This window comes from Cavia porcellus, unplaced genomic scaffold (assembly GCF_034190915.1).
Source record: "Cavia porcellus strain 051 isolate PalLab524CR breed Dunkin Hartley unplaced genomic scaffold, mCavPor4.1 scaffold_33, whole genome shotgun sequence".
NCBI lineage: Eukaryota > Metazoa > Chordata > Mammalia > Rodentia > Caviidae > Cavia > Cavia porcellus.
This window is the reverse complement of record NW_026947516.1, coordinates 16,281,023-16,425,201: the sequence shown is the minus strand read 5'-3', so window position 1 is coordinate 16,425,201 and position 144,179 is coordinate 16,281,023. Positions and strand designations below refer to the sequence as shown.

At 36.8% G+C, this 144,179-nt stretch overlaps 2 protein-coding genes across 3 annotated transcripts; one reads left to right on the top strand and one right to left on the bottom strand.

The window, feature by feature from the left end:
• Nucleotides 1–44,199: 44,199 nt before the first annotated feature.
• Nucleotides 44,200–95,023, bottom strand: Mospd2 (motile sperm domain containing 2). 2 transcript variants are annotated; one of them, XM_003463037.5, is made up of 15 exons: nucleotides 94,815–95,023; nucleotides 94,595–94,664; nucleotides 74,497–74,652; nucleotides 72,794–72,880; nucleotides 70,987–71,141; nucleotides 67,694–67,754; nucleotides 65,726–65,764; nucleotides 63,164–63,288; nucleotides 60,229–60,405; nucleotides 53,344–53,456; nucleotides 51,473–51,569; nucleotides 49,879–49,975; nucleotides 49,381–49,510; nucleotides 47,685–47,787; nucleotides 44,200–47,053 (listed from the first exon to the last, which is right to left on the bottom strand). In XM_003463037.5, exons 1-15 carry the CDS (start codon nucleotides 94,821–94,823, stop codon nucleotides 46,916–46,918), a joined length of 1,557 nt encoding a protein of 518 aa, XP_003463085.1. In that variant the 5' UTR covers nucleotides 94,824–95,023; the 3' UTR covers nucleotides 44,200–46,915. The 2 variants fall into 2 exon arrangements, with proteins under 2 accessions (XP_003463085.1, XP_063099129.1); XM_063243059.1 differs by lacking the exon at nucleotides 94,815–95,023 and adding an exon at nucleotides 94,740–94,760.
• An 82-nt stretch (nucleotides 95,024–95,105) lies between these two features.
• On the top strand, nucleotides 95,106–122,590 carry Fancb (FA complementation group B). The gene is made up of 9 exons (XM_013144874.3): nucleotides 95,106–95,601; nucleotides 101,115–102,135; nucleotides 105,067–105,219; nucleotides 105,794–105,886; nucleotides 110,695–110,823; nucleotides 112,794–112,960; nucleotides 118,351–118,781; nucleotides 118,896–119,133; nucleotides 119,688–122,590. Exons 2-9 carry the CDS (start codon nucleotides 101,185–101,187, stop codon nucleotides 120,097–120,099), a joined length of 2,574 nt encoding a protein of 857 aa, XP_013000328.2. The 5' UTR covers nucleotides 95,106–95,601; nucleotides 101,115–101,184; the 3' UTR covers nucleotides 120,100–122,590.
• The last annotated feature ends 21,589 nt before the right edge of the window (nucleotides 122,591–144,179 follow it).

Genomic DNA, 144,179 nt, shown 5'->3' with positions numbered 1-144,179 from the left:
CCTACACAATAGAATCACCAAGAAAGTTTCAAAAATGTCAATTCTTGGTTGCAACTGAGACAATTCTGTTGTAATTTTCCTGGCTATAGTCTAGACCCTATGATTTCTAAGAACTCTCCAGGCGATACTGTCTTGCAATTACATTTGAGAGCCATTGTTTTGGGGGTCTTTGTTTGTTTGTTGTTTTTTTAAGAGCCACTGTTTTAAATGGCCCAGAATGTTTTGGATGAGTGTCTCCTAAAAGCCCCAGTATTCATCCTTGGCACTACTGGAAGGCAGTAGAAACTTTAAGAGGTAGAGTCTTATGGAAGTATATCATATCCACTCTCCACAGGTATGAGAACTCAGCCCCTTGCTCTCTTTTGCTTCTAAGCCACTATGAAGTGAGTGGCTTTCTTGTCACACAATCCCATCATGATGTATTTCCTTGCCACAGGCCCAAAAGCAATGGGTCACTGACTAGAGACTAACATCTCCAAAACCATGAACCAAAATAAATCTTGTCCTCCTAAATTAATTAGCTTAAGTGTTGTGTTAACAGTGATGGAAAAATCAAGTACTATACCAACTCCCACCATGTCACCAAGCAGGATTCAAGAAGTTTCCCTAAAGAAGAGGTGGGTGTCTCAACATAGCCCACAAAGTAGGCTTTTGACTCTTGTCCTGGAAAAATAATTTTAGGAATTCAAGGCACAGATAGGTTTATTAGGCAGAGTTAGATCCTAAGGGAAAATAGGGAAAGACCTCTGTAGAGAATCTAGAGGAAGCTCATTCTAATGAAGGGGTTCAGACTGGCAAGAGGTCAGCTTTTAAAGATGAGCTAAGATTGGCCATGATGCATTGATGATGATCTCAATTATCATTTTCATAGCTCTGGAGGAATTGTCATGGGTTGAGGGGAAATTCACTTCCCATGAGATGGTTGTCCTTGCTTAAGAGAAGGAACTGCCTTGGTTCCCATCACAGGGTACCTGCTCTTGCTTGGGAGGAAGTGACCTCATCATGGGGTGGTCTGAAAGGCTCTGCTATTCCTATAATTTCAGACAATTGCAGCAGATGACTGAAGACTTCTAGGCATCCCTCCAGGAAGGTTTAGAACTGCAAGTTGTGGAAGCTAGGTACTGAGTGTCCTTGAAAATTACTGTAGTCACTCTTATCTTGATGTCCTCATTCTTGAAAAAGGATGAGATAAACTATGCCTATTTAGGAGTAAAGAATCTTGTAATTCAAACTCTGAGAGATCAGCATGTCTATATGCAGAGCTGAAGAGTGATCTGATTCAACGTGTTAACGTAATAAGGTGCAAAAATTTTGAGTTTCCCTGTCTCACTTCTGCCTATCTTTGTTTCTTTTATTCTACCTCAATCAAAAGTTCCTCCTTGATCTTTGTGGACACTTGTTTAATAGATTCTTGCAGTATTTATCTTATTTCAGATTCAGCAGTCTCATTTACCTTAAACTGAAAACGACAAAAAGTATTGGTTAGCAGAGCATCAACTGACTATGATGTCACTTAAAAGAGGCTTGACTGGTGGGTATGGTGGCACACACTGGTAATCCTAGGTACTAAAGGAGCTGAGGCAAAAAGATCTCAACTTTGAGCCCAGCCTGGATAACTTACCAAACTTGTCTTAGAAAGGGGGAATGACAGACTAAGAAGGTAGTTCAATACAAAGACCCTGGGTTCAATCACCAGTACCACAGTAAATAAATAAGCAAAAGGCATGGCCTGTTAAACAATGCCTTTATTTATCCTAAATACCCCTGCAGTCACATCACCACTACCACCACTATCAGCTTCTCCCTGGCAGACACCGGCTTCAATAGAAAAAAAGAGTTTTTCCTGGGCATGATGGTACACACTTGTAATTCCAGTACCATGGGAACCTGAGGTATGAGAGTCACAAATTCAAGCCTAGCCTGGGCAATTTAGTGACTTAGTGAAGCCCTATCTCAGGAAAGCGCGGTGGTAGGGTGTTAGGATGCACCTCAATGCAAAGACCTTGTGTTCAGTCCCTGGGAGAGAGGGAGAAACAGAGACAGAGCCAGGAAAAATGAGCAGGGGAAAGCAGGAGGGAGGAAGAGGCCAGGGAAGAGGAGGAGAAGAAGGCCAAACAAAGAAAAGAGAGTTTTCAAGTAAAGATTTTTTCCGTTCTTATTTCTACTTCATTTTCTGAGAACAGGCAATTGATACAACATTCTGATTTAGAAACAACCCCATACTGAATGTTTAATTCTGTACAGAAATACATAACCTTGATTATATTTTTTCTCTCTCATAAAATATCCTAATAATGAATGTCAAAGTATATGCCTCCCTTTAATTCCACATTCAACCTCAATCCCATCATATACTTAATAAACAATGAAGAAGTTGCTTAAGGCTCCTCAGTAAAACTGAAAATTACCCTCAGTGTTTAAAACTCAACTAGCATTTTTTCTTATGTTTGCTGTCTAGTGTTGTTGATTTTACTCACCGTAAAATTTTACTTACAGAGCCTAGAGCAGTAGTGATCTGAGGACCCTGATCAAAAGCATCTCAAGCTCTTGCTAGAAATATCATTTCCATGTCCCACAGCAGATGTTATATAAAAGATACCCATGTATGTTCACATTTGAGAAATGCCTGTCTAGCAGTTAAGAGTTTAGCACACAAGGTTGTGTGTTTGGCTCCCAGTACAAAAAAAAAAAAAAGTTTAACTCAGAGGGGAAAAAGAACAATTATAACATAAGTCATGACATAAACATCATCATAGAGACAAAGGACAAATGAACTCCTGGGTCTTTAACTTGTTACTCATCAAAAATACAATTTGTATTTTCTTCTGAAGCAATCAGAAATTTAAAAGCAGTTTTTGGTAAAAACTGTGGCTCTTCATTTGAGCCAACAGACAGCTTGCAATAGGTCACTAAAAGCAGAGGAAAGCTTGTCCTTCATTTAGTATCCTCTATCCCATTACTGCTTTGGGTATAGGGATGTTACTCATGTGGGAAAACTTGGCAAAATAAGGTTTACTAGCCCTAAATTTACTTAACCTCTATCATTCCCCTTGAGGACTTGGATTTTCATGGGCATCTAATGCTAGCTTTTACAGTGTCCAGTCACAGATACTCTCCCTGGAGCAGTGCTTGGAAATCTCCAACGATTGTCCGAAATCTGCAGTGACCTACAGAGCCTCACATGTCTAAGACCACTGGAAATAGAGACAGTCATTTCACAGAAACCTCAAGCCATGAGCATTCCTCCAAAGCTACAAAACCAGGACTCAGGTCATAATCAATGGGGCCTCGGCCCACCACAATCCCCCATAAAACTTTTGTCCATTCTTTTGTGATTGGGCCACCTCTTCAGACATGTGTCCCTTTCATTTCTCACACTAAAATCCTTTTCCTAGCTTTTCTTACTTTTCTTTGCTTGATCTTTGTCAGAGGTGTGCACCCCTTTATTTTTCAATTTAAGCTTTGGCCTGTAAATTCATACCACTGTTTTAGCTTTAATTTCCACTATCACTAAAGCATTGACTCATGCTAGTCAGTGGCAGGTCTGCCACATTCTCTCTCTGTAACTTGGGACGTTTTTCAATTTCTGTGAGCCTCAGTTTCCTCATCGGTAAAATCACCAAAATAACAATCACAACTCTGTGGAGTTGCTGGGCAGGTTACATGTGGTAGCAAAACATAGTCAATGCTTAATGAATGTGAGCCAGAATTATTTGCTCTTACTCATTACATATTCTTTTAGGAAAAAAGGTTAAACAAAATTTTATAACAAAATAACAGGAGAATGATGATAGTTAATACATTGCATGTTGTTGTCTTTACAGTAGTTGCTCAGAGTAAAAGATGTGAGGCTAAAACCATTATTAGCACAAATCTTCATTTTCAATGAACTAAGAAACACAAATAATATAACTGACTTACATTTTTCCCTTTTCCCTTTCATCCTTTCCCCTTTCCCTCATCTTAGTTCCTTTTTCCTTTTGTACAGTTTCCTTCCATTTTTCAATATCAACTACACATTTTAAACTTTATTTGCTTTTACAGTTTCTTATACTAGAGAGACAATATGATGTTTACACGTGTGAGTCTGATTTATTTCACTTATAAGTATGGTCTCAAGTTGCATTCATTTACCTATAAAAGTGTTGTTTATCCTTCTTTTGGCTGAGTAGACTCCCTTATATAGAAGTACCACTTCTTTTTTACCCATTCCTCAGTTGACAGGCATTTGTGTTGTTTCTGAGATTCAGCTACTACAAATTGTGCTGCTATAAACATGAGTACACATATATCACTGCACTATGATATTTTCAATTTTTCTGGGAAGGTACTAAGGAGAATAGCTGGATTGAATGGGACCTCTAATCCTAGTTTTCTGGGGAATGGCCACACTGATTTCAAGAGTGGTTGCACTGGTTTACACTCCCACTAACGGTGGAGAAGAGTTCCTTTTCCCTAGTCTCTCCAACATTTGCTATTGGTCGATTTCTTGATGATAACCATTCTTTCTAGGGTGAGATGGAATCTCAGTGTTGTTTTAATTTGCATCATAGAATGGCAAATTTTTTCATATATTTATTAGCCATTTATATTTCTTGTACAGTCTTTCTGAAGAGGTCCAAGGAAAGAGTCTACAAAATATGGCACCCTGAGATCCTGATTATTTTCAATTAAATGCTCTTGGATATCAGCAGGTTTTGAAAGAGGGCTTTACTCTGATTTTCCCTTTTCTACCTTATGACCTACCAAAGAGAACACAATTGTTTTCCATGCCCTCCTGGAAATTTCATTATGAATTCCAAGAAAGAAGACTAAGAAATGTAAGCACACTTGGATAGAGTTTGTCATAAGATAACATCTGTCTCTGTTTCTCATTCACATTCCAAAGGAAATCATTCACAAGCTAATTTCTGGCTGCTGGGTCCATTCATCTCCCCTAAAATTATTTACTCCTCTTAAAAATTACCTACTTCCCCCAGCTCCCTCTCCCATATATAGAAGATTATCTAACCATTTGCACCTCACTGGATTATTAGATAATCACTCACCTGATGTCTTCCTCATGCATATTGAATAAATTTAAATTCCTTTTCTTCTGTTTTTCTATTGTCAGTTTGTTTCAGAAGAGTCAACGATTGAACTTTTAGAGAGAAAACTTAAATGTCTCTATAGTTTACTCCATAAGGCATATGAACACAGTAAATATGCCAGTGAAAAGGTCTTAGGTACTACAGATGCAAAGTGGAACAAGGCCCCATATTTACTCCAAAAGATTCATGATCCTAGCTAGGGTACATAGTGTTTGGATGGCTTTCTCTTCAGGGAATCAACTACATGCGGGGAAGAATAGGGAGAATAATAGGTCTGGTCATGTGAGATATATATATGGTGATCAAGAACACAACATAGAATCTGATTCTGAAAGTAGAAATTCCAATCCTAGGTCAAATGTGCTTTGCTATGAAGCCCAATGGCACTTCACTTATCAAATTTGGGCATTGAATTTTTAACTACAAAATGTAGAAGTAGTCCATTGCTACAGATACCTTAGGGCAGGGAAAATTGCTTCCCTCCCCACCTTTGAGTTCTTTGAATGAGCTGTGAATTAAACTGACATAAATCAGATAAACAGGAGAAAATATTTCATTATTTAGATATTCATTGTAGTAAAAAAAAATATGAGTCTCAACATATGGCCAGAGCTGTAGATATAGCTCAGTGGTGGAGTGTAGGTTTAACCTACAAGAGGCCCTGGGTCTCATCCTCAGACAGACACACGTACACACACACACACACACACACACACACACACACACTCTTTCACCATATGACTGAAGCTTATAGCATCCTGAGCTACAAAAAGTGAGACAGCCTAGGACTTAATAGCTGTTTTTGATTTTAAAAAATGACTGGTTCTTCACTTGGACCTACAGATGACCAGTGGATAACAGCAGAATAAAGCTTTGCATTTCTGCCTTCATTTTGTCTCTTTCTTCTTTATTATCTTAAACTTGAGGCCAGATTTCTGCTCAGCTCTGCCCATAGAAATATTAATCACTTAAAGAGGATCTGTGTAAACATTGTTTTGTTAGTACAAACTTTACCCAACCTACTTCATCCTCCTTTTAGACTGAAAACATGAAGAAAAGGTTATTTTCGAAAGATTTGCAGGAGCTTTGAAGTACCAGCTTTTGTGAAGCAACTTTTTCTGAAGCAGCACCTAAGAAGTCTCTAGTTATTGTCCTAAAGTCACGGTGGACTCCAGCAGAGCCTTTATAGCAGACCACTTGAAGATGAAACCAGCCTCTAAGCAGAAGGAGTCATCTCATGGGAACTGATTATACCCTTGTTATCAGGTTCTGCAGTGCTGTGAGGTCCTTCTAAAGATTCTTTCCTGGTTCTTGTCCTGAAGGAGCAATTGGACAAAACAAACAGAAAAGGTAGTGAGATTGAACATTTATTAGAGATAGGAAAAAGAAACATACTTTGCAGAGTAAGTGCAGGTCAATTAAATAAGAAAATAAGTACGTTCTGCAGGGTGAGAGGGAATGACTGTGAAAAACTGCACAGTGGTCACAAGGTTGATGACTGACATCTTTTGTATCTCCCAGAGTTGTATTATAGACCATAGGCACAAAAAAGGCCTTTTCTTCAGTAGAGAACGACATTGATTGAGACTGTTTAAGATAAAATTTGTGTTCCCATAGAAAAGAATTGTTTTTGCTACTGTCTGTCTACAATTGCTAGAGTTATAAAACAGCTTCCATAGAATCTGAATGAGATACTAAGGAAGGACCGGCTATAAACAATGCATGGCTTCCCATTGAAGCCCTACTTTTTCTTTACTCCCATTCTTTGCAAGAAGAAATGAAACATGACAGGTCATGGAATTCAGAGAATTCATCTAAAATCATCCCTGACTGGCCAGTAAAAAATGATCAAATTCCAAATTTAAACCTTCAGAAAAGATGAATTTTACCTCTACTGGTATCATATTGCATCATTACAAACTTCTCAACTAAGAAATTCTTTTAGATGTATAACTCAGCACAACCCCATGCACCCTGTGGACATTAATAGTCATGAAATTAGTAAATAAATAACCAAAAACCCCTGCTAGTTCCCTCAAGGTTGGACTGTCTTCTGTATAAAGGATGAGCATCTCATCAACAAAATAATATTTTTATCATCACAGTCTCCCCACCTGCCCCTCTTCCTTTCTACATTTGAGGTTTGGTATTTCCCTTTATGTCCCCAACTGTTTTTCTGCAGTACTCTTCTTTTTTGTAGTCAGTGCTGCTTTATATGTGAAACCAGAAATTCCTGTCACGCAAGTCACATCCTGAGCATCCAAAGTCGCATCTTCCATGTGAGTCCAACTTCCATGCTAATGACTCCAACCAACTTCCATGCTAATGACTTACTGGAGACCCACATAACTACCACAAAAGAAAAAAAAAAAGATCCTTGGGAATAAGTTCCCAGAGTCATGTGCATCTCATTCTTTATGTTAAAAACAAAACACCTCTAAGTTATCTTAAGAGCAGTGACTTACCGAGTATGGTCATCAGACCATCTTCAGCATTTCCTGGGAATTTAAAGATGTAAATTCTCAGGCCTTCGTCCAGACCTGCAGAAGCAAAAACACTGGGGGTTGTGTTGTGTTTTTTGCGGTGATGGGGAGTTAATCCAGGCCTCTCATACGCTAGGCAAGTGTTCTGCCACAGAACTACGTCTCCTCCTTCTTTAATTTTTCTTTTTTATTTTGAGACAAGATTTCACTATTTATCCAGGCTGGATTCAAACTATGAAACTAGCCTCCCAAGAATCTGAGGTTATGTATGTGTACCACTGCGCCTGACTTTAGGGTAAGTTTTAACAGGGTGTTTAGGTCATTCTAATGCACACTGTAGTATGCACTTACATAGATTTTCAATTTTACTGGAATTTAACGTGCAGTTGGTCAGGAAAAACCAGTGCGTGTAGTGAAACAATTATTTATTATCTCTCCATCTCTAGTCATGTATATATGCACAGCTTTGCAGGCAGAATCTTCTGGGCTTTTAGGATGAACCTAACAGAGTCATTGTGCTCCCTGATTTAGTGGTCTCTTTATTTCAGGATATATTGTCACTTATAGAGAAGAGCCATATAGAATCAAATAGAAGTTTAGAAATATCAGGGTTATTTCTAACACATACTTATTTTCCCCATCACTGACTACATGTGGAAAGTGATTCCAGTGGGTTCAGCTTAGCAAAATCATAACACTGTCTCCCAGATGTTTAAGTGTTTCCTCCCAGAATGGTTGGCCCAAGAAAATCTGAGGAAACAATCTTCAGTCCAATAGTTTGCCTACCTTTGGCTACAATTTAGGGGGCTTCTGCTACACACTGTTCCTTGCTATTCACATCCCACTCCCCTTGCTGCTGTGACTCATTTTCTGGCATGCATCCCTTTTGGCAAGAGACTGGACTTTTAGTCACAGTGCAGAGCGTATGATTCTCTCTGGTGACATTTATTTAAACTTCTTTTCTTTTCCAAGCCTCTCTAAAGATTGCTACCAGGCTAGTGACTCCTTTCAGATGCTCAGTTTGAAAGTGCCTTCTAAATGGGGGTGGAGAAATCATTCTAACTTGGAAAAATTTCTCCTACTATTATAAAAACTGCAAATGAATAGAGGCAAGTATCTCCAAACAGGCTATGTAATTATGCACGCTTATGAAAATGACACTCCACAGGTGGCACACCACTTTGGAGGTGTGATCACAAAGGCTAGCCTCCTCAGGAGGTGAAAGAGAGGCAGTTAGTACATAAATTAGTTTATCTTTAATTTGCATTTGATGCTGGCCCACCAGGTGGGAGAGAGTTGATGAGTTGAGAGCCACTGTTTTGCAGAAAGAGCTGCTTTTCCTTCAGCACATCTGTAGACTTGGTGAGTCCCTGAACTCTGCAGAGTTTGCACAGAAAACTCTGATGCACTCTAGAAGTCTTAGCTGTGGAAGGGAGTGATTTGGATTTGGAATATGATGTTCCTGGTAATAATGCATTTATAAACTTTCTCCATTGCCCTTGCAAACATTTCATTGTACTGTAGCAAGTCCTTAATTTGTATGTAAAAGAGACATTCTACAAGCCATTCTTACCTTACCAACTATTTTTCTTAAAATCTTTTATCATGAAAATCCGTGGATATCATTAAGTAAAACATCTTAAGGACCAGTGGTTTTCAATCTTAACTGAACTAGCTGGGCATGGTGGTGCACTTTTGTAATCCCAGCACACGGGAGGCTGAGGCAAGAGGATCCTTGCAAGTTTGAGACCAGTCTGAGCTACAAAGTGAGCCCAAGGCCACCCTGAGCTGCATAGAGAGACCCTGTCTCAAAAAGACAAAATATACCTTAACTGAACGGAATCACTGGAGACTCTTAAAATTAAAATTCTAATCTTCATGCTAGGATCCCAGGCAGAATATTCCAAAATATGCTAATTGAAGACCTAATACAGAGGACTTGGGGCATAGTAAACAAAATGATACCTCTGTTCATAAACTTAATTTGTTTTACAGTTTTGGAGAAGTTGGTTGCATTTGTGTTTATGTGGGGAAGATGGTTGTGGTTGTGTTTTTCACCCAATATGGAGTTTGTGAACAAAAGCAAAATTTTGCCAAATGCTTTTTTTGAGAACCAAATTATTTGCAAATGAAAGTGTTCATTTGCCTTACAAATAGAATAGTCTTACAAATAGAATAGTCAAGTATTACTGTATAGGAAAGACTCTCTCTGAAGTCCTCCAAGGGGTACTCAGTAGGTGTGAATCTCATTCACAGATACCTATAAACTGAGGGTAGTGAGTGCTGATGTGCATCACAGGAAGTCCAGAGCTGACACTACACCATGTGCCCTGACAAACTTTGTCCCAGACCATTGCTTGTTCTTTGGGATTGGGCCTATTCATCTACCCTAAATTCATACACTCTTCTAAAAATGGTCTACATCTCTCACTTCCATCTTCCATATTAAGAGAGTATATACGCTACTAAGCTTAGGAGCTCATTTGAAGGGTCTAGCAGGGGAGCACAGCTATTTGTATACCCTTGACTTAGGAAATGGTCCTCCTCTATCAGGTGTGGTCATCCTCTTTGATCAACCTCATAGCTTCAGGAGGGACACATATGGAGCAGTGAAGGAAGAAGGGAACACCCATCTAGCCAACCAGGTCAGCCAAATCAACCCTAGTGATCACTGTGGGACAAATGTCACAGCCAGATCACCCTACATCCTATAAGCTGCTAAAATTCATTGGGCTGTTAGATACACATTTTCCTGTGATGACTCCATGCACATAATAAACTTACATGTGCACGTTTTCTACCATTAATTGGTTTTCAATTCATTTCTGAAACTCAAATATTGAACTAAGGGAAAGAAAGAGGGTTCTTTGGCCCCTACACACAGGCTGTATTCCAAGCCAATTACATCAGACTCTTGAGGAATATGGCAGAGGCTATGGTATTTTTTAAAAGAGCTCCAGAATGTCTAACGTGCAAAAAAGTTGAGAACCACTGAATGTGCAAAAAAGTTAAGAACCACTGCTTTGGGCAATATGGCAGTTGGTTGGGAAGGGTCTTATGGACTCTGGGCAGACAAACTGCTTTGAAAGGAAAGAGAATATTATTCTGTGCACTGGCAACAAGACCAAGTGAAAGGTTTCTCAGCCTTACAAATAGAATAGTCAGAAAAATTGGAGATATCAAACAATATCCCTCCATTTCTCAACTTGTAAAATACTTTCCTACCTATTAAACCATTCAATTCTAAAGCCTGCTAGATACCAGCATGCAGAAACACAAATATATCTGTCAAAGATAATAGAGGTTGAATGTCTAAACTAGTGGCTATCAATCTTGGCTGCTATTGTTGTTTAAATCTTAAATGCACCTCAAAGACTCACAGGCAGAGGCATAGGTGCCAGCCTGCGGCACTGTTGGGAAGTGGTAGAGTCTTTAGGAGGCGGGATTTTGTGGAAGGAAGTTAGGTCATCAAGTCCATGCCCTTGGAAGGGATATTGAGACCCTGGCCTCTTATGCTCTTTTTGTTTCACTTCCCATTCACAATGAGATGAGTTTAGTTCCACCACGTGCTCTCACTATAATGCCTTGCCTCACTACGGGCCTAAATGCAATAGAAACCAACAGACTGCGGACTGAAACCATGACTCAAAATAAACCTTTTTTTCTCATAATCAATTATTTCTGGTATTTGTTACAGCAACAGAATGCTAACATAAAAGTACATTAGAAGTACTTAGAGAGTTTAAAAATCTCAGTGATCTGGTCACATCCCAGAATAATTAAATCAAAATTGTTCAGTGCCATCATCAAGACATTGAGGGAAAATAAAACACTCTCAGGTAATTCCAAATTATAGGCTGTATTTAGAGTCAGTGGTCTGAAACCATGGTCCTCAAATTCACTACATACTAAAGTAATCTGGGGAGTTTTTTAATCCACTTCCATACTCCACGCCAGGTGATATAAGAATCTCCAGGAACTCAGGTACTAACATTTTTATAAGCTTTCCATTCACACTGAATCCAGTGCGCAGACAAATTTGAAAACTGATTGTCTGAAAGATGGAAAGAGAAATTAATGGAGAAAGAAAAGAAGACACAGGAAGACGTCACTAATAATTTCATCCACCTGGTCAATTTACCCAAATCCTGTCCTTTCCAGTGCATAGAAATAGCTAGATCTCTGGCTAGACATTATGTGGAAATATAAACCATCCTCAGATGATACATTCAGTCTCTTATTTGGGGACTGAGTGTGAAGATAACCCCATCAGAAGACTCAGTATTTTCCTGCACCTGACTTAAGAGTCTTATTTTATAAATTCCTATTAAGCTATACTCTTTGTTCCGGAAGTATTGTTCTTAACCTTGGCTATACATTAAAATCACAGGGAGAGCATTTAAATTCTGTCTTAGCTGTACTCCAAACCATCTAAATCAGTCTGTGGGCAGAAAAGATGAGAAAAGGTAGTGTCAATACTCTTTACTTTAAAAAAAGCCAGTGACAGCACTTTATTTATTCAGTTATTTATGTTGGAGATTGAACACAGGACCTTGTGAATGTGAAGCACACATTCTGCCACTCAGCTGTACTCCTAGGCCTGGTACCTTTTTTTTTTTTTTTTTTTTTTGGTACCAGGGATCAAACTTGCAATCTCACACTTGCTAGACAGACGCTTATGCCGCTGAGCTAAATCCCCGGCCAACATGGTACTTTTTAAACTGAAAATTATACTGAGATAATTGTAGATTCACATGCTGTCGTTTTAATTTGCATTTTTCTAATAATTAATAGAGTTGAACATTTTTTCATGTGCTTATTTTCCTTTTACATATCCTCATCAGTGAGTTATTTATTCACGTCTTTTGCCTATATTCTAGTTAAAATATTTGTGTTTTTACTGTTGAATTTGAAAGTTCTCTAGATCTTCTCAGAATTTTGTCAGATTTGCAAATGTGTCCCTCAGGCTGTAGCTTGTCTTCTCATCCTCTCCACGTGGGCTTTCATTAAGCAAGAATTTTTAATTTTGATCAAGTCTAATTTACCAATTTTTCCATTTATAGTTCGTGCTTTTGGTATAACATGTAAGAATTCCCTGCCTCACTCCTTGTATTTTCCTCTAAAACTGTTATAGCTTTACAGCTTTTAATGTTTAAAAATGTATATTTAGAACTCACCAGCCATATTTATTTTTTTTCAGCCATATTTATTTTAGATGATCACAGTACTGTGGTGGATATCCAAAGAGTGAGAGGCAGCAGTTGAACAAACACCTTCATTTCTCCATTAGGCTTGATCAGAGTTTCAACAAGGCTACATCAGGGTCCTGGAGCTTCTACACAGCCTGTTTGATCAGGTGCTGGTTGGTCTTGACATCCACAAAGAACACAAATCTGTAATTGTCTTCTGTCTTCATACCATCTCACTGGTCACAGGGAGCTAGATGATAGCATTGTGATAAGTAACTTGCCCAGACCATACTTCTCAGTGAAGAATTTGGACTTGAACTCAGATCTTAGTCACTGTAGTAAGAGGCAAGGAGAGCCTTCAGAATTTCTCAGAAGAGTTCTATAATATTGTTAGTTCCATAATATCACTATATCCATAATATACCAAGGAATGACATAGGTTTAGACGTTGGGGAAATGCAAATCACGAACACAAGATACCACTTCACGCCCCCCCCCCACACACACAGGATGGCCAGATGAAAAAAATAACAACTATTGGAACAAATGTGGGAAAATAGAAACCCTCACATATTCTGGAAGGCATGGAAAATGGTTCAGTTGCTCTGGAAAACAGTTAAATGTTCTTTAAGGACTCAACATGGGATTACCATATAATTCAGTTATTCTACTCCTATGTATATGCTACAAATGGAGTATTTATTTGTTAAAATCCATGCTTGATGTGATGATATTTGGAGCCAGACTCTTTGAGAGGTGATTAGATCATAATGGCGCCAACATCATGGATGGGGTCAGTGGCATTATAAAAAAGGCATCAGCTCCCTTCCCTTCTACCGTGCAGCCTTAAACTTCTTTCTACAGAGGATCTCTTCCCAAGATATTTGGGTTCTGGAACCTGGAATTACAGCATATTTGGCCACCTGGAGGCAGATGATGCGCTACTCTGTGGGGGGCCGGGAAGACTGTAGACACTTTCAGTTCTGCCTTCTTGAGCTTCAAAACTGTAGTTTCAGCTTTTGGAGAAGGAGGAACTTGCTTCTTAACTTTTAGTGCCATTTTAACAATAATAGTTCTGCAAATCCACAGAAGATGTTTCTATCTTCTCTCTGTGGTTGGGTAGATTCTTTGATATTTTATTATTTTTTGAACTAATGGAATTGTTTTTCTGTCTTCTTTCTCAACCAGTGTTTTATTTTTTCAACTAGTGTACAAAAAAGCTACTGATTTTTTAAAAGTTAATTTTGTATCCTGCAACTTTGCCAAATTTAACAGCTCTGAAAGTCTTTTGGGGGAAGAAATATTTAGGGTCTTCCAAGTGTAGAATCATATCGCCTGCAAGCAAAAATAACTTCTTTCTTTCTCATTCATACCCCTTTTAGTTCTTTCTTTTGTATAATTGCTCTGGCAAAACTTTCAATTATAGTACTATACTGAATAGTAGTGGTGACAATAGACATTTAAATCATTCCTGATTTTAGAGGAAATTCTTTCAGTCTTTCCCCAATCAGGATGATATTGCATCAGTATTTCTTAAAAGTTCTCCAAGGCGATTTCTATGTGTAGCTCAGGCTGAGAGCCTATGGCCTGATGATTGAAGGATATGTTCTGTTATAAATTCCAACTCATATTAATTTTAATGCTACATATTATTTAACCCAATAGACCCAAAGTACTATCATTTCAAGTCGTAATCAATATAAAAACTATTCAGACTGTTGTAGCACTTTCTCTGGAGTAAGTTTTGAAATTCAATGTGTGTTGTACATTTATAGCACATCTAGTTTGAACTTATCGCATTTCAAGTGCTCAAAAACTACATGTGGTTAGTACCCACCAAATTGGAAAATACAGTTTCAAACAAAAATGGTTTTGTTTTCCACTCCTATTCTTTGATTATTTGTTGACTATTAATACCTGCACTGTGTCTCCCTGGTACTGTTGTAGGACTACTCATTGCACATAATGCAGGATGTATTTAGAAAATCTTGCTTTTGCTTTCAGCAGGATAAAGCAATTCTGTTCTAGACAAATGCATTCATGGTAGAAATACTTCCATAAATATTTATGTCATACTGACAGTGATGGGCCCACAGCCTTAGAACCATGATGTCCTCCTCCCATGCTTTGATTCGTATCTTATTTTCTCTCAACTAAAGTTATTAAATTCACATGAGTTTGCAGTGCTCTAAATTCATGAGGCCCTTGTTTAGAGATGGTACCATGCAGCAGGGAAGATGGGACAAGGTAAATCTTACATGTCATCATTTAAACTGTCTAAGGAACAAAGAGCCGAGCAGAACTATTTCCATTTCACAAATGAAAGCACACCAATTTCAATAACTCAACCCAAAAATAAGTAAATAACTCGACCTCTAGCCATATAGTGTGAACTAGTAAAGTTTCCCAACTTCAGCACTCTCTAGGTGCAGAGTTTTAATTTGTATTTTGTTTTTATTCTTTGTAGTGAGAGAGTGTGTTGTGCACTGTATGATGTTTAGCATCACCTCTGGTCTCCACTGTTCACGCTCCAGCAGCAGATGTGATAACTAAAAATATCTCCACACATTGGCAAATGTCCACTGTGAGTTAAAATCACCCCCAGCTGAGATCACTGGACCATAATGAAGTGAATTTCTGATATATACAAGGTTTGTTTTCTCTCCTTTCTTGACCATTTTTATTGGAGAAACTGGAAATTTTACATGACTGATACTATTCCAAAGGAATGTTAACACATTCCAACTTGTTTGCCTCGTGGTGGAAAATCCTGATTTCTAAAAAGTGCCCTTGAGATTCTTTAGTTATTAAGAAAATGGCAATCTGCCATAGATCATAATGCCATGGATTCTTTGCGATGCAGAAATAGGACAGGTGCTTATCTAATTTTGATTCAAGATTTATCTTTCTTAAGAGTCCTCTGTTCTCTGCTTGATGAATTCCTGCTGATCCTGTAAAACCAGCTGCAGTTCCCCCACATTTGTGAAGATCTTGCCAGTTTCCCAAGACAGGAAAGTTACGCCTTTGTTAGAGGTCTTCCTGCTTTTTCTGAAGTGTTTCTAAGTGCATGTGCTCATTATTATAGTCAGGTCTGCATAGCAAACGAGTAAAGTCATGAAGACAAGTGACATTTCAGGTGAGAGTTGAGAGTTGAAGCTTGTTTCACACACACAGAGACAATGGACAGAGTGAAAGTACCCAGTGAGGGATTGCATGCTTGGAACATGCCCAAGAAACACTCCAAAAAAGTTTAGAAATTTATGGAGGATGAACAACATCCGTAGCTTCAGTATTCCTCTGCTCTCATTTTGAAAGAAGAGCCGGGGCTGGGGATTTAGCTCAGCGGCATAAGCACCTGCCTTGCAAGCAGGCGGTCGTGAGTTCGATCCCTGGTACCGATAAAAACGAAAAAGACAAAAAGAAAAAAAAGAAGAGCCTAAGACTTCCCATTCCAGCCTTTGAGGCGAGACAGTTCCAGGTTTTGTCATTTAACCTACCTTAAGGGCACCTCCCTAAGGGATGGACAGGTGGTTAGAGATAGTGAAGGAGGCCCCGGTACAGATAGGTGACTGGCTCCAGGAATGTGATTAAAGGGCTGCTGACAAGGACAAAATTGCAACAATTTAGTTTAACGATCTTAATTGATTTTGATTATAGAATTAGGCAACATTTCATCCCATAAAACAGAATAAATATTCTGAGGGGCTGGCCAAAAGAGGTTGGTTTTATAGGCAAAGAAATGCTGAAGAGAGCAGATCCATAAGAAAGAAAGCTGATTGGTCATTTCAAAGTTAATTTGCTTGTCAAGTGGGGATGGGGAGAGAGAGTAAGAGAAAAATAATTGATGGGCCTAGGAATGTAGCTCAGTGATACAGCGCTTGCCTAGAACTTGTGAGGCCCTGGATATGCTGCTCATTCCTTTAAGTAAGCTGGAATCAATGTGGTGAGCTCACAATGTATAGCTATAGTCTTGCACGCCTGTAAATCCCAGCAGTTGGAAGGCTGAAGCATGAGGATTCCTTCAAGTTTGAGCCCAGCCTGGGCTACATTGTGAATTTAAGACGAGCCTGGAATACACAGCAAGACTCTGTCTTTGAAACACACAGACAAACAAGCAAAACAATAATATGGATAGTACAGCAAGCTCTTCTGTGACCAATGACATTCTCTCTTGGTGGGGTATGCTGGGGATGGGACCCACAGTCTCACACACATTCTAGCACCAAACTACATCTCCAGGCCAACTTCATATTTGTGTCCAGTACTCATTAGAGCCTGTTTACATGTATTTGAAAAGTTCTTTTCCAAGCCTTTTGAGCAGCAATTTCAAGTGCAATGAGAAAACAGTTTTCATTTAGCCGGAGGGTCCACAGAGAAACTTCCTATGCTAGGAATGTAGCCAGCCAGATAAAACCAAAAAAAGTTACATTTTTTTATTTAGTGACCGGCAGCTTTTCCAAACTTCCTCAGGCCTGGGGTGCATAACTGGCACTTACTATTGTCCTCAGCCCAGATGAATAGAAAGAATATACAGAGGTGGGAGGTGTCAAGTTTTTTCACCAGGAAGGGAAGGAACAAATTTGCAATTGTCCACTGTCTCATTGTGCCTCCCACCCTGTTCTGTACTATAAAAGACCCTTGTGCATTTGGACATGGTAAGATGGTGATTTGAGGCAATGTGGCCTCTCTCTTCCCTAGCTTTGAATAAAGCCTTTTTCCCTGAAATAAATGTCCTCTTTGATTATGTCAGCTGGGAGCAGTATGGACCTGAGTGGCCAGCAGCAGGAGTGCCTCATCATTGCTTCCAACTCAGTGCTGACTACTGGGGGCCTCTGAAACAAACAAACCAACAAAACCAGCTGTCAGAAAAATGGATGAGAAAGGGGGAAAGTCATGAGACCTTTCTGTAGCCAAATACTCAGGCTGTGCTTCTCCTTTTGCCTTGCTGTGATAAACCGAGGGTGTCAAAGAAGAGGGAAGAATCTTTGACCCACAGAAGGGAGAGGAAAGTTCTTATCAAAAGTTACTATGTAAGCAAGTGAGTGCATGACTTTTGTGCTTGTTGTTCTCTTTTTAAAACAAAACAAAAAGAAATGATACAGAATTTCAAAAAAATAGGAAATTAACACTAGTTAATAGGTTGCATATTGTTATCTTAGAAGTAATAGTTCAGTTTACAAGATTTAGGCATGAAAAAAATGATCAAACAATGAAAGCACAAATTTCTTTTTTATGAACTGACAGAGATTAGTAGTATAGTTATCTATCTTGTATAGATATACAGACATACATATATATGTATACATATATACATAAAATCTTTTCCTCTCTTCCTTTTCTCCTTTCCCCAACCCATTTGTTCTTTCCTTTTGAGCACTGTCTTTCCCTTTCACTTTCACAGTATATATTGTACATTTTGTATCTTATTACTCTTTCAGTTTTTGTTGTTGTTTTTATACTAGGGAGATAATATGATGTTTACACATGAGGTGTTTTTTGTTTGTTTTTGAGGGTTTTTTTTTTTTTTTTTTTTTTTTTTTTTTTTTTTTTTTTTTTGTATCAGGAATTGAATTTAGGGCCTCATGCTTGCCAGGCAGACCCTGTGCCTCTTAACTATATCCCAGCCAATGTGTTTCTAGTTCTATGGTTTTGATCAGAAGAAGTAAGTCATCAGAAGAAAAGAACTAGAAATGAGAGAGAGAAACAGAGAGACAGAGAGAGAGGAGAAATGTCTAAATATTGCCAAATGTGCTGGCGGGCAGCATCAATTGAGAACCACTGTTTCATATAGTCTGGTCCAGATTAAAAGATTTAGAGCTGTGTTTCCTAAACTACTGTAGAGAAAATTAGGTTTTCAAAAATTTCTGATCTGCTGGGTGTGGGGATGCACACTTACAATCCCAACATTCAGGAGGCTGAGACACAAAGATTGCGGTGAGTTCAAGGCCAACCTGGACAGCACACATGACCTCATCTCAAAACAAACATTTTTCTAATCCATCATTAACCCATCAAAAATTTGTTTCTAAAATTGAGTTTATTGGTGCAGTATAGATATGTAGAATGCTCACTTTCATCATGCATACAGAATGCTCACCTGTATATGATGCATTTGATTCCACTTTTTCTCATTCCCCTCTCCTTCCTTCAGTCTCTCTTCTTATCTAGCAAAGCTGTTTCCATTTTATTCTTCTTTTCTCATTTTTACTTTTTCTTTTCTTTCTCCTTTCCCCTTCCCTTGTTACTCCTTTTTGAGGAACAATTTATTCCTACTCCACAATATCTATTATGCATTTTTGTCCTTATTTACACTTTCAGTTTCTTACAGTAGATAGACAATATGATATTTACTTATGTGTATCTGATTTATTTCTCTTACAATTATGATCTCAAGGTGCATCCATTTACCTAAAAATGTCTCAAGTTTAACCTTCATTGTGGCTGAGTAGTACTCCATTGTATTAAAAAAATTCACATCTTTTTTATTCATTCCTTGATTCATGGACATTTGTGTTGTTTACAAAATTTAGCCATTACAAACTATATTCCTATAAACACAGATGCACTATTTCACCATGACATGATGCTTTCAAGACTTTTAGGAAGATATCCAGAAGAATAGCTGGGTTAAATGGGACCACTTTTCTAGTTTTTGGATACACTGATAAACTGATTTCCACTCTGGTTGCTCCAGTCTACACTCCACTCCCAACAACAGTGGAGAAGGGGTCCTGTTTCCTCACAGCCCCTCCAGAAATTGTTATGGGTTGATTTCTTGATGATAACTATTTTTTTTTGTATTGAGAATTGAACTCAGGACCTTGCGTTTGCCAGGCAAGTGCTGTGCTTCTGAGCTATATCCCCAGCCTGATGATAGCCATTCTTTCTGGAGTAAGGTGGTATCTCAGCACTGTTTTAATTTGTATCTCTCTAATAACCAGTGACGTTGAACTTTTTTCATGTATTTATTTGCGATTTGTATTTCTTCTTCTGAGAAGTATGTATGCATCTCTGATGCCCATTTCTGGATTAGGTCTTTGAATTGGGGGGGTCTGAATTTTTTCAGTTCTTTATATGTTTTAGATAGAAGTCATTTGCCTGAGGGGTAGTTATCTAAAATTTTTCCCACTCTGTGGATGGGATCTTCACTCTGTTGGTGATTTGTTGTTGTTGTTGTTATGGAAAAGCTTTTTAGTAAGATAAGATCCCTATTGCTGATTGTTCGCAGTATTTCTTCTGTGATCTAGGTTTTATTCATGAAGTCTTGGCCTACACCTATGTCTTCAAGAATTCTACCTGTTCTCTCTTCCAGCAGGTTTGGTGTTTCTGTTTTAATATTTAAATCTTTGATCCATTTCAATTTTAGTACTGTGCATGGTGAAAGATATGGGTCTAGGTTTAATCTTTGGCATGTAGAAAGTCAGTTTCCAGCACCATTAATTAAAGAGGCTCTTTCTTCCAGTGAAGGTGTTTGGCACGTTTGTCAAAGATAAGGTGGCTGAGTGTGTCTGGAGTTGTTTTTGCCTCTTGTAACCTGTCCCATTGATCCTCAGGTCTGTTTTCTTGCAAGTACCATGGTGTTTTTATGATAGGAGCTCTGTAGTACAATTCCAAGTCAGGGATTGTGATGTACCCCACCTTGCTTTTGTTGTTAAAAATTGTTTTTGCAGAGGGTTGGGGATTTAGCTTAGTGGCAGAAGCACCTGCCTGGCAAGCATGTGGTTGTGTGTTCGATCCCCAGTACAAAGAAAAGAAAATTGTTTACGCTATTTTGTCTCTTCTGGTTCCAAATGAATTTTGTGAATGTTTTCTCTAGTTCTGTAAGGTGAGCTAGTGGTATTTTGATTGGGATTGCATTAAATGTATATAACATGGAAGTATGGCCATTTTAGCTATGTTGTTTCTTCCTGCTCACGAGCAAGGGATAATCTTTCCAGTTTCTGATATCTTCTTTGATCTCCTTTTAAAGAGTATGTAGCTTTCAAAGTAGAGATTTTTTACGTCTTTTGTTAGATTGATTTCTAATTAGTTCATTATTTTCTATACTAGTATGAAAGGTGTTGTTTTCCTAATTTCTCTCAGTGAGTTTGTTGCTTATGTACAGGAAAGCTATTGATTTTTGAGGATTAACTTTGTATCCAGGTAGGCAACTGAATTTGGTTATTAAATCTAGAAGTCTTAAAAATGCATTCCAGATATACTGTTACTTTAAAACTTGTTACTTAAACTTAAGTTAACTTGTTACTCTAAATTTTCCTATTTCTCTTTTTTTGGGGGGTGGGGTGGCTGGTATCAGGGATGGAATGCAGGGCCTTGCACTGAGCTCCTTTGTTTTCTATTATGAGACAAGGTATCCATGAATTGCTAAATTTCCTAGGCTGCACTGAAATTTGTTATCCTCTTGCCATAGCCTTCCAGAGTGCTGGAAATATAGGGATGCAGCACCATACCAGGCAAAAACACTCAATTCATGTTCCTACCTCACCCAGTAGTGAACAAAGGAGTGGCTCAATCTTCAGTAGCACTAATTTGTAGGAGCTTAGATTTAAAGACAGAAAAAAAATGCATTAATTTAACCACTAATTACAGCACAGTAAGAGAAATTGTTAGTCTTTCTATGTTTTAACCTTTTTTTACTTTTAAATTACATTATTTATTTAAGTTGGCTTTAGTGGTTCTATCATAAGTTTTAAAAGGAATAAATGACCTTGAAAAAACATGAAAATTTATAGCTGTTGTCCTCAGGATAGTTGGGTTTCAAGAATCCAGCTAAGACACTGAAAATACCTTGTGGATAATGCATAACTTCCTTGATTCATTTGACTGATTGATTAATTAGTTCAACATGTTTATTGAATTTGCTCAATAACCCATTGTTAATTAGGCATTGGGCTGGGCCCTGGGAATCCAAATATCAATGGAAAACAAATTGTACCTCCAAGGGAAGGTAGTGCCATCTAGGAAACCTTCCTTGAGGTAGTGAGACCATAACTGAGCCCAAAGACTGAGGATAATGGGGGGGGCCCACATAGAAGGCTAAGAGAGATTTGCAAGCAGGGAGTGTCTTGTAGGAAGCGACCAGCAGATTCCTCCTCAGCCCTCCAGGGAACCAACAGTAGCACACAGCTAAAGCTCAAAAGTCATAGAAACAGACTGTAGAAATAATGCAGAGGTCAAATCATGCTCTGTCAGCCCTTGCTATCCCAAAGGCCTGTGTTCTGAACATGGTTTGTTTCAGCCTCAACTCACACTGAACTTCGATTTCTGTTGGAAGGAGGGATCTTTAAGAAGCAATTAGGTCTTTAAAAGAGTTGCCTGATTTCTGTCTTCTTTCTTTCTTCCTTCCTTTCTTTCTTTCTTTCTTTCTTTCTTTCTTTCTTTCTTCCTTCCTTCCTTCCTTCCTTCCTTCTTTCTTTCTTTCTTTTATTTTTTTTCACAAAAAGTGATAGAATTGCCAGGCATTGTGATCCACACATGTAACCTCAGCCCCAGAAGGCTGAAGCAGGATGATGGCTACAAGTTCGAGGCCAGCCTGAGTTATAGTGTTAATGACTGAAGCATCGTGTCACTTGAGAAGCTTAGAAGTTTAAGCAATCAGTAGGGAGCCAGGATCCTTATTTGTAAACATCCTCAGCCTGTTCGAGAGGCAAGCGCAGAGTACTACACCTGCCCTGAGGTGTGGGAGTTGGTACACTGCTTACAATATAAGGGAGCAGAGGCCTATCCTAACCCTCTTTGTGCTCCTGCTGTTGTTGTCTTCTGCCACATTGAAGTGTTGCCCCTCTGCCATGCCATCCTGCTTTGCAGCCAGCTGATTATGGACTGAAACCTCCACAAACTATGAGCTAAATAAACCTTCCCTTCCTTAATTTTAAGCTTTTGGTGTTTTATCTCAGCAATGGGAGAAAAGTAATCAAGACACATAGTGAGTTTAAAGCCATTCTGAACTGCATAGTGAGACTATCTCAAAAGACCAAAAGAAAGAAAGACAGAGAGAGAGAGAGAGAGAGAGAGAGAGAGAGAGAGAGAATTATAGAATCTTTCTGTTTGTTTATTGTATAACATCTTTCTCAAGGAAGTGGATTAGTTACTGTGAGAATAAGTTCTTAAAAACTGAGGCTGCCTCTCATATTTTCTCTCCTTCTCATATATCCACTTGGCCTTCCACTTCCCACCAGGTTATGATGCAGCACAGACCCTTACCCAGTGAGGCTGCCTGACATTAGACCTACAGCTTCCAGACCCATAAACCAAATACATGTCTTTTCTTTATAAGTGACTCAGTCTCAGGTATCTTAATATACTAACAGAAAACAGCCTAAGACACTAGGTATAGCACCAAGGACCGGCTGCATTTGCTGAGTCACCTGGCCCCAATTAAGGACTACTGAATTTGAATCTGCATTTTGAACAAGAGCCCCAGGGAATTCATAGGTTGCTTTTAGAAGGCTTAACTCTTCCTTGGAGCATTTGTCCCAAGAGATATGGATAACTATTACTAGGTGTTTAAGCACTGAAATTTGGTTAAATCAAACGTACCCCTGGGGATCCTCACCTCCTATTGCCACAGACACCAGGTAGATAAATGTGTAGCTCCATATGTACTTCCGGATTTTCAGGGGCACAATTTTTATGAAAATTTTCTGCCTTTACAATGATAACAACAGGTATAGCTAGCACACACCTTTGCCATTTCTTTGTTGTTGCTGTTGTTACTTGTAACTGAAAGCACTTTAACCAGCCCAGAATGTCAAATTATTACTATGTCAGTTAGGATTGTGTTTGCACATACACAAATCCCAAACCATATTTTTCAAACAAGATATATATTTATTGCACCCTCACAAAGCCAAAAATTCAGCAAGATATCCCTTAGGGTACAGTGGCAGCTACCATAAACACCAGGAACTATGCTATCTTTTCATTCTCAGAGCATGACTTCTGTTATCATTGATGTTGCTAAAATTTTACCCATTCTGAGTGCTCTCCAAATCAATAGTCTGCTTCCTAGTTTGAAGGAGGCTTCCTTGAAATCTCACATCACATCCTTATTTACTTATTATTGCCTAAGACTTATTACATATTTATTCCTCATTATGGAGGCTTTGGCACATATTTATTCCTCATCATGAAGGAGGCTTGGTAATATATTATTTTTATGTTCTGGGTACCCAGTATTAAACAAAATCAGAGCTCTGTGATAAAGCAAGTAGGAGAGAATGGATATTTTATATCTGCATCTCTCTGGAAGATGATTATAACTAGGTTTGTACTTCAGTAATGTCACTGACTGTAATATGAAGAGCAGGCTGTAGGGAAAGAAGCCCAGAGATTGGTAGACTAATGAGGAGGAATTGGACGGTGCTGTGAGTTGGGTGGCCAACATTTTGGCTTACTTGGGCGGCAGTGAGCAAAGAGGAATTATCTTGGGCCATATACAAGATACAATGCAATCAATGCATGTAAATAACAAAACTATTTTAAGGCAAACATGGTGGTGCACACTTGGAATTCTAGCACTCAAGAGGCTGAATCAGGAGGATCACTGCAAGTTCAAGGCCAGCTTGGGCTACTGAGTGACTTCAAGTCCAGCCTGAAATGCATAATGAAACCCTGTCTCAAAAAGACAGAAACAAAACAAAACAAACAAAAAAAAACCCACCCTATTTTAACTCATTAAATGGTTTTATGAAATAACTCAAGTCCAAGTTTAATAAATAAGAAAACTTACACATTTGCTCAATGACAATAATTGCCATCTCCAAAGGCACACATCTGTATAAGTAGGTTGAGATATTGATGGCAAATCAAACAAGTGCATGTGACACATGGTACACACAGGTTTTGACTGGACTCACCATATGTGATGGTTGTAAGACACAGAGTTAGCCCTACATGGCACTGTTCCCTACACAGCATTCTGCTGCTGCCCACACAGTCCACGCTGGAGCATTGCACAGTTGAATCATGAAAAACAGTACTAAAAATTACACAATAATGTTAAAAGTTTACGATCATGGGAGGGCTGCATTCCTAGCTGTCCACAGTCACAAGCCATGCATTGCACATGCCTATTCTTCAGCCAGGGTTAAAAAGCTGTGAGCTAAATCTAGCCCACTGCCTGTTTTTGTAAATGAAGTCGTATTGCAATGGACTCAGATCCATATATGTGCATTCTATCTACAGATGCTCTTGCTAAACAGTTTCAGAGTTGAATAACTGCGACAGAGGCCTACAAAGTCTAACTATATGGCCCTTTACAGAAAAACTTTGTCCACTCCTGCTCGAGAGATGCAGCAAGTAACATGAGGGGAAGATGTACACTTTCAAGAGACATCCAGGAAGTTAGAAAGGGTGTAGGTTTGCAGACAGAAGATGAAGTTCTAGCTGGAGTCAGCAGAGTACTTGTAAAATCCTAAGCACTACCCAGAGCATTATTTAGCAAATCAAGTTTCCATAAGAATGTTCTTGTGAGATTTCAGGCTTATCATTATTTTTAGCTTAGCGACTATACAAATAACTTAGGTTTTGAAGGCTTAGCTTTGATAATGAGAAAGAAAAGTGTCCATTTGAAAAGGGAGGAAAATGAACATTGGAATGCAGTGTTGAAGTTGTGTAGGATGCTGTGCTAGAAAAGAATTTTTTCTGCTTACTTGTGCTTGGTTAAAATTCTTTTTAACTCTTTTTGTGTTTGTTTATTTTTGCTGTAGATATTGAACCCAGGGCCTTGCACATACTAAATAAGCACTGCAACACTGAGTAACATTCCTATCCCTTATTTTATTTTATTTTATTTTATTTTATTTTGAGGCAGGGTCTCACTAAGTTGTCAGGGCTACTTTTATACTTTTGACCCTTCTGCTTCACTGTAGGAGTACAAGTAAACTAACTGGGATTAAAGGTAAGCTAACTTTGTTTTATTTTGTTTGTGATGCCAGAGATTGAATGCAGGGCCATTGTACTGAGCTACATCTCCAGCCCTTTTTTGATTTTTTTCTTTTGAAAGCGGATCTGATTAAATCACTGAGGTATCTACGCTGAGTTTGAACTTGCAATCCTCCTGCCTCAGACTCCTCTAAAGTGCTAGGATTACATGCATCCATCACCAAGTCCAGTTATGTTAACTTCGTTTTTTCATATTGATTTTAAAGTACCATAAAAGTACCAAAGAAAAATTATGTAACTAACATAAGTAACAATTTTGAAAGTTTTTCTTTTATAACTTGGTTAAAATTTGATGGTAGAAAGTAGAGGTCTCATAAACTCATTTTAAAAAGTGAGAAAAGGAAAAGTGGGGAGAAAGCTGTACTCTACAGTTATAAAAAGTAGGTGTTAACTCAGTTTGTTTTCATTTTTTCCTCTGTAGAACATCAAGCATTTTTTTTTTATGGGTACCAGGGATTGAACTCACAACTGCCTGCTTGCAAGGCAGGCACTTATGCCACTGAGCTAAATCCCCAGCCCCAACATTTTCTTTTAAATTGTACTTTCCAAAAATTTTATGTACTTAAATTTTATCACAAATTTTTTTCATTATGTGATCTTTTTGCTATTGATAGGATTATTTACAAAAGATGAAAAGTATTTCCAAAAGATGAGAAGTATAAAACAAAAAGAGGCCTTTATTCTGAGAACACAGAGAGAGATGACTAGCAACCCCCACCGCTGGAGTCCAGTGATCTTTCCAGCGGACACGTGGCGTGGGAGGTATGTAAGTAGCCTCCGTTTGGGGTGGAACCTAAGGGGGGGGCATTAGGGATGCAGGGGTAGCCCATTGGTCCTAGGTTTGGCGCCATAGGCAAATTCCCAGGGGCGGGGAAGACGGTGGCTTCCTGGTTCCGGTTAAGGTTTTTCTGGCTATAGTGTCCTGTCTGGGCCAAAACCCTTTCAGCTATCATTTTGGGTGCAAAACCATTCTGAAAATTAATGATAGGATGCTTGGATTGCAGACATGAATTTCACAAGTCTAATATTTCCTAATTGTAGAGCTAACTCCTTGCCATAATATCCCAAGGACATCACTATCTACTGGAAGGGATTTACTCCTCTCTAGTACAACCAAGCAGTTACCCAACTTGGCAACCCAGGGATGTAATCTTAGCATCAGCTGCAAAGCCCAAGGGAGTTACTAATCTTGCTCAGTGACTATTTGTAGAAACCATCTATAGAAGTGAACCAGCCTTTTTCTTGTCACCTTAGGAGTGGCAGACAGTTGTACCAAAAACAACAGCTCTTCTTTTCCCATCTGCCTTCTAGTGACATTTCTTTGGAACTAATTATCAACTGGAAGCACTGCCTTTCTCTCCCATCCTGGTGATACTTGGTAGCTACTCTTAGACTAGGGGACCTTTTTTTTCTAAAAGAATAAATAAATAAAAGGAGACAATTTAGTAGATTTATGGATTATCTAAAAAAGCTAAGCAAGAAATGGATTGATTTCACAAATCCAGCAAAGCAAAATCCGTTTAATTAGCATACAAATTCACTTAATAAGGGTGATTTCCAGGACAGTTTAGATAGTATTTTCAGTTTCTAAGGACCATCTTCCGTGATAGAATGTAAATCACATCTGTTTAGGTGTAAAAATTTCTAAATGTTACCTATTCAGATATTTATTTTCTATGTGCTCTGGAAAGCCTGTGAATGTTGAATATTTGGTCTCTAGAATAAGCTGCTTTTCATTTACTTGTTTGTTTTGAGAGTTGGTCTCACTGTGCAGTTCAGGCTGGCCTTGAATTCATGGAGATCCTCTTGCCTCGGCCTCCCAAAAGTGCTGAGATTATAGGCATGCACCACCACACCTGACTGAATAAGGTGTTTTGTCCATGGGTTTTAAACATTAAACAAATTCACCTAGTTATTACTGGAGCATTAAGTATTTGAATTCGTTTTGCAAACCTGAATGTCATAGTGCTTTTTCAAATCAAAATAAACATAGAGCCATTTATGACTAATAATCACACCAGCAGTTTTAACAATTGGACTCCACCAAATAGAGGTCACTGTACATCCTTCATTTTTTAATGTTAGGTTAACCTTAGAGGTAGTGTGCTTTCAGCATTGTGTAAGTGGGTTAATAATTAACTCTTCAAGGCAGCGCAGGAATGTGTTATGAATCAGTTAGTGATCTAATTCATTTGCGCTAAAACAGGGTTGTACTTTCATTCATACATCATTCACTGAATTCCTGCCCCTGTTTCAGATGCTTGATTTCTAGGATATGCTTGTTAGATGCAGTGGTGACAAACCAATGGCACACACTCTACGGCAGGCTCTTTGTATCATTGAAAGCTGTTGATGGTTCACTATAACTGGACCACGGTGAGCTATTTTGCACACAAGTGTTTTCTCCCCTGTTTATCCACCTTCAAAGTGCCTTCTAAACAGTGGCCTGTCATTAGCTAACTACCAGCATGACACATCTGAGCAAGTGAGGAGAGGGTTGACTGCCAGTCTGTGTGCCAGCCTTTCCTACCTTAGGAGCACACTAAGGAAAAATGATCTGGTCAGATCACCGTGTGGATTTGCTAATTCAGCTTGCTGAAGGCATTTGCTAATGGGGAATCCTTAACTATGCAATGCTTTTGTCAGGATATATTAGGTTTGTCTAGGATTTGTTATGGTAAATTCACCTGGAATTCATGGATTTCTGGAGCATGGCCAGTAGGAAAATGTCATCCTTTAAATTATTATTATAAAATGAAGATGTTTGATTACAAATAATAGCTCATTTTGTGTCAGTGATGTTTTCCCCTCCCACCCTCACAACACTTAGAGAATTTATATGTTAAATCACCCCACTGTGGCTCTGTGCTTCCATAAGAAAAAGGCCACATATTATTCCTCTTTATAACCCTGTGCATAGCATATATAAAACATTCCATAAATGCTTAATTCATGTTAAAGAATATATATAACACAGCCCACTTAATAATGCTCATATAGTATTTGGCTAGCAAAATAGTTGAATAAAGTTATAAGGACCTATATTAGTCAGCTTTTCATCACTGGGACAAAATACCTGGCATGCACAATTTAAAGGAGAAAAGGTTTATTTTGGTTCATGGTTTCAGACATTTTAGTCCATGGTCAACCAGCTCCAAGGCAGAAACATCATGGCAGAATGGCATGGCAGAGAAAAGTTGCTCACCTCATGGCATCCAGGGAGCAAAAAGCAGGGAAAGAGGCAGAGAAGATGGGACCAAGGACCAGATATAGTCTTCACAGTCATGTCCCCATCACCACACTCAGACACACCCAAAAGCGTGCTTTAATAATCTCCTAGGTATCTTTCAAACTAATCAAGTTGACAAGACATCACAAGCCTTTAGAAAAAAGAATTTGTTAAGAAAAAGCAGAAGTCCTTTTGAATGTGTTTCAAATTTTAGCTATTTGAACCCCCTGGGGAATCTTGAGAAACATGCAGATTTGGATTCAGCAGATCTGGAGTGAGTCCTGAAATTGGTTCTTTTCTCTCTCCCTCTCCCTTCTTTTTTTTTTTTTCTTTTATTAGGGCTTTCACACTAAGCTACACCTCCAATCTTTTATTTTTTAGTTTGAGACAAGGTCTCAATAAGTTGCTAAGATGCCCAGGTGGGATTTGAATTTACCATCATCCAGCCTTAACCTCCCAGAGTGCTGAGATCTTATCTAATATTTCTAAAGTGTTTCAACCACATAATGGTTGAGACATTGATGGCATCAGCATGACCTGGGTGTTTGTGTTGGAGATAGGGAATCTCCAGTTCAGTCCCAGATTTTAGACTCCTGCCTCTCTTTCAATGATTGCTTCAAACACACTCTTTGGAAAAGTCCAAGGTCTCCTTATTGATTTTTTTTCTAAGATTACCTGTCCCCACTTAGGAAGTGGCATTTTCTTTGATACCTCCAGATCTCCATTGTAATTGATTGACTTTCCCAAGCTTATTACTAAGGGCAACAAGCAGATTTCCATTCCTCTTACTCTTCTAAAACAGCACAATCTTGAACTTCTAGTCTGTTTGATTCGAGCCGTGTTTGTTTATGGACTGCCTAGCAAACAGTCTAATACTGTTATGCATGCTGTTTACTAGGGGACAAAAAATACAATATTGAATAATGGGTCCCATGGGAAAGAAAAGGAATGTGGAAGTTTCACCTATAATTGAGTTAAAGAATATTAGATTCAATAGGTTGCAAACAGATATGTGTGTATATATGTATATATCTCAGAGGCACTTTCTTCCCTGAATCTTTAATAAAATTGGATAATGATTTTAGGCCATAAACCAGAAAGGCAAATAGGGACAATTAGCCAAGCATCAGCGCCAGAATCACTGAAATTCAAAGACGTGAGTGAAGAAGAAAATATTACTGCAAGGAAGTGAAATCCTTGGCAGAGTTTCTGTCCTCAGAGAAGCATTGTGATGGATAGAAAGAAAACTCAAATAAGAAATGCCATTAACACAGAAAGAAGGAAGAATCAGACACGAGCAGTCTGCCACAGAGGGTAAAATGAAAAACAAAGACTTGAATCCACCGAAAGTCTGAGATTCCACTGAGATTCCATGTGGCTGCTAGTTAAAATACACACATTGTCACATCCAATTCATTTTGCAAATGGGATTTAGAAAATAGGAATATAAAGACCTATCCTGGGCTTTAACCACAACCCTACCACCACCACCACCCTTGTTTATAAGTGTCACAGCATTTTACCTTTGACTATCACCTTGACCTCTGATTTACATGTGGAGTAGAGGATGGGCTTTGTGTGAAGCACACTAAGATGCTTCAACCCTGTTAAAACTCCCAAAAGGCTAGGTGTGGTGGTGTATGCTTACAATTCCTGCACTCAGGATGCTGAGGCAGAATTGCTCCAAGTTTGAGGTCAGTGTGAACTATAGCACATAGGAAGTTTAAAGCCAGCCTCAACTACATAGTGAGACTGTCTCAAAAACGTGTTAAAAAACAAAACCGAAATCATTCTAAAACAATGTTCTCCAAACTGTATTCTTAGGGTACTTAGTCCCAAAATATACTTCTTGAAAAGAGATTCTAGGTGTTGAAGGGCAAGAGTACAACCACTTATTTAGTGATCTTTATGTTCATTTCTAAAATCCAGCAACACTATATTTGTAGAATAATTATTCTGAAAATTTGAGCAGAGGAGATTGGTTTTATAGACAGAAAGGGGCTTGAAGAAAGCAGAAACAAAAATGCCAAGTGGAATGGACTCTTTTTAAGGTACATTCTTCTCTATGTCACTGCCTCCTACTGACTTCCATCTGCCTCAGCCTCCCCAGTCACTTAGTGGTAAGATGGGGATGGGAATACAGAAAAATAGGAATACAGAAAAACAGTTATTTAACTGTTTAGTAAATATCAGGTTACTTTAATTTACTTCTTTTGTGTAAAGATGAAAGCAGGAAGAAGTTTATTATCATGCCAGGTGCAATTGGGCTTTTTGGGAAATGTAGCTGTTAACTCTCTAATCCTGATTTCTCAGGCAAAAAAAAAAATAAACTTAGCATTTTAACTTGGTGAGATGGAATTTTAGTGTGACTGTGACTCCGTTTTTATTTTCAGCCTGGTTTGTCGGGGCTGTACAGGAGGCTAAGCCCAAAACAGTGTCATCCAGCTGTACCAGGTGGTACATGCCTATAACTAGGGAGGCTGAGGCAGGAGGGTCGCTGTAAGTTTGAGGCCAATCTGGGCTACATAGTAAGCTCAAAAGTGGCCTAAACTACATGGGGAGACTCAAAACAATAAATAAAAAGGGGTAGCCCAAGATAACTCTGTCTCTTTAGCTGCAACATTCCATCTCTAAACAATCACAATGTTTTACCAAGTCAAGGTCAACAATCATCAGAGACCCTCTTCAAGGAACAATTATCAGGGACCCCTGGAGTGAGGCCCCCATCTCCTGCCCAAAGTTTCTGTGAATGGTGTGGAGGAAAAAAAAGAAAAAGAGACAAGAATTGCAAGAAAACAGGGCTCTGGGATGATCATGGCTCTGGGGAACCTTGTGAGTGGTTTGTGGTTGGATGTGCAAGACAAGTGAGAAGGTGGTATGACTTATAACTGAGTGAATAGAACATTCTTGTGGACAATGAGGAGACAGGGCAATATGGAAACTGTAGTTTCCCCAGGGAGCTTATTGAAAGGGTTTTGCCCCAGACAGGACTCTGTAGTCAGGAAAGCCTCAACTGGAACCAGGAAGCTCCTATCTTCCCTGCCCTTAGGGATTTACCTATGACGCCATCTTCCCGCCCCTGAGAATTTACCTATGGTGCCAAACCTAGGACCAATGGGCTACCTGTGCATCCCTAATGCCCCCCTTAGGTTCTACCCCAAACCGAGGCTACTTATGTGCCTCACACCATGTGTTCCACAAAGAGATCGCCGACCTCGGGATGGAGATGGTGCGCCCCGGGGGTCAGGGGTGTCTCTCCCCACATTCTCAAAATAAAGGTCATTTATATTTCATACTTCTTATCTTTTCAGCTGCTGCTGGTTCTCCCCCACAGTTCTATCATGTGGTTCTCTGACCAGGAATGGCAGGCGAGAGACTCCTGGAGCAGGTTCCCAGTTTTGAGTCCCCTGCTATTCAGGACCGACTGGACTGCATCCTGCATTAATTCCTCACTTCTACACTCAGGAACTGTAATCTTGGTTGCTGGTTCACAAACAACACCCACCAATTTACCACAGGTAAGCAACCCCCCTGGAGACAGCCACTGAGCCAGGCCCAGGCAGATTTTCTCCCCCTTTGCGTGGGTTTGTGACACTCTCATGTCCTTTGGACAGCCAAAGGCTGGGTTTTTCTGGGCAAACCTGTGTCCACTCTGGACCGCCCACACTGAGAGGCCCTTAAGTCTTTCAGAGCTTTTTAAATTCTCACGGGCAGACCACCCAAGCCAGGGTCTTTCTGGGCAAGCCTGTGTCCACTCTGGACCACCCACACTGAGAGACCTTCACGTTCTTTAGAGCTTTTTAAGTTATCATGGCAGTGTTGTTACTTTATCCACGTAAAGTCCACTCATAATATTGGTGATTGCCAATTATTAGGAGTTTGGAACCATATTAACCGTTTGTTCTACAGTAAAAAAAAGTGACAACTTTAAGCTTGGCAGACCATGGCCCGTTGCCTTATCTGATTGTAACCCCGTGGGCTAGACCCCACACCCGATTTTATCTCAGGGACCACTTCCTGTTCCCCCTCACAAACCATACCTATCTATGGCTTATCACACTGCCGACAAGCTTACAAAACTATCTTTGTGGGGGCTGGGGATTTAGCTCAGCGGCATAAGCACCTGCCTTGCAAGCAGGCAGTCGTGAGTTCAATCCCTGGTACCGATAAAAAAGAAAAGAAGAAAAAAAAAAAAACAAAAAAACTATCTTTGTTTTGGGAATGTGTGTCCTTTCCCGCTCCTCCAGGATCCCTCCCCCTCCCCGCACTTAAAGAGATAACAGTGTTTTCCCTTGCAGCCTTTAGGAGCTTTCTCAGTGTCTCCTTTCCTCCCTGCTTCCCACCCCCTCCCCACCCCACTGCCAGTGTCCCTTTGTTTCCCGTGTGTGCCAACCCATTTCCCACTGCGCCAGCCCATTCGTACCAGCCCATTACCCACTGGGGTAGAGGGCGAGCCCAGACAGTGTTGAGAGATACATGCGGGACTGTTTTAAGCTGCTTTTTAAGCAGCTTTGGGCTCTCACGCACCGCCTCCCAAATTCGCACAAGGTGTTTTGGCTCTCATGCCATGATTCAGGTCCAAGTGCATGTTCGGCTTTAACGCCGCACCCTAATCCATGTGCCCCATGAGCAGTTCAGGCTACACATGGCGACTCAGCTCCACATCGGTCTGGCTGGTGGCCATGTGCCTCTAAGAGCAACCCCAGCCTCAGGCCACCTCCCAGCCCCACCGCTGCCACAAGCTCATCATTGTGGCCGGCACTGCCCCCTCCCTCGCCTCCACCTTGCGTGTTTCCGGGCACCGTCCCAGCCCCTTCCCCGTGCACCATCGTTGCCACCACCTTATGCATTTCCAGAGGCAGTCCAGCCTGCCCCTGTGCGCTGCGTCCCAGCGCTCACCCCACCCACTCTGCATGTTCCACCTACTCTCTGCGTGCCAGAGGGATCTCAGCCCCTGCCCCTAAGTGCAGGTGTGGCTCTCTACAAAGCACACTCTGTCTGTCTCAGAGTTCCATCTCCCAGTCAGGTGCCTTTCCCAGGCAGGCCTTGGCCAAACACAAGTGCCGCTTTAAATACAGGCACAGATAGGCAGCAGATTGGCAGCTCCGCTCAGGCATGCTTCTTTTACAATTCAGCTCCACTCAAGAGAGGCTATTTTTTTATTACAATTGTCAAACCATTTAATCAAGGTTACTGGCCACCTGATAATTTTACCAGCCTTGTTTATCAATCAAAGCCTTGACTAATCTCCTGTTTTAATGACTAAAATTAAGAGATATTTATCAATTCCTTTTGCTGTGGACCACCAGTAATGTTATGTTAAACTTATTGCCTGTATTATACTGTGTTGTCGCCAATTTCCTGTTTAACAACTAAGGTTATAAATTCCTTTTTGCTAAAAACCACTAGCTCTATTCCAAAACAAGGGTTTTCTTCAAAGTTTTATTTTATTTGTCTTGGTTCATATTACTGCAAATGACAGATTTAAAAACAAGTAAACGTGTTCCAAATGTGACAGTATTAGATTGGTTTTCATAGATTTATTCATAAGATTGATAAACCTTTACTGCAAAATGTTTCCATTAAGATTTTACTCTAAAAGACAAAAGGCAGACTAAAGCCTTTTTGGGCAGACTAAAAGCTTTTTTTGTTAATTCTATGTGTCACTCTACAAAAAAGCGATATGCCATCCAGATAAAGCCTGTTCTCTGATCTGAAATGCCAATATTAAACTCCTGCATACTTACTTAATTCTATAGATACCTTTTACTGTAGTCCAAATCCCAAACAAAAAGGCAAAACTTGACCTTCAAACCTTATAGAGATCTTAATATGGTTTTTATGTTTTCAGCAACAGAGATAACGATAACACTTGTGATACTTGGAGTTCTGAGACAGGTAAACCTACACAAGGTAGAGCTGCCTGGGTGCCCCCAACCATGGACCACGTTCAAATGCAGCAGAAGACATTGGGCAAGAAAATGCTCCATCCTGGCATTCTTTGAGACCTTACTCCAGGGCTGCTGGACTGTCTTAGCCATCAGAGAGTGGATAAGCCATCCTAAAATGCCAACACTGCCAGATTTGTTGCTGACAAAAAATTGCTGCCGAAGACTGAGAGGTGTTCAGGGCAACAACAGCCCCCTTTATGGGTTTCTCCCAAGGTAAGACATTCTCTATATTTGTGGACATAGAGGCCATATATGCAGAGTTCTTCCTGAGTTTTCACGCTGCTATAATAAGTCCTCAATCTCTATGATGGGGTATTGATGGTCAACCTATGCCACTTATAAACAGGGCCTATTTTGTGCAGGTCCCTGTCCTAAATCTTAAAATGCCTTTTATACAGGCTGACATAGACACACTGAGGCCTCAACAGTTTATACCTGTTATTGCTAGTAAACCTCTCTTCAGTGATATAAGACCACCCCCTTCCTTTCTTATTCACCAATTTCTCAGGTAACCCTGGTCAAGACTGATAGATACATTTTGTCTTCTCACTTTGTTTATACTTTTTCAGGATACATAAAAGCCTTTCCCACAACCAGGGAAACTGCTGATATACTTGTTAAAGTTCTATTACAGCAAATCATTCCAAGGACTACAACCAGGTTACAGTGACCCATACCTGATATTCTTAAAAACCTCAACAGCAATCAAGGTTGCTAGGCTGCCATTCTGGTTTCACATCACTCAGGCCCTAGATCTGACCATCCTTTTTCTACTCATCTCTGCCTTACCAAGGCCTCGCAGCCACAGTTAACAGGCTAAGTCATGTTTTGTTATCCACTTTGGTTCCTAATTTCTTACATTCTATTAATGATCATTTTTACAGCAGGACTCTTTAACAGTATTGCCTACAGACTCCAACCTCATGCATACCAGAGACAAGTCTTACACACCTACCCTTTTTAACTTTTATGCTTTCAGATGAGGAGTAAGCACCCCTCATAACTTCACTCCTCCTAATCCCACGTTTAATTTTCAGAATTCTGCCTTACTGTGGAAATGTTTCTACCTCAACATGGTCCTGATAAAATGACATGTCTAAATCAAAGGCACCTTCCCTTCTACCTCACCTGGGTCCTTAAATATGACAGTGCCATGTTTCCTCATAACATCTTGTCTCTTTGTCTTTTCAGTCTAAGATACGTGCATTCACCAGTAAAGTGGTCCTGGCTAAAACACTTGGCACCAGCGTCTACCTGGGCATCAACCTTCATCCTGTCGACTCCCCTAGGCTCCAGTACAGCGCCCTCTGCCAGCAGGAAGTAGTTAAAGAGAAAAATCTTCACCCCTTTTCATAATAATAATCATAAGATGGGATATGAAAGGGTTTTGGCCCAGACAGGACTCTGTAGCCAGAAAAGCCTCAACTGGAACCAGGAAGCTCCTATCTCCCCTGCCCCTAGGGATTTACCTGTGATGCCATCTTCCCACCCCTGGGAATTTACCTATGGTGCCAAACCTAGGACCAATGGGCTACCTGTGCATCCCTAATGCCCCCCTTAGGTTCCACCCCAAACCGAGGCTACTTATGTGCCTCACTCCACATGTTCCACAAAGAGATCGCCGACCCTGGGGTGGAGATGGCGCGTCCCAGGGGTCGGGGGTGTCTCTCCCCACATTCTCAAAATAAAGGTCATTTATATTTCATACTTTTTATCTTTTCAGCTGCTGCCGGTCCTCCCCCCACAGTTCTATCATTTATGTCTTCCATTGATCTTATCTTGCCCCATGAGCTACAGCAGTCATTGGTCCTAGTGCTTTCAACTATGACCAAGAAAGAGCAGGGAGTTTTCACATTCCAATGTAGTTCAAAGGGCAGGACAAGGACAAATTTGGATGTCCCTTAGACTCAATCTGTAATTTGTGGTCCGCAACAAACAATGTGCAGGCTCTTCAGTATAGATGTGCGTTCTCTGGAGAACTTGGGTTCCCAGAGTCTGGAGAGACGAGGACCCTTCCTACTTAGCTGTAATTCCCCTTAGGACTTCAGACTAGTTATTCTAGGTTCTCGTAGAACAATGACTGTCTCTTGTAATGGTTTTTTTTCTCTACAGGTCTAAGTTAGTCTTGTAATCTATAAATGAGCTCCCAGAGCCCCCAACCTTGATTCCAAAAATGGGGCAAGTCATGTTTTTTTAAAAAAGCAGTGCTGATTTATTTTATCCTGGGCCCAGTGACACAGTGCAGTTGGAGTTTTCAACAGCTATGTGTCTCCCTCAAAAATTTTAGACTTTTTGTAGAAAGCACTGTTTACAAAGAAAGGGGTTATGGGCATGGATCAGGAAATCTGCTAAGGAATGAGGAAGACCTTTGTTTTCCTTGGCAGAGGACAGACAAGTCTAGCAGGAATTAACAATCCTTTGTCAACTTATTTTAGCACTCAATTTTAGATAACATCTGTTGTTTGCAGAGGGCAGCAATGGTTAACATATCAATTAGGTCAGGTTCCCAGGGATTTACAATTCTTTACAGAGGGGAGCATTGATTAACATATCAATTAGGTCACCCAGGAAAATAAAACACATACAGAACAGTATGGCGGCATTACAGGTACTTTGGTCATATAATTTAGGCATAACACAAACATAATGAAGCTCTTTCTGCTAGTGTACAGCAGTTATATGATTTGCCTAAAGCTGTATTTAATGAATGTCAATTGACTGACGTACATGAAGAACAAAGTTAGGAATTAGGAAGGGAGAATTAGCCTAGAACACCAGGGTGACATATTTATTTAACTCCAGTAATTATTTTTCCTTCACTATCTAGGCTTTACCCATGTAGCAAGTATTGTGACACATTCTGGGGAGTCGGTGATGAACACAATCCCTTCCTTTGTGGTATTTAGAGTTTAATGGTGATAGAAGCATTAATAAAAATTATAAAAATAATATTAAAATATAAACTGTAATTAGTGCTGGGAGAAAAACTTAGTAGTAGCATTAGCATGGAAATCTAACCACATACGTTTTTGGTTTTTTAATGTTTTTTTAAAAACAATTTTTTTGAGACAAGATCTCATTATGTAATTCAGGCTGGCCTTGAACTCACTAGTAGCACAGGCTGGCCTTGAACACATGGTAACCCTCCTGCCTCGGCCTCCCAAACATTGGGATTACAGGCGTGTGACATCACACCCAGCAAAACAGAGTGTTGCTGTGCAGTCTAGACTGGCCTTGAGTTTCAAGTGATCTTCCTGTCTCAGTTTCCAAAATTCTGGGATTATAAGTATGCATCACCATGCCCAGCTAACCTGCATACATCACTGAGATGAAGGATACCCTCTCTGAGTGAATGATTAAACTGACAGCCACTCGGAAGGGGTGAAAGTGGGAGGTTGGAATGGAGGAAAATTTCAGGCAGAAAATGAGCCTAGAGGGAGACTTGGGAAGACAAGCCTTGGAACATAGGCAAAGGCCTGATCAGTCAGGATCATGTAAGGCAAGTTAGGAATTGTAATCATGGGTTAAAATCAGTGAAAACCACTTGCAGATTTGCAGGCTTTTAACCAAAGGAGTGATGTGTTATGTGTATTTTTTTGTGGGTCCCCAGTGTGCCTGAATTCACATGAGAAAGGCTTGCAGAAGACACCCAGAAAGCACTTCGGATTGTTGCAGGCGTCCAGCTGAGAGAAGCTGTGAAATGGGGGTAGCCATGGAGAGAATTGGGAAAGAGATGAGCTTTGAGTTGTGAAGGGTAGAAGTAAGGTTTCTAGGTGGTATAAAAGAACAGTGGGCAGTGCCATCCAGTGAGGTGTGGCTGAAAGGCAAGGTTAGGGGGTTGATCATGAGCTGGTGCTGCTATTCTGGGATGGACACCTGGAACTGCTGAAGTGAGACTGAAGGCCATGTGCTGAGACTTAGAAGAGGAAACCTGGGTTAGAAATGTACAAGGCATACTGGCTAACTGAAGTCATTTGCAGCCAAAGGTACCGAAGTCTTCCCCTAAGTAGAGAGAGGACAGAAAGTCCAGCGCTAACTACATCTTAAGCAACTGTAGAGGAAGACGAGATGGTGAAAGAAACTAAAAGGTGTTGATGGACATTTTAAATAGCAGGAGATTGTTTTAAAAAGCAGGAGATTGTGACCCAGCCACATCCTGCAGCAAGAACTCCAACTTTGGGCTGAAGTAGTCCAGTGGACAAAAGCAATAGGAAGGTCTCCTGACCCTCACAAGAACTGTTTTGCTAGAGTGATGGGATTAGACCTGAGACTCGAGTAAGACTACAAGGAGACAGATGAAAGCAAGAGTGTGCTGAAGATCCTTTCTAAAAGTTTGTCTAAGAGAAAACTCAGATTTTGAGTCTAAGTGTGTGAACCCTCGACTCTTAGAATGAAGACTGTTCCTATAATCCCTGTACAGCTCACATGTGTAAGCCTGGCACTCTGGGAGACTGTGTAGGAAGATGACAGGTTTGAGTCAAGCCTGGTTAGCTTAGTGACTTAAGTGATATCCAGTCTCTCATAAAAAATAGTAGTAATAAAAAAGGGATGGTATTGGGGATGTAGTTCAGTTGCAAAGGCTCTAGGTTCAATCATGAGTCCAGAGGGGGGAAAAAGGGAAATTCTCTCTTCTACTTGGTGCATGTAGAGTGATAAAAATATGAATGGTTTCCTCTCATTCAGTTTCAATCCCCTTGTGTCTCTTAAAGCAAGAGAATATTGATGATCACTAATTTTAAAGGCATGCTACACTGGACGGGGGATGTAGCTCAGTGGTAGAGCATGTGTTTATATGAACCCTTCCTCCCACCAAAATAATGAAAATGTAAGCCAAACACATTGCCTGGTGTAAAATGGTTTTGGATTCACCAAGATATAGATTGAGGCAACTTACAAATTTCAAGGAAAATTCTAACTACACTGAATTCTCCCATAAGCACTGACTTTAGACTATAACTCCTCTGTAAAATGTATCGCCACCTATTATGGCTTTAATGACTGATATCTTAAGTGGTTTAAGAAATCCCAGAGCAGTAAATACTGGATTTGCAAGGAAGTTTTATTATTTTTATGTCAATTTGCTTTTAACTTTTCATTTTGGTAACTTAACAGTTCAACCACAGGTAAAAGAAAAAAATTTTTTTGTAGAATGTGCCATACTGTTGTTATTGCCCTGATAATAACCTCCTTATTCTCTAGCACAGTTAGAAGGTTGAAACACCAAAACACTATTTTTGAAATTTAGTGTACAACTGAGAACGGTTGTGTGGCATTTGACTCAAGCTGTTCAACCATATTTGCACATTAGTGGATGAAAGCAGTTGAGGGCAGGAAATTTAACTGCAAATAGTAAGTCATACTCAGTGAGTTAGTATGGTGGTGTTAGAGTGAGGGCTTGTACAGAGAAAAAGACTATTGGATTGAGAAAGGCAAATGATTCAGTTCTTTGTTCCAGTTCAGGCGAGAAAAGGCCAGCAGCACAATGTTAGGAGTTTTGAAAGTCTTCTGCAGTCAGAAACTTATTAAGAATGTGTGTACATCAGGGTGGGGGATGGAGCTCAGTGGTAGAGCCCTTAACTAGCATGTGCAGGATTTGATCCTAGGCAACACACACACAAACACACAAAGCTTCCAAAATGAATCAGAAAACCGGTGAGATTTTCAACATACAGTATATAGAACTGTATATAGCTCCAGAACAATCTGAAAATGTGCAGGGAACTTTCTAAAATGAAAGAATGTAAGACACTAGCATTTGACCCAAATAAAATTGGAGAGTACAAATGTTTGAAATCAGCCAGGTGTGGTGATGCATGACTGTCATTCTGGCAATTCAAAAGGCTGAGTCAGGACAATCGCAAGTTCTATGCCAGCCAGGGCAACTTAGTGAGACAGTGTCTCAAAATTAAGAAAAAAATAAATAAAATGGTTGGTGATGTAGCCTAGTGGTAAGCATGAGGCCCTAGGCTCAATCTTCAGTACTGTAAAACAAAGAAACAAACAAACAGTTGGAAACATAATGCAGATCTCTGTAAGAAAATATTTTGCTTCTCATTTTACAATTTTAATTTTTTTCATTTAGTTTTACAGAGCATCCTTATGTCTAAAAATAAACTACAACTGAAGTGGATAATTATTCTGAAAGAAAAGCAAAAGTTAAAAAGTTAGTTCAACTGTTTTCACTAGAGCTTTATAATAGCACACAACTACTAGAAGTACCATTGTCTTAGTGAATTAACTCAATGTAAGAATCTTTCTTGATAGCTTTTTAATGATTGAATAAACTATTTAAAGCACTGGTCACATATTTTCCCTTAATTGTTTATTCTTAAAAGCTTGAATATTTATGTGAATTGAAACTGAGACTAGGCTAGAGGGGAAGTAAAAAGAATCAAGATGTGATGTGTATGTACCAATTCCCCACAATGAATGTATTTATTATTTATCACAAGCATACTAGTAAGGGTGAGAAAAAGAAATTCTATACACCAAAAAAATACACTTATCTGGTCTATAATACATCCAGAACTAGTTTCTGATTTCATAAAGCTTGCTGTTATTTGTAGGTCTGGCAAAGTAAATATAAATTTAGTCAGAAAAACACATATAGAGAGAAAGTGAATTGGAAATTGTGCCAATAAAAGTTATTTGCATTTTTAACACAGATGTGATTTGGTCTGAAACTACAGGGACTACTGCTTCATTGAACTATTTTAACTTTGTGTATGTGAACGTTGTTAGGAAGTATACTGTCATTACATTCTCAAATGTTTGAAGTTAAATTAGCATAGCCACTATAATAGAAACTCTATAATGAAAAGGAAAGGAAAAAACCTGAGACTAGAGAAAGTCAACAAGGATAGAGATGTACTGTTCCCAAACTGGTGGTTGGGCACCTGACACGAACCTTATGGGCTACTTCCTTGCAGTTGTGCAGTATCATCAGTGAATTCAAAGCCATCAGACTAAAGTTGAGTTTTGACTTTCTGGCCTGAGGCACCAAATTGGATAGATACGCAGGTCCCATTCTATGTAATCTCTCTCCTTGAGTGGAGTTGATGCTTGTGAATGTGATGGGATGTCAACCTCATGAGTGCTTTGTTGTATTGCTGAGACAAGGTATCCTTTGAGTTAATCCCAAAGGAGACTGTCCTGGGTGAGCCTGACTTAATCAGGTGGATCCTTAAACAAGAGATCTGAAGTGGGAACTGTGAAATGTGACATGCTTATGTTGGAGGTCAGAGAGCATGGGTGTGGGAGTGGCTGATAGCAGGCCTCCTTGCCAGGAAGAAATCAACAACTTTGGTTCATAGCCACTAAGAAATGAATTGTGTCAAGTTGGAAGCTCCTAAAAGTGATCTTCATTCACTTGGACCTTTAAGGAGGATGCAGTCAGCTGACACCTTGATTTCAGATTTATGAGACCCTGAGCAGAAAACCCAGCCATGCTATTCTGGACTCAACCACAGAAACTGAGATTGTAAATCTGTGTTGTGTGGTTGTTTGTGGACATTTATTACAAGGCAAAAGAAAACTGACATATTCTGATTTTATTAGACACATGACTTGTTCAGGACACTAGACCATAGCTTCTGAGACTAGTGCAACATGGCCTATTAAAGGCCTCTCAATGGAGTGACAGAATAACTGATCCAAGGGTCAGTGCACACATGAATGCAACCCCATTAAAACAAAATTATGTTACTCATGCATCAAAACCTTCACAGTTCCTGTAGCTTAGAACCCCAAGAAACTTACTTTACTAGGCCTGAGTGGTCATTTTGTCACGTGCTTCTCTTGAAGCATTGTATCTTTATTCTCTTTCCCTCATACTGTTTAGTGCTTCAATTCACTGAAATATAGATGGCCATCTCTGTTGGACTTTACCACTCAACATTTTAACCCATTACTATTTGGCAGCCCTGGATGTTTATAACAGACAAGCAGTGTGTGTGGGCATCCAGTTTAACTGTTAGTTTTGAAATCAACCATTTATGTATTCTTTGGAGAATTCTTAGACCCTTGTTTTTTCTCTCTCTATAAAAAGGAGATCTTATGTTGTTTTTCCTGATTACCGAGACAGAAGAGCATGGAAAAATTGCATTTCAAGGACCAAATTGTCCCTCAGATATTTTGTCCCTATGAGTCAGAAATATTTCTCTATATTCTTGCCAGTTTAACCAATAATCTCTATTCTGATATCTTAAGATTATTTTACTCATGGTTGGGAACATAAGTGAGGTAGTGATATGAGACTCTCTGGACATTATAGGGAGGTATATTTATTAGGACAGAATTAAGATGCAGATGTATAAGTTCTGATATGATTTTACTGAATTGTAAAGAACACAAGTATGAGAAAAATTTGGAGAATTGACATGTGGGTCTGAATGAGGTGCGACATTCAAGATCAAGTATGAAAAGCTCTAAGACAGGATGGAAGGCAGTTGGGGGCAATATATCAGCAGAGCAAGGTCACCTTCAATGGATGTAGTCTGTCCCTTTGGACCAGGGAGAGAGGGGGAAGCCTATGTTTCTGGAAGCCTATGGTGTCCTGATGTCACAAAACCTTGAGTTGGTGGTGAACATTTACAGGAGAAAGTCAAAGACTCCTATAATCAATCTTTTCTTAGCTGATTTCCCCAGTTATTTCCTTGAAAATTGTCCTTTAGGAAGGATCTCTCTCTCTCACATTCACTGGTCAGTATACTTCTTGATAGGCTAATGTTCTGTCTTTTTAGCTTATTTTTTATTTTTATTTTCCCCAATGGATTGGGCTTTTTATGCACCTGATTTGCTATCTTTATCCCTTTTCAGTACAGACGAATGATTTGTCCCACTTATTTGATTTTTATGCAGAGGGAGTTGCTGTTTGGAAGGCTGTCTTCTGGTGGCAAACGGACTGATGCGAACAACCCAGAGGGCTTCTTGTCAATGGCTTGAGCTATCCTGTGCCCCTTCTCAGCACCCCTGCTGTCTCAGGCTAGGGCCACAGCCCTGATTCTGGGAACAGTGAGTGCTACACTGCTTTATCCACATGCCTGGCAGCCAGCAAGACATGTCTCTGGGCTTCTTCCAGCTCATTGCATCAGACAGGAAGACAGAAAGATCAAGGGGCAATTCACTCACTGCAGCTCTAGTAATGGGTTCATTAATGAGCTCCAAGTCACAATACCAAGTCACAATGCCATGAATTGCATGGAGCAGCGTTCCTACCCAACACAGGGATGAGGAGAAAAAGGACAGACTCACCTGGCACAGACTGCATCTTTGGAAGACTGGAGTGCTGTCCTTATAAAAATGCAAAGCAGATCCAAAAGGAAGCAAGCACTTTGATCTTTATTATTTTTTTAGAGTAGAAATACTTATTGAGAGAAAGAAAGCTTCTGTCTGAGAGACACACAGAAGGGGTCCTGAGCGGGTTGCCCATGCTTTATCTTTAAAAGGTCATAGTAAGTCTGAACATTAATTCTCTTTAAGATGTTTTATCAATTAGAGACCAGAGGATTTTTTCCTGATGATATTTATTTCATAAATGCAATTACTTTTCTAAAACATATTAAAATAGAAAACATGTTCTTTGATCAATTTATACAAAGAAAATACCAATATAGTAATAAAAATACTGAAAATATACGAAAAGCACCAGAACATTAGAGAAATTACACTGGCAACAATTCTAGGAATATATTTTTTTTGTAATTGTACAATAAAGTGCTATTAAATCCAGTCAAAATTAGTGGCAAGATATAAAAACAGTTATGGTATTATGAAATTTGAGGCTAGGTTTAACAGAAATTGTATTTTTAAGCTATTTGCAGATCAAGCTAATGATACTTCATTAATGTTTTTATGAAAAAATCTATTAATTTTATTCCTATGTGAAAGCTAAGATCAAAACCTAAATAAAAGTCCTAGGTAATTTGGTCATGAACAGGTAATGGCATGAGAAAAATAAAATTACCAAAAATAGAATACCAAAAACAATCACGCATATGTAATTACAAACAATGACAGAAAATCAATTGTAAATATGTATGATTAATCAAGACAAGTAAAAAGTTTAGATGCCTTTCACTTTATAGTTAATTTTTGGTAATTTTTAGTCACATTTAATAGACACAAACATTAAGATAGGTTATTAAATGCAAATGATCAGACCTGGATATTTTAGTGAGTCAATACAATTTTCATATGAAACATTAAAGAGATGCTGTTAGGACAATACAGTTCCAATCATGGCTAATTATCTCATTTATTTGATGAAGGACAAAAGACATACACAAATACTTTGGGATTTGATTAAGGCCAAAAATCTATCATGTAAGGGGAAGCTACTGTGCACACACACACACAAAGGGAGATACTGTGCACAGTACTTAGGGTGGACTGCAGTCCATTTCACTTCTGGAAGTGGCAAACTGAGACAGAAAAGCCCAATTTAAGACAAAGGATCACACCAGTGTCCTTTTAAGGTTTTATTTCCTGGGCCAATTTTGAAGGAAATGCCATTCTTCATAACTCTGGGGAACCAACTTCTTCACAATGAAAGTGGATGACACTACACTTCATAATGATAATAACAATAAATCTCCAAACATGGCTCAGTTGAAACCCAAAATTTATTTTACAGGAAGACTATTTTTTCTTTCATATAAAGTTGATACACAAGTTAACCAAAAAGGATTGAAATTGGCCATAGGAATAAGAAAACAAACTACAATTTCATTAGCCTCTGCTTATGTCAAGTCTTCCTTTTCAGGAATTTAGAAATCATACCACGTTGGTATTATTGTACCAAAGACAGAACATCAAGTCATTCAGGTAGCCCTGGGTTGAAGGTTTTTATAGACCACTATGAATAGTGTTTTTCATTCTCTGATCAAAGACCTGACATTTGAGCTTCCATGCTTTTCATTTTCCTTCTCACCATTATGGGATAATTCAATCCTTTGTAAGTTTCCTACTTATGGCTGATTTTAACAAGAAACATTTTGAATCATAAATTATATTGCTTAGAATATCAAAAAACTAGTTCTTTAAAGAAAAGTGTCATCTAACACTTTTCATTTAAAAATGAGGGTAAAGATGGTGCAACTTGTAGTCCAGACACTCCTCTGATCTGGAAGGAATGAGGAAGGAGCAGACCTTTATAATCAATGAGGCAAAAGGCTGAGTGTGTAGCCATAGTGCACAACTTGGAGCTGCATAGAGATGACTGGAAAGGGGTACTGGTTGGAGAGACTCAACAGAATTCAAAGGAAATTTAGCCACACTTAGTTTTCCAAATTCTACCAAAACGAGACTGTTCGTAGAAAAGCCCAGGTTTAATAAAAGGCAGGCTGCTAAGGAACTCTGAGAAACAAAGGCTAAGGTGGTTTGGCTTTGAAAGGTTTACATTCCAAAAGAATATTGACTATCATCTGGAAAGAAGTTTCAAAATTACAAAGTCAAGATTACATAAATTACTCTAAGTATGTTTTCTTTTTCAATATACATGTTCTTTTATTTACATAGTATAGAAAAGCTAGTAAGTTGGCTCAGCTATAATTCTGTCATAAAAAAGCAGGTTACATTTTTTGGCCGCACCAAAGCATGTTACTTACTTTTCAGTTCAGCTAATATATATACATAATAAAACAAGCTTTTCTTTGTGGCTTTGGGGAGCAGATGCAGGGCCCTGTGCACACTAGGAGAGTGGTCCACCACTGAGCCACATTCCTAGTCCAAAACTTAAGCTTTAAAAGTACTTATATCAAAGGGAAAAATAAATTATATTTAAGCTATTAATTTACACAACGCATATGCCTTTACTTCTTTCCTAACTAGCTATAATAATGAATTTCTCCAGTGTTTATTTAAAGTTTATTTTTTAAAACAAGTATAGGTTGTACCCTTCACGTGCTGCATATTTCCTTTTTGGAAGCACAGATATGCAATGTGTTTAGAAGCTTGGTGGAGACATTTTGGGTTTGTTATTTTTTCCTACCAATCGAGGAAGGAGTTATGTTTGTCCAGGCTCCACTTCTTAATTGTACACCGAATAAAAGAAGGTGACGACTAAAGCAAGCAAGAGCATTGTTAAGGCAAGTAGCAGTTGTTGGAACCAGAAACAATGCTGAAGTTGGTCTTCAAGCCTCCTATTGCTTTCTAGTAAACGATTGAGCTAAAGAGGAAAAAGGGATGAAAGATTTGTATCAATAAAACAATTACTAATCATGCCAATGACAAACAGGAATATAAGAAATCCAAACACTGAAGACATATGGCCCATGTATTCTGAAAGGCAGGGAGCCATAAATGCAAGGAGACATTCAATTTGTTTGGTGGACAGATTATGTTTCTGCTCATTAATATTTTAAAAGGTTCTCTTTAGACAGAAAGAGGACCAAACACTTCCAGGAGAGAGGGCTCAGGACTGAGCCCTTTGGTCTGTCTTTTATAATGCTGATCAATGGAACCTAGGGCCTAGTGCATGCTAGTTAAGGGCTCCACCACTAATTTACATCTCTAGTCACTTTTTATCACTTTCAAATTTAAATGTACTACTTAGCACCCTTCTCTGTGGGATGCAATTCTTTGATACTTGATCTGTATTCCATATTAAACTAGCCAGAGCTTTTGTTGTCGATTTCCAAAAGTAACTCAACATTTATCATTCCTGATTTGGTTTCTTTTCACAAAGGGAAAGCTTGAGTCTATGCCAAAGATTTCCAATTATGTCAGTGGAAAAAAGTGGACTTCTAACGTCACTTAGCATTAACAACTTGTTTTGGTTGGGAAGACAGTATACTTACTTGTAAGTATATATCCTCACTGGTTTTATCTGACATGTTAAGAGCACCATCTTTTAATGTCAGAGTACTTGGTTTACTGCTCTCAACAGTATGGCATCTTAACCTATGAAAATCCAAAGGAAACATAACTTCTTAAGAGCTTTAGTGAATTTTTTTATGTAAGTCAAATACAAAAATGAAAAAAATTTAAACATAAGAATCTATGTAACAGAAGTAAAAGACTCACTGTTTTCCCTGAGTTCATCTAAAGTAGCAGCACAATTTACATTTGTCTATTTATCTTCTAGCTGTTGCTTCTCCTTTTTTTCGTTGCACTGGGTTTGGCACATGTATGGCAAATGCTGTACCACTGAGCAACATCCTCAGCCCATTTCTAGCTTTTTAACATATGTACAAAGAGTACAGATGGTGGATTCTGCTTACCATCTCAGGGAATTCAATAGTAATCTACTCTCCAAGTCAGGGGTTGAATCTAGGAACTTCACAATAAAACTGAGCTATACTCAGCTCTTCTTTTTCTTTCTTTTAAGGTTTGAGACAGGGTCTCACTAAATTGCTAAGTTGCTCAGGCTGAGCTTCAACTGAATGCCCTCTTGCCTCAGCGCCTGAGTGCTGGGATTACGGTGTGTGACACCATGCCTGATTCAATGGCAAGTTTTTAATAAGGTATTCAGAGGTCATCCAAATACCTTTACTATTTGAAGGCAGCCACACTTTTTAGATAGTAGACAGTGCTTTTCATGGTCTTTCCAGACCAAACTACCTGGATTTTCTTCTACTATCTAGAAGAAAATAGTGATCTCCTCTTGACAGTTCCAAAGAAAGCATGCCATTAAGAAAAGAGAAAACCAAGACAAAGAAAATAAAGTACCTCATACATAACAAGCATGAAGCATACATAAAACCATCATATGGAGGACATAAGTACTTTACCTTAATTTAGAACACCTTTAATACCAGTCTTTCTTAACCTTTCAGAATTTTCCTTAGCCATGCTTTTGAACGTAAAACTCCACCAAAAAATGTCTCTAGATACCGACAAATCTGGGGGCAAAACTAGAATACTCCAATAAATCATAATTCTGATAAAAAAAGAGAACCAAAGCAAAACAAAACCGCAAAGCAGGCTTCTCTATTCTCCATTTCCTCTCTACTTCTTTTAAGACATTTGTCACAACCTGACACATACATGCACACACATATCTATGAAGGATTTTCTCCTTTTAAATAGCATGTTACATATATTTTTCTGAGAGTAGTTTCTTTTACATAAATATATCACAGATGTCTTCCCATGTCAGAACAAACAGACTTTACTCTTTGGAATGGCTGTCAAGAACTCTTTAGTGCAGATATACACAAATGTCTTTCATTGCTGATTTACTGATGAGCATACAAGTTCTAATTTTTCACTATTATAAACAGTGCTGCAACCAACCCTCTAGTACATGGAGTACTCTTACAGGGGAACTGCTGGGACAGAGGCATATGTATGTCATCTTGACAGATTCAGATTCTTGCCCTGGTCTGCCAGCGAATTTCTGTTATTAGTGACTTCCCGAACAGCTCCAGCTCAATCATCTGAACATCCCCAGAGTCTGGAAGCTGTGAGAAGCGAGGGACGGTGCCTCACTCAGGGAAGCACATTCCTCTCTGATTCTTCTACCACATTCGAACCTGTGAATAAAAAGCTTACCTATGCTCCATCACTTTGTTTCTGGGAACTTCCTTCCAAAACTGAGTCAATTCTGCTGGCCCTGTGCCAGACGACTGCTCCATTTCTGCAGCCATGATCAGAAACCGGTCTTGGGCCGAGACTGTTAAGCCTGTGTTCCAAAAGGGGAATTTAGTATATAAACAGGAACCTTCGCATGGGGCTTGACATGTGGCTTATAGGAAAGGAAGGTATCTTAAACACAGAAAAAGTTCTAAAATTGAGGAACTTGGATTTTTTGAAATTTAGCTGCAATTGGTGTCAGTTTAAGTAATTTTATTCACTTAAAAACAATTGCATTTGACTGATAAAAGGACACCAGAGACCTAGCTGACCATCTCATTTCAGATGTGATAAGACAGATGCCCAGAATAAGTCTTGAGATGACTTGCTCATAACCTCTAGATTCACCTTTGCACTCAGTGGGGGCCGAGGTTCCCACTCTCTACCACACTGGAACGGTCATAAGGGATAACTCACCCCCGTGGGGAGACACAACTATATCAACTGATGCACCCGGGTCACAGCTGCTATTGCTTGGCTTGACTCTGTATTTTTCGGGAGCAGTTGTTCTCACCTGTTTAGAAACACAGTAATCACATCATCTGTGATAACAACCTATATGCTCTTTTGAGGAAATTATTTAAGAATGACTTTCTAAATAATCAGCAGTTAATAATCAACAAAGGATCTACAAAACCACCTTAGTGGCTACTATGGCTTATAGTCAGATGTTCCCACAAAGCCTCTTGAGCTCATAAGTGGGACTTTTGGCAGGTGACTGGCTCATGGATGTTATGATACTAGGTTAATCCACTAACGGATAACTGGGTCAAATGTTGGGAGGTGAAGTCTGAGGGAAGGAGGTGGGTTACTCTGGGCATGGCCTCTCCTCTTCCCTTGCTACCTCCTGCCTGCCACACCATGCCATGAACTCCTCCTCTGCCATGCTTCCCTGCCTTGGAGCCAGCAAATTATGGACTGAAACTGCTACAAATTACAAGCTAAAATAAACCTTTCCTCCTTAGAGATGTGAGCTTTGGGTATTGTGTCTCAGTGATGAGATAGAAACCAAAATAGTGATTATGCATAGAATATGTATTTTTTTTTCACCAACAGCATAAAAAGCAACTTGACCTACCTAAAAAAGTACTTTTTGTTTGTATGTTTTGTGGTACTAGGGGACTGAACTCAGGCCTTCACACTGAGCTACTTCCCCAGCTCTTCTTTGTTTTCATTTTAAGTCAGTCACTCTATGTCAGTTGCTAGGTTCCCTAAGCTGGGCTCCAACTTGCAATTCTCTAGCTTCAGAATTCCAGAGTGTGGGATGCACAAGTGTGCACCACCATGTCTGGTTTAAAAAGATACTTCTTTTATTAAGTCCTTCTGTCACTTAGACTTCCTCTTAAGTAAAAAAAACAAAACAAAACAAAACAAAAAAAAAACAAACTATCAAATATTTACTCTGTCTACCAGTAGGCTGAACGTAATGATGCAAATTCACAAATCCGAATGCACATTATATCATTTGTTACAACAAAGTGCAGAAATTAAAACTGGATGATCGAAGCCTATTCCGAACATCCTAGCTGTTAGGAGATTTAAGAAAGAAATACCTATAACATGGGTGACAGATTCAGTATTGTCATACTTAATATTCAGTAAAAGGTTAATAGTAACCAATATAAACTTAGTTTAGAAAAATATACTTTTGATTTTATAGTTTTCTCTCTCACTGCTGTGATGAATCAAATTATTTATATATAGTAATGAAGAAAGAGTTTTCTTGGGCTTTTGTTAATAAATGTTAAACTTCAGGAAAAATATGGACATTAGTCTATTAGAGCTCATTTAAGCCTGAGATTTAGATCCTATGGGAAATTTTAGAAAAGTTCTCTTGGTTAGAAGTAGAAAGTAGTACACTATGCCTAAAAACACCATAAATAAAAACACTGTACAAGTTCAATCTTTGCACAAGATTATTCAGTTACCAATCTTTCAATTAGAGTATGTACCAAATCATTTCCCATGTCACAATTTCATGCATAATTTATTATATCTTTAAGATATTTACCTTAAATGCTACTACATTTTTAGTTACATTTGTTAACACTAGTAAGGTTTTCTTCTCTCCAGATTCGGTATTTCCAAAATATAATTCTTCTGCTGGGCTAGGTGGTAACAAAAACATAAAGTATTTGTGTTACTCCAAATAAATAACAATGTAATCACTAGTTTGAAAAAGGTTATTTGGTTAATGTTTTGTGCTTATTTGCATAAGAACATTTCACTGAAACATAAGACTACAAAACAATTATAATCTTACTGTTCCAATGCATGCTATTTAAGAAGCCCAATGGTTTTCTCTAAGGTTAAAAGCAAAGTAGGAAAAAACACTAGAGAGAATTAGGAAAATTCTGAATTAATCCTATAATCAACACAATTTTAAACTGCATTTACTTAAACCATTTGGAGTTTATGAATTATAGTCAAAGCAAGACAGGCAGTACTGCTTAAAATTTTTCTAATTATAAACAGATTACCATCAGTCATATTCCTATACACAGACACAGAAGAACATAAAAAATATGATTGTTAAAGATGTACTTAAGTTATGGAGTAATTTTTTACTATACAATGGCTTTTCTAAGTGATACAGGGAAAAAAGAAATGCAGAAATAAGTTTATGGGGAGAACTAAAGGAAGAACTTATCAAATGATAAAATTGGTAGGCCTCAAAATTCAAATTTTACTATCATTGGCCACTGTAATGCTCATGACAACCCCCCCCCATTAAAAGTCTCAAGCAAAGTTTGCATAGTTTCATCACATCAGTCAAATGGTTATCAGGTGTCTCAAAACAATGGGAAGAACGTTTTGGACGCTTTGTTTTAATTACTTAATGAATCTTTTGTTTTTCTGAGACAAAGTCTCATTATGTAATGTATGTACAGGAGCAGCTCTGTGATTCTGTCAGAGGTACAGGTCTAAAACGCAGCCCCAGAAGCTGTCTGTTCCTGCCTAGCTTTCTTCCTTGCTGATATTCTGATCAAACCTCAACAACTATATGGTACACTCTGTGCAACAGGGTCCTCACAAAAACATGGGATGGATAACTTCCAAACTAGAAGAAAGAACCAGAACAAGCAAACAAAAAATAAACTCCAATGGGGGAAAATGGCAAAAAAAAAATTACTGGAAATAAAACCTCTCTCTTTCTTATATATACAAATATAAGTAATTAAAATATATGAAAACAAACACATTTTGTCAATTAGACACAGACTTTAAAAAAGAACTTGGATATACTATTGGTAATCTAATGTTTACATAGGAAGGTTTCAAGCAAAAGGAAAGAAAATACATTGGATTATCACTAATGAGGGCTGGCAGAGCACTATTCATAAAAGAGTGAATAGATTCATCAACTGAAAGCATCACTTAAAAGAAAGTTTTACATCATAATACAAAAAATAATTCTAAATTTCTTGTTTTTTCAGTGCTAGAGATCAAACCCAGGCAAAGTAAACAACTGCTTTACCACTGAGCTACATTTCCAGCCTCCGACACTAAGTCATTTTTTGGACCAAACAGTCTAGCAACAAAAATGAATGCCTACTTTTCTAGTTCCCTTTTGGCTTCTCACAGTGTCACCTCAGGCACCCCTACTTACGTAAATATAAGAAAAATACATCACTCAGATAATTAATATATGAATATTCACTAATAATCTGATGGGTGATGAAGGCCCTTTACACACTAAATGTTATACATGATAAAAAAGTAGTTAGAAATAGCTACTACATCTAGAAACAAAGGTGACTCTTCACATAATCTTTAATTTTTGATTTCTGGTTTTGGAAACAGCACAGAGCTTTTCCCTTTGCAGTGCCCTCAAGGTGATCAAAATATGTAAAAAGAGCACAGTTCATAAAATATTATTACCTGATATGTAATAATGGCCCTTTAAATATACTTAATGGTTTCTTGAAAACTTTCATCTTTGAATCTACTTTCTCATTTTCTTCTGCTTTCATAGTTGAATCAGCTGGGACAACCTAAAGACAAGAAGGAAATGAACAAAATCACAACAGACAAAAGGTAAGTTTTACATTGATAGTTGGACAATGTATTAAGCCAAAAAGTAAACATTATTTGATTCACAAGTTATAATCTGTAATGTAAGTTTTCTTTTATCTAAATGGTATGTTTAGTATATACTACCATGGCTGTGAACATATATTGGACAATCTACTATAAATAGTGCACTATTAAAAATACCACATGGTCTCCTTTCCTTATATTTTTTGGTACTGGGGATCGAACTCACTACCTCGCAATTGCAAGGCACATGCTTATCTGCTGATATAAATCCGCAGCACTCCTTAAAAGTCTTTACATTTCTACTATATTAAAACACATTTATCTATCAAAGCCCTTGAAAGCTTGTAAAAAGAGTAACAGTTAAGTGTTTTTTAAAAAATGAGAGAGGACTCCAGCAAGCTGGTAGTTTGGTGAACAGCAGAAAAAACAGCCTGAGATTTGGTGTCCAAATGCTGGAATATAGCAATGTGAGGAAGAGAAGGAGGGAAGTGGGTCCCCGGGACCCAGCAAGGATCTAAAGCAAAAATTAAAGTCCATGAAGAGATAGAAGGGATTTCAATGAAGGAGGTTGGTAGCAAGCAGTGCTTCCTCCCTAAGCCCTGACTCACTGTATAGGAAGGGTGGCTCAAATCTGCAGATGCGCTGGTGACCCCAAAGGCCTCCAGGGAGAAATGCACCAGTGCAAAGGTGCAGTGGATGCAGCAGACTGCAGTGGCTGGTGACTTTTCTGGGTTTAGACATTCTCCAAGAGAGAGCGATTAACCAGTAGCAATCTTAGACAGGGGCAAATTGAGCTCATAATTCAGAGAAACTGCTGGCTCCATGTAGTGGCTGCCAGTGTCAGGGTCAGGAAGGACCAAGTGTAGGTCAGCAGGAGGTCAGGGAGCCCAGTTCAAGCCAGGAGGAAGCCAGTTCAAGCCAACAGGAGGAACAAAGTGCTGCAGGCTGAACAATTCCAGTGTTAGTCTCACAGCAGAAATCGGCCTGAATTTGAGTGGAACTAAAGGTGCATGTTTGCTGGGATTGTCCATTATCCTACCATAAATCTATGGTTGGCTTTCTGGGATTAATCAACTTGTATCTGGGCTCTGTTTGCCCAATTTATATACCATTGACAGCAGAGACACACCTTGAAGTGGATATTTATTTTTTGTATTTTTTTCTTTTTCTTGTTTTTTGTTTTGTTTTCCTTTTTTCTTGGTTGTCTGTTCTTATTTCTATATGAGTGTGAATATTATTAATAGTTTTTTGTTTTTGTTGTTCTGTTCTTGTCTTTTTTCCTTCTTTTTTCACCTGTCTTCTTCATCAGTTTTCCAAAGTTCACATAATCTTCCTGTGTCTCCCAATCTTGCTTCTAATCTCTTCCTTTTCTTTTATTTCACTATTTTTTTCCTCAAACCTTTTAAATTTTTTCCCGAGGGTAAAATAGGCATATTGAGGGCATATTTACTATGTATAATTTTCTGGTTTTAGATTTTGTTATATAACCACAAAGAGAGTTCACATGGCTAAAGGTAGCAAATCAATAGTTACCACAGTTTGTCATTTTCTAGGCTGTGTTTAATGCCACTTTTACTGCTGATTATATTACTTCAGTTCTAATCTACTACTGTTCTAATCAATTATATTTCCTGATATGCCAAGACTGAGATATTCTAAGTATCAATACTTTCCTTTTCCTAAGTAAACAATACTATAGGCCAGTGCTAAAGAACCAGGGAGTAGGCCAAACAGGCAGCAACTTCTTATGGTCAATTATTCAAGGTATAGAATCTTGTAACAGACTCAATCTAAAGGCCACCTACACCTGGAAGACATCTCTGAGAAGTACTGGTTTCCTAAGGGTTCTAAATACTAGCAATAAAGCCACTTGCCATAAGCAATATACAAGCATAAACCCAGGAATTAAACTTAAAAAAGATAGAAAATGAGAAGATATGTCATCAAGATGCAACCTGAGACTTCCATCTCATCAAACAAAAACCCAGGGCGCTATGAGGTAGAACAATTCAAAAGTTACCCAACTAGGCTTTCTGAAGTGGGAACAGAACAAAGCAGATGAATGAGGGTCTAGAAAAAAATCAGATCAGAAATAATTCCTCATATGACCATAATGAAAGACTTGGTTCGTGACCCCAGAGCAGATACAGACAAAAAAATGGAGCTTAGGGAATGGGGATTTAGCTCAGTGGTATAAGCACTTTCCTGGCAAGTGCAAGGTTGTGAATTCAATCATGGGCAACAAAAAAAAATGGAGCTCAGAAAAATGATGGAAATCATTAATGCCCAACATTGGAAAGAAACAGAGTCCATGACATTCAAACAGATATCCAAGAAATTTAAAAAAATCCGTTGAAAGTATACACAGCAGAATCAACCAATGTGAGGACAGAATATGAGATATAGAAGACAACTGCAGTTAGCAATCATGGAAAGACAGATTTCTTAAAAATAACAAAGGTTCATGAAAAATCAATTTAACAGCTGCTAGATGATACAAAGAATAATAACAAGATGATTAAAGTTAATTAAAAAAAGCAGGATAGAGTGTAAACATAAAAAACCTGTTGACAGAAGTAATAGCAGAAAATTTCCCAAGCATAGAAAAAGAATTTGACATATGGATAAGTGAGACATAGATAACTCAAATTAGCCATGATTAAAAAACAAGTACGCCAAGGTTGTAATAATGAAGATTTCAGAAATCAACAAAAGAACAGAATATTAAAAACTGTTAGAGAAAATAAAGAAATCATTATAAAGGAAAGGCCACCAGAATCACAGCAGATTTCTCAACACACACTTTAAGTCAAGAAGAGCTTCAAGGGAAATATTTCAAGCCCTAAAAAAACCCCCTTCAACAAGATTGAAAGAATCAGTGAATCAAAGACTTGATTCTTTGAAATAAATAAAATTGACAAATCCTTAGCCAATTGTATCAAAAAAGGAAGGAAAAGACTCAAATCCATGGTATTAGGAATAAAAAGGGTAAAATCACAACAGATCCTATATAAATCCAAAAGATCAACAGTATGTATTCTAATCATATGAAAACACAGAAGAAATAGACAGACTCCTAGACACTTAATTACCAAAGCTGAATCAAGAAGATAAAAATATCTAAACACACCAACATCCATCACTGAAATTGAAGCTATAATTAAAAATCTAACAACAAAGAAAAGTCAAGGCCCTGACAGAGTCACTGTTGAATTCTGTGAGAAGCATAGAGAAGACCTAATTCTCCAAATCTTTAATGAAATTGAAAGGGAAGTAATAGTCCCAAATTCATTCCTGGAGGCAAGCATGATTCTGACACCAAATCCAGAGAAGGACTCAACCAAAAAAGAGAATTACAGGCCAATCTCCCTACTGAATACAGACGTAAAAATCCTCAGCAAATAGAATGCAGTAGATCATCAAGAACATTATACTAAACAATCAAGTAGGACTCATCCCAGGGATGCAGGCATGGTTCAACATACACAAATCAATAAATGTAATACATCATAGTAAGAGAAAAACCATATGATCATCTCAAGAGATGCAGAAAACATTTGACAAAATCCAACACTCATTGTTGATAAACACCCCATAGCAAATTGGAATAGATGGTCTTTATTTGTCAACATTATACTAAATGGATAAAAACTGAAAGCTTTCACTCTAAAATCAGGAATAAGACAAGGAAGTACACTATTGCCACTCTTATTCAATGTAGTTCAGGACACAGTAGCCAGAGTAATTAGACAAGAGATAGAAATAAAAGGAATAAGGATAGGAAAGGAAGAAGTTAAATTATTATTTGCAGATGACAAGACATTCTACATAAAAGAGCCCAAAAACTCCATCAAAAGACTTCTAAATTCAGTATTGTAGTTGGTTACAAAGTCAATAATTAAAAATCAATAGCATTCCTGTACACAAATGACAAACTCAATGAGGGAGAGATAAATTAGGGAAAAAACACTTTTCACAACAGCATCCAAAAAAATAAATATTGAGGAATGAATCTAATGAATGAAATAAAAGACTTTCACACTGAAAACCATAGTACCATGAAAAAGGAGATCAAATAGAATACCAGAAAATGGAAAACTATCTTTTTGTTCTTAGGTTGGAAAAAAACAATATAGTGAAAATGGGCATACTTCCAAAATTGCTATATAGATTTAATGCATTCCCGATCAAAATACCCATAGCGTATCGCACAGAATTAGAATAATACTAAAATTCTTTGAAAACCAGAAAAGTCCTAGAATAGCAAGATCAATTTTGGGCAACAAAAGTAAGAGTGGAGGTGTCATAATTCCTGACCTGAAAGTATACTGCAAAGCTATTGTGATAAAAACAGAATGGTACTGTGTTGGGGATCACAAACTCAAAATGACTATTTTTATGTTTTCCTAAGGGATGAATGAATGGAGGCGTGGGATTCTTGGTATCATCCTTCTGAGATTTCCCATTATTCCTTTGGGGATGGGTCATCCTTTCCCATCTACTAAGAATACTAAGAATAAAGACGCTCCAGGGCAAGCTCCTTATTAGTTAAAGATTACCACTGCACTCTGAGTTATCAACAGTCCCCTCTTCAATCAAAAAAAGCTGAAATTTTGGCCGCCTCATGGCGTTTTGTTCTCTGTGAACAACTGGCCATCCCAGATCCCCACAGCTTGCTATCTGTCTTTTGTTCTTTTTGTCTTGCATATTCTGTAATACCTCACAGAAGAGTGGAGGATCACTGTAGGGGACACTGATAGTACTGGCAAAAAACAGACCTGAAGATCAATGGAATAGATTACAAGATGCAGGAACAACTCCAAACATAATCAGACACCTTATCTCTGACAAGGGGGCTAAACATATTCACTGGAAGAAAGCTTCTTTAAAAATGGTGCTAGAAAAACTGGTTTTCCACATGCCAAAGGTTAAAACTAGACCCACATCTCTCACCATGGTCTAAGCAAAAATAAAAATTGATCAAAGAACTAAATATTAAAACTGAAACACTAAATCTGCTGAAAGAGAGACTATAGGAAGAATTCTTGAAGACACTGGTATAGGCAAGCCTTTAAGAACAAAAGCCTGAATGAACAGAAAATACAACAAAGAATCGACAACTGGGATCTCATTAAACACCTTTTGCACAGCAAAAGAAACTATCAACAGAGTGAAGGGTCAACTCACAGTTAGAAAAAATTTTACCAGCTGTTCCTCAAAGGACTAATGTCTAGAATATATAAAAAACTAAAAAAAAAAAAATCAGACCCACCAAATTTAAAACCCAACCCAAAAATGGGTATCTGAAGTGAACAGATACTTCCCAGATGAGTAAGTAGAAATGGCAAATAAATACATGAAAGAATATGTGACGTCACTGGTCGATGTGATGCAAAGTAAAACAATGGTGACATTCTATCTCACTCCAGAAAGAATGGCAATTATCAAGAAATCAAATGCTGGTGGGCTGTGGGGGAAAAAGTACCCTTCTCCACCGTTGGTAGGAGTGTAGACAGGTTCAGCCATCGTAGAAATTAGTATGGTGATTCCTCAAAAATCTAAAACTAGAGGTCTCATTTGAGCCAGGTATTCCTCTTGATGCTATCTTTCTGAAAGATTTAAAATCATCATATCATAGTGATATAAACATCATGTTTACAGCAGTACAGTTTATAATAGCTAAATCTTAGAAATAGCCCAAATGCCCATCAACTGATGAATGAATAGATGTGGGTTTTTTTATATGACAGAGTGCTATTTTGCCATAAAGAAGGATAATACAGACATTTCTAGGTAAATGGAGGCACCATGAAACTATGCTATTAATTGAGATTTATCAGACAAATGTGCAAATACCACATTACCTGTCTAGTGTGAGAAATCAAATGTACAAATAAGGATGAAAATGTACAACAGATATATGGAAATGGGATGAAAATATTCAAGTGAGAAACAGAACAAGGGTGGGAGCAGGGGGCAAGTAAAGAAGAGACAAGCTAAATAAGGAAGAAAAGGGGTTAATAGCGAAGGGAGGCAAATGGGAAAAAAGAGAAATTAAGATATGCCATGCACAGAACAAATTTCCTATAAATGTTACCATTACTTATATCTAAAATGTTCCAAGAAAATTTAAAAAAATGGCCTAGAGGTTGAGTAACAGTGGCACATACTATAATCCCAGCTGCATGTGAGGTCAAGGCAGGAGAATCACAAGTTTGAGGGCAGTCTGTGTAACTTAGAGACCCTGTCTCAAATTAAAGAGAAAAAAAAATAGCCAGGAACATGGTACAGTGCTTGCCTAGCGTATGTGAGGCTTCCACTTAAATTCTTAGCACTACTAGAAAATGAAAAAAGGTATGATTTTTTTTTATTTTGGTACCAGCGATCAAACTCATGGCCTCACACTTGCCAGGCAGGCACTTATGCCACTGAGCTAAATCCCTGGCTAAGGTATGATTTTAAATTAATCAGTTTATTTTTTATCTTAGACAAATAAAAATGTAAAACAATTCCTTCTTTTCAGGTGCATTCTACCAGTTTTATAGAAAGCATGGGCTCAGCATTCTATACATTGAAGGTGGTGCTACCAATCAACTCAACTCATCCTTCTTTCATTTTACAAAGATACAGAAAGGCAGCATGTTAAGTGAATTATACAAAATCACACAGCTAGCTATGGTAGAACTGAGGCTAGACTACAGATTTTGATCTAATTCATAAAATTACCTTTTTTGGAAGAGTTGCCTGTTCCTCATTAGAAACTGTCTCCAAAGTTTCTTTACCGTCACTTTCTATGTCTTCTCTACTGGATGTCTCATCCTCACTGGCAACAGGCCCATTTTCACACAGTGGCGTCTGGAAGTCATCATCAACCAGGGGTGGGTAGGTATACTTGAAAGGGTCCTAAAAGAAAAAGATTTCATGTCAGCCTGCAAAACGTTCAGTGGAAAAGTAATTCTCTGATAACAGCTTTAAAATTCATTACTTTGGCCAAGTCATAAAGAAGGATAAACTTAAGACATTTATCGCAAAATGGATGGAACTGGAGGCCATATTCTTAAGTGAAATAAATTGGACACAAATGAGTAAACATTTCATTTTTCTGATGTGAGAAATTGAAAGCATAAGAACCAAAATGTATAACAGGTATTGTGAAATAGGAAGACACTGTTCAGAAGGAAAGGGGAACTAGGACGAGGGGAAAAGGAAGGAAGGGAAAAGAAAAAAATGAGAAAAGAAGGAAAAAATGGAAACAAAGTTTTGTAAAAAAGAGGAAGAGGAGTTGAAAAGAGGACAGGGAAATGGGAAAAAGAGAGGAATCAATACATGTCATGTATAGGTACAAATTCTCTATGATGAATGTGGTCATTATGTGTATCTAAACTGTTCTAATAAAATTAATAAAAGAGAAAACCAGACTTAACTAGGTAGTGAAATTTAAAATACAGAAGCATTTCAAACCAGAAAGTGAAAGAGCAATAAGCATTGTGAGCTACTCACAAGCTGTATGTCTAAAAAAATCAATTTAGATCTTAAATTTAGCTCACTCTTTACACCAGAAAGAATTTCAGATGGACAAAAACTTGAAATGTCCCTGTTTGTGTTTTTTCAACCATGAAAAGTACTGGAACAAAACAGAAGAGGATTAAAAACAATGAACAAACACATCTTAAGAACGCACGGCCTTTCTACATGGCACAAAACCTAGAAAAGCACAAAAATACCAATAATGGGCTGGAGATGCATCTTAGTGGTTCAGAGTTTGCCTACCATGCACAAGGCCCTGGGTTCAATCCTTAGCACTGAAAAACCTAACAAAACAAAAAACTCAACCAATCAACTAACCAAAAAGCTAAAAACAAGCATAGTTTTCCCCCTTTTTAAAGGGGTCACAACTAGAAAAATATGTACCACACATAACAGAAACAAAGATATTTTTTATTAAAAAAAATCAAGAGGAAAAGGAATAAGAACCCACCAGAAAAAGGGGTTAGAAAGGATGGTACAGGCCTCATATAAAAAGAAGAGATGTCTTTTAAATCATAATAAAGAGTTTAATAAAGAAATGAAAATTAATGAATATTTTTCATCTGAGACAGGCAAAGATTACAAAAACGAGAACATGTGGTACTGGCAAGGAAATACAGCTTAAGTGTTTCCACACTTTATTGGTAAGTATTTGGAAACGGCTACCAAAACTAATCATTAAATATACCCATTCACATAATGACTTTACTTCTAGACATGTAGTTGTTGTACTTATATACCAAGTGGTATTTACAAGATTATGGCAGAAGATCATAAAACAAGAAATGACCCTTCAAAAGAAGAATGTGTTAAAAAGCTAATAATCTTACCATTTTGCATACAGTCCTCAAAATATATCACCAGCAAAAGAAAAGTGGAAATAGCCTTCTTTATACATAAAAATCACTTTTACTAAATACTACCCAAGATAGATAAATTATTAAAAACAACATGTCAAAATCAGTACTGTGATTTTTAGATATTATACTTAGTACTATAAACAAATGTAGTATCTAAAATGAACGGTACAACGGTATGTCAGTTTACAAACTTAACTCTTTCCATGATTCTGGTTGCAAATCAAAATAGACTAGAACTGAATCAAATTTGCTCATTAGGTCAACATTGAATCTAATCATTCAACTTGATTTGGTTCTTGGCCAAATTGATTTGCGACTAGAACCGTAGAAAGAATCAAGCTAGTGAATGGGACTATATTGGTTTTCTAGGTTAAAATGTAAAATATAAAGCCTGGAATAGGAAAGCAAAAGATTCTAATCAAAGCAAACAGGAGGACATACCAAAACTTTTTATTGTACAGTCCTTGGTTCTCATTAAACACAACTTTTACCAACAGAAAGTATACAAAGTGGACTGTACAAATTAAGTAAGTGAACTATGATGAAGTTAACCGATAACATACCAAATCTGTAGGTTTTAGAGTTTATAAAAAGGTCACTGTCAAGATAGGTATCATTGTTATATCATTAAAAATTTAGCATGCACCCACTTACTCCAAACTGCCTTATCTTTAAGAATTAAAAATCCATTTAAAAAATCTTGAATGCTGAAAACACCTTAGTGGCTGAAACTTGTTCAATAGAAAATTAAAAGAAAAACCAAAGACACCATAAAAAATTCAGGAGGTTATAGGTCATGTGACACTTGAATACTATGTAGCCATGAACGAAAGCAAGAAAGCTTACAACATACTGATTTAGAATGATATTTAGGGCATGATGTTAAGAAAAAAAGCAAGATTAATAGTGTATAAATACACTGTTCAAAGGTTCCAGGAGAAAGGAAGACTCATGTATACTTACTGCTTATATATGCTATACAATCCTCTAGAAATTATTGTAAGACATACATCTAGGGGAGAGAAAAGGGTGGCTGGGCTAAGAGTATGAGGAAACATTTTACTAAAAACTTGTTTCTGAATACTCTCCTGAATACACAATGCTCTTCAGTTTAGAACCACATAAACATATTATGCACCCAACACTAAAGATAACTTTAGAATTTAAGTGAAACATATCTGTGTCACCGCTTTTCTTTTTTCCTTGGAAGAATACAGTCTTATATACTGTTAGCCTGAATTATTTCATAAACACATTTCAAGGACTATACTTACAGTTCCACCCATGTGTGGAGGCAGGTATTCTACACTGACATAGTCTTGGACTTCATTTTTAGTTGCAAATTTCAACAGACTCACTGCTTCTGGGCCAAGCCAGCCTTTCACAACTTTGAAAGCAGCTGAAGGAAAAAGTCACATCTTTAAAATTCTTTTCATTTTCTTTATTAATTACTTTTTTGTATGTGCTAACCCAGGTCTTGCTGTGACTATCCCTTATAGGTTTCAAATGTTCCATGAAGATTTAGTTACCAGGATGATTTTTAGGAAACTTATCAGGGTTTTGAGCTCTGAATACATCCATCAATAATCTAAATTACTAAGATTTCTAGCTCTCTTAATCAAACTGTCCCATGACCTAGGGAAGACACGCATACTCTATGAACAGCCTTACGGTTCTGATAAACACTCAATGGGAAAAGCCTTCCTCAAGGAAAAGTCAGGAAGAGAAGGGAGTAGCCCTCAGTAGGGGTGTGAACTAGACCCACATTTTCTTCCTAACTCTAAACTGCCTTTTTTCCAGGGCCTGTGGTTTAATAACTGTGATGAACTTACAGAAGCTACAAGAAAAAACTGTTATCAGATGCAGCTGTTTGGTAATTACAGTCTTGTTCTCATGCCATTTCTTAAGTATGCTTCATTTTTTAAACCTCATTTCTAATGTGACACTCAAAAGCCCATGTTAAAGCAACTAAAAGTAGAATTAGATATGCAAAAGTGTCAAAAGAATAAAACAGAAAATAAGAAAGGCATTAGAACCATTAAATAGCAGCTCAGAAAAGTACATTTTTACTTTGGCTCACTGGGTTCAAGTGTGTTTTTATTTTTTAAATAATATTTAGATTTTCATTAATTTCAATTTTAAAAGCGTGTGAGTTGACAGGTTTGAAGTTTTGCTGCTAGAATTAAATAATGTGCTAAATATGATTTTTAAAACAGCTTTCAGATATAATTTACAAATGATGTTAGTTGTGGGTTTTCACAGATGCCCTTTATCAGGCTCAGCAAGTTCTCTGCCATGAAGTGAATTAGCCTCAGAGTCCTATGCTGTCAGCTTCCTAGAAGTAATCTTCATGTCTTCTAGGAATGTCTATATTTGCTTGGGGGGCCTGGATCACGCTGGGTCAAAATATTGAGGGTGAGAGCTGGCTATGGAGGGAAGACTGATTTGTGATTTAGGTTTAGGGGCTTTGGGTAACCGACACTAAGATATACTGGAGACAAATCAATTAGGAGGGTGTCAATCAAGTTCACATAATACTTCTTGTTCCTGGTCTATTAAGTACTTTTACTATACCAGGCTACTAGATTTTCTCAAATGCTTTATTGGTGTCCATTGAGATAGATGATCACGTAATTTTCCTTCTTTGTCCTATGAATACAGCAGCTTACAGGTTTTCATATGTTGAAACAACTTTACATTCTTGAGTAAATCCCACTTGGTTGTAGTATACAAAGCTTTTATATTCTGCTGAATTCACTTTGCTAGTACTTTCTGAGAGCTGGTGCAGCTATATTCATATGGGTTCAGATCTATAAGTATGTACTGTACTTTACTTTTTCTATGTTTGGAATTGGGACTGTATTTTCCTCACAGAATGAGTTGGGAAGTATTCCTCCTCATTTATTTTTTATAACTGTTTACAAAGGATTACTATTAATTTTTCTCTAATTCACAGAAGTTACTAGGGAAGCCATCTGAGGCTGAGCTTTTCTTTGTCAGATGCTTTGCCATTACTAACTCAATTCTGCTATACTTTCATTCTGACTCTTTTGAGGACGTGTCAATAGTTGGTGAATTTGTAAGAACTTATCCAGTTCACAGGTTTTCTAATTTCTTGGCATATATTTGTTCACAGCACTCACTTATAATCTTTTTTTACTTCTTTAAAGTCAGTACTGATGTGTGTTTTAATTCCAGATTTTATTAATTTAAGTTTGTTTTATATCAGTTTAGGTACATGTTTGCCAATTGTATTGAAGTTTTCAAAGAATCAAATTTTACTCGTTGATTTTTCCCTATTGTTTTCTATGTGACAAATGCCTCTTAAAAACACCAATGACAATTAATGCACATTCAGAGAATAACATTAAATTTACAATATCTCTGAAGTTGGTAAAATATTTGTCAATGGTTTTTTTCAAAGCTATCTCACCTATGACTGTCAAAAAGACCATGTGAATACAATGATTTGGAGTGAATGTTACATTCATCTCGCTTTCATCCTCAACACTTGAAGTTGTTGAGAAAATCTAGCTAAGACCTGTGTTCTGTGACATATTCTATATGTGGGTTGATATATTGAGAGTTTTCATTATAGTTTAAGTAAAATGGCTGCATATTTTGAGGCTGTTTTCAGGAAATATTAGTGAATAATCCCAGAGTCTGTGGGACAGAACATTAGCCTCATTTGCTTAGGACCAGTCTAGCTCCAGTCTCTTAAAGGTGTACACCAAAGACAATATAAACATTTCTTTAAACAGCTATAGTAATAAGGCTAAGCTGGCACAGAAAAAGCAAATCAGACATTTTATTTTAGAAGAATATAATACACTTACCATTCATTATCCAAGGCATATCAAAGATCACCATTTTTGCTGAAAGATAAATAAATTTAACTGAACGTGATTTATACCTTTATACTATCACTTATATTTAGCTTAGAAAAACCAGTAACTTAAATGTATCTAAAAACCAACTCAATTGACTAAGCCCTAATTTAGTGATGCGTGCGTGGTGCCAGGAATGTACTAATACCTCACAGTGTTGATGGGCCTGCCCTGGAAGAAGACTTGTGTGAAATTAATAAAGCACTGTTCCAGTCCTTTGGCAAACAGCCTGTTTCTTTGTTCTTTTATTGCTTTCATTGTTTACAAAAAGGTACAAAAGAAAATAGATAAATGGGTAAGTGGAGTCTCTGGATAGGCTATGTCATATTAGTGCTGACAGGGACAGAAATTCCCTGTCATGTGTTTTTCATATATAATTCACAGCTGCAATTAAAATTTTCTAGAGATTTTACTGTTAAACCAGTATCACAGTTATCCTTTTCCCTATTAATAAATTATTATGCTTTAAGAAAAAAATGCTTTTACTTAATATTATAAGTTTCAGGAAGCCAATAATTCCAAAGCGTATGGGAATATTATTTACATACTGAATTGAAGATATTAAACAGTCTTATTAACAACTGTGAGAAAGACCAAGAAGCCACAAAAGAGATTTCTGATATCCAACTCAGTCTTCTATTAAATGAATCAATATGCAACTGTACTCTTCCCTGAATAGAGAATCTCTTAGGTTGGTTATGTTAATGTAGTTCAAGTAAACTACATACGAAAGAACACAAGTTATCCGAAAAGAGAAGCGTGGTGCTTAAATTCCATCTTCACCTGATATATACTTAAACTATGGCAGTTGTATTTCATGACAGATTTTGAGGAATAATCAATTTAAGATTCCACAAAATTGAGTACATAAAAAAACTACATTATGTTGGTAGAACATATATATGCGCACATTATCCGTAGTTAACTTAAATGAACCATGAATACTTAAGACAACAAATTTATTAATAACTTTATCAAAAGAATCTTGTCTATTATAAAATAATACTTATATTATTTCTAAGTCACTGCACAAACTCCTTTGAACAGGTTGATAGTAATAGTTTTGTCAATAAGAGGAACCACTAGTAATAATTAGTGATTCCCTATTAAAACTCTGACTAGCACTGATCAGCAAGTATTGCTGAATTAAGATACAACCTACATACAGGAAAAACTTATAAGGAACAACAGATCTCACAGGGTTTGATCATTCTGTTTATCTAAGACCATTCACAAATAATCTCTGTGAAGACATGTGTCACTATTGCTTTTTTCTGTTCCTCACTTCACATCAACAGTAATATAAAAGCATGGCAAAGGAAGGTAATTTAGGGACTTTATGCTTTGGTATTACCTGAGTCATGAGTCTCATACACCTTAATTGGGGTATTCATCAGGACTATGTCCAGGCAGATCTGTGAATTTCCTACATATGTAGGTTGGTAGATTTTTTTCCATCACATAAATCCAACAAAAATTCAAATGTCGTATCTTTCCGTGAAGCTATTTTCTGATAATTCCCAAATAGCAACTAGTAATACAATGTACTTTGGTATCATGTATTGTCCAATGTCTTTTACCAATATTGCTTATTCTTGCATGTGAAAAGTTCCATATAATACTATTTTAAATGAATTTTTAAGTTGGAAATCAGTAATTATGGGATAATCTTGTAAATAAATGTATGCCTGTATCTACCTATATATGTGTTACAGGGTTCCATACATACAGATCAAGTTAAAGTGTAAAACTTCAAAGGAAATGATTACTTGTGAAAAAATTTTCTTTCTCTAGTAACACACTTAAAACTTCATCATAAAACAATATTTTAGCTATAAAAGACTATAAAAATGTAAAGCTCCACAATCCTCAGACATTGTCTACAGTTTAATTTTTATAAAGAAGTAAGTTACTTACAGAGGTATTTAGGGTAGTAAACCTTAAAGCAGTTGATGATAAAGCGTACAAATTCCATGTCCTAAAATAAAGATTAAATCTTTAAGACTGCTCACATTAGAGGACTTGAAACTGCACATTTCTAAAGGTGATAAACTATTAAATACAATTAAGTATAAGTTCTTAAAATATAAGCTCATATATAAATGTCTATATTTTTAAGGATTAAGGCAATACATTATTAATCAATTTGTAATATTCAGTTCTAAAATTCAGATAAGGAAATCAGATTCTTAGCCATGTTTTAAAATTATTGCCTCAAACTAGTTAGCACTTCAGACTGCTAAGGCAACAAGCTGTGGATTTAAAAGCAATCTCTACAGAAAAATTCTAAAAATCTATTGAACTAACACATTATTGCAGCAAGTATGCATAGAGTTTAAAACCTGACTACTTGGAGTAATAGTATGTGTATCTAAACTCCAGTACAGTATTTACTTTCTAAACCTAACTTTTAGGCCTCAATAAATATGTTCAATAAAATATACAAGTTAATCTTATCACACTGAACTGCTGTGTTTACTTTACTTCTGATCACATTGACCTGCTCTATCTACTTTACTTCTGGCTTCTTGCCCTTTATTCAGGAATCTCAAATTAGATCTTTAGCTGTACTCAGGGTTGTTTCATTGAGTCTAATTTCTAGGAGACTTTATAAATATAGTTATCCTGTTAGTTCTAATGCTTTGAAAATAGTAACAGGAAATTGGGTCATTAGGGATATTATTCACATTTCGTTTTGTATTACTTCATTGTCATAGGCTGTCTCATTAATCCTGATCAGCCACCTTATAAAGGCTGCTGGATGAAAGACATAAGCAGGCAAAGCAAAATCTTGCACACCCACTGAAATGTGGGTTGCTCTAGACATGAGCAGCTATAAAGTCACGCCTGACATATGAGTTACAGCAGCTTTAACTGCAGTAAACTAAAATTAAGTGTGCTTACCTGTCTTAAGGATTTATTATGGGAAAAATCCTAGTGTGTAATAATACTGTACAAATTATTAGATGCACTGTGTACAGTTCTCTAATTGGTAGTTAAGTAAGAGTCAAAGAAAATAACTAAGAATGAGTACTAACCCTGTTCATGAAATCCTGAGTTACTGCTAATTTGGGTGGACTTGATAGGATGAAGCTGGTTATTTCCATGTTCTAAGAACATGAGAATGCTTTAATCTTCTAGCAACAAAAGAATGCTCTGCATTCTAAGAGTGCTTCTGGTTTTGAATGTATTAGCAATTAATCATGTAAAATATCCTTCTTTTGAGAACTCAAGAAAGACTTTTCTTCTGATTCAACTGTCAGAAATGAACATTTCTCCTAAAACACTGGTTTTAAAAAATGGCTACTATATAATTTTAAATGATTCTATTTCTTTCATGCAGGTAGTCAAACTGGTAGCCTATGCTAACAAATGATTTGCTTTTGTTTGGCCTTGTAATTCTACATATATCTTTACAAGCTGACTTAAATTCTTTGTGAATCATGAAAGGGTCATATATAAAAATAAATTTCCCACTAAGATTAAAGTAAGTTAAAACAATAATGACTGAAATATTTAGTAATACAAATACTTCATTTACCTATTAAACATGATGAGATAGCATAAAAAGCCTGAAAAGTACAGCTCAAGTCAATTTTCTAACCCTTTCTTGGTAACAGAAAACATTAGCATTTATTTTTCATGGTTCTGGGTTACTAAATAAGAGGCTCACTATTCAAAGGACAAGAGAAGTATGATTTACATTTACTCATCTAGGTAATTCGATTATATTTTGAACATAAAATATTCTATAATTTAAAGCCCATTCATGTGGAAACTAGGTTGGAAAAAACCATGGCACTAGATTCTTAAAAAGCAAAGAGAAATAGAAACATGAAAATAGAACCTGTGGTTTCATTACCCCCAAAGCTTCTTAATAGTTTTTTTCTAGCCTGTTTTTTATTTAAGTCTAATGTTTGCTTTTGGGGGCAGGGGCTATAGCCTTTTTCATTAAAAGTATTGTTTAATATTCCCACAAATTCTTTATAAACATTTTCCATAGCTACATATATACTATCAACTAGAATATCATAATTTAGCATTTTATCATAAAGGATGTTTGTTTTTCCTAATTTTTCATATTTTAAATGACATTCTGAAAAACGTTTTGGTGTGCAATGCATTTTCTGTCTTCAGGATTTTTTCTTTAGGTTTCCAACAGTTAGTTACTAAGAAAATAGGATAAGTACCAACATTTTTCTTAACATACTGTTCCAAATGGATTTCCAGGATTTCAGTAGATCTCTGAGTAGGTCTACAAATGCCACTTCATTGCTACCAGACTTAGCCATTGTTTAAACATGAAGAATCAACAGTTAGAAAAAAATGAACCAACTGATCTCAGTTGCTGCTAAAGGGTTTATAGTTACCACTAAGAACAAAAAGCCCAAATTAAAGACTATTTTGATAATTTTTCTTTTTGAGATGGTATCTTACTATGTTGCCCAGGCTGGCCTAGAACTCTTGGGCTCCCTGCTGGAGCCTCCCAAGTAGTTGACAGTAGGTGTATGCCATTACACTTGACTACTTGACTTTTTTTTTTTCAGACAGAGTCTCACTACGTATAGCTCAGGCTGGCCTGAAATTCATAGTGATCTGCCTACCTCAGCTTTCTGAATGTTTAGATTATAGGAATGTGCCACTTTGTTTAGTGACTCACTTATTTTTTGAGGTTGGCAAAATTACCTAAAGAAAACAAATATCCAAAGCCAGCCAAATCAAACAGAAAACAAACTCAAATAAGCAAATAAGGTTAGCCAATAGAATCATAAAATGCCATATGTGCACATACAAAAATCTTATATTGTAAAACACGGTATAAATGTAATGTCATAAAGACCATGCATGACTTTTCTCAGTATATACTGTGTTCTTCTGTGCCAGGCACAGGGGTGGTTACTGTAGGATATGTCTTGGTAGAAAAGCTCACTGTTACATCATTGCATGCCCTGCCAGCTTTGACATCCTACCGCACCACCCTGCACATAAGATACGGAATATTTTCAGGAAATCTAATATGAATATGAAATACTAAAGCAAATTTAATTGTCTGCAAACCAAATTCCATGATTGACTTCATACTGTAAGAAAAAAAAAAATATATATATATATATATATCTCCCAAATCTAAGTTAGTTAGCTGGCAGGGAAGACAGAAGAGGGAGGAAGCCAGGATAAACAATGATTTAGAATTAATAAGAAATACTTACTATGGTATTTAGACCAGCTTCGGACAGGTCAAACATCACCGTGATAGGTTTCCCATTTTCTCTCTTAGCATAACGTTCCAACCAAAATACTATAAGCTTCTTTTTATCCATTATGGTTTTCTGGTCTTTTATATGATATTTCGCCCTGATCCAGACTTTAAGCAGGACAAAAGATAAAAATTAGAACAAGTTTTAGAGTATTTTATTATACATATATAGCCTTTCGCTTGACATGTTTCTTCACTTATAATTTATTTTGTTTCATAGATTTAAAAAATTCTTCTTTCTTTTAAATGAGAAATACCTACACTTGAGACCTTCAAATTAAAGAGTAGCAGAGTTAAACTAGTTTTCTTTCCTTTGGGAAATACAAAGACTTCACTTTTAAGTAAGGAGAAAAATAACATACAGGTGAGCAAACACTATTTGGCAATAACCTAAAAGTGCTCCACAATGAGCTGAAAAAGAAAGCCAATGGTTCTGTCAAACACTAGAATACCATGTTCATCCTACAGGAAAGGCACTGCATGGAAGCTGGGCATGTGAGAAGAGAACTGCAAACCCTTCAGGTGGTGGCAACAGCCACAAGATGTGGTAAGTGGGGATAAAAGGTGCTAAACAGAGATAGGCCAGGCTTGAGGAACTTGGAAATGGCTAAGGCATTTTGATTTTCCTATTTCAAAACACCTCTTGGACAGGTGGAGGGAGGGTAGAGTGGAAGAAGGGGCGAATGCAGCCTAATAGGCTACAGTATGGGAAGGGACTAAGAACCAAGAATTGAGTGGTACTTAAGCCTAGAACTAAGGAAGTGGCTCCTAGTAACAGAAAGGAGCCAATTTGAGGCTGTAGTAGAGGCAGGGGCAACAAATGGGCAGTTCACAAAGAGGGCAAGTGAGTGGTAAAATGTTGAAGGTCAGATGGGGGTTTTGTTGAAGGCAGCTTCAGCTGCCTCAGCTCAGACACAATAAAGTAATACCAGCAGGTGGGCATGTGGGTATATGCACGTGGTCTGGGAAGTGTGTAAGACACTCACTGTATTTAGGGAGGAGGCTGAAGCTGCCAGTGTGCTTGAGATGACTTAAGGAGACAGCATCAGCTGGAAAGCAAAAGAGGTCAAGAAAGGAATGAAGCCTGGGAAACACGGTTTAGGGAGAGGTGACACAAGAGTTATAAGAAAGATTGGAAAGTATGAGGTGGTGATAAAAAAGAATATACAAAGAGAATATTGCCAAAATATAGCCCAGATCACAAGCTTCAAAAAAGGCAAGCAAGATGAGCACAGGGTGTGTGTTTAGTCCAGGCTTCAAAAGTGCCTGCCAAGACCCACACTTGCTATGAAGGTAAGCTGGACTCTGGGCATTCAGGAAAGGAGGACAACAAGAGAGTCATCTGAACAACCAAAATGGCTGTTATTGTTCCTCTAGTTATTATAGTTCTTTTAGAAAAAGTTAAGGGGAGAAGATTATGGGAGACATGGGTTGAGTCCATTTAGCAACCTTTTGTGATTTCCAAAAAGATTCTCCATAAAAACACTAGGTAAAATAGTGACACTACATAGTTAAATCAGAAAGAAGACAATGACTGTAAATCAAGTTATTTAGCTCTGTTACAGTATTTGCTTTTATCACATACTTGTAAAAACTACTGATATGTGACACCTTGTAAAGACAGCCCTAATGATACTTAACTGCACAGAGCTTGCCATATGCTACATGTGGAGAAAGTTCTGATAATTATTAATTCAACTGAGACAAATACCCACATCTAAAAATCTTGAAAAGCCAGTGCATAAATTAAATATACTTACATAATTTGTTTCCTTCTTTGTCATAACCGTGGAGGTAAACACCACCAACTTCTAATAACCATCTGGGAATGGAGGATTCATTAAGGTCTAAAAAGCAGTAAATTTTCATCAGAAACTATAATTTAGGCTCCTAAAAATAAAACTCACAATGTTAAAGGTAATGTTATATAGTAGTTCTGAAATAAAAAAAAGATACAACTTATTCAAACATCTGACAAGAACTCTGGTGATAAAAAAGTAAACATGCTAAGGACAAACAGGTGATAGAAAATGAGAAAGTTCATTTCCTTTAATGTGTCAGCTACTATTTATGTGGCTATATTTCCACATTCTGCTTAATATCTCACATAATGGTTTAACTTGTGAACTACTGTATCACTAATAAAAAATTTCAGTGAAACGATTAGGACTTAGGATGTAGCTTAGTGGCAGATTGCATGTTAAGCATACAAGAGGCCCTGGGTGGAAAAAAAAAACATGTTGTTAAATGGTCACATAGCTTTAGAATTAATGAAAAAATTACTTTTGTTTTTCTAGTAAGATGGTATTTTTACACGAAGTTTGATATCTAGCAGACTCTAATGCACTTTATAACTTTGAGGCAGGTGGAAAAAACAAAAAATGCAAGATCTTTTAGCAGGAGGAACAGGAGCCCTGTTCAGTCTCTGGGAAAGCTGAGGACCAATGTGGCAGGGCAGCCCCACATCAAAGCTTTTGTTTCATCCACTCCATGAACCTGCAAAGATTTTCTTTCCATACCCGCCCCTACCATCTCTCTGCTCCTGAAACTAGCAATTCTATGCAAGAACACAAATAGCATTTAGCTTAAAGGTTTATTCTGTACTTCAATGATTTAAAAATATCAGATTTATAGTTTTTTTTTTCCTGATTAACAAGTGCTTCAGTGTTTGTTGAAATTACCTTTATATTTCTAATCATCTCATTTTTTGATATTTCCTACCTCAAGGATTCCTTGTACAAGTAAGAAGACTGCAGAGTATCCGCTCTAGATTCATTTGCTGACTGTTTATACTAGGTCTTCAGCCTCAGTCATTCCAGAGTCTATAATCTTCTAGGACAGGGAATCCTTCTTTATAGCTATTTGAAATTGGTAGTTATGCCAGCTTCTTCTTAGTAAATTATTATGAAGGGAAATTCTTCATCTGTTTGAACATCATTATAAAATTCCCTCTAAGAGTCGAACTTCCATTTGGGGGGGGAATTTCCAATCTAACAGTGGATGTAAAGATGGAGAAGTTCAAGAGAAAGCTGCAATAAGCACTCTTGGGGATAAGCTTGCTGTTCCGAGATCCCTATCCATTTAGCAGTTCTACATGGAATACTTATAAGCACAAGAACTTGGGGGACAGGAACAGACATGGGCAACAACCGAGAAAAACAGTGTCTCCTTATTTCTAGAGCTGTTGTTTAATGATATTCAACTAAATATAGACTAAGAGACTACTGTTGAATGTGATTCTGATCACTGCGAATTTGATTTCCTTAAGAATGATCCTACTTTTGTAAGATTTTCTCACATGCTGGTTCCTCTGAAAGTATTGTCATATCTTTATAAATACGAATATATTCTGGTGTTTACAATGACTGCTAATAATAGGTAATACACAATACACAATTAGATAAACACAAAATAGTAACATGCAGGTGATATTATCCTATCAAAGTTAAAATGAACAGTTTACCATTGACAGCAAACTCTTTTCTCCACTGAAAACTCTCATCAATCATCTTCAGTGTTTCGTCCACAGCATTATGTCGCCAATGTAAGTAACTTTCAACCCAGTTATCATCTTGTTGTAGTCTTTCAACATCACGTGGATCATATTTATCTGACTTATCTAGGAGAAAACAGCAATAAACACCCAAATCAGATTAATTCTGCAATCAAAAATAATAAACACTAATGCCAAAGGAGAAGACAGACTTGGAAGACAAAGCCAAACTTCTTTTTCGTGACACATGATGTAGGCTGGGCTTGAACTCATTATGTTGCTTAGGCTGGTTTTAAACTTGTGGCAATCCTCCTGCCTCTGCCTTACAGGTGTGCACCATCATGTCCAATTCTAGAGCCAAGTTTTTGAGGACAGACACAAGAATGTAATTCAGGTGAAAATGCAATATAACACATTCACAATAGGACCATAATTCCATGTCTCACTCCAGCTGGGTAGTACATGCATGACTATTCAATCAGATATCTTGTTTAAAAATCAATTTTTTAGTGAAAAGAGTGATAAAAGTGATTAGAACTGTTTGTACCACCAGTGGTACAAGGTTTCCAATGGGTCAGTCATGCATGTCATCAGTATTTCAAGCTGGTGAGTAAGTATTAAAGGTTTGATACAATTTCTAAATGAGAGGCAAACAGAAGTTATCTAAAGACCACAAACATGAAAAATAAAGTTATAGCCTGGTATGGTGGCACAAGCCTGTACTCCTAGCTACTCAGGAGGCTAAGGATCACTTGAGCCCCTAAGTTTGAGACCAGCTTGGGCAACACAGCCAGACCCTGTGTCAAAATGAACAAACAACCCTAAAAATATAAGCACAGTAAAATATTCAGGATCATCCCCTAGAATTACAACCAACATCTGAGAAGATCCATTTTGTGAACTTGAAATCCCTAATGTAGTCAATAAAAAATAATTTTTGTACAGAAATAACCTATTATTAAAAAAAAAAAAGTCGTTTTGCCAAGTGACATTTAAAAATACTCACATATGCAACATTATGGTATTCACTATTGTCAGACTCTGAAGCCAGTATTTCCAATAATTTACAGAACTAATTATTTTCAAAACCATTTCGCATTATCTACCAACATACATTCCTCCCAACCTCTATATCAGCTACTTGTCTTTATATGCCATCTTCTCACTCTCTTCTTGTAACTGAATTTTCCTTGTCTCTGCACAATCATCTGCACACATTCTGCCACATTCCTTTCAGCTGCTTCCTCTTCCATGAAATTTTCTCTGTATCCTCTGTGAACAGCAATAGAACTTGAACTAAGCCTTTCTTAAGGCACTTAGCAGTTCTGAACTTGAATGAGAGTTCTTGGGATGCATGCCATATTTTCCAAAAAGGCAGTAAAGGCCCAAGTCTATACATTCTAAGAATCCTGGAATCAAATGAGAGTAGTATCAGTGAAAAGGCCTTCGGTAAACATGTCAACATAATCTATTCTAACTCAATGTTTTTCTTTTTCAGGTACCTATTCTTCCCATGGGCTTAAGCGAAAAGCTCAGGAAAATTCCATGGCTTCTTCACTTCCTCTTCTTTCACATCTAGTCAGCTGCCAAATTTTATAGGGTCTACCTCTGCATTTGCACTGCCTTTATTTCAGGGTCCCAGAGATAATGCCGTTTCCCTGAAAGAAAGACCGAACGGGAAAATAACCAACCTTCAGAACTAGAGATCAAAACTGCCAAGCCCAATCAGCCTGTCCTTGCCTTACTTGCCTTACAGAGTAGCCACTAAGCAAGAGAACACCGATGGCAAGCAAGGCAAAGACAGACTGATTGGGGCTGGCAGTTTGATCTCTAGTTCTCAAGGCTGATTTTTTTTTTCTGGTTAGATCTTATTTTGGGGGCAACAAGGGCTAAAAGGACAGGGAAATAATCTGCCAAATACTGTAACTAAATTTGCATAACAATGGTTTACTTATCAGTCATTCTTTTAGACAAATATAGTGGTCTATGAAAAAGACAACTAAGACAGATGGCAACTCAAAGGTGCTAGGTTCAAAGGTGTTTTATGTGTACTTCCCAATTTTATCATGCAAGATTAAGAAGACATGCACCAAAGACAAGGTTTAGGAAAAGTTACTGGCAATAAGTTTGACTTCTCAGGCTTCTGCACATCTTAGGCAGCCCTTCTAAAGTCCCAGACTACACGGAAAACTACTTATAATATTTGGCAAATGGTAAAACCTCAGTAAACAGCAGCCATAGTAAGAAAAATAAAATATTATTTTTAGTTACGATTACTACTGGAAATACTATCAGGAGGGATACCATAAACAAGACAGTGTTCTTTAGTGGTCTTTGATGGCTTTTAAGGAAGTAATCTTTGAAATTAGAAGCTTCCACTAATCTTAAGATGATTAATTACTATTAATAGACATGTTCTCACACATGAAACAGTGATTTTTAACCACCTAGCCGTAGAAAAATAGAAACTAAGTGGGGGGGTGACAAGAGGGGAGGAGCATGTGGGGCTTGAAAGAGAGGCTGCAAAAAGCAAAGGCAGCTGCGGGCAGCGGGCAGAGGACAAAGGGACAGAACAGAGCAGTAAGACAACACAGGGAGAGAAAGTATAAGAGGAAAGCGAGGGAGGCAAAGGCAGACAGAAGAAACATAAAGAAAACTGGGCTTTCAAGCCAAGAAGCATGACCTAGGGGCCACAAACAAGGGAAACAGAGACTAACTGTGCTTATGACAACGTCCGTTGTGTTCCTTCACAGTGCTCATACACCCGGGCCCTCAGGTGACTGGCCATTTTCAGAACGCCTCTGGTAAGTCCAGATGGGTTTGAACAGGCCCCCTCCACCAGGGCCTGTAAGAGGTGATTAGGTCACGAGGGCTTCTCTCTTCACGGGAGGGAGGCCCTCATACATGAGGCTTTGTACTCTAGAAGCTGAGGCTAGAGGACTGGGAGAGTCCCGGCCACTTCTCAAACAAACAGGCTTTACACAGTAATAGCTAAACTACCCTTCTGCTTTCTGCCATGAGAGGGACTCAGCAAGCGGCAGCTCAGCGAGAAGGGGTTCAGGGGACAATGCACTTGATATGGAACTTCCCAGTCTCCAGAACTGTGAGAAAATAAATTCCACTTCTCATGAAGTAACCAGTCTTGGGTATTTTGTTATAGGGGCACAAAACAGACTATGAACAGTTGTTATAGGAAGTAGCTAAAGATGTATGCTGGATCTATAAAAACACAACTGTATAAACATACCTAGAACATCATTATGAAGGACTTTGCCTTCAATGATTTAAGTGTAGAGATGAGGAAGGGTTTAGTTTTAAATATCTGTTCTTACACAAGTTTTCCTGTGTAAGCTAGCCTTATATTTATGCAAATATATTACCACCAAATAAATTCTAACACCTATAATTTGGAAGACAAAGAACTAAAGATATATGGTGTTGACAACTGATCTCTACAAATCAACAGAACTAAATGTTCTAAGTTAAAGATTATTTCTCAATCTCAGCTTTTCATCTCTGCTGTGTACACATACTTAAAAAAAAAAAACTGTGGCTGGGCGTGGTGGTACATGCCTGCAATCTTAGCACTTGGGAGGCTGAGGCAAGAGGACTGCTGTTGAGTTGAAGCCAGCCTGAACTGCATAGCAAAACCCTGTCTCAAAAACAAAAACAAAAAACCAAAAAACCCAAACAACAGCAACAAAAACCTGTTATAAGATAAACAGACTATAATTGTTACTTGCAAAACACAGTGTGATCAACATGTTGGATACTGTGTTTTAAAGTTCACAAATGTTAAAAATTTCTACCCCACATTCAGAATATGGGGTAATATGATGGAACCAAAAGACTCATGCTACCATATATTAGGGGGTCTGAGCAGGTCCTTCTGGGTCTTATTTTCTTCTCTGTAGAATGAAAATAACTGCCTATGGATAGTCTTTGGAAGATCAAGAATACTGAAAAATGTAAAAACTATATAAATGAATTTCTATTAACATACAGTACAACATTAACTATGAAAGAAAAGACTAAATTCATATTTACTTAATAGCTAACTAGATAAGGAAATCTTGGAAGTATATTTTAGTTATTATAAATGTGCCTAGATTTCAGGAAAACATTAAAAAAAATACAGGTTTTCTGATACTGAAACTTAGAGCGCATTTTTTTTCCTCAGTACTGGTGACTGAACCCAGGGCCTCACATTAAGCTATATCCCTAGCTCTTTTTAAAAATTTTGATCTGTCTGTTTCTGCCTTCTGAGTAGCTGGGACCATAGGAGTGTGCCTCTGTGTCTAGCTACATAAGTTATTAACTGTGTATCATAATGTTCAAAAGCACCAATCATACAACTTTAGATCATCATAGGAGTTTAAAACATTTGATTTCTTATCCCTCAAAGACTCTGAATAAGGATACACTTAAGAATCCTGACAGGGCTTGGGAAGAGCATTTATATTAGGTGGAGTATTTCTATTGGCTGGACTGCGCATATATCAACACTGGAAGTGATCCAGCCAAATAACAATGTATTTCCTCAAAGGTATCCTCTGCCATTTGGCTATACCCATCTTGAATTTCTGCTTTGCTGTGAGGCAATATTTTATGATGGGATTAAATCCTTGGCCTACAGGGCTGATTCTCAAGCTCAAGCATGTATCAGAACCACTATAAAGAACCTGATAAAAGCGATTACCAGATTCCATAAACAGAGTGTCTAATTCAAGTTAGGATCCAAGATGCGGCATATGTAACCAGTTCCTACATAATGCTGATGCTATAGGGATAACAATTTGAGAACCACTAATCTACTGAAGGTTTGGCAAATTTTTTTCTGTACAGGATGAGACAGTAAATGTCTAAGTATCTTAGGCTCTGAAGGCCATAGATGTGCTCTGTTGATGGTTCTTCCTTGAGTGTGTGCTTAACAACCTCTTCAAAAAACAAAAAAACAAACCTAACACCCAAAACAAAAATATTCTAAATTGGATGACTGTACAGAAGCAGGATTTTGCTGATCTCTAGCTCACTGTAGAGGGGTGCTTTCTGTTTCAGTTGCTATTTTTCAAAAGCTAGATTTCTTAGTCCCAGGCAAGAAAAGCTCAACTTTCAAATACTGTTCCCTGTCTCTCCTCACTCATTGGTCAGTTATCTGGGCTAATGAGGTATAATGGACTTGGTATACTCCTACATATTGTAGATTCTGCCTTGAAGTTCTGGTGTGAACATGCAATCTACTATCTCCTGTTTGGCTCTTCTTGGTCAAAAGTGAGAACATGAGACCACTTTCAGCACAAGTAATACATTAATAATGTTCTTCAGAAACAGTCATTTTATGGAAACAGCTCCTCAAATCACATTCATAATGTCAAGGCCCTTGCCACATGTGAGGGATGGCACCTTTTCCCTGAGACTGACACTCTTCTTTATGAACTCTAGGTTAGGGTCTTTGGAAAGTCACCTCCCCATCCACCTGAACTCCTATCCATGACACACAGTAGGTATACATTACATCTTTATTACTTAATGACTAGCTCTATGTAAGTTTGTCCCAAATAGCCCTTGAATTCCAGGAAGGCCCAGATTTCCAATGAGGGATTATTTTCTTTCTTTCACCTCCTGAAAAGTTAAAAAGTTACGGAACAGAAAATTATGTTATTGAATACCTTTGTAGTTGAGACCCAGTACAAACAAACAGTAACTTAACTGGCTTCAGATTTTTTTAATAAGAGGGTAAGAATGTTACAGTGAAGTCAAATTTCCCTTAATCTTTCCATAAAAGCCTTCTATTTCTTTTGTTATATTATTAGGCAATCTGTAGATTTTCCTGTTGCTCTCATAAGCCTGGCAAAGCTTAAACTGTTGGGAGCCATTGAAACTTGAAATTGAACACATGTGCAGGGCTGTGGCATGGCCAACCTGAGAACAAAGAGATTTGATAAGGTCACAGCTGAGCACACCTGGCCCCAACTTCAATAAACTAAATGAAGATCGCAGCTACAGGCATTTCACTCCTGTAGCGAAATGCAACATGGAGATCTTCTCCTAAAACACTTCTCCTGAATTAACATAAGATAGTTCTCCTAAATTAAACATAATCTGTTACTTGGAAAAGTCCTTGAACCACTCCCAAGGTTTATTCAGTTTCCTGTGTTTTCCACTCTAACTCTTTCCTTGTTTGAAAACTAAATAAATACGGGTTACCCAGAGACATTCCTTGTCTTAGCCCCCAGAGTCTTCGACTCTGCAGAGGGTTTTGATCCTCCTGGAGCCCTAAAAATCATACCAATTGTCTAATTTATTTAAGCCTTTGCTGTATACTTGTTTGAGAAACTGGGGATTTAGGTCAGGTCCCTGATATTAAACTGTATCTCATATTTTCCTTGTCATTTTTGGGGGACAGGGTCTCACTATGTAGTGTAGGCAGGCCTCCTGAGTGTTGGAATTATAGGTGTACACCACTACATCTGGCTTACTTTTGATACTGATAAATAATCTTACATAACTGAGAATTACAGAAATAAAGAACCTATCATGGTCCTTTTCCTGATTATGGGAATCATTCTAAAGTTTCATGAATCTTGCTACATGTTTTTAGAAGGTATACTTAGCTTCTATTATTTTGTAATTTCCATTGTGGTGGCTTCATGAAACCATAGACTATCTAGCAGAAGTAAAAACTGTAAAGTGTTGGGAAATTATTAATTCAAAGATTATTTAGAGGTGGTGTTTTATTTCCTAAAATTTTTGCTTAAGCACTTTTCATTGTGGATTGTAACACAGTTGCTTAATGGTGTGAAAACCTGGCCTATATGATCTAGTTTCTCTGGAATTTTGAGACTTCTTTTATGACTTATTATGCAGTATATATTTGCAAAGCACCAAAAGTACAGGTATATATTCAAAAAGCATATAGTCTCTATTTGTTGAGTAGGAAAAGTCTACACACTCATATATACACATATATATGTTTATATATCTATATAGGATCAAGCATGTTTGTTGCGGTATCTTCTAAACTATTTAAGAATTTTTTGCTTGCTTTTTCTGTGTTTTTCTGGAAGAGGTTTGTTAGAATCACTAACATGTTTGTGGATTTGAGTTTCCTTATAATTTTGGGAGTTTTTCACACACACACACACACACACACACATATATATATATATATATATATGCTATATGGTTAAGTAGGTTTTTATGTTGTGAGTTCCTAATTGTTACACCTTTTCACTGTTCCTTTTATAAATAGTAGTAGCCATTCTTATATGTAGTAAAGGTTTTCATTCTGAATATTTGGTCTAATAAAAGTACTACCAACATAGGATTTTGTTTTCTTTCTGTTTTTTGTGGTGCCTGGGGTCAAACATAGGGCTTCATGCAACCTAGGCAAGTGCTCCACAACTGAATTATAACCACATCTCCTGTATTTTAATCTTTCTAGATCAGTTTGTTTTTTTTTAGTCTCTTATAGGCTACATAACATTAAAATTTTTTAACCTGATAGCCAATGCATATAAATCTGCTTATGAAACAGACAGTAACTACTGTTAAAATTGGAACTGCTTCTGTTGTCTTCCTATGTTTCCTAGTGTTATAGTCAGGGGTTGCAGAAAGAAATATTACATGTATGACACATCATTTACAATACTGTTTTATGATGGTGACCCAGAGTTAAATACAAGAAAGTGCAGGAAATCTGCCTATAACTCTAAAGACATGGAAACCCAGCCAAGGGGCTAAATCCCACAAGATCCTGCATGAGTCCAGCTAAGACCTACAGACCTTGACAGTGCCTCCCACCAGTCCAACTGGAGACCTAGAGCCCATGACAGTAACTCATTCAAGTCTGTTTTACAGATCTGTGCCCCAGAGGTCAGTGGTGGAAGCTAGAAACTCTGTGCCAGCAGGGTAAAGGATCTGTGCCAATAGGTTGAGGCCAAGAAGCAACACTCAAAATAAGGAACAGGGCTCCTCCAAAAAGTCCCACAGCCATCCTCAGTGAAAATGAAGTCCTCAGCTCCTCTGATGTTGATAATAGCCAAGTTCTTATCAGAAAGCCAGTGTGACAAGTTTCTCCTGGAGACTGAACAGCACACATCTTGCACTCTGGAGCCAGGATACTCAAAGTAAGGACCAGAGCTCCCCCAAGGTGAACTACCATTCTTAGTGACAGGGTCTTGAGGTTCTCTGATAATGGCTGAATGCATATCAGGAAAGCTAGCCATGACAAGTTCCTCCAGGAGAACCAACAACTCCAAACAACAGCAATATACTTAGGAGAACTCACAATATTACTCTTTTTCTCCAGGTCTCGTTTTTATGCTGGCAACATTACTCATTGGGCCATCTACACTAAGCACCACACTGATTCAATTCAGCTGGTATTTAAGTAGGCCACCAGTTTTTAATACACTACACCTACTGTCTTGGTTACTTTTCTCTTATGGCTGGGACAAAATACCCAACATCCAAAATGAAGGAAGGAAAGGTTTATGGTCACTGTGGAGATTTCAGTCCATAATAAGCTGGTTCCAAGGCAGGGTGGCATCATACAAGGATAACACTTCAAGGCAGCAGCCAGAACAAAATGTGGGGTAGAGCAAGCCTGTTTTCCTCTTATACTGTACACAGGCCACCCCCCATTCTCCTTGCTCTCCTTCCTCTTGCACAGGATGATGGTATTTACAAAGTAAGGATCCTGGCTCCCTGCTGAGTCTCTTAGCTAAATTTCTAAACTTCTCAAGTTGACATAACGTATCAACCAAAGCATGATTTGAGACAAGGTCTTCCTACACAGTCCAGGCTGGCCTTAAACTTGCTAAGATCCTCCTGTCTCAGTCTCTTGAGTGCTAGGATTACAATATGTACCACTGTGCCTGGCTATGGTACTTCTTGTTTCCTGTTTCTTGGTAGAGAGAATTTTTATTCATTCTATTTGATTTTTCACTAGACATCCATAAACATTCACATTTAAAACAAAAAATCTAAAGTTAATGTCTTTACTGTCATATTGAAGCTCTTCATGTGTTTTAATTGTAATCCTTATTTTTATCACTAATGCTGTTGATTTTTGCTTACTCATTTTCTTGCTTTCCATCGCTTCCTGCATCTCTGTATTTCCTTCTGCATTCTGCTTATTATTAAATTAGTTTTTAAATGAAAAGAGTTGCATATATAAATTGTATAAATACTTCAATGTTGATACACTATGGAATGGTTAAATCAAACAACATACATTACTTATATTCACTTTGGGGAACTAGTATATGTATATAACACATCTCAATTATTTTCCATTGTCTTATCCTTTTCTTTTCCCCTCATTCTCTTTTTCATCTCCCAAAAGTCTTTTTGTTTCTTACCATCTCTTATTTCCTTTTTTAATTTGTATTTTATGAGATACCATGTGATATTTTACCTCTGTGCCTGAATTATTTCACTTAACATTATGTTCTCAAGTTCTATTTTCTGCAAGTGACATTTGATTCTCTATGGTTGATAACATTCCATTGTGTATTTAGATCACATTTTCTTTACCCATCTGTCTTTGATGGGCATCTAGGCTGTTCCTAGAGAGCTTAGTTACTACTGTGAATTGAGCCGCCATAAACATGGACATGCATGTATCACCATAGCGTGATGTCTTAAACTCTTTTGGAAATATATCTGGGACCCAGAGCCCAGTCAAATAGAATTTCTATGTTCAGTTTTTTGAGGAATCCTCATACTGACTGCCAAACTAGTTATACTAGTTTGCACTGCCACCAACAATATAAAAGGGTTCTTTTATCCTCCACATTCTCACTACCATTTGTTGTTTTTGTGTTCTTAGTGACAGCCAGTTCAGACTGGGGTGAGATAAAATCCCACAGTTGTTTTGATTTGTATTTCCCTAATGGCTAAGGATGATGGATGTTTTTTTTAATGAATTTGCTAGTCATCTGTATTTCTTTTTTTGAGAAGTGTCTATTCAAGTTCACTGGTCCATTTTTTGATAGGTCATTTTTTTAGTTCTCTTTTAAAGGCTGTCTCCCTTGGGGATACTAGGTCGTTTGCTTTTTTTTTTTTTTTTCTTTTAAATTCTTCTCTTTTAAAGGCTTTCTTCCTTGGGCATAATGATAATTCAGGAAGGCTAATTTATGACAATCCACCATACACCAGCCCAAAACAGAACTAGGTGCTGAAGATACAAAGATAAATAAATCCTGAGCTGGTACTTTGGATGGTACCTTGTATCTACAAGGGTTACTTTCAAAAACTTCTGATACTCCTGTCCATGAAATCTCCTTTCCTGCAGTTAGGATATTAAGTTTCATAATTCTGTAACCATTTTGCCTCCTTCAGGCCCACAAAATGAAGGTACTCTGCAAAATGAACTGCTTATTTAAGAAACAAATGTGAAATGAAACAAAATAAAACAAATGAAAAACTAAGAGAAAAAAATGACAATTTCAAAACTCTGCATTTACAGAGTTACCAATTACACTGGTAATAGATCCTACCAGTGTAATTATTTGTTAGATGACATGGTGATTTCAGATATAAGGTCTTAACCTCAAGAAGGAATGGTAAATCAAATATTAGTAAATGTATAGCAAGTAAACAAATGCTGACACATAAGACAATAATAATAAATTGAGCGAGCCAGTAAATTCAAGGAATCAAATTAGAGTTAAATGATGAACGCATCTTCCAAGGAAGAGAGAACAAGAAACACTCCAAAGCTCATGTGATCCTGATTCAGGTCAATATTTCACAAGAAAAACACAGAGAAAGAAGAAAATTACTGGCCAATTCATGAGTATAAAAGTATAAAATTCTTATAGAAACTATTAGTAAATTAAATCTAGAAATTTATTTTTAAAACCTGAGCAATACAACCTACGATGATAACAGATTAAAGGAGAAAGCCAAAATGAAAATTGATGACATACAATAAATGTGTGCAACAAATAAAGAATTTAATAAAATTCAATCATCAGTCTTGAAGACCAACGAAACAAAAAAACCCCTACCAAATTAATAATACAAGAAGCGGGATGTGGTGGGACATGCCTGCAACTTCAGCACTCTAGGAAGCTGAAGCAGGGAGGTGACAAGTTTTAAATCCAGCCAGGGCAATTAGCAAGACCTTGTTTCGAAATCAAAAGGGCAAGGATGTAGCTTGGTGTGACGGCTCTAGGTTCAGTCCTCAACAAATAATAACAACAACAGAAGGAAGTTTCTTCATTTCAATAAAGAACATTCATTTACAAAAATCAAACTTAATGGTAACTCTATCAGAGTTATCTTTTGCAGTCAGCAATCAGACAAGTAAGCTTTTATCACTTCTATTTAAGAGTGTTCTAAAGACTTCAGCTATTGTAGTAAAGGAATAGCATTGAAAGATGTAACAATTAGAAAGCTAGATAGGAAACTGTCAGTATTTGATGGTGACATTATTATCTACATAAAAATCACAACTTAGCCCAGAGTTAAATTATTAAAATTAGTAACAGTAAGGTTTCAGAATTCAATATAAGTGTTAGAAAGTCAAAAGTATTTTCCAAGAACCAGTAACTATCATTTAGGAAATAAATTTTAAGACACACTACTTATGTAGTAATAGCAACAATAAAATATGCATAGTACCTATGAATAAATATAACCAAAGATAGGTTAACTATTATGAAGGTATATATAAACCTTTCAATAAGGAAGATTTTAGCAAGCAGATACAAACTTTAGGTTCTTGTATAGATATTCAACATCCACTGTTCTGAAAATTATCTTCTGATTTAACACAGTTCCACTCAAAATTTCAAATTCAAAAAAATGTTCAAATACCTCAATAAAAGGTATTTGAAACTTTTGCAGAAACATAATAATCCAATCCTAAAATTTATATGGAAAAACAAAAACTATATATATGTATATATATATTTATATACATATATACATTGCTCAAATTCAACGGCATTCAAAGAGATGAAGATTAAAACTACAATGAGATAACCCAATATCACCATCAGATGAGCACAAGGTAATACAAGCATGAAATTATAAGATGTGGAAAAGCAAGGACATTAAAATATCTACTGATCAAAATGCAAACTGGCACAATCACTTTGGAGTTCTCCATTATCTAGTAAAATTAGGTAATCTGCTTACAATATGATCTCCCATTTCACTTTTGGGCCCAAAGTTGAGAAGCAGTTGGCAAACATGTTACTTTAGAACCATTTACATTTTAAAAATAACTGACAACTCCTTAAGAGCTTTTTGTTTGTATAAATTACATAAAATACCAGTTACTGTGTTATGTTTAAAATTAAAAATATAAACATGAGAATATATGAACATGTACTCTTTTTTTTTTTTTTTTTTTTGTCTTTTTCGTTACCAGGGATCGAACTCACGACTGCCTGCTTTCAAGGCAGGCGCTTATGCCGCTGAGCTATATCCCCAGCCCCTGAACATGTACTCTTTACCAGCCATCAGTGAGAAGACATGATGATACCATGCAGCCTGTGGAAAGTGCTATTACATCTGTCAGACAAAAAAGTGAAAAAGGACAATGATGTTTTAGCATTACTGTTATTATTTATTATTTTGTAGTGCTAGGCAAGTGTTATACCACCAAGCCACATCCTCAGCCCATGTTTCAATATTATCATAAAAGTAGTTTTGACCTTTCAAATTTCTTGAAATGGTCGCAAGAAACCAGTTACTGGACCAACTTTGCAAACCACTGCCCTAAAGAAATTCTTGCATGTGAGTATCAGTCACACATAGGAAATGTTCAGTAGCACTGTACATTACACAAAATCTAGAAACAACTCTAAATACATCAACTGCCATATCCATTCTATGAACTACTAATCATATAATATTGAATTATTATAAAGAAAAAAATATATTCAGCTTTTTCTAAAGTTCAAAAGAGGCAAAATCTAACTAAGTGTTGGTGAGAAATACTTTTTAAGTGGTAAAGCTAATGAAAAAAAAAACAGTGAATAACATCCAATGCAGGAAATGGAACTGCTTGCTGAATAGCAGGGATCTGGATACACAAGGGGCTTCTAAGAAACTAGGAGGTTTTATTCTTTGGCTGAGTAGTAAGTACACGGTTGATTATTTTATTCATGTTTTGTACATTCTATATATTAAAAATTAATTAAAATGAAAACAAAGAAGAGTACAAAAGAGAAAATTATTTAACAGCAATGAAAAAAACCATAAATAACTTTAAAGATATTAAAAACTATAAAAATAAGTAGAAGTGACATAAACAAAAAAGCCCATATTAAAAGCCTTACTAATGAAACAAAATTTTTAAAGTACAAATACATGTAAATATAAGAAAAAAAGGTTCACTCTTACTAGTAATCAAATTCAAAGTGAAAAAGCCATTAATTTAGAAATAACAGTAGATGCTGGGTGTGGTGGTGCACCCCGGGAATCCCAGCACTTGAGAGGCTGAGGTAGGAGGATCACTGCAAGTTCCAGACCAGCCTGAACTGCAGAGTGAGACCTTGTCTTAAAAAAAATATAATAGGGCATGATGATGCAGGTTTTTAATTCCAGCACTCTGGGAAGCTAAGGCAGGAGATCACAAGGTGGATGCCAGTCTGGGCAACTTTCTGAGACCCTCCCTCAAAAGAAAAAGAAAAGAGGACTGGGTATGCAGCACAGTGGTAGAACACTTGTCTAGCAAGTGTGACGCCCTACATTCTGTTTCATCCAAGTTCCCAACCCCAGTACATACACATACACACAAATGTTCCTTACTTTTAAATACGGGAAAATAAGATAATGTCAATAAAAAATGTAATACACAAAGCTATATATGCAGTGGGATTTTAACTCTGCCTTACTAAACATGTAGAAAAGGGAGGCTAGAAACAGTTATCAGAGCTATCTCTGGATGGAAGCTGATGGATACCTCTTCAGACTCTCATTCTACTCACATGATTAGTTCTTGGCCTGAGGTAAGGCAGCACATCAAGGTGAGAGCTTGTGTTGGAGCAAAACTGTTCACTTCATGGCCAGAGAGCTACAGAAAGGGGATCCGACTAGGGCCTGAAAGTCCATCTTAAGGGCACATCTTCTAGTAACCAAACACCTCCTACTGGGCCTTACCTCCTAACGGGTCCATTACCTCCTGATAGCAGCACCCCACAGGTGAAGCTTTTCCTACACAAACCTCTGGGAGACACAAAAGATCCAAATTATTGCAAGGCATGGTAGCACATACCTGTAATTCCAGCACTGTGGGAGGCTAAGGCAGGAAGGTCACAAGTTGAAGCCCAGCCTGGGCAGCCTAGCTAGAATGTCTCAAGATGAAAAACAAAGAGTATCTTTTAGTACTCTTGCAATGTTGGTTTGGTAGTCATGCATTCCTGTACAAAATCAACAAACTCACTGAGAGAGAAATAAGAGAAACCACATCCTTCACAATAGCATCCAAAAAAAAAAGAAATAGGAACCCATCTAACAAATAAAGTAAAAGATCTATACAGTGAAAATAACAGTACTCTGAAAAAAGAAATTGAAGAGGTTTCAGAAAATGGAAAGACATTCCTTGTTCATGCGTAGGAAGAACAAACATTGTGAAAATGGCCATTCTCCCAGAATTGTAATATGGATTTAATGCAATTCCAAACAAAGTATCATTAGCATACCTCAGAGGTCTAGAGAAAATATTTCTAAAATACATTTGGAAACAAAAGAGACCTAGGATATCAAAGGCAATCCTGGATAATAAAGGCAAGGCAGGAGGCATCACAATCCCTGACTTGAAGGTATACTACAAAGCTACTGTGATAAAATCATCATGATGCTGGAATAAAAACATTCTGAAGATCAATGAAATGGATTAGAAGATATGACCACAGCTACAAACACACTCAACCACCTTATTTTTGAAAAAGAGGCCAAACATGTTCACTGGAAGAAGATAGCCTCTTTAATAGAGTTGGGAAAACTGGCTTTACACATGCCGAAAACTAAAACTACACCCATGCCTATAACTATGCACTCCATTAAAGTCAAAACGGATCAAAGATCTAAATATTAAAACAGAAACACTAAATCTGCTGGAAGACAGAGTAGGTAGAAATCCTGAAGATATATGGGTAGGCAAAGAATTTATGAATAAAAATCAAACTGCACAGAAAATATTTCCCAAGAATCAACAACTGGAATCTCATCTTATTAAAAAGGTTTTGCATATCAAAAGAAATCTACAACAGAGTAAAAAGAAAACCCACAGACTGGGAATATATCTCAGCCAACTGTCCCTCAGACAAAGGATTTCTATCTAACATATAAAAATTAAGAAAAAAAATCAGAACCCCAAAATTTGAAGACCCAATCCGAAAACCAGCATCTGAGAATAATACATACTTCTCAGATGAAGATATACAAATGGCAAATAAATATATGAGAAAATGCTCACTGAGATTCCATCACACTCTAGATTGAATGCCCAGGATCAAGAAAACAACCAATACCAAATACTGTAGAGGCTATGGGGAAAAAAGAATTCTTCTGCACTGCTGGTAGGAGTATAGGCTGGTGCAACCACTGTGAAAATCAGTGTGGAGGTTCCTCAAAGAGCTACGATTGGAGGTTCCATTTGATCTAGCTATCCCGCTTCTGGGCATTTTCCTATAAGAATCAAAAACATCATACTAGAGTGATATATGTGTACTCATGTTTATAGCCGCACAATTTTTAATGGCCAAATCTTGAAAATAACCCAAATGCCCATCAATTGAGGAATGGATAAAAAAAGATGTGGTATTTTTATATAATGGAGTACTACTCAATTATAAGGAAGGACTGCATTGAGGCTTTTATAGGTAAATGGATGACTTGAGACCATACTCATAAGTGAAATAAATCAAACTCATACGTGTAAATAAGGTATTGTCTCCCTAGTGTAAGAAAGTGAAAGAGTAAGAAAGATTCAAAAGCTACAGTACATATTGTGTGAGGGTAAGAAACTGCTCAAAGGGTGAAAAGTCACTGGGATAGGGGAAAGGAGGAAAGAAGGGAGAAGGAAAAAGATATCAATTGTATACACACACAGAAGATAGCTATGATGACTACACTACAACTGTATTAGTTCTTGGAAAAGAACAGTTAATACTCATATGATCAGATCAATTTTGAATATCTATATCTGGTAATCTATGCAACTCTTTTGAAGATAACAATATGCAGTATAACAACCATTGCTAATTTCTACCATCTTATGTTGAAAGCCTACGTTGTTACTGTTTTGGGCTTGTTGTTCTGGCTGTTTGTCTCTTTTGCTTTTTTGTTTTTCTTTTCTATGTTTTTTCTCTTTTAAATTCATTCTTAAAAAGGATTGAGGATGTAGCTGAGTACAAAGGCACCGAGTTCAATTCCCCAGTATTACAAAAAAGGGGAAAAAAGGATCCAAACTATATCACCTTCTCTTTGAAGTTCCTTCTCTGTGCTAAGGCAACTACCAACCAGTAGTCACCTTTGTTTTTGACTCTTAAGAAAACATTTTAGCACTCTTACTACTCTTACTCTATTATTAATATTTTCTCTTAATATAATTTGCTTCAAGCTTGATAGTTATCTGTTTTAATGCCTCTTATAAAGCAAATTACTATTGGACTGTAGTAGTTTGGGAAGGCACTCTATCCTTCAGTGCATTCTGTAACATGGACACTGCTTCACAGAATTAAGCATATAACGAACACTTGAGGAACTGAATAAATTATTGTCATAAGAGATCAGTTTCTTGTCTTTGGCACAAGTAGGAAGAAGAACAGGAAATATTTCTCATTTTAGACTCAGCATGGAATTTCTCAGTAACAATAAGAAAAAACAAGTAGGCAATTATGGATCTTTATTTTATTTTAATGTCAGTTAAAAAAAAATCAACCCATAATTGGTAACTTTTATGGGCACAAAAAAGTGCCTGGAATTTCCAAGAGTCTACCTTCAAAAGAATTTATGAAGCTTAGTTAGCCCTTAAAGTGATATACCCACAGATGATAATCTGTTTTCCCGTACTGGGGATAATACTCAAGGTCTCAGTATGCAAAAAAAGTTCTTTACCACTGAATTACACCCCAGTATGATAATATAACATCATATTTGCTTAAGTCTGCCTTAGTCTCTTATGAAGCAAATTACTGTTAATGACTACAAAAACATGAAAGAGGAAGAAAACATTGGATGTTCTAAAAAGCAACCTTAAAATGGAGAACATAAAAAATTAAAAAAATCTTTACTCCATTTTCAAACTTTTTCAGATTTTGTGTTTTAAGAAACAACTGAAACTTTAAGGTGAGACCAATTCTAATGGTTTCTATTTTTCTTGCTCATGAAATTTTTTAATATTTTCAATTGTTAACAGATAACCCAAATATACAGGTTCACATGGAGCTGAGTGTGTACATTTTAGGAAAAATCCTCTCCATACTTAACCCCACTCAGTGCTTTACTTTGAAATATTGCTTATCTTTATGAGACATATGGTGACGACTGTTCTTTTTTTTTTTTTTTGTCTTTTTCCTTTTTATCGGTACCAGGGATCGAACTCAAGACTGCCTGCTTTCAAGGCAGGCACTTATGCCGCTGAGCTAAATCCCCAGCCCCATGAAGACTGTTCTTTGCCAGATTTTGGTGGGAAAAAAGAGCTAGTAAGTACAATTCTTAATTCAGAATTTGTCTTATCTTCCAGTACATTCATTGAGTATGTACTATGAACTGTGCTAGGGGCTGAGGTAAGATTCACAAGGCCTTCAGCTTCAATTTCTATAGGTTGCTGCAAAACTCAAACATAATCTACTGGAGGAAATAATAGACAATTGCAGATTATGATAAAAACTACCAAGGAGAGAAAATAAACCGTATAAGGAAGCTACTTTATATTATCAGCAGAGACCTCTCAGATACACTTAAACCTTGAAATGATACAAAAGAAAAGAACTCCACCATGCACAGCAAATGGGGAACAGCCTCCCAGGCAGTGAAAAAGTAGAAAGTTCCCAAGGTAGAAACAGATTCATTCTGTTTGAGGAACACAAATGAAGTAGTATAGTCATGTTTTTCAAACTGTGAATCATGTTTTAGATTTTAATGTCAATTTTATGGGTCACTGCATTTTAAAAAATAAGTCAAACAGAATAAACACTAGAGTCACATGTTTTCAGAATGAGTATTCTTATTTTCTTGGTGGGGGGGCCTGGGAATTGAACCTAGGACTTTTGTACTTAGCTATATACTAAGCTCTTTTTTTTTTTTTTGAAAAGGGTAGCACTAAATCACTAAGTCACCCAGGCTGTGATGGAACTTGTAATGCTACTATCTCAGGCCCTCATAGTTTTGGGATTACAGGAGGGTACCTATTGGTTTAATTACATGAACATGTGCATGTGTGTACTGACTAGGTTGCACTGTACATTTCTAAATGCTGGAAGAAGTTAAATCTGTACTAGTCAAGGAGAACGTTAACAGGTGAGGTGGAAAGGGAAAGCAAAATCCAAATCATGTATGGCCTTGCCTTGTAGGCCATCGTGAAACACTGGTGTTTTATTCCAAATGGAGTGGGCACACACAAAAGGGTTGCAGGTTGGAGAGTGACACAATCTAATTGGATGTCATGGTGTTGTCAAAAGATTACTGTAGTGAAACTCAGAAGGCCTGGGCACTGGCCCCTGGCTAAGCTACTAAAACCAGAGCAAAGCACTTACTTTCTCCATATCACACTTTTCTCACTTTTAAATGAGAAGGTTGAATCAAGATGACTTTTAAGATCTTATCTATTGCTATACTTCTGCTTCCTCCTTTAGGTACAAAGTAAATGTCAGTTGTTGCATTACTGGTTCATTAGGTTAAGTTTTGAGTTACTTCTAAAATACTAAAAAACATGCAGTTATGAATTAAATTTCTATAGAAAGTGATTTTGGATTTCTCTTTTCACTGGTATCAGATATGTTACTAGAAATGAAATCTCTTGTCTGAAAGTGAATCAAGTGCTTTTGCAACTTTCTGGTACAAAGTTCAGCATATGAAGAAAACTGGCAAGGAGGCATGTAAAGATTTACTGACCAGATTATTTGGAACAGATTTCTTTTATTTGTTTTAGATCATCTAGATTATACATTGGACAGTTTAAAATTGCAGGAAACTTTAGCTGAACATTTAAGTCAAGATATGGAAGCTCAAATCTTTTTACAGTAACCAAAATGACTACTGATACAAAAGATCCATTAAAAATATACTGTATTTTAAGCCTGTGCTAGGTAGTTTCATATACTCTTTTTTAGTTACTCTTCCTAACCTTATTTGCATTTTAGAGGTATGGAAACAGGGTCAGAATAGACAAGCTATTTGGTGGCAAAGTCAGGATTGGAATCAATCTTGAGGTAGTCACCATATAGACCTTTTTTCCAATTCGGTATTTATAATAACTTACCTGGCATGTTTTTCACAAATTACTGTGCATGTATTAAGTCATCAGGCAAGTACAGGACCACTGAGGCACTTATGTCATCTGGTATGTTCAACCAACAAGTCAATTCTGGACTTAGCTACTTTACTAAGTAAAGTGCGAGCTGAGAAGAATAAAATTTGCTCTAGCAGGGGAGTGCCTACGCTGTGGGTAGATTACTGGGGTGTATGAAGTGAAATCTGGCAAAATATCAAAGGAAGTGGCATATTCAATTAAGTACATGTCAGCTATGGCAGTTTCCAGGTTTACTTTTTCGACTGTTGCTCGGGTCAGTTGAGGAAACTTAAACCGTGTTGTTGGTCTAACAAGTGTCACGCAAGTTTCATACAGTCGAGGAGATGCTAGAAAGTCATCGATTTCCAACTTGGGATTAAGCCTTTAAAGGTAGCATTGGATGCACCACCTACCCACTTGGAAAGGCAAAGAGCATGTTATGGAGAGCAAAACCTTTGAAACGCACTTTGTTACCAGACCAGTTCTAAGGGTTCTCTGAAACACCTCACAGAGACACTGACAAACACCCTAGTAAAGTTGAGAACGCGCACTAAACATCTTCCTCAATCTCGACAACGCAGTGCTCACCTGACACATACTCAGCTTCGAACCTCCGCCGGATCTCACAGATGAGCTTGGCTTTATTTTGAGCGTGATTCTGGAAGGGAGACACAAGAGGACCTTAGATACTTCTTGCATCATCCCAGTTACCCTCAGCCCAGCTCACTCGTACCCGGGAACCCGGTAGCCAGCCCTCGGAGGCGGCCTCTGAGACCTAGGGCCAGCAGTGGTGCAGACGGCTCCCCACCTCGGCCATGACCGCGGTCCTAGACGTGATTACAGGAGGTGTAGCCGTCGCCCCTTTCAACGCCGCCGCCCGAATATCTCATCACCCGCCAGTCCCGCCCAGGGGTAGACGGAGGAGGTTGGGAGGGAGAGCGGTGTCGCGTGACACCGGAAGGCAGACGGAAGTGCCGCGCACCGCTCAATCCGCTGCGGCCGCCTGGGCGTAGAGACGGGACCAAACTCTCAATCCGGGTCCCATTGGTTTCTCGTTTAGGCCCCTCCTCTCGACGTCGACGCACCGCGGTCCCGCCCCCAAGAGCCGCGCCATCCACGGGCGCTTCTCCTCTGAGTTCCGCCCTGGAATTCAGGGTCTGGGATTCGCTTTTGCAACAATCCTTGGAGGTCCCGCCTCCTCTGCCTCCTTGTGAGCAACCGTCTCCAAGCAGCCGCGGCGGGCTCCGCTTCCTCGGTGCTCACGCCGCCTCGGGGCGGGGCCTCCCAGGATGCAGCGCGCTGGCGGGAGTTTTGGAGCGACGGGACACTCCCTCGGCTTACAGCCTCTGCAACGCGGAGGCTTTTTCTGCACCGAGACAAATGTAAGGCAGCGTCTGCACCGAGAGCAGGCTCAGCAAGACTTCACCTCTCGCTCCTGATTCCCAGGAAAGCTGGAAGGAAACAGGCATTCCGGGGCCGGGAATCTGTCGTTCTGTGGATTTTAATCGCTTGCTGTATTCCGGGATTGGTGCTCTTGAATTTTCTTCATCACCTCATCATCCTTCTCTTTTGGCGTGTGGAATGCTAGAAGAAAGGTATTTTTAGAATATTTAATGCTCAAACAGTTACCTAAAGTTAAAATAAATGAAAAACATCTTTGGTTAAGGTAGTTGCTGTCAGTGAAGGGGATGTCTGTTCTGCGGTCAGGAACTTTTGGCAATGTCTATGAGCATTGGTAGATGACACAACTCAGGGGAACGGGTGTCACTGCTTTCTAGTGGTTAGGAGCCAAGGACGCTGCCAGACCCTCTGTCATGCACAGGACAACCCACAGTGGTTAGCCTGCGCAAAATGCTACTGCTAGTGCCACGGTCGGGAAAGTACTGGGACAATTTTAGATTTTTTGGCCTAAGAATAATTATCGAAGGGTTTAAAAATAATTATTGAAAGGAAATCGTTACTCATACAGTATTGCCTTCTTAAAAGTTAAAGGATACTAAACATTACAAAGAAATTTTAAGACAAGGACTCAATGCTTCCATCATCTGTAGTTTTTGTATGGGAAAAGAATGGAGCACTTGCTCACATGATTGTTACATAGTTTAAAAGTTGTTTGAATACATCCTTTAGGATTATTTCAACTGTAGATACTTCATGTCCTTCCAGTTTTGCAAGTGAAACATATTTCATTAACGTGCAGTATTTTGGAGTTTGTTAACTTCCGTCTTATGGCAATATATAGTTTGCCTTTGTAATATGGGCAAAATTAGAAATCAAAGTGGTACAACTGTTCTTGTAATAAAATGACTTACTGTTTAAAAAAACTATTTCAACTGTAACTAATCTCCCTCTGGCTCCATTCTTCTACCCTGATGTTCCTCATTTTGTCTAGCTCTACAGTCATTAAGAATTCAGCATAAAATATTTAACCTTTTCTCCTTCCCTTCTTTTCTTTTTCCCTTTTTCTCTCCCTCACTCTCTTTCTTCCATTCCCTTCCTTCTTTCCTTCCTTGGTTCCACTTCCAGACTTCCTGGATTTGAAATTTAGCTCTGGCACTTAATTTGTAGGCCTCTGAAAAAATCCTGAAATTCCTTGCTTCAGTGTGCTCACTTTAAAATAGGATAGTATAAGGATATTTCTATGGCATAAGGATATTTTCATTCATTCGTTTTATTTCCATAATCTAGATACGATGATACATGGATCCAATATATTCATTTTAACTATTGTATGGCATCCCATCTATATTCATTCTCCTATTGGTGAGAGTTGTTTTCCTTTTTTACATCCATTATTTGCAATAGTGTAGGGAACATCCTAGGGCACTGTCAATGTGCATATGTGGAATTAGTTCCCTGGATTTTGTCTCAAAATGAAATTGCTGGATATATGCGTTTCGATTTACTACCAAATTGCCCTACAAAATCATCAGTCCTATTTATTAAGCACTCATACTTGTCTCCTGTTAGTTTTGTATCCAATTTTATCTAATTAACATGTTCAACACTGTCACCAGACACTTTAAGGAAGCAGTACAATTTTGTGATTTCTGTTTTTGTAATCTTTAATGAATTGCCATTGGTTAGAGGAGAAAGTTAGAAGTCCTTCAGAAGGCATAGAAAACCTTCTAAACTCAATCGTCCACAATTCTCTAATTTAGTGGATCATCATTCCCCCACATTCACTGGCATTTCAGGTGTATGTAGATAATGCTGGTGAAGGAAAAGAGCAATTTGATTGTAGATAGGCCCTCCGGAAATACCTTTCACTTGAGTTAACAATTTGACTGGGTTAAATACTCCAGAGTTTTACCTTCATAGCACAGTGTACTCTTAGGAAGTGGGGCTCAGTGGGAGGAGTCAGTTCACTGGGGGGTTGCCTTTGGAGAGTGTATTTTTTGCTGGTGCTTTTCTCCTATGCTCTGCCTCCAAGCTACTTTGAAAAGAGCTGGTTTCTTCTGCCATCACCTTCTGCCATGAGGTTTCTGCCTTGGCACCAGTTGGCTATAGATTGAAATCTCTGAAACTGTGAGCCAAAATAAACCTCTCCTCTTCTAAGTTGCAGGTGTCAAGGTGTTTTGTCCTAATAAGGTGAAAGCTGACCAGAACACACAGTGATAGTTTAAAGAGTTCTAAAATCTATAGTGTCGCAGTAGATTAATAAACATTTGAAGGGAATACTATGTTTATTGAGGGGAAATATAAATAGAGAAGAATGGATGAGGGTAATAATTTACTGGCAACCTACTATGTTTACCTTAGCGAAGGTGACAGTCATTCCTCAGTATTCTTGGGGGATTAGTATCAGGATCAGCCACAGGTACCAAAATCTATGAATGTTCATGTCCCTTACATAAAATGGTATAAAATTTGCAGAAGGCTTACACACAGTTCTCCATATACTTTAAATCATTCCTAGGTTGCTTAAACTACCTAGTACAGCACAAATGATATGTAAATAGGTGTTATACTATAGTCCTTAGTGAATAGTGACAAGGAAAACTGTGCATATTTAGTACAGATGCAGATATTGAAAGAATATTTTCAGTCAGCTGTTGACTGCTTCTGTGGATGCAGAACCTTTGGTTACAGAGTGCTGACTATACGTGTATGCAAACAGTATGCCATTTTATATAAAGAACTTGAGCTCTTGGGGGTTTTAGTATTTGCTGGGGATGCTAGGAACTAATTTTCTATGGATGCCTGAGTACAGCTGTGTTCCAAAATTTACCAACATAAAACAGCACACATTTATTATCTCACTATTCCTGAGTGTCATGAAACTGGAAGCAGTTTGGCTGGATGGTTTTGGTTTCAGATCTCTCCCTGAGGCTGTAGGATCTGATCTTAAGAAGGCTCGCCCACACAGCTTTTGCAGAAGGCCTTAATCACTACTCTGCTGATTATTGGTAGGAGGCCATAGTTTCTTGCCGTATATTCACCTCCATGGACCTGCCTCAGTGTTTCAGAAGTATAGTAGATTGCTTGCAGCAGTCCAAGTGGTCTAAAAAAGAGATGAATAAAATAATAAAAAATAAAGAGGTGAAATTGAAATTCTTGCTATAAAACACTGGCTACCTTCACTTAAATAAATTTGTATTTTAGGGTTCATAGTGGTGTACTTTTCTAACTGGATTGATTGTGAGATTTTATAATGAAAGAACAAAGTGTAAGCCTGTGAAGTGTTCTTCCCATTCAGGGGGAGACAATATTACTTGCCTGTAAATTACCTAGTTTTCAGTTAATTCTGAAAGTCAAATTGCTGATATACAGAATGGTTCAGAAATATGAGAAGAGAATGAGTGCGAGTTATTTATAATAGGAGAGAATCTTTCACAAACCCTTTAGGGTGTAATGATTCTTTTGGTTACATACTATGTAAGCCAGAGCTGGCCATGTTGATTAACAATGATATCAATGATAGTAGCTAACATTTATTGAGTATAGTAGTTCCCTTTATCTGTAAGGAATATGTTTATGTTCCAAGACCCCCAGTGGATCCCTGAAAACACCATTAGTGCCCAAACCTGTACCTACTATGTTCTTTCCTATATGCCCTGCAGCTTTGTATTTTGTGCAGAATTAATGTGCTCTCCCATGTTTTATGCCCTTCTGCTTTCTTTACATTACTACTCCTGAGCTTTGGGGCTACTATTAAGTAAAATAAAAGTTACTTGGATGTTAAGCATTGTGATCTTATGATGGCCCACTAATAGCTGAGAGCAACCAAATAAGTTATCAGTGAGAAGCATATACAGTGTGGATGTGCTGGACAAAGGGATGATTCAGGTCCCAGAAAGGATGAGAAGGAGTGGAACAGTGGGAGGTTTCATCATACTACACAGAACACTGTCGGTTAACTTGTGACTTATTTCTGGAATTATCCATTTAATATTTGCAGACCATATTTACCTGTGGGTAGCTTAAACTACAAAACTGGTGATAGGGGAAAATTTCTACTGCCAAATGGAAGGTTCCATTTCAATTGCTTTATGTTATTTATTTTATGTATTAGTTTAGTTTTTTCAAGATAGGGTTTCACTATGTAGTTCAGGCTGGCCTTGAACTGTGTAACCAAAGTTGGTCTCAATCTCATGGCCATCCTCTTGCCTCAGCCTCCCAAGTGTGGGGATGATAGGTGTACACCACTGCACCCTGCTTTACAGTATTGCTTTCTATTACTTTACACTTGTGTCTTTTGAGGTAAATACTGCTATTTTACATCATTATAGAGTTGTGGATATAAGCAATAAAGGGTTTAAGTAACTTGCCCAAAGTTGTATGTCTAGTAAAAGGCAGACCTGGCCTTCACATCAATCTCCAAGCATGTTTTACTTAGGATATGGCAAGCATTTAGTGTTATTTTCCAACACTGTTGCAGGAGTGACTCAGTATGGATAGCCACTGAATAAAGAGAGAACACTTTTTATATACATGTGTTCAAATTAGAGGATGTTCTTTTGACTTTTATTTTACTATTTCTGTCCAGTTTCTTTTTTATAACTGGTTAGTTCAGAATAAGGAAATCCATGCAGGGCAATGGTTAAACTGTAGACTCAGCTGTCAGCATCTTTTCCAAATCTAGCACTGTGCTAATTAGGACTGAAGCTGTTGATTAGTGTTGCAACAGCGGGAAGTTGACTTTCCTTCATTAAAGTTTTTACATTTGAAACATAGGATATTTAGAATACTTTTAAGAGAATAGTTACAAGCATTAAATGAAACAGCGATGTATTAATCTGGCATGCAATAAGTGTGAGTGATTGATAGCTATTATTTAATTCTTCTGTTCATTATCATATGCTGTCTTAATTCTCAAAGCTTATGCACTCTGAATAAAAATAGTGACTTCCTTAGGTCACAAAAATGTGCTGTGCTTATAAAGTAAGTTTTATTTCTGTTACTCCTTTAGAGAATTTTTAAAGCCTTGTTTTAGCATCTTCTGTTTTTTTATCTCTGTAGTTTTATTTTGTTATAGAGCCTATACAAGCTTTTCCCTCCAGAGTGTCTGGGCTGTGGAACCAGTGTAATTAGTCTACCTCCGCAACTCAATTCAGGAGTCACCATATTTGGAGAGAACCTGAGCTTTAAGACAAGTAAACCCTAATTACTTGAATTGTCATTCTAAGAGGCTAAGGTAAAACCAGATTACAGATAGTAGTAATTTCAAAACATACAAAGTAGAAGCCCTCTCTGAAATGATTAATACATATTCTATACATGTATTAATTTCCCCAAAGGAACATCATTATGCTGCACTGGAAACATAAACTAATTAAAAAAATTCCTTGACTCAAAAGAATTCTGAGATCACTTTTCATAGGACACCTAAATCTAAAACTTTAAATATGTGCTGTTAACATATTTAATATGTTCTTTTTTAAATTTAGTTACTTTTTTACTTAGCAAACCTTTAAAGGGTTGTACAGAGATAATATTGGGTTGTCTTTTTTTTTTGGATAATGCAGCATCGTTACAGAAGTATAAAAAGCTTAAAAATGTTTAGTTAATTAAGTATGCAGTTACCTGTATAATAGTTCTCAAACAGAAATGTATTTTCCTCTCAACCCTGCCTACCTTATGACAGTTTTTTTCATTTCTTTTTTAGGATTAAAAGCATCAGCTGGAATCAGTTTGCATTTGAAAATTGGATGAACACAAAAGACTTGATACTGTGAATGGTTAGAAAACAAACAATGTCATCTAAGGAACAAGAAAGACTCTTGTGTTATAATGGGGAAGTCCTTGTTTTTCATTTGTCAAAAGGCAATTTTGCAGATAAATGGCCTGTTAAGACATCCATATTACGTGTCAGACGGATGGTATTTGACAGAAGAACAAAAACATTTGTTTTGAAGTCCACTGGATGTTTCAACGTAAAGGAAGAAAACTCTAATTTAAAAATTGTGTGTTGCAACTGTGTTTCAGATTTTAGAACTAGAATTAATTTCCCTTACATTTTGATACAAAGCAATGAAAGTAATAATGTTTTCAAATATTTTCTACTATTTCTTCATAGTACCAATGAATTTGAAAGGTGTTTGAGTTTTGAACTAGACTATGAGTTGAAGGACAGTATAAGGGTCCTTAATGGCCCTTTAGTCTTATGGCAACACATGAAAGCATTCTTTTGTATCTCTTCCCAAATTGGCAAAGTTGTTAGTGTGCCAGTTAACTTTTCTTCTATTGAGTGGGCAGGTGAGATTGAAAATTTTGGTATAGTTTTATTGGGACTAACAGAGTATTGTTTATCTGAAGAAGAATACACTCAAAAGTCTTCAGAATCATATTATGCAATTTGGAACACCAAATTTTGTGTATACTCTCTTGAAAATCAAGCAGTATTAAGTAATACATATATTATACCTCCAGCTTATAGCAGTGTGGTAACTTGTGTGCATGTCTGTTCAGCTGAGATCACCACAAGCCAGTTAAGAATGTCTCTGATTGTTCTGACTCAAAAGAATCAGCTGATTTCATTCCAAAATGGAACTCCGGGAAATGTATGCCAGCTTCCATTTGAAGATCCTTTTTCTGTTCAACTTTTAGATTCAGGTCAAGGAAACCTCTTTTTCATTGTATCATTTAGGTCCAGTGATGCTTGTGCTATTTGGAAAAAGAACTTTCAGGTATAGTACTTAATCACATAATAATTCAGTTGGTGTTTATAGACCTTTTAAGCGTTTCTGTGTTTCATACAGGTCTTCCCAGAGTTTTTTTTTATCTAGGTAAATTATTAATGTTCTACTTAATATCATGCGTAAATCATATGTATATCATAGTTTGTTTAATTAAAGTTATCTAAACACTACCTGATAATTTTTTGAGGCAGGATCTCACTATTGACAATGTTCTTTTTCTTTTTGCCTTGACATTTTGTTATAAAACCTTTAAAGTTTGGAAATACATAAATATGTAACTATAATTATTAATTTGTCTTAATATTCTCAATGTCTTAATTTCCAATTTTTAAATGTAATCATATTTGAAATGCTAGGTTAGTATAGTTATTGTATTTAAGCAATTATACTTAGCAGTTAAGACAAAAACATCAATATGACAAGTGTTGTAATTGAGTGGAACATACAGTACAAGAGAAAATTTTTTCTAACATTGACTTTTATGAGGAATTTGCTATTTGTGGTATTATGTAAGACATTTTGGATAATAAAGTGAATAATTTATTAAATAATAAAATGGTGTTTTGATAGCAGTTTTGCCCCCAATCAGAAAGCAAAGGAGCAATCTTCCTTTGAGTTTGCGATAACGTTATTCTGAGAAGGAATTAAACCATCTTACAGAGATAGGTAAGATGCAAACAAGTGGAAGCTAGGATAAATAACAAAAATCAAGGGTGGTGTGCTCCCAGATCAAACCTACATAAAAACGCCAGGTATGTGTTTAATCCAGTGATATGATTTGAAAGAGAACTGAGTCTAGAGTAATGTGTGATTAGCTTTTCTCACGTTTTCTTTTAAGTAGAAATTGTCTTTGCAACTTTTGACAAGAATTTATAAGAATCTATCATATGACCTCAGTTTCTATACTGAGGTCATTGACATTTACACACAGATATTTGTACATCATCAGTAGAACAGGCTAATGTGTTCTGAAGCTGAGGTATCTAACATGGTAGCTACTAGACATATGTGGGTTATTCAATATTTAAAGTGTAGCTTGTCTGAATTAAAATGTGTTATAAATGTTAAGTACTCATGAAATTTCACAGACTTAGAAATAAAATATTTCAGTTTTAAATTGATTACATTGAATTGAAATGGTAACATTTTGGACATACTGGGTTAATACAGTCTGCCCTCCATATTCATTGTATTTATGGACTTTGCCAACTGCACATTTAAAATGTTTGCAAAAAAATTTTACATCCATACTCAATATATATATAGAATATATATATATATATATATATAGAGAGAGAGAGAGAGAGAATATATATGTATATTTCTTGTCTTTATTCCCTAAACAATATAACCACTCTTATTATTCATTAGTTTAGGTACTACAATTAATCTGGAGATGATTTAACAGATATGGGAAGATGTGGGAACATTTTATGCAAATACTGTACTATTTCAAGTAAGGGAATTAAGCATTCACAGATTTTGCTACCTGGAGGGGGTCCAGGAACCAATTTTTCACTGATAGTGAGGGATGAAAGTATGTTAAATTAATTTCACCTTTATTTTCACTGGTACTAGCAAGTTGATAATTCTATGTGTGACATGTATTTGCGACCCACGCGTATTTGTGTCAGCACTATTCTCGGTGTCCCAAGAAATGTGTATGTGCATGTATGCGTACACAGCTCTGTGATGTTTGCATGCTGAACACATCCTTATGCATAATTTCTTCTTCCGTAGTTCATTATGTTCCATGATAATCATGAGAGGTTGGATGAGTTTACAAATAAGTTGCTTCCTTGAAAATGTAAAGAATCACAGGTTTAGGCGTTAGCCTTGCAGGAGCAACACTGATAGTTGGTTATGAAAACTGAAGAGTCTCACTTAGGTTTACCCTACTATGAACCACCTTCTTGTTTGATGTAGATCAGTGGTGGTGAATCTATGGTACGTGTACTGCAGTGAGCTGTTTGTATCATTGAAAGCTCTAAAAGGTTTGCCATCACTGATCTAGATGTTTATCTGTGTTGCTGGGATTCTGAGTTGAAGATTTTGCTCTTTTATGTCTCAGGGAGATGGAGAATCTGATCCTTATGGTGTTAGTATGTTTGGGAATCAGTCTGAAAGCTTTTGGCTTTGTGGACAGTTAGGAAGTTGTTTTCTATTTTTAGACGTGGGGTGTTCTGGTGAAAACTGGCCGTGTCATTCCATTAATCCAGGGTGTTTCTAGGTTTCTCACCACTGGTGTTCCTCACCTTCTGTATGTGCTTCTATAATGGCTATACCTCCTCTGTCAGGGTTTAGGGTATTAAGTTCACCTTGATACTGTTATAGGTTGTTCTATAAGAGCTCCTGAAGTGTGTATTTGTACCTCCAGTTATCTAATGTAGCTGAATTCTTTGAGTAATTGATCTGATCATAAATAGGTATCTACTAAGGCTTAAGGAAATGAAAGTTATACTTAGCCATGCTAGAAAGAGAATTCATGCTAGAGAAAGAATTAATCATGATAAATGTTAGAATTTCCAAAATACTTACTTATGAATAAGTGTTTCATAAGTATTGATTTTCAGAGACATATTAGAAAATTTAAGTATTAAAAGATTTTGATGCACCATTTAATAGTTAGAATTTTTAAATAGATTATAAGATTTTAATGTAGAAATTAGAAGTGTGACAGGCCCTGGACATACATTAATAAAGCATTAAATCTAATTATCTTGTTATTTATAAAGTTGTAATGATTCTTTGTTTTTGATCTTCTTACAACTTTTAGTTTTTATACTACCATTTTCATTACTCATTTGCAAGATTGAGGATAACAAATTACAATTACCTGAAATTAAAGGAGTCAATTTATTTTCCATCTGACTTTGTTTTTTTTTTTTTCTCTTATTATTCTTTAATGCTCTATCTCAGGTTGCTGCTAAGTGGGAAAACCTCAGCTCAGTACTGATAGATGACTTTATTGGAACTGGAACTGAACAACTACTACTACTTTTTAAAGACTCCTTGAACACAGATTGCCTGGCTTCATTTAAAATAACAGATCTTGTCAAATTAGACTATTCAGTAAGTGTTTATTTATTATATATTTCTTTAAGAGACACATTAGAAAATTTAAGTACTTAAAACTTTTGATGCACCATTTAAATAATTGTTTTCATACTTAAACTTTTGCAGTTTAAAAGTATATAGATTGTGATTTTTAAATATGTAAATTGTATCTCCCACATATATACTTTGAATCTCCTTAAAACAAGTGTGATAATGACTGCTTTTGATATAAATTTGAAATACTGCATGGTCACTCAAATGACAATAGTACTATAAGTTAATTTTATTGTTGCTTCTAAAAAATCATACAAATAAGAATAGTACTAATTAAGGAAGAAAATGAAGTGAACCAGAATTTTAAATGAAGTAAACAGAGTTTAGGTGTTAATAGTGGTAATTAAAGTAATGTTTTTCTAGTTATAAGGAGATGATGGGGGAAACACATTAAGTTGTCTTTCATCGAAGTGTGTTACTATGTAGGAAATTGCCCTTTGACTAGATAAACCTTAATTGTGTTTTGTTGATCTTCTAAATTTCAATTTAGAAGATTTTAAAATTTTCACTTTTAATTTCTTTTTGTTTTTATTAGAGTAAACCTTTGGATTGCAACAAAGATGATTTACTTGAAGACAAAGAAGCAAATTGTCACTTGGTGGTTCCACCTCTGGAAAGAAGAGTACAAGTTAGTATTCTCTATTTGTTTATAGGTTTTGCTTTTTGATTAATACCATTCTGAGTGAAGCAAAGAGCATTGAAAGAAAGATGCTTAAGGTATAAGGAACTCAGTGCTTAGAGAAAAAAATTTTTCAAAGGATCTTTTGAACACCTTTGTAAAATCTTATACCATTGCACTTCTAAAAATACCTTTCTAAGTAAGACTTGATAGACTTAGTAAATCTCATAAAAATATAAAAACCTCACTTCTGAAAATACATTGTTTTTGGTCCTTGGATAAGTATGGCACAGGGTCTCTTTTAGAGAGACAGTCATTATGATAAATTGTAACATATTTCATATATAAATAGTGTACTCTCAGGTTTTCCATAAAAAGTTCTCTAATGGGATTTTCTTTTTTTCCATGTGTACCAAGTTAATGCATATCCCTTATAAAATGCTAAAAGTATGCAGAGACATATTTTTGAGAATATGAAGTAGTTGTTTAAACATTCGAAGGAAAACAAATTTCTATAATTTTTAGTTATAGTATTAAAAAGTTAATAATCAGTACATTTTGTTGATAGGTGTACCAGTGAGAGAACAGATCTTTTTTATGTTAACATTTCACTTAATTGCTGTTCACAGTTATTGTTCCCTGTTGTCAACACCAGTTGCAAATATTCATCTGTTAATGCTGATCTATAGTGAAATTTAAAATTCTTTTTCACGTGGGTTGATATTGTCAAATACTGATATCAGTCTTTTCAACAAGTTTTATTGGAACACAGGCATGCTTATTCATATACATGTTATCCAAGTGCCTTTTTTATTAGTGTTACCTGTCATTTCACTACTAAGAAATAACAAATTTTAACACTTTTGTGTGTATATTCTTGCAGATATTTAATGAATCTGCAAATTTACATGGCAATGTGATTATGAGATACATTTTTTTGTAACTTGCTTTTTTGTTTATAAGAATTTTGAAATATACAGAACAGTTTGGAGAATGCAGTAATTATCCTTGTTACTTTTATGTTTTTGAGAATCAGGTTTTTTAAAATTTTTAATTTTATTTTAAAAAGCAAAATAGAAAAAAAGGATTGAAACAATACAGAATTTCAAAAACAAGAAGTAGGGAATTAACTAGTTAATATATCGCACATTGTTAGCTCAGATCTAGTTGTTCAGGTTATAGAATCTAGATACAAAAGTGATCAATCAAACAATGACAGCACAAACTTTTTTCTGATGAACTAAGAGAGATTAGTAGGTGCTGCCACTATGGAAATCAGTATGGAGATCAGGTCTTTTATGTTGCCCAGGCTCACCTTAGACTCCTGGGCTGATGTAAAACTCCTGCCTAAGCTTCCTTGAGTAGCACATACTCTAGGTGCTCATCAGCTCCATTGTTACTTTTTTATTTTTTGGTATCGGGGATTGAACTCACTACCTTGTGCTTGCCAGGCAGGTGCTTGTACCACTGACCAAAATCCCCAGCCCCTTGTATTGTTACTTGTATTGCTATAATCATTTGACTATGTGTGTGAATATTTTCAGGACACTTTGAAAATTGGAGATGTTATGATACTTCATTTCTGTGTGTTTTGGCAAGAGTCCTAAAACTGAGGACATTCTTTTGTATAACCACAATACCATTTCATGGTTAGAAAGTTAAAGTGAGTTTACTGAATACTTATTCAATACATATTACATATGAATATGAGTAGCAGATAAGTAAAACATTTTAATGGGTGTAGACTCAAAGGGAGAGATTGATATATTAAAAACTTTTGTACCCTGAACAAAGTAAAATAAATAAAATGGTATATTTTGGGGGGAAATAAATATGACAAAGGATTAATTGCCTTAATATGAATATATGTTATTTATATAGCATCGTTGGTAATGTAAAGTTAACCTGCCTTCTTGAAAGAAGCTTATTATAAGCTGTTAAAATATGAATTACATGTCTCCTTTTTCTCTTACAGTTTTACTTCTAAACATGAATTCTAAGGATGGAAATGATTCAAGGGGGTGGGTGCTGAGGATTGTGCCCAAAGCCTCATGCATTATAAGCATGTGCTTTATTACTGTACTACACCCAAACCCTGAAGATGATTTTATAAGACTTTTTATGTAGTATTTATAAATAAAAATATTGGTGAAAATCTTAAATATCAATCCTTAGGTATATGGTAAATAAATTATAACTGAAGCATAGAATACCATATAACTGTTAAAATAATGTACATTTCTGTGTTAATTTAGAGATGATACTAACATAGTTTATGAAAGCAAGACTAACTTTCCTTATTAAAAACAACTTGAAATGATAGATGAAATCTTTATTTAAATTTTCTCTAAAGCTTCTAAAAGCTGATAGTATACAAATAAATTATCAAACCAAATTTTGAAGGCTAGAATCCAGAGAAATGAGCAGAATCTTGATGTTTCTTTTGTCGGTGGTGGTTCCCCAGACACCTGATAGAAACAAACATAAAATACTCTTTGGAAATGCACATTTATCTTTGTCCTCATAGAAATCTCACAAGTGATTTTTTTCCTAAGAAAATGAGTCACCCACAAAATAATTAAGCACATAAAGAAACAAGGCATCATGAGTATTTATTCACAGAAAATCACCAAATAGCATTTCTGTTAACTGAAAACACATTGAAATAAAAATTCAAGAGGTAACTTTAACAGTTAATTCAAAGAGATGAAAGACATGCAGAGCAAATTAGTGAGTCTGAATATATTAGAAAAATTATCCAGAAGGCAGCAGAGACATAAGGAAAATATGAAAGATTTAAACAATGTGAAGACAAAGCAGGGAGTAACACAGTGTTGCTTTAAATATCTTCATCTTAACATACCTCCTTTTTGTTAAGCAGGTTTACTTTTTCATCACCCATTTTACACATGATGGCATAAGAAAGCACATGAAGAATTTGGAAAGTTAAATGATTTGCAAAGCTAGAACTAAAGTCCATTGCACTGTTCTTTCTCCCATGAAATCTATTTCCCACTGAGTCAATTGAGGAGAGGAGGGAAGACTGAGACCTTGGAAAAACTTGTGAACACATACAGGGATGTTCGTAGCAGTGTTTGTAATGCTCCAGAACTGGGTGTAATCCAAATCCTCAGCAGTGCAATGCAGACGTCAGTTGTGATAGTCACAGGATGGACTACCAGAGGGCAACAAAAGGAGTGATTCACAACTTGTAGTGAAGATATGCACAACCGTGAAAACTAATGCAATCAGAATGATTCCATTTATAAGAGATTCAGAAACAAAACACATTAAGAAACTAAGAATATTCCTTAGGAATTCACATATGTGCTGAAATTATGAGGCTAAGGAAGTTAGCTTAAAGGAGTGAGGGTAGTGTGGTCTCCAGGGAAGAAGGAAAAGTTTGTGATTGTAGGGAATTCACTATACAACTCCTACAGTATTGCCTTTTGACTCAGGTGTAGTGATATGCATGGTGACTTTCTTATTATTGTGTAAACTATTTTTGTTCTTCTGTATGTATGATAGAGTTTATTGTAACCAAAATCAATCAGTTAAGCAAGAAAGCAAGGTTCAGTGTCATGTGCTCTTGTTTTGGTTTTTAAGTAGGTTTTTTGTTTGGGAGGAAGAGAAGAAAAACATTCCTTAACATCTACAGGAGAAAGTTCTGTGAAAACCAGCAATCTGTTAGCTGTGCAAATAGGATTGCACATTTAGGAAGAGAAGGTGAAATATATTTTATTTCAATCCTGCCTTCCTAGTCCTTAGTTATACTCCCTACCTATCCAGGAGCTTCAGTTTGGCTGTATATTTCTGATGAGTGTATCTCTTTTTACCTCAGTCACAAATTACTGAACAAATGAGTATTGGAGTGTGAAAGATGTGGAGTGTAGAGAACTAGGTCAGTATGAGAAGTTTGAAAATACAGGTATACACTTTATATACTTTATACAAATATGTGAGATAGAGAAATAATGTAATCTCCCTCTACCTTCTATTCATTGATGAAAACAAATTTGTCTGCTTTAAAATTTAAAAAAGGAATCTAAAAGAGGAATACATTTTGTTTTTAAATATAGAAAAGCATGTTTTATTAAAAGCTAGATTAATACTTAAACAGCCTCAAATATCCATCTGAAATGAAACAACTTCTATCAGTTTAGTGACACAACTCATTAAATTTTCAGTAGTAAAATACTTTCCATCAGTGTTTCATTCTTAGTGCTGAAATCTGTTTATCTGGGATAATAGGAATGCTCTATGCTCTGTTCAGTTAAATTGTATTATTTTTTTAATACTGCATGTTTTGGTATTTTTTTTAAAGTAGAGTTTACTATAACATTGAACTTATTAGCACAAAGTAAACTTCTAATTGGTTGGGGACTGTTATGTGTTATCTTGAAATTTTTGCTATGAAGATTATATGAACAGGATTTCAAACTGTCATTAAAAGTGTCATCTTTATTCATCATGATGTCGCTTTGTGTTTGAAGCAGAAATTATTTCACCAAGAAAAATAATGCTTTGTGTTTGTGAAGGTAACACTTGATAGGCCTAGATTATCCCTAGTTACTTTGATGCTTAAACTCTGTATTGTAGTTATTTACTATTTTCCTTTGAAAGGAAAAATTACATTGTTTTTTGTAATTAGAGATTTAAAATTTCTCAATAAAGCAGTTGTACTTTGGGAGATAGTCTCTTTTGTATAGCAAATGAAATGAAAAAAACATATGGAGAAATTATTTACTGAATTAATGGTGTGCCTGGTTTCAGTTGAAATTAATATTTCCAGCAACTATTTTTTTTCTGTTTTGCAGGTAGGTTTGATTTCTATTCAAGAATTACAGAAGGAGCTCTTGCTTAGGGAAAAAATTCTTTCAAAATCTTGGAAAGTTTTAACAAATTTGATTCAAGGAAAAGATGCTAGGACATCAAGTGCAGAGGAGGTAAAGTGAATCATGTGGCCCTTTTAAGACATTATGAGTTGAAATTCTATAAGTTGTGAAGAGTTATTTAAATTTGAGTATTGGAATTTGTTAAAAGTTGCTGCTCAGTAGATCAAGAAGAAAAGTAGCAGGGACTATACTGATAGCCTTTTATGACACTGAAAAGTATTTGATTAAGGAGCCAATATTGTATCAATTTGCATATAGTTCCATAGGACATTAAATATTAATTAAATTAAAACTTGGTTTTACGAACCTTGGAGAATAAGTTCTTTTGTTTGAAAAGAATTTAGCTATTAAACTTTTTTATTTGTATGGTTTGGATAGAAATTATTTTCCAGTTGTATATTTCTTGAATTTGTAAATAGAATATACTAAACATTATTTAACCTTGTATTGACAATGCCATAATTTCACCATTAGTATATGATGATTATTCTTTTAACCAACTGAATTGTTTATTTCTAAAGATATTTATTCCTCTAGTAAATGCCCCCGTATTGTTGTTTTCTTAGCACTTTTATCTTCATTTTATAATTTATTCTGTTTTTCTTTGTGATTGGCCACTACAAGAACTTCTTCAGGTACTTTACAGCTAGTCATGTCAGTATAATGAAATGTAGAAAGTTAGCAAAGATGTTCAGACATTATAAAAATAGTATTGATGTATGTTAATTATATACAGAGAAAGAGCAGCATAGCAAAGCTACAAAAAAATCAAGAAAAACTGAACATAGAGAAACTTAATGTTGCATTTTATTCCCTAAGTCTCTTTAGTGTGTAGTTCTGACCTGCTCTAAATTGGTCATTTCGGTCTTTTCCCTTCCCCACATTACCTCAGTGATTTTGTTAGTATTATAAAAGGAAAGGAATGCGTAGAAATTAATGTGCTGAAGCCACTATGTGCAAGGTTTTGTATTTAGCTCTTTGCATTGTTAATTAAAGAAAGACCCTGGCAGGTAGAAACACTTTCCTTAGGTTTCAGATTTAGCTAATCTCACATCCCACAGATACTGGCAGAAGCTTTGGAATACTTGAAACTTGTTAATCCACTGTCCTGTAAGCACTCGTATCTTTTTGCAGTAATTACCACATAAAGAGACAGCATTGAGTAATGATTAAGTTAGGATATGGGCTGTGGAACCAGTCTGCTTCAGTTCAGCTCTGCCACTTACTTGCTAGGTTTGTGAACTCAGCATATTACTTGACCTCCCTGAGCCTCACTGTGTTTATCTGGAAAAGGTGTATAATAATGCAGGCAACCTAGAATACTAAAGTCATTGTGAGAGTTAGAGTGAATTGATGATACATGAATGGTTTAAAACAGTGGATAACATAAACACTCAAAAATACATATTATCATTATCTCTATTCCCATTACTATTTCAGTTTTTACTATAAACCTAGAATGTGTGTGGAAATGACTGAATATGTCCTGGACTTTAAGAATAAAATTTTACCAATACTCTATAGACAGTCCAAAGATAAAGTTAAACAGTTTAATTAATATGAATTTTACAGTTGTAAAATTCACTGATAAATACAGGGACACTGATAAATACCGTGACAAGTCACTGATAAATTCCAGATTGGCTTATTTTCCATATAATGGGGATATACTATAGACTGTCTAAGTTTTTAAAAAATGGATTGTAGGTAACTATGGACTGAAACCTCTACAAATTGTGAGCTAAATAATCCTTTCCCCCCTTAAACAAAATGGACTCCTACAAGTTTATATCCTTGGCAGCATCTTGTTCCAATCATGATGCCCTTCGTTTTCTGAGTATTTAGGTAACGTGTGTTTTATAAATTTCATTTTACTAAGTTATGTATGATCTATATTATATTATAATGTATTTTAAAATGTTTAAGCAATGAGGATTGACCAAAAGCTGATTTCCATTATTTTAATTCTGTTACATTTGGTATATTTTTTGTAACCAATTATTTAAACATTTTTCCATTAGGATTTTCTTCTTCCTTTTTGTGGCAAAGAAGAAAATAGTGACCATACCATTGATGAAAAGTTACCAGAAAATTTTCAGAATTCAGAACGTCTAGTAGAGAAGATCTGGTATCGTGTAGTGGATGATAGCTTAGTTGTTGGCATAAAGACTACATCTTCTTTGAAGCTGTAAGTTCTGCATGATACTGCTGTACTGATACTCTAGACCAGCAATGGTGAACTTTTTAGAGCTTTCAATGATGCAAACATCCTACTTTGGCACTGTTGCCATAGGTTCATTGTGCTAGACCAGTGCTGGTCAATGGAAATTAATGCAAGCAATGTGTGTGACTTTAAATGCATTAGTAGCCATATTAAAACCTATAAATAGAAGCAGTGGAATTGATTTTAATGATGTGTTTTATTTAACCTATTGTATCAAAAATATTTCAACATGTAATTGTTATAAAAAGTGTTAATGAGATTCTATATTTTAATTTTTTTCATACTAAATTAAAAAAATTGGTGTGTTTTATGTATGTAACACATTACAATGCAGACTGGGCACATTTCTAGGGTTCACTAGCCATATGTGCCTAATGGCTAGTCCCTTAAGCAGCCCTATTCTAGAAGTATCTTTTACACAGTGCATTAATAGTATGAAGAGAGTGACATTTACAAAGTCACGACATCATACTCTTGATGTAGAGATAATTAAGAACAAACAGCTTTGTATCAAAATGTTTAAAAGTATTAGAAACATTTAGAGGCTGTAGACTAACATAGGTTGGTAAAAATTTAGTTAAGTAACAATTTCTCTATGATCATAGAAGATATTCCTTTTGAGGCTATCGAAATCATGGATAAAGAAGTAATGTTTATGTTGTCTGCAGCCTAGCAAAGAGCTCTTAGCCAAAACAGGATCAATACAGGTCTTATAGTACTACATTTTAACCACAAATATGTGAGCAGAGAGAGACAGAGATAGACCAGGTAATGCCTTGTAATAGGTAGAGATGATGGCAGTGTATTTGAGCAGTTTGAAAAGTATAGAACCAATACTACTTATATAGTGGCTTTGAGATTTGGATTTATTCTTTCATTTCAGTGAATTCCTATGGTGTTTTAGGCTAGTTGATAATATAAGGTATTTTTTTGTCTCTTTTCTATAATGAGTGAGTTATATTAACTAGTTTTCTATTGTAAGTCCAGTCTTGCATTACTGAGATACACACAAATTCATGATACCATTTTGGTGCATTGATGGATTTGGTTACTAATGCTTGGTCAAAAATATTTGCATGCATGTTCATGAGTGAAGTTGGCTTGAAATTTTCCTGAACAGTAGTTATTTGATTTTAGTATCAAGGCTAAACAACTATCTTTGTTTATCATTTTGAGTTAGGGTCCTGAAACTCTGGGGCTCAGGTGTTCCTCTCACCTTCCTGAGTCTATGGAACCATAGGAGAGTGTCATCATACCTAGTTTATACAACTATTAAATATATTTAAGTTTATTTTCTTCTTGATAATTCTTTTTTTTGTTTTCTCTGAAATAGTTTATATGAATTTGAAATTATCTTTGATATTTGGTTGTACTAGAAAGTAGTAGATACCTGGCTTATTTTCCTCTCAGATTCTTTTTTTCTTTTTGTTTTCAAGAGAGAAAAGTTTTATATATATATATATATATATATATATATATATATATATAAAATTGTATATATATGGATGTATATTGTATACATATATGTATATATGTAAATATATATATATATATACACACACACACACACACACACACACACAATGATACAAAGTTTCCAAACAGGATAATAAGAAATTAACAATGGTTAATATATTGTGTGTTGTCTTCAAAGTAGTTGCTTATAAAATATAGACATAAAATTAATGAACTAATATAAGAACAAACCAATCTTTTCAATGAACTAAAATAAATTAGTAGTATAATAATGTTAGCTATCTTGTGTATGTGTATATATATATATTTTTTCTTTTCCCTTCCTTCATTTCTCCTTCCCTCCATCCCAGTTGTTCTTTCCTTTGAGCAGTTTCTATTTCTTAATATCTATTACAGATTTTGTGCCTTATTTACTCTTTTTTTATGCTAGGGAGACAAGATGATGTTTACACATGTGAAATTGATTGATTTCACTTGTGAGTATGGTCCTTAGTTGCTTTCATTTACCTATAAAATTCTTGAGTTTATCCTTCTTTATAAATGAATGACACCCCATTATATAAAAATACCACATCGTTTTTATCCATTTCTCGGTTGATGGGCATTTGGGTTGTTTCCAAGATTTAGCTGTTACATATTGTGCTGCTGTAAACATGGGTACACATATATTGCTGTGTTAGGATGTTTTTAGTCCTGGAAAAATGCCCAAAAGGGGAATAGCTGAGTCGAGTGAGACCTTGAATCCTAGTTTTTTGAGAAATCTCCACACTGATTTCAACAAACTTGTACCTGTCTACATTTCCACCAACAGTGGAGAAGGGTTCATTTATCACCACAGCCTCTTCAGCATTTTTATGAGATAATTTTAAACTTCTGATTGAGTTTTTAAAGAGTAATAAAAATTTTCAGTTTTACTTATTCTTAAATGTACTTTGCTGATATCTTTTAGTAATTTTTCTGTTTCATGTAAAATATCACCTTTATTAATATGTTGTTTCTAGGAGACTCAGGAATTAGCAACTGTAGTGTCACAAATTGTTTTTCATTCTAAACATACATCTCTTTTTCTTGATAATTTTGCAAGGAATTCATTAATCTTTTCAAATAATTGTTATATTGATCTTTAATTGTATGTTTCCTATTTTATTAATTTTGCTACTTATTATTTTCTTCTACTTGGGACTTTTTCTGTTTTTCTTTCTAATGATTTTTTCTAATGATTTCACCATAATGTTCTTAGATGCAGAATTCTTTGATTGTCCTGTAGGTTATTGAACTTCCTGGTCTAGAAAATCAACTTTTTCCTGCAATTTAAGAAATTCTTAATTATTATCTCTTTAGGTATCGAAGTTTTCTGATTTATTTCCTTGTGGAATTCCATGCCTGCTTATTTTATACTCCATATCTCTTAACTTCTCTTTCATGTTATTTTCTGTTCATCTCTGTGTTTTCAGCTAGTTTATTCTAATGGATATTCTGCTCACTAATTTTATCATTAGATTTCTCTTTCAGTTATTTAATCCACTTTTCAAATTTCTCATCGTTTATTATTATTTACATTTATTGTAAGTTCTATTTTTCTTTGTCATATCTGCCTGGTTAGTTTTTACTGTCTTGTATTTTCCATTTCTTTTTTATTTCCTTTAACATGCTAAACATGATTGCATGGTTACCTTGGTCCTTATCGTTAATTGATTGTGATTGTGTCACAATGAGTACCAAACAAGACAAGAACTTAACAAATTGTTTTGGTTGGGAAGGGTAGGGAGTCATGAGGCAAATCCTAGCTTGCATATCATGTACCAAACCAATGACAAAGTTTTGTGTCAAAAACATTGAGTACCAAATTCAGTGAGTTTCAAGGCAATCAACTACTAAGGTATGACTGTAATTTTAAAATGTTTTCATACAAAGAGAATACTTTGGTGAACACTTTCTGCCTGTCACTGAGTTCCAGTAATTATCAACTCATTGATAATCTCATTCCTTATGTACCTCCACTCATTCCTCATTCCCACTCTGTGGATTATTTTGAAGTAATCAACGGCAATATTATTTGATTTATAACTATTCTAGTGTATGTATGTAAAAAGTAAGAACTTACATGCATATAATCACCCCTAGAAATTACTAGTAATTCATCCAGTAAATGTTCACTTTCCTTCTTGTTTCAATTTTAAAATAATTTGTCAACTCGGTAGCTAAATAAGGCCTGTAAATCAGATTTGATGATGTTTGTATGTCCTTTTCATTGGATAGATACCCTTTTCATTTGTATATGTGTGTGTGCATGCGTGTGTGTGTGTTTCCCTTATAATTGCATGTTTTGCAGAAACCAAGGAGTTTGCCCTATGAAGTACTGTAGACTAGATTGTGCTGATTTTATCTTGTGGTATTGCTTTACATGTTTCTCTATCACCTTTTCCACTAAATTAGTAGATCTGAATCAGATGAATGCTTGAAGTATTATTTAGAGAATATTTAATAGATAATGTTGTTTTCTTCCATCTGGATGAATAGGAAATCTAGTCATTTTCATTTTGTAATATTAGCAATTCTTATTTTATTAGGATTTGCAGTGTGATGACATTCTAATTGTGTCGTTGATTCTTTATTAGCTAGAGTATTTGTATCAAGAGAAAATTTTTTCTCATCAGTTACTTAGTTATACTCTTAAATGTTTTTAATTTAGAGACCAGAGTTTGGACCTAAAATTTGCTCAGTTGCTCTTGAGTAGATTGTCTTTTTCCATGCCTTTTTAGTGGACAGAGTGGTTTTTTGGCTTCTTGGTTGGATTTTTTGTTGTTTTAGTGATAAAACATATTGTAAATCCAAACTGAGGTCTCTAGTACAAACTAAGGGCCTTAAGGTCTTTATTTAGCACTACTCATCTTGTAGAAAATCTCAGTTTTCAGTTGTCCCAACATAGTTATTTGCTTCATTCCTCAATCTATATGTAGTATTCGCAGAATAACAATGCCAGTAATATAGTTATTACAAATTAGGGTTTCATTTTAAATCCATTACATATATAATGAAATACCTGTGTGCTAAAGTCCTCTTGTAAGTTGAGTATGGTGGCACACATCTATATTCCCAGCACTTGGGAGGCTGTGGCGGGACTGCTGAGCTTGAGGACAACCTGGGGTACATAGTGAATTAAAAGCCAGCATAAACTACATAGTGAGATCCTGTCTGAAAAAATAAAATTAAATTTTAAAAAAATCAAGTCCTGTCTTTGGTCATGTCATGTTTCTCATCTGTTTTAACTTGATAATGTTGACAGTGTTGAAATGTACTAAAATAAGCCTGTCCAATATTTATAAATTATTAGAAATGGGGCCGGAGATTTAGCTCAGTGGAATAAGTGCTTGCCTGGCAAGCGCGAGGTCGTGAGTTCAATTCCCGGCACTGCAAAAAAAAAAAAAAAAAATTAGAAATGTAAATCTGGGAACAAATGTTGAAAGATAAACAACAGATTTTATTTGAGTCATTTATGGGGGTAAAATAATACAATTTTTACTTTATAGGCATTTATATTCTAAAATATTACTGAAACAAAGTGTTGAAAAATGAGGATTTTTTTCTTGTTTAAAGAGAGGTTGGATAAAATACCTAAAAAAATCCCTAGGTACTGATTTACCATTCCTATTTTACAAAAGTTTAGCATATTTTCCATGCTTTTGCCTGCCTATTTTAAGAGAAGTGCTATTGTAGGACATTTAATAATTTGACTTTTAATACTTTGATATAGTTTTTGAAATGATGTTTCCTAGGAAAGGATAAAAATGTTTGTTGCTATTTACATTGTAGTTAGTTGTCTACTTGATTTTTTAAAAAATGAGCTGTTAAAATAAACTAACTGTATTTTTTTACAGGTCCCCAAATGCTGTGACTTTATCACTGTTAATGGATCAAGGCTTTAGCTCCAATGTTCAGCTTATTAAGTGTCAAAATAAGGTGATTAGTTTGAATACAGGTTCTTTACCAGCACCATACTTAATACCACATGAAACAGGATCAAAGGCAAAAAAGATCAAGTTGAACTCTGATAGAAAGGAAGAAGGAAGCTGTGTTTATGAACAGCCATCTAAGAAAGAGTGTGTTCAGATAATTACTGGTATAACGTCTTTATCACCACTTTTAGCATCCAATAAATTTTGTTGCATTCTGCTGCTGCAAATTAGGGAAAGAGAAAATGGTGGCTATCCTGGTGATCGCTGGATTCCATGTGGCAGAATTTTTTTAAGTTTAGAAGATCTTTCAAGTGGGAAATATCTACTGAAATTTCCAATGAACAAATCAATAGGTAATGTTTGTTGGTAATTTGTAATCATATACTTATTCAATAAAAATTTTAAGGACTTTATTTGATAATGGACAGAGTTGATTGATAGACTTTGTAAACTTGTGTATCTTGTAGAACACACAGAAGATCTATGTGCATATCTTGCAGCATTGCAGAAATCTTGTTTTCAAATCACGTCACCTGGCTATGCCCTAAATTCAATGACGATGTGGCTCATTGAACACATGCAAGGTGAAATAATCAAAGAATTTCCAGAATTGTGCTTTTGTAAAAGGCCTGATAGTTTCTATGGGACACTCTTCAGCTGGAAACAAAGAACACCATTTGAAGGAATTTTAACAGTCTACTCCAGGTAATGCATGTCACATTGTAATCAATCCAGAGAAGTTAGTGTGTTTGAGTGTGGGCCAGCTGACAACCATGGTCTGGTACAGTGTGAGTGGACAGGTGCAGCATCATTTAGAAACTGAAGTTCTCTGCTCTCATTTTATGTTTGTATTTTTTTTTTTTTGTACTGGGAATGGAACTCAGAACCTTGTGTTTGCCAGGCAGATGCTGTTCTGCTGAGCTAAACTCCTAGTCTTCATTTTGTTTGATTATGGCTTTTGTTCTGCCAAGTAATTATTTTAGGATTTCCTTTTATCTCTTCTTCATAGCAAAATTTAAAAAAATATACTGATCTTGCGTCACAGCAAAAGAGATTTAATTAGCAAGTAACATGACTAATATTAACCTCTTTAGTATAGAATGCATGTTTATTGCTACCTTCTACATTTTATCACTATCACATGAATTTTATTCTATTAATCATTATAGTGTTTATAATTGAATATTGATTATTATATTATACATGACTGCTTTGTGCTGTTTTGATTTTGTAATACTATGTTTGGTCTTTTATTTTAGGAACCAAACAGTCTTGTTCCAGTGCCTTCATAGTCTCATCAAAGTTCTTCCTATAAACTGTTTCTTCAAAAATCTAAAAATAGGAAGTGAGGATTTCACAGTTGATCGTTTGGCACTGACTTTGGAGAAGGAACTGGCTACCCTTGGTTCTCTTCCTTCTGCGCTAGCTAAGGTTGCAAGCAAGTTTATGGAGAGCTCTGAAGCAAGCAAAGGGAAGAGTAGTGCCATGACTGCGTCATCAGATGAAACAGAGAAAATCCTTCTATATAGAAGAGAAGTTCAAGTAGAAAAGGAAAAACTATTAGGAGTGAACCTAAAAGTGAGTGGTTCCCTTTATAGAGAGATAAGTTTGAAATTAGCTGAGATTCAGTTGAAATCAGACCTCATTGCGCAAAAACTGAGCCATTTATAATTATGGTTTTTGTGTGATTAGATTTTTAAAATATATTTTCACTGCCATGAAGTTTTGGTTCTGCTTGAATCCCTTCTTTATAAAAATAAAGGTTCAGGCTTATTGTAGAATCTTATTTTAATAATGGAGAAAATAATATTCCCTCTATGGTAGAGGTTCTCAAGTGAGGCCATTTTGCCTCATGTGTGATGTTGTGCGGGTAGCATGTTATATGAATAATCAGAAAAAATGACAGACAGGAAACTAACCTATATTAGTGAAATTTTGGGCTCGGTAATATGTTGTTGTGGAGGGCTGTCTTGTGAATAGTAGGAAACTGACCAGTGTCCCCAGCCTTCTCTACCCTCCAGGGGTGGAAAAGGCTAATATAGGAGGCCAGGGTTGCTATTAAACCTCCTACGATACACAGGACAGCCCCTTCTTCCCATTGCAAGATAGTATTATCCAGCCCAAATGCTAGTAATGCAGGGGGTGAGAAAGCCCTGTCTTAGATTTTCCACTTAAGTGAAAATGAGAAATTTGATCTCTTTATTGTATTGTCCTTAGTAAAACCTAGTATATCAGAAACAACTTCAGTTGGAAAATTAATCAAGATTGTCTGATTCTTGAGTTTCTGTTCATACCAAACTTGCCTGGAAAGTTAAATGGCAGAGTAAGACCAGTGTTTGAAACCCCACTTTTAAATTTCATTGGAGTTCTGCTCTAGAGTTGCAAGTCTATTGGAATGTAAAAATTTGAGGGTATTGTTCTGAAACGCACATCTTTTCCAGAAGGCTAAGTATACCTTGCAGGCAACTATTAAAAATAAAACTGAAAATGCTTTTAAGCTATCTGAAATTCTAACTCTAGGCAAAGCTAAAGTATAAAATTCTAATAGAAATAGCTTAAAAGAATATGGTGCTCCTTAGGGACTGAGAAATTTAAAAATAGGTAAAAATTCACTTCTGTAAAGAAGCTATTTAAAAATGATCAAGTGAGAGTTTTCAGAGGGATAAAAATTCAACTTAGTATTTTATTTTTGAAAAAAAAGAATTCTGGACTAATAAAAGAGTGTTAGGGGAAGGGAAAAAAGATGTGGACAAAAAGGAATTTTCCTAACCAAAAGTAGTTACACATGCCCATAATACTCTTAGCATTTGGAAAGCTGAGAGGCAGGAAGAACACCAAAGTTTGAGGTCAGCCTGGACTACATAGTGAGATCTTGTCGCTAAATAAACAATGAAATGCTCCTGATGCTTTTACTGTATAATCCTTAAGTGACATTAAAGTTTCAATCACAGAAGAAGTTGATTTTATGAATAGTGTCATCTCATGCATGTAGCTAAGTGCTAATTCCCTCTATGCCTTAGATATCCTTGTAGCTAATGATCTGATGATATAGATGATTTTTAGAGAATAAAACTTGTTTCTTGTCTTTATTTTTATGATTGTTCATACATTAAGTTACTTCTTTTTCTGGCAATCTATTGCTGATTGAGATAGGACTCTATATCTTTATCTCTATGAAGTGTCAATGAAAAATATTTCAGAGGTTCTACAAATAGAAATGAAATAAATTCAGGATTAATTGTGGAAATCTGAGAACTATGTGTCATATGCTGTCTTTTAAAACTTCCCATGACATGTACTGAGAGAATAACTAAATATAAAACATAGGAACTAAATCATAAAATGCAGGCTTTCAAAGTATAAACAGGATTTAATAAAAATAGTTTATCCGTAAAGTAGTTAGGATACAAAAAATAGTGTATTACCTTTTTATTTATAAATAAAACCAAAAGGCATTAATCTATATATGCCAAGTAACTTGTTTACATGTGAGTTTTACTTATCCTACTTTATTCAAATTAGAAAAAGCTAAGCTTGAGGAAATATCTTAATCACTTTCATGATTCAGTTGTCTGCATCTACAATCAAATTCCACGTACTACTACTCTGCTCACAAATCTGAGGTTGCCTTTGTCCTTTCCAATTTTACAGTGATATATTATTTGAGTACAGAGCACTCCACAGTTTTTATAACAGTAATTATCTGTTGGCCCCTGATCCCTTAACCAAGGAATATGTTTAAAGCAGTTTGGATATGCCACAGTTGAGTGAACAGATTTGGTGAGGGATCAAGAAATGTAACATTTCCTGGCTGTCAGTTGTATGCCAAACATGAGTACATACATGTTTACATATTTATGCTTAATTCTTCACAGCTACCTATGAAGTGTAATTGTTAGTATAGTCCTCAACATGAAAAAAAATTGGTAAGCCAAAGTAACGGGATGCATGAAAACACCTTGATTTTGTAGCCTCATTGCAAATTATTTCAAAACACAGCAAGTGCTTTAAGAGCTCTAGTGATATACTAGTGAATCATTTATTGTCCTAATAATATCTCTTTGTACCATCAACTGTTTTGTCCCGATCTTGGAAAACAAAATGTATGAATAATATATATTTACCTGCTGTCCTCAATAAAGACAAATAATTGAACTAGAAACCCCTGTTCCATAAATTTATTTTCCTTCTGCCTTCCTTATTCCCTTATTCCCTGTCTTCCTTCTTCCTGCTTTATTCCTTTTCTCTCTCTTAGATGATACCAGATATTGCTAGTCATTTTTCTTCGTAGTTCTCTAAACTGTTAAAATGTTACTTTCTATTCTCAGAATTTGGGAGTGAAAACTCTTTCTTGGATTACCCTATTGCCTGCCGAAGCTTAGGCTTTTATGTCTAAAGACACTGATACATGGGAAGAATGCTGCATCCTAACAGTATACTTAATTGAATTCTTCAAAGGTTTGTTCTGTTTTATGTTTAGATTGTCTGTGTCTAAGTTGTGAACTTTCACAAGTGTACTGTGTAAGATTCACAGGCATACTATATAAGACTGTCTTGATTCCCAGTACCAAAAAGAAAAAAAAGTCTCACTTTGTCAGATTATAAGTGAATCTGATTTGCAGCCAGTCTCCTGGAATGGAACTTGTTTTTAAGTTGGAGACTTACTGTATTTGAAATACTTGCTGCCTCAACAAAATAGCCCTGCGCTGTAAACTCCTATGGTGATGGGTATTTGTGAATGCTAATAGTTTGGTCACTTTTTAGCCCATTATTTCAGTAATCCTATCTTGCCTTTTTATTCAGGTGGTTCCAGGTCTTATTCAGATTCTGAATTTTCATAAGAGTAGTAAATTAAATACCCTCAGTACTTTTACTGGTTAGATTTTTTTTCTGTGCTACACCTAGGAGCAGTTGTGCTGGACAAAGGTATCATCAGTATGTATAACTAGGTTGATATCACAAGTCCTGGATTCAAACAGGAAGTTTTTTTACCATCATCAACTTAATCTTTAATTATTCATTTCCCCATAGTATCAGCCATTTATACGAAAGTATAGGTGGTGTTATGGCCTGTAAAGCATATCATTAGTAGTTGGTTAAAATATTTAGGTCAGTCAGTGTCGATGTCCGCTCCCGGCCGGCAGGAAGGACACACGACAAAGTCTGGTAGTGGACAACCTTTTCTTTTTATTTTCCTTCTCCGTACAGCCTGCCCTGGGTTCTCCCAGCTGAAGCCTCCTCTGGTCCGCTCTCCGCGGCTCCTTTTGTGCTTCAGTCTGCCCCAAAGCCTCTACCAGTCCGCTCTCCGCGGCTCCTTTTGGGCTTCTACTTCCGGGCTTCTACCTGGCTTCTTCTTCCGCCCAGGGGTGGCACCGGTATATATACGGGTACAGTGTCCAATCATGTTAAAGTAAGCAAGGCAAGCTGATTGGCTAACATCATCAGTTGCCAGGCAGACTATATTGTTGAGCGGGTTGTTTACGCGGTAAGCAGGAAACTAACATATTCGATGGGAGGGGTAATCTACCCCAGGCTTTGCTCTTTACCACAGGCCGCACGTCCGCCGAGTAAGGCGAGCTATCACAGACGCGGCTCCCAACATCTCCCCCTATTTTATTTTTTATGAATGTGCGCATCGTAGCCCTTCCTGGACTGGGTGCAGAGGCTTATGCCCTATGTGTAGGTCCACCGTAGGTCCTTGGCTTAGACCCTGGTTGGCCATGCCATAGTCTGCCAAGGCCCTGAGGCCCTCGTCCTTTTTCTAGGGCCAGGCACAAACTGGACGGAACCTGGATGCACACAAGCTTGCACTCATTTCCTCTCCGTAAAGAAATCCCCTCGGAGAGAAATTTAGACCTGGGCAGCATCTAACAGTCCAGCGGCTTACGTGCAGGATGGGGTAGGGCCTGGCTTAGGTCGAGTCGTGCTGGGGAGGCACGCTCTTACCCGTCATTGACTCACCTACCCTGTTGTGTATTGTCACCTTATGGAGGAGAATGAGGGATGCCCGCCATATCTAGACTCGGTCGTGGGCCAATTGAGCAAGCCATGCATATGCCTGAGGATCTTCTTGTCCATTTCGGGCTACCGCTATTTCTATTCATCTTATTGGTTGGTCTGTGATGGATCTCCAGTAGGGCAGGTCTGATCTTCAGTCGAGGGCTTTGTTGCCCGTGTCAGTCTCTCCGGTATCCACAGTGGTTCTCGTCCCGGTTCCTGTGGGAAAACACAAACCGCGCCTCGGTTCCAGCTGACCACTGGATCCGGGCCCATCCATTGTCCTGTCAGGACATCTTTTCACTTCACCCACCCTTTATGGTTGGGGGAAGGGTTGCAGTGCTCCATGGCTGGGGAGCAATTATCATTATTTAAATTTAAAAAATTGTGTGTGAATAGTGCCATGGATAATCGTGCCTTTGGGGCCAGGCCTTGACCTACTCCCCCTTTTTGTTTTTTATTTTTTATTTTTATCTTTTTCGGTTTTTTTTTTTTTTTTTTTTTTTTATTGGTACCAGGGATCGAACTGGCGATTGCCTGCTTACAAGGCAGGCGCTTATGCCGCTAAGCTAAATCCCCAGCTCCCATTTCCTCGACCGGCGTTTTTCTCAGCCTGCTCGGCAGAGAACTCTGTGTACCAGGCTCGCCAATCCAGGTAACTGCCCGAGGGCAGACACGCCTTTGTCAGCTGAATCCAGTCCGCGGGGGTGAGGGGCCCAGAAGACAGATTCTCCAGCATGGCAATGGTGTAAGGCGCAGTCGGCCCAAAGGTTGTAACTGCATTTTTAAGTTCTCTAATCTGCTTTATCTCAAAAGGCTCCCATACATTGCGTCCCTGGCCCATAGCTACTTGTACAGGAAATATCCCGTAGGGGCCACTATCTATCCCAGGTGGATGTACCTCATGAGACAAGCGTCCCCCCTGCCAAAGCCGCCTGTAAAAATACCGACCCGCCGGCGGCGGAGCATAAGACAGCGGCCGTGATTGGGCGGAAAATGGGGGCCCGTGCATCACTTCCTGTTCTGGCGAAAGGGGAGAGAGCTCCCAGGCGGCCGCCTCGTGGCGAGGAATCGCCTCCGGAAACGGCCCCCAAGGTGGGGCGGAAGGCTTCGCCTCCCTCTCGCGCCGGGGAGCGCTCAGGAGCTCTCTACTCCTCCGCAGACCAGGTTGAGCAGAGCGCAATTCGCGGGGCAACGCTGGAAAAGAACCCTGCGACTCCTTATTGAGCGACTTAGGCTCCTGACAGCTGGTCTCTTTGGCCTCCTTGCCATTCAACTTTCCCTCGTCCTCGGAGTCAGACGACTCCGAGGCTAGAGCCCCGTCCTCCTCCTTAGCATCCTTGTTCCCCTTGACAGACACCTCTCGGGAGCTCCCTGACTGGGCCTGCTCAGATACCCTGCGTACTTTTGTAAGCTCTTGAGAGCTTTCTCCACAACCACCCTCGCTCTTAGTGTTGCTACCTAACATGTTTCCCATCTTTTAATATGTTACTCACCGCGTGAGGCCCAAGGAATCCGCCACTTACGCGTGAGCCTGAGGGGAGTCTAAAAGCCCTGTAGGTGCGCGCCACCCAGAGCCCAGGTTTATCCCCAACTCACCTGTCTCGCAGCTCTGTACTGGAGCGTTGTCCACTGTCACGTCTCGGGGGTGATCAGTCCCCGGGCGGGCCTCCAAATGTCGATGTCCGCTCCCGGCCGGCAGGAAGGACACACGACAAAGTCTGGTAGTGGACAACCTTTTCTTTTTATTTTCCTTCTCCGTACAGCCTGCCCTGGGTTCTCCCAGCTGAAGCCTCCTCTGGTCCGCTCTCCGCGGCTCCTTTTGTGCTTCAGTCTGCCCCAAAGCCTCTACCGGTCCGCTCTCCGCGGCTCCTTTTGGGCTTCTACTTCCGGGCTTCTACCTGGCTTCTTCTTCCGCCCAGGGGTGGCACCGGTATATATACGGGTACAGTGTCCAATCATGTTAAAGTAAGCAAGGCAAGCTGATTGGCTAACATCATCAGTTGCCAGGCAGACTATATTGTTGAGCGGGTTGTTTACGCGGTAAGCAGGAAACTAACATATTCGATGGGAGGGGTAATCTACCCCAGGCTTTGCTCTTTACCACAGGCCGCACGTCCGCCGAGTAAGGCGAGCTATCACAGACGCGGCTCCCAACAAGTCAGGAGTTTGAAGTGTGGTGCACTCTAGTGATTACCTCTTCCATGACAATTTTTCCCCTTTGTTTACATCAGAACTCTTCATTTGATCAGGAATTTTCTTTCTAGCAGTTCCTGTGATTGGGGACGTGGACCCAATCCCCAGTTGTCAAGGTTAGTCTTGACTATTCTAAGCCAATGGAGGTAAGTAAGACAGTTCCTAGGCCCTGGTCTGAACACAGCATAAGACCAGTCCACTGGGCCTAATCAGACTGAGGCAAAGGACTTGGTTCTTTGTTGAGAAAGAGACTGACTCTGCAGGTCCTGCTGAAAGTAGGTTGTCCTAATTTAAAAAGCCGAGAGTTATAATTACAATGAAAATTAAGCCTTAGAATGAATTTAACCTTGAACTGCAACGTTTTTATTGTGATTGTGAATGAAACCTAATTCTTCTTTTTCCTTTGACCACTGATTGTTTCAGAAAATAATTTCTTGTTTGCATCTAAAAACTTGCCTACCAGCTAAAAATAGGAAAAAGAATCTCGGAGAAATAAGAACACATAAGTATAGAACAGAGACATTTCACTATAGGAACAAGATGCATGTACCTTTAAAAAAGAGAGTAATAAAAAACCCACTGACACTCTGCCTCCATGCACAGCATTATTTCTTGGCAGTAGATCACTTAAATATCTATGTATTTTTGGTTTTTTGAGACAGAGTCTCACCATGTAGTTCAGGCTGGTGTTGAACTCACTATATTGCCTGGGCTGGCCTCGCAGTGATCCTCTTGCCTCAGCCTTCTGAGTGCTGCCACAGGTGTCTGCCACCAGGTGTGGCATACTTTTTTTTCTTTTTTGAGTTTCCAATTCTAATTACTGTATACTCTGTAGCAGTATATACCTTGAAATCAAAGCTTTAATTTTTAAATTATTATTGTTCTTTTTTACTCTGTTTCTTAGTGTCTCTCTGGTATAACACCAGGCTAGTTGATTTCTTATACTCAATGGAGTAGAAGTATATGCTAGATCATTTAAAATATTTCTCAGTATTTCCTGTTTTAGAATATAAAATTATGAATGTAAGGAGTATAGTGTCTTGGGTGTTTCTTAAATATCTGAAGAATTCAAACTTTGAATTCTCATTTCTTCTGACAAGTGTTCTCACATTCTCTGCTATATCCTCTCTAGTAGGAAGGGGAAGAAGTCTTTATCAATTTTTACTATTGTAGGAGTCTTTATGTTACAAAATAATTGATTTGATGTCATTAAAGTGAAGAATGCAGCACAGTCTTTTTAAGCATGAAAAATATGTAGTAGAGAGCAAAAGATAATCCTCTCACTTCATTCTGTGTCATAAAAACAAGGTGATGGTAATGTTTTTAGAATTGTTTTGTGATTCTGATGAAATCTTTTGAGGCTGGAATGACAAAGTTGGTTATGTCAAATGGAGTAATAAAGTCCTCTTACAAGTTGTTCCAAATGGAAATTAATATACTCTAACACTTAAGAGATTTTGTTGAAAGTAGTAAAAATATTGGTGTGAGTGTGTGTGGGTGGGCACAGAGCCTGAAGGAAACCAAGATCAAATGTATTATAGTCAGTAAAATTGTCAGAAAAACTGAATATGCAGTGTAGGTATATTGGGTCCAGAAGGGTGGGTGGGGCTTGGCATACAAACTGGTTGAGTTTTCTGAAACCATTTCCACCTTGGAAGAAAAATAATTAGCCAGGGAATCTAGGAGAAAAAATAATATTGTACAAGATTCATGAAAAAAGTTGAAAAAAACTGTCACATTTGCATACCAATTTTCTGTAATGTGACATGCTGGGTCATATATAAAACATTTATTGATTATTGTTTGCCAGACATTGATCTGGATGCTTTCTTGTGGTCTTTAGAATCCTATTAAACTTTGCTTTTCAGGTGGCAGCCATTAGTTGTGTGTGGCTATTTACATTTAAATGTGTAAAAATACAATAAAATTAAATAATTTAATTTCTTGTTTGTTCTGACCTCATTTCCTATGTACAATGGTCACACATAGCTAGTGGCTAGCATTTGGTCAGTGTAATATAGAATATTTCTACAATCAAGTTCTGTTACATAGTATGAGGTGTATGTTATATTATGTGACTCTTATTCACAAATAAACTGAGACCCAGAAAGGTTGAATAGTATAATCAAGGTCACACAAAGGCAGAGGCAGAACTGTGATTTAAATCCTTTTCCCCACTATACTATTCTGCTAATAAAGTTGGTTTATAGCCAAACACTGCAAGCACACCTCTAATCCCAGCAGGAGGCTGAGACTGAAAGGTCACTGCTAATTCACGGCCAATTTGAACTGTGTAGTGAGCCTAAAGTGTCTCAACAAACAAACAAACAGTCACTTTGAAATAAAACACTGTCATGTCAAGACAGTTTTATAGTAATGAAACACATTTATAATTTAAAAAGATATTCGAGAAGTACACAGTTCCCTAAAAGTATATGTCTTTTAATATAATTTAAATATCAAAAATGTGGGCCATGTTATCCTAAATCTTATAATAGGCACATTCTTTTTTTTTTGAAGTGTTTTATTTAAGGAGAAAAAGAAAAAAAAAAAAACAGAAAGGGTACAAGTAATACAAAATTTAAAAAATAAACAGAAATCACTAGTTAATAGATTACATATTCTCATCTTAGAAGTAGTTGTTCAAGTTACAAAATTAAAGCATATAAAGTGGACTTTCAAACAGTGAGAGTGCAAACAGTTTTGTTCAATGATCCAAAAAAATTCAGTAATATGTTTATCAATCTTGTACACTAAAACGTATATTCAGTTATAACCTTTAGAACACCTTTTCTTTTCTTTTGTACAATGACAATTACACATTTTGGGTTTTATTACTCCCACAGTTATTACTACTTTTTTTGAAGAGAGTAAAACCAAATGCGACATATCAGAACAGAGTCAGAAACAAAATACAAGGTGATCAACAATGGTTACCGTACTGCCTCTAGCTATCTTAAGAAGAATTGCCTATATCATCAGTTATAATAATATTGAACAAAACAGTAGAGAATACAACCAAAAAATTGGAGACTTTACAGGACTTTAAAAGAAGATAATAGTCAACCAGAATGGGCATCATAATGAATCTTATTGTCTTCACAGTTGTTGCCTATACTTTCGAACTTGGTACTATCAAGCAAAGCAGAATAGAGGAAAATCAGTCAAAACAAGATGGTGAGGGCTATGAAAAATCAAGTTACTAGGAAATCAAAGTGGATTACTATAATGTATCCTGCTTTTTTATTTTTCCCTTAATTAAAAAGTTAAAATAAAGAAGTAAATAATTAAAAAAAAGAAAGAAAAAGGGGATTGAGATAAAAGAGGGCATAACAACAGAAGAGCGCAGGTCAAAACATAACCATTTAAGCAAAATAGTGCTTCACCTCAAGATATCCTGACATAAAAGTAGTTCCCATAGTGACTCTTTCCTTGAAATCTTTGAATATAACTTCATATACTGTAGCACCAAACATATCAAGACACTGTAAAACCATTCAGGAGAATGACATTATTACAGGGTATTTAGAACCAGCTAACAGAAAATGAACCATGGTTTCTGTATAATCTCCTTGTCTATAAAAGTTTTTGTTTATATTATCACATATAATAAAATCCAGTAGGATACAACCTGTTAAGACCGATGGAGACAGAAGAATAAAAGCTTGATGGGACTTCAAAACAGGATGATATTAAGTCAGCACTAGCTATTATGTGATGTCTTGTTTTCTCCAAAATAGCTGTTCCTACCATCCAACCTTCTCTGCCTCATTTCTGTTGAGCTCTTTTTCTCTCATTAGTTGTCAGTTTGTCTTCTGCATTTCGCTTTCTGCTCCATTCATGTGGTCTCTCTGCCACTGTTTCTGGAATCTTGGTATTTTTCTTTTTTAGAATATCCGGAAGTATTCTCTGTAGAGTTGAATTGGTGGTTGCAAATTCCCCTAGTTCCTCTTTATCCTGGAAGCACCTTGTTTTTCCATCAATTTCCAGGGGCAGTTGTGCAGGATATATCAATCTTGGCTGGAGGTTATTATCTTTCAAAGCTTGAATTATTTCCCCCCACATTCTTTGTGATTTGATGGTTTGTGCCGAGAAGTCTGCTATAATTCTGATGGGTGTTCCCTTCTAAGCGATCTGTTTCTTGTCTCTGACAGCTTTTAATATTCTGTTCTTACATTGGATTTCTGGAATTTTGATTATTATATGCCTGGGTGTAGCTCTGTTTGGGTGGTAGGTGGCTGGGTCCTGTATGCCTTATACATCTGAGTATCTTTACCTTTTGCTAAATTAGGGAAATTCTCTTGGATTATTTCTGTGAATAGCTTTTGTAGTCCATTTGTTTGTGTCCCTACTTTTTCTTTTATGTTCTTAATTCTTAAGTTATAGATCCTCTTATCATCTTCTAGCCTTTGTATTATTGCTGTTTGTTTTTTGTTATTTTTAAGAAGTTTTTCATTTCATGCTCCCATATTACGAATCTGCCCTCCAGTTCAGATAATCTATCCTTAGTTTCTTTCAAGCTGTTATGCCAGTTTTCAATAGAGTTTTTAGTATCCTGGTAGTCTCTTTGAACTTGCTTCATGTATTCTATGTTTTCTCTATTTTCTCCATTAAACAATTCTCCCCTTTTTTCTGTTCTTCCATTCCACCATCTGTTTTTTCTTTGGCGGTGCTTAGCATTTCTCTAACTATTCTACTTATATCTTGCTTTCGGTCGTTAATAACTTCATTCCTAAACTCGTCTATGAGGCTCCGGAGATATCGCTTTATGTCTATTGGTGCCGTGTCTGCTATTGCATGTTTCTCAGGATTGGGGGCCAAGGATTCTTTCTTGTTGCTCCCTCTTCCTATATTTTTTGTTCCTGCTGTACAAGCGTATATAGGAGGCCCAGTTTCTTTCTTTGTCTGTTACAGTTTGTTTGAATTGTGCTGGCTAGGTGTTCCCGCCCACTGCAGTGTACGAGGGAGACACAGACCTGGGCAGCGTCTGCTGGGCCTGCCCCTCCAGGTCAACCTACCAAAGGCTTCACTGCTAGGGTGCACCTCCAGGTGCTGGGACCTGGTTTGGGCTAGCCTACTGGGTCTTAGTCTGCGGAGTCACCCAGGCCAAGCACTTTCCACCAATCCCGTGTGAGGGGAATATACTCCTAAGGACACTGTAGCCTCCTGTTCCGGCTAATCTGCCCAGTCCCAGTATGTCCTATGCTGAAGCCTCCTACTCTATGGGAGGGTCCCTGATCCGCTCACTCACAGCAGGTCAATGTAGGGCTACTGGCCAGTCCTGCTCTCAACTCCAATCACCGCTTCCCACTCTCAGAGCTTTCACTCCTCTCTCCTTGCCTTACCAATTGGGATGCAGCAGCGGCTGCAGGAAATTCAAATCGCAGCTGCCAGTGGTGTGGGCTCTAGCTTCCGCCCTGAAACCTTATCTGTTCCTGTTACATCATCAGGATTGTGTTTCCAGTTGGCTTCTCTTAGTTCAGTTCGTTCCTGGGTCGGCAGAGTGTATCTCCCTTTGCTTAGGACTTCTCGCCTGGCACCATTGCTGGATTTTAAGTGTGGTTTCTCAGAAAGCATCCGAAGCTGCTGCCATCTATCTACCATGTTCTCCCGGAAGTCCAGTGGTCACATTCTTATGGGTTGAGTGTTAACTTCAACAGTTTTGTCTCTTAACTGATTCCTTCTTACTGTATCTACCTGTGTATTTTATTAGTTCCCTGTTTACTTTCAGTTATCTTCATTAGAACTATCACTTTACAGAGTTATGGTATTACCATTGCTCATTCATATTTGTGGGTTTCTTAAATGAAATTGTCAGTTCTGAATTAGATAGAATCTTTTTTTTTTTTTTTGTACTGAGATTCAAACTCATGATCTTTTTTTTGCCAAGCCGGAACTTACACCGCTGAGCTAATCTCATGGCCCTAGGTAGATCCCCTTTGAGACACATATAGGTCTTGCATACTGCTGTAAGTTTTTACTAGTAGAGTAGAAGACTTGGAATTCCAGGAAAGGGTATGAGCTATCTAGTCCAAAAACATTGGACCTCAGAAAATATTAGTGGTGTATGAAATGGAAGAAGATAAAGCGATCTTTTTCAGTTGTGTGTATGTGTTTTCTTTTAGAGATTTCATTACGTACATTGCTGTGCACATTTGGGTGCTGGAAATAGAAGATAAATACGCTTCTTGGGTTTTAAAGAGTTTATAGTCTTAGTGGGAATACAGTGGCACAGAGATGTGTGCTACATTGAGGTAGTACAAAATTTCCTGGAGTGCCATAGGAGCATGTTAAAAGGAACTGTACCCAACAGGGACACCATCTGAGAGAGGATGTCTTAATTTTGGGAAAAAGGATACTTAACGGTGTTGATAAAAACTAAAGATATTCATGTTGGTTGTAAAGATTAAAGTGATACAGTATTATTATATGTTTTCCCTTATGATTCAGATGGAATTCTAGGAAAAAAATGTATACATTCAGAAAGGTTCAGACCAAAGCACTTTGAACAGCTAAAGAGGTCTAACTCATAAAAGCATGCTTTTAAAATCTTTACTTTTTTGGTGCTGGACATTGAACCTAGGACTGTATGCATGTTAAACATGCATTCTGGTACTGAGCTATACACCCAGCCTCTTTTGAAGTATTTGGTTTTATTATATTGTTGACCCTATAAAATAACCACAGCATATTCATATCTTCTAGGAAGAAAATTTATTCTAAAAATTAAAACTGGGCTGTGGATGTAGCTCAGTGGTAGAGTACTTGTCTAGCATTTAAGAGACACTTCCGAAAATAATTAAGATAGTGTATCCATATACAGTAAAGCAAATAACTTCTTTGATTATCTAAATCAATTTGCCTTATTTCGTGGTGAAATAAGTCATATAATGTTAAATTTGACATCTTAACCATTTTCAGTGTACAGTTCTTGTACAGTGATAAGTATATTGAAGGATCTACAGCAGTTCTCTAGAGAGAACTTTATCATATTATAAAGCTGAAACTCCAACCTATTAAACATTAATCCACTACTCCCACATCAGCCCTTGGTAACCATCTTTCTACTTTCCGTTTCTATGATTTTGACTACTCTGAATATTTAATATGAGTGGAATCATACAGTATTTGTCTTTTTGTGCCTGGCTTATTTCATTTTGTATACTGTCCTCAAAGTTAATTCATGTTGTAGCATGTGACAGAATCTCCTTTTTAAAAGCTGCCTAGTATTCCATTGTATATAGAGAGCAGGTTTTGTTGATAATTATCTGTGGAGTATCATTTAGATCTAGTTCTTGGCTACTGTGAATAATGCTGTACTGAACATGTGGGTAATAATAACTTTGGAGATCTTGCTTTTAATTCCTTAGGATGTGTACCAAGAAGCAAGATTGCTAAATCATATAGTTATTCTATTTTTTAATTATTTGAAGAATCTCTGTACTTTTTTTTTATAATGAGTACCCCATTTTACATTCCCACCAACATTCCAAAAGGGTTCCAGTTTATTTGCATCTTCCTCAACATTCTTTTTTTTTTCTTTTCGTAGTGCCATCCTAATGAGTGTGAAATGATAAATTATTTGGCCTTTGAGAGACTTTCTGTGGCCTTTGAGTTTCTAATTCAGTCAGTTTTGGTTCTTTATGTCAGTGGTCCCCAAACTGTGAGTGCAAAAGGAAAAGCGTCAGCAACATCTGGGATCATATTAGAAATACAAATTTTTGGGCCCTACTTCAGACTTTCAGAAACTAGGAGAAGGACATGGTATTCTGTGTTTTAGCAAGTGCCACAGATTATTCTGATGTGTTTTTTGAGTACATAAATACAAAGTAATCCATTTTTGCTGTTGTACATTCATTGATAAAAAATTTTGCACAAAAGTATTATCCTGCATTATCTGTACTCCAACTTCATGATGAAAAGAAAACCAAATATATATATATATATATATATATATATATATATATATATATGTATATATATATATATATAAACTTTAATCTTTTTTCTGTTTGACATTTTACCATTTAGGTTATCTTCTGTGCCTTACATAGATAATCATGGAAGAGTATATTTTCTTTAATTTGTGAAATGGGAAATTGTTCTGAATACAAAACAATTGAATAATGATTATACAATGTCTTTTAGGACTGACACTGAAAGAGAACCCAACTCAAAACAAATTTATATATGAAGGAAACATAATGTTTATTTTAACAATTGGGAAATGTTCAAGTTTTAGTCATTCTGATTAAGCAGCTCAGCAGAATCTCAAGGATGTTTTCAAATTTATGGCCTCTTTGTACTCTGGTGATTCTTGGGAAATCTTTGGCATTACCTGGCTAACGTTGGCACCCCACAGGGTGCAGAGGGGCTGCAACCCTTTCAGGATACATGCCTGTACACCATTCTGTGGTCACATGAATATAAAGATGCAGGTAAAGTACTGTAATAGCATAGGCAGTGATTAGAATTATGCAGCTACAAGCCATGGAATACCAATGAAGAGAAAGAACAGTTACTGAAAAATGAGAATGTTTTTCCCAGCACTAGGGAATGAAATTATGATATACTGAACTACATCTCAGCCCTTTTTATTTTTTAAAATTTTAATATAGGATCTTATTAAGTTGTCCAGGCTGGCCTCAAGCTTGTGTTCCTCCTGCCTCAGACTTCCTAGTACCTGAGTTTACAGGCACGTACCACTGTGCCCAGAGGAAACTCCTTTTCCAGTGGAAAATCTTTCATTGTATCTTACCACCTCACAGTCAGTTGCACTTCATTCCTGAACTAATGCCTGTGTCCATTTGATTACCAGCATTGATTGGCTTAGGCCTAACCTTCACATTTTACTGCTTACTACTACTTAGACTTTTAGGTAGACATTTATTTCTGGTTGTATCGTGTATGTTGAGACATTAATTCCAAATTCTTTGGAATATAACTTTGTTTGGAAGTAGGCTTATAGTAGACCCAGTTGGGATGAGCTCACACTATAGTGAAACTGTAATCCAAAGACCACTTTCCATGTAAGAAGGTAATCACATAAATATGAAAACAGATTGGGAGAATACTACTACTTGACAATAGGAAGAGATTGGAGATATGCAGCCAGGAGTAAGGTAATGCCAAAGATTTCCCACGAACCACCAGAGAGTACAAAGAGGCCAGAAATAATTCCCCTACAGGTTTCAGATGGATTTGAGACCTTCTAGCACCTTGAATATGGACTTTCAGCCTCCAGAACAGTGAAACAATAAATTTCTGTTGTTTCATATTTTTTATGGGGCCATAATTCGTATGTCTTGCTGATGGGTGGCTCTTATTTGGATATGTTACATTCCCACATGCTTGAAACACCAGTGGTACATGCATGACTGTTCTGTTAGACAGTATGGAACAGTCCCATTGAGTGATTCCATTATATTAGTTCCTTTCCTTTTTAAAGAGAAAACATAGAAAACAAAGTAAAATAAAAATAGAAAATAGAAAATGACAAGATGAAGACATAAAATGCAACCGCAAATGCCCAGACCACTCAGGACAAGTCTAGAGTACAAAGAGATAGAAAAATCTCTGAAATGATAGGAGCAAAAGTGAAAAAAGAAAATAAAAAGGAAGAGGCCATAGGAAAAAAATTTCAAAGTGCAAAAGAAATGATAAAAATTGAAGATATTAAAGCAGACATAACATAAAAAAATACAGGAGCTCAGGAAAATGACTGAAACCATGAATGCACAACATAGGAAAGAAATAGAATCAATGAAACAGATCCAAACAAATCCAGGAGATTAAAAACTCTTTCAAAAGTATACACAGCAGATTGAATGAAGGTGAGAATAGCATATCAGATCTAGAAGACATGAATGTGATTAACAATCAGGAAAAGAAAGAGACCTTCAAAATAAGGAGACCACAAAAATTTAATCCAACAGCTAGAAGATGAAGCAATGAAGAACAACATAAGGTAGATTGAGGTCAGTGAGAAGACTGGAGCTAGTGCAGAAGACATAAAAAACTTAACAGAAATAGTGGCAGAAAACTACAAATTTGGATAAAGAATTCATACAAATAAATGAAGCATATAGGACTCCAAATAACCACGACCAAAATAAATTCACATCAAGGAAGATGATAAGATCCCAAAATTGAGTACAGGAACAAAATACTAACAGCAGCTAGAGAAAAAAAGTAAAGAAAAATCACCTATAAAGGAAAGCCCATCAGAATCACAGCAGACTTCTCAATATAGGTCATCAAACCAAGAAGAGCTTGCCGTGAGATATTTCAAGCCCTAAAAGAAGTCTTCCACCCAGATTGATGACCCCACAAAACTGTCTTTCAAAATCAATGGAGAAGTGAGATACTCCCATGATTAAGAATAATTAAAATTATAATCACTAAACCAGCCCTACAGAATGCTCTGAAAGGTATATTAGAAAGAGAAAATGAAGACCACAAACAAAACACTAACAGAAAGAAGATGCCAGGCAGGGCAAGCTGTTAAACAGAAGAGAAAGAAATAATAACAGGAAAATAATATGAAAAAGATCAGCCAATACATAACAATTATGACTGTCAATGTAAATTATCTCAGCCTACCAATCAAAAGAAACAGACTGGTAGAATAGATCAAAAAACAAGAGCCAACAATATGCTACATTCATGAAAAACATTTCACTCAAAAATAAAATCATAGATTAAATGTCAAAGGGTGGAGAATAATTCTCCATGCCATAGTAAGCAGAAAACAGCAGGGTTATTCTATTAGCCCACAATGTAAACTTTAACTCAAAATTGATCAAGAGACTAAGAAGATCACTAGATAATTATTAAGGGAAAAACCCTAGATGATGAGATAACAACTATAAATATATATATGCACTAACCACTGGTGCACCCAACTACATAAAGCAAACGTTAATAGACATGAAAAACCAAATAAGCATTAGCACAATTATAGGGTAGTACCTTATTTGCTCACTTTCACAAGGAGATCTTTTAACTACACTCACAAAAAAGTCAAAAGAAATATCAGAATTTACACCCAGTGAACAAATGAACTTGGTAGACTGCTCCACCCTAAAACATCAGAATGCATATCCTTCTCAGTTGTGCATGGGAGATGTTCTCCAAAATAGAAAACAATTAACCCACAATACATATTTAAGTATATGTAGAGGAATTGAAATCATTCCATGCATATCACCTGACCATAGTGCAATGAATTGGGAAATCAATGAGAAATCATAAAAACTGCATAAACATATGGAAATTAGCACATTTCTGAATAAACAATGATCACAGGAAATTACAAAATAAAACAGTATATACAATTAAACTGTAGTGCCATTACAACATACTGAATCTTAAAGGGATGCAATAAAAGTAGTCCTATGAGGGAAATTTATAGAAGTGAACTCCTACATAAAGAAAACAGAACAAGATCAAATAAACAACCTAATGTTGAACTGCAAACTTCTGGAAAAAGAACAAATCAATCTCAAAACTTAGATCGATGAAATTGAGACTGAGAAAAGAATACAAAGAATTAATTGAAATGTTCTTTGAAAATAAATAAAATTGGTCAGCCATTAGTGAATCTCATCAAAAAGAGAAAATGCAAATTCAAGCAGTTAGGTATGGAAAGAGGGAAATTACACAGGATATTACACAAATCTAGAAGACTGTCAATACCTACTATGGGTACCTACATTCTAACATGATGGAGAACACAGAAGAAATGGAGAGTCCTATACATAATCGAATTACCAAAAATAAGAAGATATAAAAATTCTAAATGTAAAAGCCAATGAAAGTTAAATATAATTAAAAACCTCCTAACAAACAAAAACCCAAACAAACAAACAAAAAAACGCCCAGTCCCCTGACGGCCTCCCTGTTGAATTCTACAAGAAATTTAGAGAACTAAAGTCACTAATGATGATTTTAAGGAAATTGAAAGGAAAGCAATACTTCCAAAATCATTCTGGGAAGCAAGTATTACTTTGATTCCAAAGCCAGCGAATAACCCAACTAAAAGAGAAAACTACAGGATAGTCTCCTTAATGAACATAGAGGCAAATATCTTCAAAAAGATACTGGAGAACAGAATACAACAAATCGTCAAGATTATACACCACAACCAAGTAGGATTCATCCCAGGGATGCCGATATGGTTCAAGGTATGCAAATCAATAAATTTAATACACCATATCAAGAGAACCAAATAAAAAATCATGTGATCATGTCAATAGATCTAGAAAAAGCATTTTAAAAAATCCAACACCCATTCATCACAAAAACTACAGAAAATTGGAATAGGTGATTTCTACCTCAATCTATGACAAGCCAACAGCCAGCATCATACTAAATGGACTAAGACTGAAAGCTTCCACTTTAAAATCAGGAACAAACAAGGATGTACACTATTACCACTCCTGTTCAATATAGTTCTGGAAATATTAGCCAGAACAATTACACAAGAGTGAGAAAAAAAGGAATCAGGATTGGAAAGAAGTTAAATTATCATTATCTGCAGATGATATGATACTATATATAGAATACTTCAAAAATACCACAAAAAGACTTGTAGATTTAATAACCAAATTCAGCAGTGTAGTTGGATCCAAAGTCAACACTCAAAATCAATATTAATGTGGAAAGACTAAATCTCCTGGAAGAGAAAGTCGGTAGCAATCTTGAATACATAGATGTAGGTAAAGACTTTATGAACAAAATGCAGACTGCACTGGAAATAATGCAAAGAATTATCAAATGGACTCTCTATTAGAAAGCTTGCAGACAAAATAAATTGCCAATAGAGTGAAGAGACAACTCACACAGTGGAAAAATATGGCAGTTTCCCTCAGACAAAGGACTGATAATCTAAAACATACAAATTGAAAAAAATCAGGCCTTGCAAATTCAAAGACCCAACCCAAAAATGAACATCTGAGATAAACACACACTTCTCAGGAGAAGAACTACAAATGACATATAAATATATGAAAAAAATGTGCAGCATCTCTGATCATGAAGTTAACGATGTGCAATGTAGTAATTATTGTCACTCTATTAGCCTGATTTGAAACTTGTTTTAGTTTACTTTATTTTTCTTCTTTTTAATATAAAAAGAAAATAAAATGAGAAAGTCAAGGGTGTGTTCAAAGAAGGAAAACAGTGTTTCCAGGGAGTATAATCAGACTGTTGTTAGTGATAAATGTATCCTCTCAAATATCTTTTGATTTTTATTAAAATTTTCTCTGTGTCATGTTTCCATGGTTTCTTACCTTGATATTTTCAGGAGCTTTCCTATTTTCTTGATGTTTTCAGTCTTGCTTCCATTCCTCTCTCCAAAGTGCAGCCACAGTTGACTTGTCAAAATAGAAATCTGCCAAAAAGCTATTTGTCATCTTTGCATTGTTTCAGTGTTTGTTTAATGGCTTTCCACTACTTTTGGAATAAACATCATTTTCTGGATGTGGCATTTGAGTATGGTAATATCTAACCTACTTTGTGAACCTATGTAACATTGTTGCCTATACCTGTGAGTTCTGGCATCCCACCAGTACTTGAGACTTTTTACTTTTCTACACAACTTCTCTAGATGTTATTGCCATTGTCTGTATGTACTGCTCTCTCATCAGTTGTTTTCCCATTAACTTATTTTTATGGCTATTTATCCTTCATATCTCAATTCTTTATTTATTTCCTCATAGAAACTTCTGAGCCTCTGTGAGCAAATCAAGATGCCCACTGGTATACTGTCCCATAGTGTACCATAGTATTTCTTTCTAGTGATCATTATAATCCAATAGCTAACTATTTATACATAAGCAATATAGTTAACACCAATTTGAAAACTGTTACTGTTACTCCAAAATGTAAAGTCCTTAGTAGTTTTCATTTTGGACAGAGCCCATTTTTGACTTGATCGCCTTTTTATCCCATATAAGGTAGTGCACATAAGAGGGGCAAAACCAATATTAGTGTAATGTTTTTAAGGAGAATGTTAATGTGCGAAATTAAATTCTATTTTTATCTGAAAAATAGAATTTTGTCTGGTGCTGAAGATCAAACCCAGGATGTTGTCAATGCTAGCCACTCTACCACTGACCCAAGCCTTTAGCCCTGAAATGTATTTTTAACAATTACAGGTCAACCTTGGGTGTTTCAGGGTAGACATACCACATTGAAGAGCCTGTACTTCATTCTGTAGTCAGTTGTTTCATACTTTGGTCATGTGGATTGGTGTAATCTTTTGGGTTTTTTTTTTTGGTCTTTTTCGTTTTTTATGGGTACCAGGGATCGAACTCACGACTGCCTGCTTGCAAGGCAGGCGCTTATGCTGCTGAGCTAAATCCCCAGCCCCGGATTGGTGTAATCTTAAAACAAGAGACCAACATAGAGTTCATATATTTTTGTTTTGCATGACTAGAACATTAAAGAGTGGCATATCTACTACCCTTTCATGAAACAAAGAATATATTAATACTACACATAAAATACAACAAATGGATAAATTTAACAATGAATGTAGTTTCATGGAAAAGTTACATTGTCTTTAATTTTCTCATTCTTGTAACATAACATGGAAGTGTACAGACTTGTATAGTCAGTGGATCAGTGTTGTCATAGATAGGAAACTTTGAAAGAATTTATGTTTGCAGTTATCATGGTAAAGATTTTCTTTTACATAGATGACATTAGCAGCTATTTGGAGGCAGTATTGTAAGGAGCTATTAGATTGTTAAAGAGTGGTTTAAGTGTAATATGTTAAATTATTGATTTTAAGTTAAAAGTAAATAATGAAGAAATGTATTTTTTAATTTTTAAAATTTTTAAATTTTTTAAACAAGTACATTTATTAGTAAATAAGAAATTTATGAAATATCCTCATATTTTTCCTTAAGAAATTAGAAATAAAAGACAGAGTAAAACCAAAAGCAAAGAGAAGAAAATAAGATTAGAAAACATACTCCCTTATCAAAATGACAACATCAGGCTATGTGGATGACAAAGGAGGCCACTATGCTTTTTTAAAAAAAGAGCTATCTTAACTATTCTTTATATACATATCCAAACACATAGACATGTTTTTTCTTTCAGTTTGTCACTCTAATCAAACAATACTATGGTTACACATGCATGTCTTACTTATTTCACTAAGTATGTTCTCAAAGCACATCCATTTACCTATAAAAAGTGTCCGGTTTATCATTCTTTATGAATGAGTAGTATTCCACTGAATAGAAATACCATATCTTGTTTATCCATTCCATAGTCGATGGGCATTTATGTTGTTTCCAAGATCGAGATATTATAATATTTGCTGCTGAAAACACTTGTGCACATATATCATTGTGGTATGATGTTTTTAATTCTTCTGGGAAGATACCCAGAAGGGAAATAGCTGAGTCAAATGTGACCTCCAATCCTAGTTTTCTTAGGAAACTCCACACTGATTTCCACAGTGGTTGTAACAGTCTGCATTCCGACCAACAGTAGAAAAGACTTCCTTTTCCCCGATAGTCCCTCCAGAATTTGTCATTGATTGATTTCTTTTTTTTTTTTTTTATCGGTACCAGTGATTGAACTCACGACTGCCTGCTTGCAAGGAAGGCGCTTATGCCACTGAGCTAAATCCCCAGCCCCGATTGATTTCTTAATAACATCCATTCTTTCTGGGATGAGGTGAAATCTCAGTGTTGTTTTAATTTGCATCTCTTTAATGACCAGTGCTGTTGTACAGTTTTTCATGTATTTATTTGCTGTTGGTATTTCTTCATCTAAAAAGTGTATGTTCATCTCAGATGCCCATTTTTGGATTGAGTCTATAAATCTGGCATGACTGATTTTTTTGAGTCATTTATACATTCTTTTTTAAAAAATTTTATTTAAGGAGAAAAAAGAAAAAAAAAACAGAAAAGGGTACAAGTTATACAGAATTTCAGAAAAAATAAACAGTAGGAAATCACTAGTTAATAGATTACATATTGTCATCTTAGAAATAGTTGTTCAAGTTACAAAATTAAAGCATATAGAGTGGACATTCAAACAGTGAGACTGCAAACAGTTCTGTTTAGTGATCCAATAAAACTCAGTAATATGGTTACCTATATTCTACACTTAAATATACATGTAGTTATGTCCTTTAGAGCACTTTGTTTTCCTCTCTTTTGGACAATGACAGTTACACATTTTGGGTTTTATTACTCCCACTGTTCTTATTACTTTTTTTTTTTGAAGAGAGTAAAACCAAATGTGACATAAAAGGACAGAGTCAGTCAAATCAAAAGGATGGACATAATATGTAATGTAAAAACAAAATACAAGGTGATCAACAATGGTTATCATAATGCCTCTTGCTATCTTAAAAAGAATTGCAATAAAATTGAACAAAACAGTAAAGAACAAAACCAATGAAACCAAAACATTGAAGACATTAGAGGACATCAAAAGAAGATAATTCTGTTAACCAGAATGGACGTCATAATGAATCTTATTGTCTTCATAGTTGTTGCCTATACTTTCAAACTTGGTACTGTCAAGCAAAACAGAATAGAGGTTTATCAGTCAAAACAAGATGGTGAGAGCAATACAGGGTTTGAAATCAAGTTAATGGGAAATCAAAGTGGGTTACTATAATATATCCTGCTATATTTAAATTTATTTTTCCCTTAATTAAAAGGATAAAAATGAAAAAAGTAAATAATAAAAAAAGGAGATTGAGATAAAAGAGGGAATAACAACAAAACAGCGCAGATAAAAACAACCATTTAAGCAAAATAGTGTTTCACCACAAGATAATTCCGACATAAAAGTAGTTACTATAGTGTCTCTTTCCTTGAAATCTTTGAGTATAGCTTTGTATACTGTAGCACCAAACATATCAAGACAATATAAAACTGTTCAAGAGAATGATAGTATTACAAGGTATTTAGAATCAATTAACAGAAAATGAACAATGGTTTCTGTATAATCTCCTTGTCTATAAAAGTTTTTGTTTATATTATCACATATAATAAAATCCAATGAGATACAACCTCTTAAGACCGATGGAGACAGAAGAACAAAAGCTTGATGGGACTTCAAAACAAGATGATATTAAATCAGCACTACCTATTATGATGTCTTGTTTTCTCCAAAATAGCTGTTCCTACCATCCAACCTTCTTGCCTCATATCTGTTGAGCTCTTTTTCTCTCATTAGTTGTCAGTTTGTCTTCTGCATTTCACTTTCTGCTCCATTCATTATGGTCTCTCTGCCACTGTTTCTGGAATCTTGGTATTTTTCTTTTTTAGAATATCCTGAAGTATTCTCTGTAGAGTTGAATTGGTGGTTGCAAATTCCCCTAGTTCCTCTTTATCCTGGAAGCACCTTGTTTTTCCATCAATTTCCAGGGGCAGTTGTGCAGGATATATCAATCTTGGCTGGAGGTTATTATCTTTCAAAGCTTGAATTATTTCCCCCCACATTCTTTGTGATTTGATGGTTTGTGCCGAGAAGTCTGCTATAATTCTGATGGGTGTTCCCTTCTAAGCGATCTGTTTCTT

What these genes read in the sequence shown, in the direction of transcription:
- Mospd2 (XM_003463037.5), bottom strand. An exon ending in CAAAGAAGGAAACAAATTAT is followed by an intron (nt 71,142 to 72,793) that starts GTAAGTATATTT and finishes TCCTGCTTAAAG; the next exon opens with TCTGGATCAGGGCGAAATAT. An exon ending in TTACTACCCTAAATACCTCT is followed by an intron (nt 65,765 to 67,693) that starts GTAAGTAACTTA and finishes TTTATCTTTCAG; the next exon opens with CAAAAATGGTGATCTTTGAT.
- Fancb (XM_013144874.3), top strand. Translation starts at nt 101,185, where the DNA reads ATGGTTAGAAAACAAACAATGTCATCTAAGGAACAAGAAAGACTCTTG. An exon ending in TTGTCAAATTAGACTATTCA is followed by an intron (nt 105,220 to 105,793) that starts GTAAGTGTTTAT and finishes TGTTTTTATTAG; the next exon opens with AGTAAACCTTTGGATTGCAA. An exon ending in CTCTGGAAAGAAGAGTACAA is followed by an intron (nt 105,887 to 110,694) that starts GTTAGTATTCTC and finishes TCTGTTTTGCAG; the next exon opens with GTAGGTTTGATTTCTATTCA.